The sequence below is a fragment of the Neofelis nebulosa genome, chromosome 15 (assembly GCF_028018385.1).
Source record: "Neofelis nebulosa isolate mNeoNeb1 chromosome 15, mNeoNeb1.pri, whole genome shotgun sequence".
In the NCBI taxonomy this organism is placed as follows: Eukaryota; Metazoa; Chordata; class Mammalia; order Carnivora; family Felidae; genus Neofelis; species Neofelis nebulosa.
Genome location: NC_080796.1, coordinates 19,617,899 through 19,762,077, shown reverse-complemented (window position 1 = coordinate 19,762,077; position 144,179 = coordinate 19,617,899). Strand labels below are relative to the sequence as shown.

The 144,179-nt window shown below is 43.9% G+C and overlaps 1 protein-coding gene across 4 annotated transcripts; it reads right to left on the bottom strand.

The window, feature by feature from the left end:
- Positions 1-61,663: 61,663 nt before the first annotated feature.
- Positions 61,664-141,519, bottom strand: PRRX1 (paired related homeobox 1). 4 transcript variants are annotated; one of them, XM_058702149.1, is made up of 5 exons: positions 140,235-141,514; positions 83,694-83,869; positions 78,765-78,946; positions 74,915-74,986; positions 61,664-61,855 (listed from the first exon to the last, which is right to left on the bottom strand). In XM_058702149.1, the coding sequence occupies exons 1-4, from the start codon at positions 140,473-140,475 to the stop codon at positions 74,932-74,934; spliced, it is 654 nt and encodes a 217-aa protein (XP_058558132.1). In that variant the 5' UTR covers positions 140,476-141,514; the 3' UTR covers positions 61,664-61,855; positions 74,915-74,931. The 4 variants fall into 4 exon arrangements, with proteins under 4 accessions (XP_058558132.1, XP_058558130.1, XP_058558129.1 ...); XM_058702148.1 differs by lacking the exon at positions 61,664-61,855 and adding an exon at positions 69,463-69,618 and having other exon boundaries at positions 140,235-141,512; XM_058702147.1 differs by lacking the exon at positions 74,915-74,986 and having other exon boundaries at positions 140,235-141,519.
- Between the last annotated feature and the right edge of the window lie 2,660 nt (positions 141,520-144,179).

Sequence of the window (144,179 nt, the reverse complement as noted above, 5' to 3'; positions counted from 1 at the left end):
GGCGCCTGGGTGGCTCAGTCGGTTAAGCGTCCAACTTCAGCTCAGGTGGCTATCTCGCGGCCGTGAGTTCGAGCCCCGCGTTGGGCTCTGGGCTGACGGCTCAGAGCCTGGAGCCTGCTTCGGATTCTGGGTCTCCCTCTCTCTCTGACCCTCCCCCGTTCATGCTCTGTCTCTCTGTGTCTCAAAAATAAATAAACGTTAAAAAAATTTTTTTTTAAAAAAAGGACACTTATGAGAGGATTTTAATAACCCGTAAAGGTTGTTTCCCATCAGGATTTATAAGGAGAAGGTTCCAGGGCTGGCAGTAGACAGCCGGTGCTATGCTAGTGGCTGAGAGAGGTGGTTCATCATGACTGAGACAGGGAAGGTAAGCATTACTGGGGTCATCAGTGGAGATTCAGGGATAGGTGGTTGGCACCGGGGACCCAACATGACAGCGTGGCACTCTCTGGGAAAATAGGAGCTGGCAGCTGGGCATCCTGGCAACAGGCGGTAGATACTATAGTCCAGACTGACTCACAGGCAGTAGTCAGGGTGCTTGGGTGCCCAGGCACCAGCCCCTGACCCGGGTGCGGCAAGGAGCCCTGTTGTCTAGAGGAAGAAAAGGCAAGAGTGGAAGAGAAGGCCTGGGAGACCAGTTTCTCAGAAGGGAGCCCAGAACAGAAGCTCTGGTTTGAATCGGGACAGCTGTCAAGCTTTCTGGAGTGGCCATAAGGATGTGCGCGATGGGTAAGGTGCCAGCACAGTCTTAGGTTCGGAAACAAGAGCCTCAGGCTCGCAGAGCCCCACTTTCAGTACGAGGTCACTGCTGGAAGGAGCTGGGCATCCTGAACAGATGTGGAAACTCCTTTGGCTCGCCCTGGGGCTGACTGAGTCCAGTGAGTTCAAGAACAAAGCCCGCCAGAGGGGGGGACAGGCAGAGGAGGAGGGAAACGCAGGGGAAACGAGTCTGGAGATGGCAAGAATGGGTTTCCGTCATGTGGGAGAGAAATAGGCCCAGGACAAGGAAGGGCACCTCCTCTGGTGTTCGGAAGATGTGTGATCTATTCCTTCTGGTTAGACGTCAGCCTTAGGAATATTCCGGTTTTGAAGTCTGATATGCCTTTTCTTCCCTCGGCAAGTCTGCTTGCCGCTCTCAAAAGGGCAAAAAAAGCTTCGCTTTTAAGTATTTAATAGAGTGGGATTTACATTTCCTGACGAGAGCATTGCAACTTAAAATAGCAGGAGACCGCCAAACACTTCCAAGAGGGTAATTCTGTTTTTGCAAAAGCTGATGAAACTTGGTGACAAAGTCATAGGAGGCAGGGAATTCTGGGTAAACTGAGGATGGTAAAATTTTGAGATCAGGGCCATGTCACTCAGTCAATTAGTACTTCTTAAAACCCCAGGGACACGGAGGCTGGACCCGGTAATCCTGTATAGCAAGAAATTGCTAACTGGTACCAGTAGGTGACCATCCACATGACCTCACCTTGCCTTGCCCAGCTCCAGCTTTGTCTTGAAAAGGACTTGGTCTTGACCCACTCTCTCGGGTTCGTGGTCTGCCCATCCAGCCCACACTTCTGTCTTTCCTTCTTGCTTGGCCCTCCTCGTAGTGACCTGCCTCCCAGTCTCTAGCCACTGCCCGGTAGCATCCCAGCCCACACTCCAACTGCCTTCTGGGGTTTTCTAAACCTGGCACCTTTCTGTGTTCTTGACCGAGCTCGAGTAACTTTCACAGTACGTCACAGAGCTTGGCACTTAAGCATCGCTTTAAAACACTTACTGAATTTAATTCGGTGCTCATCTTTCTTACTGGTGAACAGAAGGAGGATTTCCCAAATTATCCTATCCGTGATATGCTGAAAACGCCTCTGAGCTCTACCTGGGGTCCGACGACGACGTAGAGCCATGGAGGAGGTCAAGCGCCATTTACGCTACCTGTATCCTGGGGCAACGCAGGCTACAGTGGGGCTAAGGCCTCCCGTGCCTTGTGCTATGTGCTATGTAAGGATCCACTTCTGCAAGCCTGATTAAATCACAGCACAAATCTACATACCATCTGAAAAGTGCATTTCTGTGGGACAGCTTGTTCCCCATGGGGCTGGAGAAGTGAGACATCTCTGTATTTGATTCTGTTTTATGAAGAACACAAACAATTTGGGACTTTTAAGAAAACCCTCTGGGCTTCTCGAGCAATGTTGAGGCTGGCCACCAGCCACTCCTGCTGTAGGCCAATGTATGAAAGAGTGTCTTCCGGGCAAATCCCCTGTTTTATAACAGCAAACGCACACCAGCCCCCCGCACGACAGTACGTCGTGCTTACTGCTGTTGGTTAACAAAAGTTCCCGAAAAGGGACTGTCTGGGAATCCTGTCTCTCTTCCCTTCTGACTCTTTCTCCTCTCCTTCCTGCCCCGCGCACAGGATGCCATCGACAGGGGTGTGCACTTCCAGGCACCCAATACAGCCAGCAGCATGTGTCCTGTAATAGGTTTACCAACATAAACCAGAAGGATCAGTCCAGGAAAGCCTCCTTTTCAGGTCTAACCTGAATGTTTTCCTATTTCTCAAAGAACCCCAAGGGAGCCATGGTTCTTGCAGGATTGACTGCCTCAGACCACTTTGTGATTTGACAGGCTGGTTCTAGTCTCTGGGGGACACTGGTGATCTTCATGGGCCCCCTCCTTACCCCCTAATGTACCCCTAAGTAACAGATTATCCAAATGAAACTCAGTCTTAGCTTTACCCGGAAAACGGACTCCAACTTCTCCCATACCCCAAAGTCAGATGATCCATGCAGGCTTTGCAAAGGAGATGCCTTTGATACCTTGGCCTTGTACCCACTTGGGAGCATGAAATACTTGAAGTTAAAGTGCCCAGAGAGTGTGCGATCAAAACAGAGTTTTGAGAGGAGCTGTTAGTGTATTATGGTTCGCTTTCTTGCCTTGCCCCTGACTAGAGAATCCTAGGCAAAGGGGCATTTTGGAGCGTTTGATACGCATCCCCGGGAGGCTCGGACCGTATGGTGGCACCTGGCTGACACCTGAGAAATCAAAAAGACGAGAGACTGCAGCTGACCAGCTGGTCTGCCTGCCACGGGGCGCTGGGTGACCTGCGTCCCCAGGGAGAAACAGTGGGAGGGTGGCGTTCCCGGTCGTCACCAGAGACAGATGCCGCTTCACAACAGTACTAGTCAGGTAGACTTCCTGGCCCCTTTTCAGGGCACTAGATGACAGAGGGGATGCAGACGGATCACCGGCTCCGCGGCAGGTGCCGAAAGGTGGACCCACAGGGTGGGAACCAGGCTGAAGGGCATGGCTGGCTCCAGACCCGCGTGGCAGCCATGGGCTCCGGGGCCTCCCAGAGTCCCCTGGCATTGGTTTGCTGCACTTAGACATTTTAGGGTGGCATGCTATTTCGAGAATTTAATCAGAGCTTCAAGTCTTGCACAACATTTGAAATGGGATTTCAGGGCGTCTCCCGACCTCTCGAAGGCTGCTCGCAGACCACCTTTTACTTTTCTCTGCCACCTGTCCCACCAGGTGAAGAACCCCTGATTTAACCCAGCCTACTCCATGCAGCGAACCCTGAGTATCAGCCAGTTCCCGGTGTTCTGCGTGGTTTTCACGACCTCCTCCTCCGGAACCACCGGCCAGGGAATGCTAGTCTCATGCTCCCGCTTCCCAGGCTGGACCCCTTCTTCCCGGTATCTGACCTGGAATCTTATGTTTTTCACATTTGTGATGTCTTTCCGCCCCGCCCTCCCCCCCCCCCCCCCTTTGATTATAATTCTATAGCTCCCTTCTTTCAACCTTAATAATCCCCCACCCAATGCAGTCTAATCCTGACCCTGGGAACCCCGTACCTCCCATCCAACATCCAAGCATCCTTGTCTGGAGAACATCCCTTTGAAAATCTGTCTAAATCTTGCTTAGCTTAAGGATTGGATCTAGGTTAAAGTAAAAACAAAAAATGCCTTTGGGAGAAGTAACATTTAAACTCTTTGTCTTTCATTTGCATTTCCGTGTTAATAAGTTTCAGATCTGTGCTTCAGAGACGATTTTGTTGAAGGGAGTTTGAGAATAGCATCATGAGAGGAAACCCTGTTACGAGAGGGTGGGGTGTAAAAGTGTTCTTTTTTTTTTCTGTTCCTCATTTGTGTTCTGGACCCACACTAAGCTGGAGGTCTACAACGTAGGACAGAAAAAAAGCTTCTCTGACAGAAAACACTTGGGTTATTGCTGAGAGTGTTTTGGATGGTGTGGCATCAACTACCACGAGCTAGAAATTGTGTGTGTGTTGTGTTGATGTGCGCCTGACGAGCGAGAGACCGAATCGCTACCTCTATCCCCCGAGTGTGGCCCCACAGAAGGCATAGGATGGACGAGGCACTCTCCCAATGCTTTGGTTCTCAGTGAATCAGTAATAGACGTAGGTCAGCGAGCTGAGCAAACCAGACAGCCTGACTTTTTCTTACCCAACAGAAACTTGCATTTTTAAAATGTATTCGCATCATCATTTAGGGATTTATGCCTGCAAATCCACTATCATTAAAGAGTTACGTGCACGCACTCCCCCTTTCCATTGCAGGGATTACAAACCCCTAATGATAGTAAATTATTCTCTCCTGCACTGTATACTACGATTCCTCTGTGGAATTTTCTAGGCTGTTTTGGAAGGCCCTACAGCCCTAATGAAGTGTTATTTATACTACACACTGATTTTCTGCTTTCTTTTTAAAGTTTCTCCTGGTTCCATCTTTTTTGATTTATCGTACATTCAGCAGACCTAAGTATAAAAGCCATTTTTCTGTCACTCTTCAAACTTAAAATGAACAAGACTTTTTATGAAGTGTAATTTTCAATAACAATGAAATATTAGAAGCCCCTCTTGGAGTTCCTTGTTCCATTCCTGCCTGTGGGTTTTGTTTTTTTTTTTTCTTTTTCTTTTCTTTTCTTTTCTCCCTGGTTTCCCACCAGGGTGATCTATGACCACCTTAGCCTCTGCAATATGGAAATGGGGATCCAGTGGGGGTGTCAGAAGACTTTCCTGCTACTTGATTATTGAATACCGTAGACGTGTGCTCAACAGGCTGTGCGTACAATTAATGAACTAATGACTTAGCTTAATTTGGGGTTTTGAGAGGCTTGAAAGTGCACAGAGAGGTATAAGGTTAGCTTTCTAGAAGGTAGCCGTTTTCCACTGATGTTGGTCTCCTGTATACTTGCATCTAAAACAAATAACTTCTAATCATTCTAAGAGCCAAAGACCAGGTGCTTTCTAATCAGTCAATCTAGATTCAAATCACCACTGCACCATTTTCTGGCTTTGTGACTTAAAAGCCTCTATAAAGCTTCTCGAAAATGGATATAATCAAAGTACCGTCTGAAGAACACATGATTGGATATGTGAAAGGGGTTAACGTGATTTATATAATATATTCTCAATAAATGTTATCTGCCCTCCTCTCTCTCTGCTTTCCTTTCCTTTCCTCTTCTCCATTCCCTCACTGTATTAGAACTAAATTCATTCCTAAACTAATAAGTTCGTTGTGGTATCCATGGTAGACAAATTTCCTTGTCTTCCCACGGCCATCACCGCCGCCCCTGTCCCTATACACTCCCTTCTTTTGCTTGCTAAGGGAAGTTGATTCCTAGAACAGCTTCGGGCAGGGAATCTTGATTGAAATAGGACAATAGTAGTAATTCCATAATCTTGGAAAGTGACTGGTTTTAGGCATAGACAAGTGGCTTAAGCTACGGTGGGGGAGGGAGGGCCTTGGGGGAAAGCTTTTCTCACTAATAAAAAGATTTTGGGGGGACTTCTGGGAAGATGGCACAGTAGGAGAATCCTATGCTCACCTTGTCCCACAGATATACCTACATCACACATCAGTGCAACCAAGCCAGAAAATGACCTGAAGACTGGTAGAACAGACTTTCCTTCCACACAGGGGAGGCCGCATCAGAAGGTTAGGAAGGACAGCAACTCAGTGAGGAACCAAACTTCCAGTGAGACTGATCACTAAAGGGAGGGACACCACAATCACAAAGGAGAGAGGAAAGCATACCCCACACCAGGCAATCCAGGCACGGGGGACCTGTAACTAGATGAGTCCCCATAACATTTGTCTTTGAAAACCAGTGGAACTTAGCTTCATGAGTCTTGTTTGCCTGTTCTTTTTGTTTTGTGTTTGCAACCAAGGGGGCTTAAGTCTGCCTACGTTAAAAATCAGTAGGTTTAGCTCTGGAAGAACCAGTGGGTGATAGGAAACGGAGTCCTGCCCCTTAAAGAGACAGCATTACAAATAACTCCACTGAAATACAACATAGAAGCAGCAGTTTGAAAAGCTCCTGGAGTATAGGTGAAGGAGATTTGTTTACTGATCTCAGAACACATGCTGGCAGGGCGAGGATCTTTAGGCGACTTCTCCAAAAACAAAAGAGCTGGTCTGTGTCATTTATCTCTCCCCCACCCCCACGCAGCCTAGATTGCCAGACACCTATGGAAATCCACAAGAACATCTTCCACCTACTTGGCTGATGCTTCATGCCCCTGAGCTCTCTCCTCTGATCTGCCCCAACCAGCCCCACTCAGCAGGAGTCCCACCAAATCTCATCCCGCCAGCAGCCCCAGCAGGGACCGGCGCCACCTCACTGTGACTCCTGCCGTGAGGAGAGGGGAAGATAACCGCACACACCAGTTCCACTGAAGCACCAACAGCTGGGTCTTACAACTGGCAGCGTGGAGAGAGTGTGCTGCTGATCAGTGCCTCTGTGGTCCCAGCACAGCAACTGGGGGCAGGCATCTGATCTGACTGCCAGTCCCGCCTGTTAAGAGCTCCCCAGGGGACAAGATAGGGAGAGTTCCCTGCAGTTAGGGCTAAGGCAGCCCCAACCCATGGCCTGGGGCAGGCATCTGATTTGACTGCTGGGATCCCCACCAACAAAAACCTCTCAGAGAACAGCAGAGGGAGAGTGCCTTGCAGTGTGGTGCCACTGAAGTTCTGGCAAAGGGACTGAGGGCAGGCATCTGGTCTGACTGCTGACGTCACCCAGCTACAAGCCCATGGCATCCCTGGACTGACCCCTTAACAGCACAGGGCAATAGCAAAAAGAGCCATGGCACTGAAAATATATCTATAAAGATCACTCAAGGGATTCACAAAATAAAAGGGTGTATAGTATGACGTCATATACATAAATTGTGGAGGGAAGGAGTAAAAATTAGTGGTTCTAGAATGGGCTCAAACTGTGACCATTGGGCACAGCACACTCTACTGGGCATGTCTATTGGGCAAAGTAGATTTTAACACAAAGTCTGTAACAAGAGACAAATAAAAACACTGCAGAAAGGTAAAGAAAACAATCCAACAAGAAGATACAGCAATTATAAATATTTGTGCATTTAACACGGGAGCACCTGAATACATAAAGTAACTATTAACAGAGATAAAGCAAGAAATTGAAGTTCTACGATAACAGTAGGGGGCTTTAACACCTGACTTAAATCAACGGATATGTCACCCCAACAGAAAATCAACAAGGAAACAATCACTTTAAATGACACATTGGACCACATAGATCTAACAGATATATTTAGAACACTCCATCCAAAAACAGCATAATGCACATTCCTCTCAAGTGCACATGGAACATTCTCCAGGATAGATAACATGCTAGGCCGCAAAACAAGTCTTAACAAATTCAAAAAGATTGAAATCACATACATGCATCTTTTCCAACCACAATGGTATGAGACTAGAAATCAACCACAAGAAGAAATGTGGAAAGAACACAAATACGTGGAAGCTAAATAGCATGCTATTGTAAACAATGAACGTGTCAACCAGGAAATCAAAGAAGAAATCAAAAAATACATGTTAGACAAATGAAAATAAAAACACGATGGCCCAAAAATCTTTGGGACGCAGCAACAGCTGTTCTAAGAGGGAAGATTCTAGCAGTAGAGGCCTACATCAGAAGCAAGAAAAATCTCAAATAAGCAACCTAAACTCACACCTAAAGGAGCTAAATAAAAAGGACAAACAAAACCCAAAGCCAATCGAAGTAAGGAAATTAAATAAAGATGAGAGCAGAAATAAATGAAGTAGAGACTAAAAAAATAATATAACAGATCGGTGAAACCAGAAGCTGGTTCTTTAAAAAGATCAACAAAACTGATAAACCTTTCCCCAGCCTCGTGAAGAGAGAGAGAGAGAGAGAGGACTTAAATAGCCAAAATCAGAAATGAAAGAGGAGAAATACCAACTAGTATCACAGAAATACACAATATTATAAGAGAATATTATGAAAAATTATATGTCAACAAATTGGACGACCTACAAGAAATGGATAAATTCCTAGAAACATATAACTTCCCAAAACTGAATCAGACAATTTGAACAGACCAATTACTAGTAATGAAACTGAATCAGTAATCAAAACTCTCCCAACAAACAAAAGTCAAGGAACAGATGGCTTCACAGGTGAATTCTATCAAACATTTAAAGAAGAGTTAATACCTATTCTTCTCAAACTATTTCAAATGATAGAAGAGGAAGGAAAACTTCCAAACTTCCAAATTTATTCTATAAGGCCAGCATTGCCTTAATACCAAAACCAGATAAAGACGCTACAAAAAAGAAAACTATGGGCCAATATCTCTGATGAACAGATATGCAAAAATCCGCAACAAAATGTGAAGAAACCAAATCCAAGAATGCATTAGCGTATCATTCACCATGATCAAATGGGATCGATTAGGGATGCAAGAGTTCGATATTTGCAAATCAATCAGCTTGATACATCAGATTAAGAGAAAGGATTAAAAACCACATGATCATCTCAAAAGATGCAGAAAAAGCACATGACAAAGTACAACATCCATGTATGATAAATTCTCAATAAAGTAGGTCTAGAGGGAATGTACCTCAAAGGCCATATATGAAAAATGCACAGTTAACATCGTCCTCAGTGGTTACAAACTGAGAGCTTTTCTCCTAAGGTCAGGAACAAGACAAGGATGTCCACTCTCACCACTTCTATTCAACATAGTACTGACAGTCCTAGCCACAGCAAATCAACAAGAAAAAGGAATAAAATAAAGAAAAATACCCAAATTTGGTAAGGAAGAAATAAAACTTTCACTACTTCCAGATGACATGATACTATATATAGAAAACCCTAAAGAATCCACTAAAAAGCTACTAAAACTGATTGAATGGATTAAAGATCTAAATGTAAGACCTGAAACCATAAAATTTCTAGAAAATGTAGGCATTAATTTCTTTGACACCAGCTGTAGGAGTTCCGGAAGATGGCGGCGTAGGAGGACGCTGGGCTCACCGCGCGTCCTGCTGATCACTTAGATTCCACCTACACCTGCCTAAAGAACCCAGAAAACCGCCAGAGGATTAGCAGAACGGAGTCTCCGGAGCCAAGCGCAGACGAGAGGCCCACGGAAGAGGGTAGGAAGGGCGGCGAGGCGGTGCGCGCTCCACGGACTGGCGGGAGGGAGCCGGGGCGGAGGGGCGGCTCGCCGGCCAAGCAGAGCCCCCGAGTCGGGCTGGCAAAAGCGGAGGGGCCGGACGGACTGTGTTCCGACAGCAAGCGCGACTTAGCGTCTGGGAGGTCATAAGTTAACAGCTCTGCTCAGAAAGCGGGAAGGCTGGAGGACAAAGGGAGGGAGAGCTGCTGAGCCCCCGGACGGCAGAGCTCAGCTTGGCGGGGAACAAAGGCGCTCGCCAGCGCCATCTCCCCCGCCCATCCCCCAGCCAAAATCCCAAAGAGAACCAGTTCCTGCCAGGGAACTTGCTCGCTCCGCGCAAACACCCAACTCTGTGCTTCTGCGGAGCCAAACCTCCGGCAGCGGATCTGACTCCCTCCTGCTGCCACAGGGCCCCTCCTGAAGTGGATCACCTAAGGAGAAGCGAGCTAAGCCTACCCCTCCCGCCCCCGTGCACCTTGCCTACCCACCCCAGCTAATACGCCAGCTCCCCAGCACCACAAGCCTGGCAGTGTGCAAGTAGACCAGACGGGCCACACCACCCCACAGTGAATCCCGCCCCTAGGAGAGGGGAAGAGAAGGCACACACCAGTCTGACTGTGGCCCCAGCGGTGGGCTGGGGGCAGACATCAGGTCGGACTGCGGCCCCGCCCACCAACTCCAGTTATACACCACAGCACGGGGGAAGTGCCCTGCGGGTCCTCACCACTCCAGGGACTGTCCAAAATGACCAAACGGAAGAATTCCCCTCAGAAGAATCTCCAGGAAATAACAACAGCTAATGAACTGATCAAAAAGGATTTAAATAATATAACAGAAAGTGAATTTAGAATAATAGTCATAAAATTAATCGCTGGGCTTGAAAACAGTATACAGGACAGCAGAGAATCTCTTGCCACAGAGATCAAGGGACTAAGGAACAGTCACGAGGAGCTGAAAAACGCTTTAAATGAAATGCAAAACAAAATGGAAACCACGACGGCTCGGATTGAAGAGGCAGAGGAGAGAATAGGTGAACTAGAAGATAAAGTTATGGAGAAAGAGGAAGCTGAAAGAAAGAGAGATAAAAAAATCCAGGAGTATGAGGGGAAAATTAGAGAACTAAGTGATACACTAAAAAGAAATAATATACGCATAATTGGTATTCCAGAGGAGGAAGAGAGAGGGAAAGGTGCTGAAGGGGTACTTGAAGAAATTATAGCTGAGAACTTCCCTGAACTGGGGAAGGAAAAAGGCATTGAAATCCAAGAGGCACAGAGAACTCCCTTCAGACGTAACTTGAATCGATCTTCTGCACGACATATCATAGTGAAACTGGCAAAATACAAGGATAAAGAGAAAATTCTGAAAGCAGCAAGGGATAAACATGCCCTCACATATAAAGGGAGACCTATAAGACTCGTGACTGATCTCTCCTTTGAAACTTGGCAGGCCAGAAAGGCTTGGCACGATATCTTCAGTGTGCTAAACAGAAAAAATATGCAGCCGAGAATCCTTTATCCAGCAAGTCTGTCATTTAGAATAGAAGGAGAGATAAAGGTCTTCCCAAACAAACAAAAACTGAAGGAATTTGTCACCACGAAACCAGCCCTACAAGAGATCCTAAGGGGGATCCTGTGAGACAAAGTACCAGAGACATCACTACAAGCATAAAACATACAGACATCACAATGACTCTAAACCCGTATCTTTCTATAATAACACTGAATGTAAATGGATTAAATGCGCCAACCAAAAGACATAGGGTATCAGAATGGATAAAAAAACAAGATCCATCTATTTGCTGTCTACAAGAGACTCATTTTAGATCTGAGGACACCTTTAGATTGAGAGTGAGGGGATGGAGAACTATTTATCATGCTACTGGAAGCCAAAAGAAAGCTGGAGTAGCCATACTTATATCAGACAAACTAGACTTTAAATTAAAGGCTGTAACAAGAGATGAAGAAGGGCATTATATAATAATTACAGGGTCTATCCATCAGGAAGAGCTAACAATTATAAATGTCTATGCGCCAAATACCGGAGCCCCCAGATATATAAAACAGTTACTCATAAACATAAGCAACCTTATTGATAAGAATGTGGTCATTGCAGGGGACTTTAACACACCACTTACAGAAATGGATAGATCATCTAGACACACAGTCAATAAAGAAACAAGGGCCCTGAATGATACATTGGATCAGATGGACTTGACAGATATATTTAGAACTCTGCATCCCAAAGCAACAGAATATACTTTCTTCTCGAGTGCCCATGGAACATTCTCTAAGATAGATCATATACTGGGTCACAAAACAGCCCTTCATAAGTTTACAAGAATTGAAATTATACCATGCATACTTTCAGACCACAATGCTATGAAACTTGAAATCAACCACAGGAAAAAGTCTGGAAAACCTCCAAAAGCATGGAGGTTAAAGAACACCCTACTAACGAATGAGTGGGTCAACCAGGCAATTAGAGAAGAAATTAAAAAATATATGGAAACAAACGAAAATGAAAATACAACAATCCAAACGCTTTGGGACGCAGCGAAGGCAGTCCTGAGAGGAAAATACATTGCAATCCAGGCCTATCTCAAGAAACAAGAAAAATCCCAAATACAAAATCTAACAGCACACCTAAAGGAAATAGAGGCAGAACAGCAAAGGCAGCCTAAACCCAGCAGAAGAAGAGAAATCATAAAGATCAGAGCAGAAATAAACAATATAGAATCTAAAAAAACTGTAGAGCAGATCAACGAAACCAAGAGTTGGTTTTTTGAAAAAATAAACAAAATTGACAAACCTCTAGCCAGGCTTCTCAAAAAGAAAAGGGAGATGACCCAAATAGATAAAATCATGAATGAAAATGGAATTATTACAACCAATCCCTCAGAGATACAGACACCAGCTGTAGAAAAATTTTCCTAGATATGTCTTCTCTGGCAAGAGAAACAAAAGCGAAATTAAACTCTTGCAACTACACCAAAATAGAAATCTTCTGCGTAGTGAAGGAAACCATAAACAAAACAAAATGGCAATCTACTTAATGGGAGAAGATATTTGCAAATTATATACAAATGATATATTCAATAAGGGGTTAATATGCAACATATATAAAGAACTTATACAACTCAACACCAAAAAATAATAATCCAATGAAAAATGGGCAGAGACCTACTCCAAAGAAGACATACAGATAGCCAACAGACACATGAAAAGGGGCTCAATATCACTAAACATCGGGGAAATGCAAATAAGACCTCAGTAAGATACCTGTCAGAATGGGTATTGGTGAGGATGTGGAGAAAAATGAACCCACGTGCACTGTTGGTGGGAATGCAAACTGGTGTCACTGTGGAAAACAGCATGGAGTTTCCTCAAAAAATTAAAAATAGAATGACCACGTGATCCAGTCATTCCACTCCTGGGTGTTTACCTCTCCAAAATGAAAACACTAATTTGAGAAGATATATGCACCACTATGTTTATTATAGCATTATTTACAAGAGCCAAGTTATGGAAGCAACTCAAGTGTCCATGGAAAGATGAATGGGTATAGACGTGGTATATATATAAACAATGGAAGGTTACTCAGCCGTAAAGAATGAAATTCTGCCATTTGCAACAACATGGGTGGACCTAGGAAGTATAATGGTAAGTGAAATAAGTTAATAAAAGACAAATACTGTATGATTTCACTCATATGTGGAATTTAAGAAACAAAACAAATGAACAAAGAAAAAAGAGACAAACTAAAAAGGATTCTTGACTATAGAGAACAAACTGGTGGTTGCAGGAGGAGAGGTGGGTGGGGGGGGGGTGAGATAGATAAAGGGAATTGACGAGCCCTGAGAAATGTGTACAGTTGTTGAATCTTTATATCGTACACCCGAAACTAATATAACACCGTAGGTTGATTATGCTTAAATAACAATTAAAAAAAAAGATTTATGAAGCACATCCCCCCCCTCCCCCCGCCTCCTCTTTTTAAATAAATGTGCTCATGTCTTCATGGGATGCTTGAAACTGCTGCAGCTACGCTCTTGAACATGAGATGTCACCAACACGTATGGCAGAGTAGAGAGACGGAAACCCTATCACTGGGCTGCTGAACAGTCTCCTTCCAGATTCCCTGCCGTGTTAAACAACACATGCCTCAGGATTGAAGGGTCTTTGTGGCAGAGTTCTGTTCCCCGCAGCAGAAATCAGCTAACTGCCAGCGTGCCACAGACCCAAGTAAAAGTCCCAGCTTTCTTTGTGCATGAGCTTCGGCATGTTCCCTAAATTCACAAGCCTCAGTCACCTTTTGTATATAATGGGGTCAGTAATTTTACCCATTAAAATTACTTAGACGGATAGGAGGCCTCAATAAACGCACATAGACTAGTGTCTGATATGACATACTCAGTAAATGATAGTTAAAATGGTTTTCACAATCCGCCCCAATTCACACCCACGGGGAGTAAGCCCTGACTATACCTCCTACAGACACACCTCGCCGGGGAGGATTTGGATAAAAACCTCACCGATGTGTGATACTCAATTCCGCTACTCCGGGCAGCTAGCTGGCTGTTCTCTTGCTTCTCCCTTCTCTAGGTTTCTGTCCCTGAAGCCGAGGGCCTGGAAAGGGGCTGGACACCCCATTACACACACTCACACCTCAAAGGAACTATGAAGGGTGACCCAGTGTTCATGTGACCCAGGTAAGAATCTGTAGTCTCGCGGCAAAATGTGAGGCCTGAAGAGCTTTTTTAATGCTGGCGGCTGAGTGGGGAGAGGAATTGGATCTCTTAATTTCTCTCTAGAATAACTGTCTTTGACATAGTACCCCAAAGTGTCTTCCTTTGTCCCCTCTAAGTTCTTCCTGGAACAATTGCTTCTATCGTGATATATGAATTGGGATCTTCTGCACTATTAGATATTGGTTCCCTGCGTTCTTTCCATCCCCAAATATATAAAACTCGTCTTATTTTCTTAATCTTCACCTGAATCCTTTCCTAGATTTTAGTACTTGTGTTTATGTTTCCTTTTTTCCCCCTCACTTTGCCTCACACTTGAACTTTTCCTTGATTCTTTCATAGTAACTGGAACCCCCAGCCCCTTTTCCTTTTTGGGCTGAGTCTGTGTCATCTCAGTTTCCCAGAAGTCTGCACGGAAATCCTCCAAACTGGAAGCCCGAGTTCTTTCCTTTCTGCCGGCAAGTTGGCTCAGGATCGAGGTGTCGCCAGGCACAGCAGATAAAGCCAGCATCACCATTTCTGAGATTTAAAGTGTATTTATTGCTTCGGATCACAGAGAATGTCAACATGGTTTCCAAAAGAAACCCTATAGGACAATCAGTGGAACTTGGTTATTTATTTATTTGTTTGTTTAGGTTGCCCAGCAGCAGAACCTTCTCCCTGTGTTGGGGAATTTGGCACTATAGGTTTGGAGCAGCAAGGCCCCCACAGGCCAGATACCTGGTTTCTCTGATCCCTAGCCACTAGGGGACAGCCACGCCTTCAGCATGAAAACACAGCATTATGAAGACACAAGGCCTGTTTAGAATCTGCTTTAGTGACCATGATGGCAGAGCTCAGTGTCCCCAACTGGGGGCCATGGCCACACGCTCACCAGACCAGACGGTTGGGGGTGGGAGGGGAAGGGAAAGGTAGTGTGTTTCTGGACAATCAACTTTCCTTCTGGGACCTTTCTCTCCAGGCCACCAATGAATGAGAGCTACAAAGGACTCCTCTAATCACTTCCTTTTGCTTAAGTTAGCCAAGCCCTGTTTCTGTTGTTTGCAACCAAAAAACCCTCTTACTTCTTACTTCTTTTATTTCATTAAGTCGTGCAAATGGCAGGGTCTTTAGATGAGAGGACTTGGGGACAAATGCTCCCATTAACATTGCCTTGGGCAATGAAGTTAACTTGTCTGAGCCTCAGTCTTCGCCCCTGAAGAAGGGGGAAATAATATCAAACTCACAGAAGTATGGAAAGAATCAAGTGAAATTTTATATGGAAAACTCTTGGCCATTTTTATTAAAACTTGGCTCTGCCTTCCCGCCACTTACAGTTTATTTGGGAAACTATGGCATGCACACATATTAGTGATGGGTAACGTTCGTATTGAAGCATAGCAATATCTCATGCATCATTCTAAATAAATGCACTGTTGCACTTATTAGCTCATTAACCTATGTCACAACTCTGTGAAGTAGGTAGTATTACTTATATTTTATAGATGAGGAAACTGAAGCTTCTAGAGAGGTTCATAAGTAGTGAAATAGAACACAGTCGGAATTCAAACCCAGAGCAAAGCCGGGACTTGTACCCCAGATCCTAACTGGTTCACCCCTATGAAGTTATTCTGCCTTCTGAGGGTAGCATCCAACTGCCGAAAGATAGATGCAAGCAACATATTCCTCTGAGTTCGCAAGAGAAAAAGAACGCTCAGAGTTTCAAAGAAGCAAAGGAAGGCTTCGTAAGAGAAACAGGTCACATTTCTAAGATAATCAGATTACAACGGTACCAGAATCTCAGACTCTTTGGACATAATTTTGTTTTCACTCTGCCAATTTTTTCCCATCTTTCTTAGCCTGTCCAACTTTTATTTATTTTGAAAACTCAACCAAACAGTATTCCGTCCAGGAAATCTTCCCTGACTTTCATTGACTGGTCAGGCACCTTTTCTATGTTCGCCAAAAATATACACATTCCTATGCCTGTCCTATAAATATTGACTCATTTGTCTGCTTACAGTCACTAGCCTGTGGATCCTGTGAATGCAGGAGTCATGTCTGTCTTATTAATCACTCTACTCCCAACATCTAACACAGTACCTGGCATGCAGTTAAGTTGTCAATCAGTGTTTACTGAATGAATGTAGAATGAATATTCCCAGCAGACAAAACCACAGAGAGACAAATCTGGCTGAAGACAGAAGGTTTGGGGTAGAAAGTATTTTGCAATTTCACCAATGTCAAAGTATCCTGGCTTCTTCCAGAATTTGATTGCAAAAATATAGATAACCAAGATAATTAAATTAGAAGAGAGGCCAAAGCAAACTGTGGGTGTTGTATAAAAGAGATACGAAAATGAAATTTTATGAGCATGTTTAATCTAAAAAAAAGAAAACTACCACTCCACCTCATTATGGCTACAACCAGTCATTTTGAATGGATAGTGGTGATTATAAGCTCAGCTCAGGGGTGTGTGTGTGTGTGTGCGTGCGTGTGTGTGAGTGTGTGTGTGTGTGTGTGTGCATGGACACATGTAGTTATGTGTACGTATATTCTTCGGTGAAATTTTGTGATTAATCATTTCATAGACAATCAGAATTTCATGTGCACTGGGATTTTTTCCTAAGCTATCCTTTTGAAAGTCTCACACTCATAGAAATAATGTTGGCTCTTTTTTCGCCATAACGTTTTGATTAGTCTGGCTCCAACAAGTCTGGGTTTGTCCTCTATCTGCATGCTTCTTGAGGAAAAAGCTTCTTGGTCACGACAGACCAATATATGCACCTGAAACATTGTTTGAATAGTCTAAGTGTTAGAATATGTGCCAAGAAGAAGGATACAGGAAGAATTATAGGAGTCAAGACACAGCAGGGCAGAATGGGCTGGAATTATTAGGGGATTCCTCCTGGGTAGGAGAAGAAGGATCATAAGTGCCTTTGGGGAGCAGTTTCAGTGAGACAGCGAACAATATGGCAAATACTATGGAGTAGGGCATAAGAAATGGGTGCGGATCACTTTTTGTAAGGATGGCAATGTGGCAATAGAATGTAAGAACGAGGATAACATTTGGTGGCAGAGAGAGCCTGGGAGGGTGCCGGTCCTAACAATTTCTTATTATTAATATACAGTAAAATTGAATTTTGTCACGCACAGTTCTGTGAATTTTAACACCTGTAGAGATTCATGTAACCACCTGACCACAGCCAGGACACAGAACTGTTCCCTCATCCCAAATAACTCCTGGCGATGCCCCTCTCCAAGCTCTCCCTCTCCCCATCCCTAGCCCTGGCAACCACTGATCTGTTGGCCATTATAGATTTCTTTTCATAAATACCATAGTAATGGAATCATACAACATGCAACATTTTGAGACTGGCTTCTTTCAGTTAGCACGATGTCTTTGAGGTTCATTCAGCTAATGTCTCAATAGTCCATTCCTTTTCATTGCTACGTAGTATACCATTGTATGGATGGACCTCAGTTTATCGACCCATTCAGCTGTTAAAGGGCCACTAGCTGTTTCTTGCTTTTTGGTGATTACAAATAGAACTGGTATAAACATTCACGTACAGGTTTCTGTACACACAGGCTTTCATTTCTCTAAAGTAAATACCTAAGAGGGAAATTGTGAGGTCTTATGTGAAGTGTATGTTTAACTTTAGAATAACTGTGAAACTGCGTTCTAGAATGGCTGTATCATGTTGCATTACCAGCAGGAAGCTACCAGACATTTCGATTGCTGTACATCTTTGCTAGCCACTAGCATTACCTCATCATAGTGACAATTCACGTTAATTCGTGGCTAAGGATGTGGAACATTTTTTCATGTGCTTATCTGATGTCAGTATATCCTCTTCAATGAAATGCCCATATCATGGACCCATTTTTAAATTGGGGTTGTTTGTGTTTTGACTGTTGGGTTTTGAGCGTTCTCTACATCTTCTGGATAAAAGACTTTGTCAAATGTGTGATTTGCAAATATTTTCTTCCAGTCTGTGGTTTGTCTTTTCACCCTCTTAAACGTGTCTTTTGCAGGGCAACATTTTTATGCAGTCCAATTTCTCCATTTTGTTTTCTTTAATGGATCGTGCTTTTGGTGTAATGTCCAAGAATTCTTTGCCTGCTCCCAGGTCACAAAGATTTTCTTCTACGTTTTCTTCTGAAAGTTTTTAAGTTTTGCCTCTTGTGTTTAGATCTATGAACCAACTTGAATTCATTTTTGTAAAAGTTGTGAGGCTAAAGTTCATTGTTTTTGCAGACTGATGTTCAATCGTGCCATTTATTGAAAAGACTGTCTTTTCCTCCATTGAATGCCTTTGTGCCTGAGTCCAAGAATCAGGAGGGAGTGCCAGTATCTGAGGACAGGAAAAATTGGATGGCTCAGCTCAAGCAGAGAGAGAACAAATTCACCCTTCTTCTGCTTTCTTGTTTCACTTGGGCCCTGAAGGCACTGGGTGATGCCCACCCCACCCACACTGAGGAGGGCCATCCCCTCTACTCAGCCCACTAATCCAAATGCTAATCTCTTCTGGAAAACTCTTACAGCCACACCTAGAAATGGTTTCACAAGCTATCTGGCCATACCTTCGCCCAGTCAAGCTGGCACAGAAAATTAAGCAATACATAGTGTTTTCTTCCGGTGTCAGCAGTGTTTGGCTTTTGACACACTTTCCTAAAAACCCCAAGTTTCCAAAGGTCTGATATGGTCTGTGGCAAAGCAAAGGAGATGCTTTTCTTGTGTTTCCCTCTGTCAGAGGAATCCCCAACAGCTTTGTCTTGTGCCACAAAATTTTATAAGGACTTTAGTAAACAGCTCTCTCTGTTTTTATGCTCCACTTAGTTTTTGGTCTGAAGTTCAGGGAAGACTAGGATGGGAGACAATTTCTACTGACAAACTCCAAACTTTATTTAGAATTTTTCCTCCTTTACAAAATTAAGTTTTTGTTATTTGATCGGATTTATTACCCCTGGATCCTTCTTTCCTGAGAACGTTTTCCTCGCGAAGGCTCCTCATTTCTCTGCAGAGGGACATATGTTGAGCCCATCTCACCATATCCTGAGACATGCCAGAAGATTCCAAAGTACCCATGCAAGTAGGTTTCTGGTAAATCCCCCCCCCCCATCAGTTTGCCAATCATTTTGGACTTCCACTTAGACTCAAGCTGAGGTAGCCCCACCCCAGTACAAATTCCTATAACGTAATGACCGAAGCATCTCCGGGAGGAAATTATTAATGTTATCAATTCTACAGGCAAGAAGGTTAAGCCTTCAATTCATTAAGGGATGTGCTTGAGGGATTCCTAGACTAAGAAGTGGAATGCAGATTTTGTGACTCTAAATACAGTAAAATCTTTATTTTCGAGCATGATTTGTTCTGGAAACATGCTTGTAATCCAAAACGCTTGCATACCAAAGCAAATTTCCCCTTAAGAAATAACGGGAACTGTGACGCTTTATTCCACAACCCAAAAAATCTTCACATAAAAGCGATTACAATGCTGTGATATAACACAAAATAATAAAGAAAATACAAAATATAAAGAAAAATAAACAAATGAACCTGCACCTACCTTTGAAAACCTTCATGGCTGGTGTGAGGGAGGCAAGAGAGAGGAAAGTTGTAGGACAACTTTCACTATCACTAATGGATGTTGACTACAGTACGTTATTAATACACTCTTACCATATACTGTATTTAACGTATATATTATGTATAATAATGTATACATATAAAGTATTGCCGGCAATAAGGCAGCAGAGGAAAGGGTTTATATCTTCAGTCAGCCCGACCTAAAATAAGGCGAAACATTCCTAAGCTTCCTCTCATACGGAAAAGCAGAGGAATGTCCATTCCTTTGAAGTGACAAAAAGTACACTACTGTCACTTGTGGGCACCTTCCAACATTCTGAAAGATCCCTGATTCTTGCCAAAGACCACAGCCTGAGACCGAGCATCCGAGCATGGGAGACGATCACCCACAATCCCGCAGCGCGAAAGAGAGACAGAGGGAGAACCATTGGCTCAGTTGTGATCATGTGACATTTGACATCGCGTACTGTCACATTGCAAGACGTCGCTCATTTGTCAAGTTACAATGTGCTGGAAACGTTTGCCTGTCTTGCGGAACACTCGCAGAATAAGTTACTTGCAATCCAAGGTCCTACTGTGCTATTACTCTTCCCATCAAACTATAGACAAGGGCTTAGAAATCCTCCCTGGCGATCATCTGCCAACCTGTCTACCAAAGCCAGGGGATCCCACCAATCAGTTCAAGCCCCCCTTCGCATGCTGCTCTACAGTAAAGGCAGAGCAGGTTGGGAAGGCTTGTCCACACTATCAATGAAGGTCTACATGGCAAAGGAATTAAAGCCAGAGACATTGTAGCCATGAAGAACCCTATTTGGATTCTCCCTCTTCCACTTAGGGAATATTTCTCAAACTCGCTAAGCCTCACTTTCCTAGGTACAAAATAGGGATATTAAGAATTGCCCCACAGAATTGTTTAAGAGGAGAAAGGCGGGTGCCTGGGTGGCTCAGTCAGTTAAGCCTCTGACTTCAGCTCGGGTCACGATCTCACGGCTTGTGGGTTCAAGCCCCACATCGGGCTCTGTGCTGACAGCTCAGAGCCTGGAGCCTGCTTTGGATTCTGTGTGTGTGTCTCTCTCTGCCCCTCCCCTGCTCGCTCACTCTGTCTCTCAAAAAAATGAATAAATGTTAAAAAGTTAAAAAAAAAAAAAAAAGAGGAGAAAGGAGCCAGCATGTCAGGTTGTTAGTCCTGTCCCTAGAATGTAATGCTTCCTCAAGAAATGGCAACTGTTACAGATTAATTCATTAATTATTGTTATTATATTTTGAACATATTAGGTAATATTACATACATACTTGAACATATTAGGTAAATTGTACTCAATATATCATCTTTTTAATGGGCAAGAGCACATTATTGTGGGTAGTAAGTTCCCACAGTTCAAGTGCTCTCCAACATTTGCAATTAAATCAATTTTGAAAACGGCACTCAGGATAGCACCAGATTGGACCCCAGAGTAGGGTTCAGGAAATGAGACATAAGGAAGAAAGTTTCCTCAAAGAAATGAATTAAAATCTGGTTAGGATTTATGCTCTTCAGAATGTACTGAAATGGTGGGGGATTAAATTTCAGCCATCTTTACTCCAAAGAAATATATAAAGCAAAAGTTAATTTGAGATACATTTTCATTTCAGGGGATTATTTTTAAAGTTTGATTACTAGCATTCTTAGTCTGTTTGCTGCTGGGAAGTAAAAACACACAAACAAACACAAAACACAAAAACAAAAACCACCCCCAAATAACACCCCCCTCCCCAGTTTTGTCCCTCAGATTCAATTGCTCATTCCCTTTTGGTAAATGCTACAAATGAAGGTTTTCCCCAAGGCACATTTTCTTTTTCTTTTCTGTTTTCTGGAAAGAAAACAACAGATTAAGAGACAAAATACTATTTTTCCCAATAGTCATGTTTGGAGGCTATAATCATTATAGGAAGGTAATGTTGAAAAACCAACCTGAAAAGAGTTTATCAGGTACACTTATTGTATATTGAGCAATATGCTGAAATTAGATAAATATACAATAAAGAATCAATGGTCTAGTTAAGACAGAACTGGAACACATCAAGCGATAAAAGGAAAAGCAGTTTCATAATTTAGCACTGAAATTGATACGTAAAAGTAACACAGAACAGCGTCACCCGATCCCCACAAAGCTAACTTGAAGAGACAGAACATTTCCATGACCAAGTATAACAAAACACAGTCATCATGTTATATTTCTAAAGAGAGAAGATATAAATCCAAAGGTATACATCCAAGTCTGTCCAGTTAGAAAAGACTGAGGAGACATTGGTTGCATCATTTACAGACCAGGCGATGATACCAAATGGATAACACATACATTTGCAGTTATGACATTTTATCATGTTAATTTCTGTATCCTCAATGCCAAGTGCTATGCTTCGCTGTGTCTAGATGTTTGTCCTGGTACTTTAGAAAGCTCTAAGGACATAGTGCTGTACATGAGACATTAGTCCTAAACTCTCATGGAGCTTATATAAATAAACAATATAGCAGGGGCACCTGGGAGGTTCAGCTGGTTGAGTGTCCAACTCTTGATTTTGGCTCAGGTCATGATCTTACGGTTTTGGGTTCGAGCCCCACGTCACTTTCAGTGCAGAGCATGCTTGGGACTCTCTCCCTCTCCCTCTCTGCCCCTCCCCTGCTTTCTCTCTCTCTCTCTCTCTCTCTCTCTCTCTCTCTCTCTCTCTCTCTCTCAAACATTTTTAAAAAGTAAACAATGTACCACATAGTGAAAAAGCTATGAAGGGCCATGCTATTATTATTATTATTATTATTTAATATTTTATTGTTGGGGAGCACCTGGCTGGCTCAGTTGGTTAAGTGTCAAACTCTTGGTTTAGACTCAGGTCATGATCTCACGGTTTGTGAGTTTGAGCCTCACGTCAGTCTCTGTGCTCTACGCCTGCTTGGGATTTTCTCTCTCCCTCTCTCTCTCTCTCTCTTTCTCTCTCTCTCTCAAAATAAATAAATAAACATTTGAGAAAAAGAAATAAGGAAAAACAGAGAAAACGTGACCTGTCATTCTTTGCCTTGTCACAACTACCTTAGTCTGAGAGACCATAGGGTCACATCGCTCCCCAGTTTACATCAGAGATGTCATGTGTCCTCTCCAATCCCCCCTCCCCGAGACACTAAGTTCTTCAATATTTAGTTTTATATTTCATTCATTATTATTTTTTTTTTTTACATGCTCTGAATTTTCTCTCCCGGGGCCTTACACACATGAGCAAATAAGAAATATGTGCTGACTTCCACAACCTTTTTAACACTTGTTGACTCATCTTTAATCTCTTTTTCCATGTCACACTGTAAGAATACATGCCTTCTGTTTCCCTCCTTCCCCAAAGCACGTGCCCTCTTCTTTCGAGAAACCTTTTATTTGAATATAATGCCACAGAGTGTTGCGTATGATGCACTGGTTCGCTGTCTCTGAACATTCCGCTGTGCTCACTGCCAGTGTGACTGCCGTCTGTCAGCATACAGCGAGTGCTATTGCAGTATCATGGACCAGATTCCCTCTGTTGTGCCTTGATTCCCATGACTTATTCATCCCATAACTGGAAGCCTGCCTCTGCCACTCCCCTTGCCCCATTTTGCCCCTCCCTCCACCCCCCTGCCCTCTGGCACGCGCCCTCTTTTGTGGATAGTTTTTACTCTGGGTATTGTTGCAAACCTTAGGCTACTTTCCACCTGATTTGCACGGCGACAGAGAACCTTACGAGAAAACACGTGAGATTTATCAAGGTCCTGAATAATTGGGCCTGGGCAACACAGCAAAGGAATGGAAGTTCTGTCCTCCTAAAGGCAGATCCCAAGAGAAGGTAAGAAAGATATGCCAAACCAGGCTAGGCTGGGAACTAGGACTCTTACCCACGAGGAATCAAGAAGAGGTCAAAGATGCTACAAACATAACAGTGGATGCAAAATCTGACATCCAATAACCCCGTGAAATTCAGAGATCCAGGTGTCAAAGGCAAGTGGCCACCGAAATGTCACGCAAAAGCCCAAGCAACCAAAAGCGTTAGACCTCCAAAGAAACCCATTTTTGCTTTAAGGATGCCTTCTACATTCACCCCATTCAATCCTGGCTCATGCTTCACTAGAGGAACTTCCCGTGTGAGGCAGAGAAAAATCTACTCGTGGCCTCAGTCAGAAAGGATGCTATGCTTACTTCCTCCTGAACGCGACACCCAGGGGTTCACGGGAAAATCAGCCTAACAGTAAACCTCGGTTTCATGGTCACACGCCTGCCATTAAATGGCGTGTTAGACACCGCACTCCTATCTTGTTATGTGTTTTCCTCCGCTGGTATTTGGCTCCCTCTTTTCCATTTCTCAACTCCAGGAATAGTTTATCTCTTAAATAAAACAAATAACACTGTCAGAAAGTTTATCCTAATAATTAGCTTGAATTTATTGCTTTAAAGGCACTAAATCGTTCTCCTTCGTAGGCACTGGGAACTTTAAAACATTCACGCATCATTACACACATCCCTCCTGAATTATGGTTTGACCGGGCAGAGTCGAATCTCTCATTGTTTCTTCAACCCTGCTTGCAATCCTTCAAATCACTGCCGTTCTTCTATACCTTCTCCATCAATCACCGGCATCTCTGTTGCATCGAGGGTGCTGATGTTTAAACCTCTCAGATGCAGCGCCTCATTGGAAGGTCCCTATTTCTTTCCTAAAACTCAGCAATGCCTTTCCTGATGTGTCAGATGTTGACTTATTTTTCTGTCTAATCTAATTTATCGATGGTTTCCATAACCCAAATTTCTTATGGAATCAACGGGATAAAGGGAAGTCTGCTGTATGGTAAAGCTTGAGAGAGTGAACTTCTGATAGCCTTTTACCTCTTGTTCATTTATTCAGTGAGGTTCCCGCCTATTTATATCTGTAGCTTTGAAATATTCTTAACCCTCTTCCTTGAGCAGTGCGATTGACGTACCTCATTTGGGTCTTTAACCCAACTTTAACTGTATCAGTTGACATGGCCAAGTTGAGCTTCATCTTCAAGATGAAACCATACTGATTGGGACAGACACTTGACAGAGTATCAATTCACCAGTGTTCTTGAGATTCCACCAACTGTGACTTTTGCTACTTAAAACACATCCTTTAGTTTCTCAGAGTTCATCCAATTGATCGGCAACCCTCCCCGCTGTGACATTATCCCCTAGTTTTGCTTCGCTTGGCAGAAGCTCTCCCATCATTTACACCATACAATCACTAATTTAAAAGTTACAGGCAGAGATGACACGCAAGAATTTGAATTCTGTAGCAGCGACTGGAGTCATTCGCTTAGATCTTTGGTTGTTTCTCTTGGAATTTGTGTGGTTCTAAATAGTCTGACCAAAAACTGAAAAACAAAGAAAAAATATACTCTGTGGTCTTCTGGCTTACCAACAGATAAACGTTCGTTTCAAAAGTGCAGGTTGAATAATAGCTACCAAGCCAACGGTGCAATGCAATCTAAACATTCAAGGAAAATAAAATCTGAGTACGACCAGCTTGTTACTTGAGACTGTGAGAGCCCAGATTGAGCCAAATGTGAGATTCTTACTAACCCTTACCACACACCTGACATCAGAACAAGTGACTCAGAAAGAGTTCAGCCAACACCACGACTTTCTCCAAACATTTCCTCCAAGCGTCCTTTAGTGCAAGTTTAAATTTCACATCTTCAGGCTAAAATGAAATTCCTCAAGTCTTTCCTTGCATGACTTGTTTTGAAACACAATAAGGCTTTTTCCTGATTGACCAAAATTATTGTGCCTGTGTGCAGTTTCCAAGATTTAAGTCGGGGATAAATCTGAGCAGGATAAAATGTCTGGCACTGTTTCTTTGCTGGGTATAGAGAAGTGAGGGTGGGGAATGCTCTTAGAAGAGTGTAAAGGGAATTCAGTGCTTTGGACACCACCTCCTGATCAACTCCATCACCACGAACTTCAAATCAGTAAAACTGGAGCGATTCCTGGGCATTCCCGCCCCCAGCTAGCAAGGACATTTCATTGCCTTCATGCTTCAAGAGCTTTTTTTTCCATTCCCAGAAATGTCCTATATTTTCTTCTACGTTATTTCTTCTGACAGTTTCTTAAAAAAAACACACACACATTAACTTCTCAATGCATCTAGCATTTGTTTTGCTGTATGACATAAGGTGAGAATCTAATTTGTTTTTTCTCTAAATAGTCCATTTCAACACCATCCTACCTCTAATTGAATAGTATTTTTATTTTATAGGTATAGAGATTAAAAAAGATCAATAATTGGGTAATCAGATTTCTAAGTGACCTACTAACTTATGTCAATCAAAACCTTTACTAATAAAATAATCCAAACAACTACCTATTAATGCAAAAATGATTGAGGAAATAGTTATGTAAGCCCCTTGCAAAGTGTGTTAACATTACTGTGAAATAGTTTAAACAACAGGAAAGTCCTATTTATCCCCCTCTCCATTAAATAAACAGGCTTCTCATCCCCTACTCATATATCTACAACCTTAAACCTTCCGTCTTCTGCTTCCCATAGCTTAAAACTCTCCTCAGACTGCTATTTTCATAGGGCTTTGTTTCCTGTTAAAATTCTCTGAGGAGGACATTTGCCTCATGTTGTTCTAACCCTTCTGTCATGGAAAGGAAAGAGATGGCTTTGGAGTTGGACAAACCTGGAGTCACACGTTGGCTTCATTGCTTAGTCATTGGTGGCTTTGGATAAATTACAGGCCACTCTGGACCTCATGTTCCACATCTGTTCATTGGGGATCTCCGAGACATAAGAAGATTAGCACTCATGTAAATGCACTGCTTTATAAGAGAAAGCCATGATTGTTTTCTATTGTGTGATTTTGCTTGAACTGCAGGCTGCAGACTCATGGCGTAGGCTGACAAAAGAGTGATTACTCGGAGATCCTGGGCTTGGAGGTGGATGTAGTTTGGGGTTATTCATCTTTAGAGAGAGGAATAATTCATTTTCACTGTGGAATATTTACAGGTATGTTGGCCAAAACATTATTGAAAGTTAATGCATAGAAATGAAAAGACGATGGGGGGCACCTGGGTGGCTCAACTGGTTAAACGTCCAATTCTTGATTTCTGCTCAGGTCATAATCCCAGGGTGGTGGGATAGAGCCCCATGTCAGGCTCCAGGCTGATCATTGAGTCTGCTTAAGATTCTCTCTCTCTCTCTCTTTCTCTCTCCCTCTGCTCCTCTCCTCTGCTAGCACTCTCTCTTTAAAATAAAAAAAAAAAAAAAAGCAATGAAAATGTGGATATTTGGATGGCCAAGAGCATGGAGTACATGTAAACTTGGTTTTGGTTTTGTTTTAATACAGTAACTTCATATTTGATGGAACCATACAAAAGATGCTCTGTGCTCCCCTAGCTGGAAGATAAGCAAAGAATCTAAATCAGGTTATTTTTTATTTTATTTATTTTTATTTTTTTAATTTATTTTATTTATTTATTTTTATTTTTATTTTTATTTTTATTTTATTTATTTATTTATTTATTTATTTATTTATTTATTTATTTTTTGAGTGCAAGTGGGGGAGAAGGGAAGAGGGAGAGAGACAGAGAATCTTAAGCAGGCTCCATGCCATGAATCTGGGATCATGGCCTGAACTGAGATCAAGAGTCAGACGCTCAACCGACAGAGCCACCCAGGCACCCCACATTTTAATTTATCTTTTTCTTTTCATTTATTTATTTATTTTATTTATGTAAATTCAAGTTCGTTAACACACAGGGTAGTGCTGGTTTCAGGAGTAGAACCCAGTGGTTCATCACTTACATGTAACACCCAGTGCTCACCCCCACAAGTGCCCTCCTTCATGCCCATCACCCGTTTAGCCCATCCCCCCACCCAACACCCCCCTAGCAACCCTCAGTTTATTCTCCGTATTGAAGAGTCTCTTATGGTTTGTCTCCCTCTCTGTTTTTATCTTATTTTTCCTTCCCTTCCCCTATGTTCATCTATTTTGTTTCTTAAATTCCGCCTATGAGTGAAATCATATGCCATTTGCCTTCCTCTGACCGACTTACGTTGTTTAGCTTAATACCTTCTAGTTCCACCCACGTTGTTGCAAATGGCAAGATTTTATTTTATTTATTTTATTTTACTTTATTTTATTTTAGTCGAGTGTAATCAACATACAGTGTTATGTTAATAAATTAGGCTATTTGGACCCAAATACCTTTCTAGAATTTCATCTTAAGCACACCGACAAAGGCTGAATATTCATCTCTGACGTTACTAAACATGGAGGGGCCGAGGCTGCTAGAGGAACCAACCATCCTTTCCTGCTGCCTGGATGTGTGGGGTACCCTGGTCGCTGCTCTTTCTAAGCCTGGTTCTGCAGCTTTCCCTTGGATCCACAGACGGCCCTGTGTTCTCCCAATGCGTTCAAGTTAGCCGGAGTCAGGTTCTAAACTTGCAGCAAAGAACCTGAGCGAATAGAATCCTCATTTGATACAAGTGGTGGCTGGACTTCGGAAGCTAAGGAACTCTTAGCTTAGTATGTGTCGGTTCCAGGATATGAACCTAGACAGTTCAGTTTTAGAATTAGCATCCTTCTGCCCCTGGCTCTTGTCACACATGCGACTTTTGAAATCTTGAGATCACTGGGCTTTGGGACGCTCCCTTTATCCTTCGGGGAAGCGTCTTCATGCCAGGGTTAGAAAAACCAACAAAAGCGTCAACAACAATAAGCCGGGAAGCAAATGACATCACTTAGGGGACTCTGTCTGGTTGTAGCACATATTTTCCTATCTACACACTGTTTCCCATGCCTTTTGAGTTTAAGCAGTCTCTATGTGAATTTTAGCCACAGCAGTTCCTTTCCTCCTGCTTCTGAAGCCTGAAGTGAAAAGTCAGAAAGCCGAGCAAACTTAGCAGTAGCTGCTTCTGTTCACTCCCCTTTCACACCTGTCAGGGAAAAAAAAAAAAGCCCACTCCTCTGTGAACCAGTTTCTGCACATCCCAGCTAAGCTAATCCACTCTCTCAGTTACTCCTTCAGTAATTACTGGACCCGCTCTGTGCTGGCCACCTTGCTGCTTCCCCAACCGCAATTGCTTTCTTAGGAATACTCCTCTTTTCTAGATCTCTCTCTCTGCCGGAAGCTTTTCTCAAGTTCGAGGTTCTCCTATCCTAACACCAAAAACAAATCCCTCAACCTGATGTTTCCCTCTAGCCAGTGACCTTCTTCACAGTATCTTTCAATGTTTGGGTTCTCGCTGTATTTGAAATTGATTCTCGAGTTTGGTTTGAGGCAGTGTTATAATTTCACTTTTATGTGAATCATAGCTGTTTCAGCTCCATTTATTAAATAATTTCTCCTTTCTCATGCCACCTCTATCCTATATCAAAATTCCACATAGTCATATACTGTTTTGAGAGCTAATTTGTGTAATTGGTCAATGAGTCCATCCCTATACCATATACTCTTTCTAATCTTTATATTTAGAGCCACAAGTCTCTTCTCCCTCTTTCCCTTTTCAGAAACAAATTAGCTATTCTCTGCCTTTTGATTCTCTGCATAAATTTTAAAGTCCACCTGACAAAAAATCCTGTTGGGATTAATTCTGCTCCTTGAGAATACACAGCCTATTTACCTCTATTTATAATTGTCATACACTTATTTTGTCAGGACTATTCTATCACTATTGATCACTGATTCCTTAGGACAATTTTCTAGATAGCAAAATGTTTAGTATAATATGTTCTCTTCCCACCAAACACTGTGTTATAGAAAATTTTTAATGTCCAGAATAGGTTGAAAGAAGAATAAAATGCATTCCATGTACCAGACATCTAAATGGAACAAGTGTTAACATTCTGCCATTTCAAAGATGCAGACGTTGTGAGTCTCCTAAAAATTAAGACATTTCTATATCTCTTAAAAGTAAGGAAATTTTTCTTTATATTCATACTACTATTATTACCTTAGATAAAATTAACCATAAATCTCTAATATAACATCGGTTCATATTAAAATATCCCCCAGTTGTCCACAAAATATCTTAATTAGCTTTTTTATGAAAAAAATCTGATTGATTGAAGTTTACCCATCATATTTGATTGTATATCTTTATAGTCTCTCTTAATTGAGAACAGTCTCACTACCTCTTTTTTTTTTTTTTTTTAACAACATCGAATTTTGAAGAGACTGGGCCAGTTGTCTTGTAGAACTTCTACGATCTGAATTTGCCTGACTGATTGTTTCCATCTGGATGCCAACTATCTTGCTTCTTTTATCTCCTATATTCCTGTAAACTGGAAGTTTGGTTTAAAGGAATAATTAGCTTCAGGTCAAACATGTTCAATATGAATACTTTATAGGGAATGCTATGTGTTTCATATTATGTTCTATCGGGTGGCACATAAAACCAAATTGTCTTACTCTTGGTGATGTCCAATATGAGCCCTTGATAAAGAGGGTAAGAGTCAGATCTTTCCGTTGTAAAGTCGTGTATGTTTTCATCCTTAGAGTTAGAAAGTTACGAGATAGTTTGGTTCTGTGTGAATGTAGCCTTTTTTCAGCTTTATTGAGGTATAATTGACAAATAAAACTATAAGATACTTGAAGTGTATAACATGATGATTTGGTATACATACACATTGTGAAAGGATTTCCACGATCAAATCACTTAACACATCCATTACCTCACATATTTACGTGTGTGGGGGGGGGGGGGGAGGGTCTGTCTGTGGGTGTGTGAAAACACAAGTTCTACTCTCTCGGCAAATTTCAATTAAACAACACAGTATTTTCAACTCTAGTCACCATGTAATATACTATTAGATCCCCAGACTTGATTCATCTTAAAATTCTAAGTTTGTACCCTTTAACCAAGCTTTCCCTGTATCTCCCACGCCAGCCCCAAACAACAACCATTCTACTCTGCTTTTATGAGTTCAACTTTATTTTTTTAGCTTCCACATATAAGTGATACCAAACAATATTTTTGGTCTTTATCTGTCTGGCTTATATCACTTAGCATAATGCCCTCCAGTTTCACCCATGCTGCTGCAAATGGCAGGATTTCTTTTTTAAAAGCTGAATATTATTTCATTGCCTTTAATACACACACCGCACATTTTCTTCATTCATCTGTTGACAGATGCTTAGGTTTTATCTTTATCTTAGGTTTATCTTTAACAAAGATATCTTTGTTATCTCTTGTCTTTTGATAATAGACATCCTAACAGGTGTTTAAATTGAGTTATTTGGTGTTTTTGCTATTGAGTTGTATGAATTCCATGTATATTTTGTATATTAACCCCTTATTGGGTACGTGGTTTGCAAATATTTTCTTCCATTCTATAGGTTTCCTTTTCATTTCGTTGATAATTTCTTTTGCTGTGCAGAAATTTTTAAATTTGATGTTGTCTAATGTGTTTATTTTGTTTTTGTTAACTTAGCTTTTGTTGTCAAATCCAAAAACTCATTTCCAAGACAAAGGTTAAGGAGATTATTTCCTTTGTCTATTTCCAGGAATTTTATGGTTTCAGGTCTTAACATTAAACTCTTCAATTTTTTTTTTTTTATTTTTGTGGACGGTGTCAGAGAGGGGTCCAGTTTTGTTACTTGGCATGTGGCTATTCAGTTTTCCCAACACCATTTATTGAAGAGACTATCCTTTCCTTCTTGTATATTCTTGGATCCTTTATCAAAAATTAGTTGAACATATATGCATGGATTTGTTTCTGTTCCACTGATCTATGTGTCTGTTCTGTGTTAATATCAAATTGTATTACCTTTCATTTTCTATTAATGTGGTGTATCACATTTACTGATTTGCAAGTGTTGAACCATCCTGGTATCCCTGGAATAAATCCCACTTGATCATGGTGTATGATCCTTTTAATGTACTATCTTTTTTACAATTTTTTTTAATGTTTATTTATTCTTGAGACAGAGACAGAGCGTGAACAGGGGAGGGGCAGAGAGAGGGGGAGACACAGAATCTGAAACAGGCTCCAGGCTCTGAGCCATCAGCACAGAGCCCGACGTGGGGCTCGAACCCACGAACTGTGAGATCATGACCTGAGCCAAAGTCGGACGCTTAACTGACTGAGCCACCCAGACACCCCTTTAATGTACTATTGAATTCAGTTTCTTAATATTTTGTTGAGGATCTTTGCATCTATGTTCATGAAGGATATTGGCTTTCAATTTTCTCACCTTGAAAATGTCTTTGTCTGGTTTTTATAATCAGTGTAATGGTGGACTCATGAAATGACTTTGAAAGTGTTCCTTCTATTCTAGTTTTTTGAAGGAGTTTGAGAAAGATTGATAACAATTCTTCTTTAAATGCTTGGTAGAATTCCCCATGAAGCCATCTGGTTCTGGACTTTTCTTTGCTGGGAGGTTTTTCATTCCTGATTCAATCTCCTTAAAAGTAACTGGTCTGTTGAGGTTTTCTGTTTCTTCATGATTCAGTCTTGGTACATTGTACATTTCCAGGAATTTATCCATTTCTTCTCAGTTATCTAATCTGTTGGCGTATAAATAATTGTTCATAGTCGTTTCTCATGACACTTTGTGTGGTATCATTTATGATACCATTTGTCTCCTCTTTCATTTCTAATGTTATTGATTTGTATCTTCTCTCTTTTCTTAGTCTAGCTGTTTGTCAATTCTGTTTATCTTTTTAAAAAACCACCTCTTAGTTTCATTGATCTATTGTCTTTTTAGGTTCTTTTTCATTTATTTCCACTCTGACCATTGTTATTTCCTTCTTTCTACTAAATTTGACCTTCCTTGTCCCTTGCTACAATTTTCAACTTAAAGTTTATTTGGTCTGATATAACTATAGCTACCCTTGCTTTCTTCTGATTTTGATTTACTTGTAATATCTTTTTCCATTCCTTCACTTTCAGTCTATATGTTTCCTTAAAGCTGATGTGAGCCTTTTGTAGGCACCATATAGTTGGGTCATTTTTTTTTTTCTTAATCCATTCAGGCACTCTAGGTCTTTTGATTGGAGAATCTCGTCCATTCACATGTAAATTCATTATTGATAGAATATGGATTTACTCTTGCCATTTTATTGTTTTCTGGCTCTTTCATAACCCCTTGTTCTTTTGTTTTCTCTCTTTCTTCCTTTCTTTTTTCTTGTCTTTCTGCTTTCTTCCTTTGTGATCTGATGGTTTTCTGTAGTGCTAGGCTTTGACTCCTCTCTTTTTATCTTTTTGTCTACTCTATGTTTTTTGCTCTGTGGCTAACACAAATCTTACATAAAACATATTTATTACAGTCTATGTTAAATTGATAATAACTTAAATGTATTCAAAAGCTCTACAGTTTTCTGCCACCCCCAACATTCTATGTTTTGACATCACCGTTTACATTGCTTTACATTGTGTATCCATTGACAAATTACTGTGGCCATAATTATTTTTAATAACTAAATCTAGAGTTTAATGATACTACTGTTTCATAATACTAGAGTTATGTTTTTCATCCACCCATAACATGAGACATTAGATTTATCCTCGAATCATTGCTATGTTAACATATGTAAATGTGGATCTAGTCCATCTAGACTCTACAACACCAACTCAGAATTCATTTTATCCTTTGAAGCCAAAAGCACAAATGCTAATACCTGTTATAAGGTTGAGTAATGCCTCCACGTGTTCACATTCTTTTCCATAAATTTGAGCGTGCGTGCGGATAGCACTGAATTTCCTTCCTAAGTCTCAGGACTGACCATGTTATTTGCAGGGACCTGTGTAAAATGAAAATGCAGGACCCCTTGTTTAAAAATTATGAAGAATTTTAAGGTGTAAACAGCACAGCATTAAATCAAGCATGGGGCTTTTCTAAGTACAAGACCCTTTGTGACTGCACAGGAAGCTCACCCTTGAGCCAGCCCTGCTCACTCTCCTTCCTAAGGGGAGATGAACAACTGATCTCTAATCTACACTTGACAATCACTTGACAACAATACTGCTTAGATTTTCTGTATGTAAGACTAAAAACTCTATCCTCCACTTTCTTTTCTTTGTTTTAGGTAGGCCCCATGCCTAGTATGGGACTTGAACTCACGACCCTGAGATCAAGCCCCAGACTCTTCACCCACTGAGCCAGGCAGATGCCCTTACCCTTAACTTTAAAACAACACCTTTAAGTTACTTAAAACAGCCGGGGTGCCTGGCTGGCTCAGTCAGTGATGCATGTGACTCTTGATCTTGGGGTCCTGAGTTTGAGCCCCAAGTTGGGTGTAGAGATTACTAAAAATAAACAAATAAACTGAAAAAACTAAATAAACTTTAAAATAGCAAGCCTCACTCCCATGATCACATCACAGAACTTTTATAATCAAATCAAGAATCTGGTACATATAAAGGATTAGGGCATTTTACCCAGCAAAACACTGTCTTCACGACTCTGTGGGGTAGAAATAAGTGTTGCTATTTTGCAGATGAATAAAGAGACCGAGAGAGACTAAGTAACTTATATATGATCACTTAGGAGGAGATTTTACAAGCTACTAGTTAAGCCCAGAGCCACCTGCCCCTAAAGCCCACAGTTTTTCCATTATATCATGCTACTTCTTTTGTGGCAGTGGAAAAACACGCAAAGTCATGGACTAAGGAGTTGGATTGTGAGACATTTAGTATTTGCCCTAAGCAAATAAAACCTTCCTCTTGTTTTCTCTGTATGTCTTCCCTGTTTATCCCAGATCCTTCGGTCTTAGGCATGTGTGAACAAGACAATATATGATTTTTAAAAAGAACAAGGCTATCTACTGAGGCTCAGGGAGATCCCTACCGGGACTGCTGTCATGGTCAGTCTCAAATATCAGGGGCAGATGCAGTCTATTAAGAATTACAAGGCCAGCTGTTGTTTTATATCATTAGGCTTTTGAAACCAACTGGGAAAAATCTCCTTCTGCCAAGAGGCAAGTCTCCAGGCTCTGCAACAAATATCAATTCCAATTTGGTTGAAGTTGTGCAGGGTTTTTTGTTTTGTTTTGTTTTTTTCATTTTCTCATGATTCCAGAAGTGATTCTCTGCACATTGGTTGGAGCCGAACCTGAAGTATGTCATATTTTCCATCTAGACTGAAGAAGATGTGCATTTATCCATGCCTTCTAAAACAGAGCTGGGGCACACCATTTCCATCTAGATTGAAGATGTGCATTTATTTATGCTCTCTAAACCGGAGAGGAGGCATAACAGTTGTTGGGACTTTGAGCCCAGAACAGTGCATGATTTGCAGAGGCGATCATCTTGCCTTAGACAATGGAAAAAAGGATTATAATTTGTTTTCCTCTCTTGCGAACAGTTTCATTGTCCAGTCAAGGTTACCAGCCATCCAGAAATTCACAAGTGGTTCTCCCTGGCAAAATTGGATTTGGGATTTGACATTAATGCTGATGATTTCATAGCATTTTAGAAGCATGAAATGTTAACGTTGGAAAGGACTTTGGAGATCACATAATCCAAATACCTCATTTTAAGGATGAGGACATTGATGTTCAGAGATGTTTCAAGGTGGCCGAAGTCATAAAGCTGGAGTATGAGCTGGTTCTGGAAATCAGAGGTTCTGATCCTTGTTTACTTCTGTTTCTATTACCCCACAGCTGCCTCCTTTGACTTAGTTGACATGTCAAACTCCGTTTGCTCTGACTCTGCCAGCAGTTTCCAATTCAGTGGGGAGGCTCCTTGAAATAGGAACGTTGAAACGAATCAAGTTTTATTGAGCATATACTTATTGGGGTTTTTTTTTGAAAGAGTATTTAACACAGCACTCAGTGTGGTGCCTTGTACATACAGAGACTTCAATCATCCTTCCATCCATTTATTCAGTCAACAAGTATCAAATATATATTGAGCATAAGAAATAATAGATGCTCATGAAGGTGGAATTCATCGTTCATTTCTACTAAGATAAATAACAGGTGGCTTCTGCCCTAAAGGAGCTTGCAGTCCGGTGGGACATAAATATGAACAATTAATAATGGTTTAATCAATAATTACACACAAAAATAGATTCAATTACAAAGGCACAATAAAAGCACTACAGAAAGATGAAATTTTACAAAGGGCCTTACTGAGTAAGTAGCATATGGAGTCAAATCTATAGACTCCAATGGAGGAATAGCATTATAGGCTGAGAAAAGAGCAGGCCCAAAGGTGCAGCAGTATGAAAGGTCAGGCGATATTCTGAAATCATGGAAGGGGATAGGCTGCACAGCCCATGAACGAGATATGGAGGTAGAAAGACACAATTACATCAGGTCTTGGTGGCAATGGGACAATAGGCAGAGGAACGCACGTATCATCATGGAAACAATGGGGCTATTACAGTGAGGGAACTGAGATGATCCAATCTGTACGTTTGGGGATGGCGTAAACGTTGTACCGGAAAAGCAAGAGAAGAGAGATAATTAGTAAATAATTACCAAGGTATCTCCACCCAGTGTAAATCCGATAATCCCACTGATTGTGTTTGATTAGGTCACCTTCTCCTTCAAGATCCTAAAATAGCTCCTATTGGTCATCTTTTCAAATCTAAAATCTTTCGCCCTTCACCAGATTCCTATCCTACATCGTGGACAAAAAACAGATGTCATAAAATCTTTGTGCTCGAACATTGGCAGATTATTTACAAGACACTTTCTTATGCACTGCCCCGTTGGATCCTCACAATTATCCCCTACAGTAGGAAGAGGTTGCTAAGCTCATTTTACAGATGATAAAATAAAGGCTCAGAAAGACTAATATTGACTTATTGAGAGCCTATTAAGCATGTTCTTCTAGTCCTCCACTTCTCTGAACTCACATGTCTAGTAAATGGCAGTGACCTCCCAGGTCCTTGACTTCTCTTCTCCGATGACGTTGCCCTCCCTGACCTCAGTGACACGCTCCCACGGGCATTGGCCTGGACTTTGTCACTACCAATAACCACAGCACCTCCAACTTTCTTCATTCTTACCCAATGTTCCCACCCGCTCCCCTTGTCAATCCCATCAGTCCAACCTCAGGAATGCTTTAACCCCACCGCTATGAATAACCCTACCCCCTTCTCACTGGTTCTCATTCCTTTGATGTCTCTTGTCTTACACAGCATAACTTTATAGCTAATCATTAGCATCTCTCTATTACCTACATCCTTACCTACATCGCCTTTCTCGTTGTGTCAAAGCCACAGCCCAGAAGCCCAATCATTCCATCTATTCTGCTCCTGCACTCAATGCCGCTGAACATGGCTGGAAAAAAAAAAACACAAGCCACTCTGTCTGCCCTGACCTTAACTTCATAACCACAAACCTCACATGGGCCTTAACGCTGTCAGAAAACCGAGGTATCCGCACCTAGTCCATTCATTGTGCTATTTAACAATTTAACACACCAGCTTTTCTCTCCCCAGATGTCCAACACCCCCTTCCTCCACCCCAGCGCCCTCCCCCCCTCCCCTCACTCTCAACTGATGACCTTGTCTCCTGCTTTCCTGGGACAACTGAAGCAAACGGAAGAGAAATTTTAGACTCACATCATGATATCCACTTACCTATTGGCATATGCGGCCACAGGCTCTGCCCTCCTGCCTGTTACAAAACATGCACTCTCTCCCTGCTCCTCTGTAAGCCAAGCTATCCACCTGCATTGGGCAGATTCCATCCCCTCTCAACTGCTTGAGGACCTGAATCTCGGGGTTCTCCCTTCTCACACCCACATCAATTTCCCCCTCTGTAGAGGTCAGTTCTAACCAGCATACACATATCTTGTTATTGCCTCCATCTGAAGACCAAAACCAAAAATAGTGCTTCATCTATCAATACTAGTCTATGCCCTTGCTCCCCTCTGCAGCACAGTTCCGTCTACACTTGGTGCTTCTGATTTCTCTCATTTCTTAAACTCACTTTAATCAAGCTATTACCTCCTATTAAAAGTAAGGTCACTAATGCCTTCCCCATTGCTAAGCCCAGAGATAAGGGATTCGTTAAACACCATAAATGCACAGGACACCCCCCCTCCCCCAGCAAAGAATCATCTGACTAGGAATGTCAGTGCTGAGGCTGAGAAACCCTTGTTTATCCTCATCACAGCTGTTAGAGTGATCCTTGCTTTTGAGACAGAATGAGAGAGAGAGAGAGAGGGAGGGAGAGAACAAGCAGGGGAGAGGGGCAGGGGGCAAGAGAATCTTAAGCAGGCTCCACATTCAGCACAGAGCTGGATACTGTGCTCGATCCCATGACTCTGGGATAATGACAGAGACGAAATCAAGAGTCAGACCCTCAACTCTTCAACTGACTGAGACACCCAGGCACCCCTAGAGTGGAGTGATCCTTTTTCGTCCTTCCTTCCTTCCTTCCTTCCTTCCTTCCTTCCTTCCTTTCTTTTCTTTCTTTCTTTCTTTCTTTCTTTCTTTCTTTCTCTCTCTTTCTTTCCTTCTTTTTGAGAGAAAGAGAGAGGGCACAAGCGAGCGAAGGGCAGAGAAAGATTAAGAGAGAGAGAGAGAGAGAGAGAGAGAGAGAGAGAGAGAGAGAAGCAAGGCTCACCAGAAGCGGGGCTCATGTTTTACCCAAAGCAGGACTTGTGCTCACCAGAAATGGGACTCGAACTCATGAACCGTGAGATCATGACCCGAGCTGAAGTCAGGTGCTTCACAACTGAGCCACCCAGGCATCTGATCCTTTTTTAAGAAACAAAATTAAAATTTCATATTAAAAAAAAAAGAAAGTGGGTGATGGGCATCAAGGAGGGCACCAGTTGGGATGAGCACTGGGTGTTGTATGGAAACCAATTTGACAATAAATTTCATATTAAAAACAAAACAAAACAAAACAAAACAAAAAAACAAAATTAAATCTAGGCACCCCTCTGTTAAAAACTCTTCAAAATGTCTCCGTATCATGAAAGTAAAACCACCATTTCTACAATAACTTACAAGGCTCTATAGGATCTGGTGCCTGATGTTCTAGCATGCTCCATCAGGCTTATTCTGCTCCAGAGGAACTGCCTCTATGTTGTTCTTTAAACATGCTGGTTATGCTGCCCCTTGAGGCTGCAATCATTCACTCTGGTCAGGATACACTCATACCCCCACATTTAATCCAAATCCCACCTACTCTTACTGGTTGGCATCACAACCTGCTTCCTCCCCTGCCATTTCTGACTCTCCTTACTCCGTTTTCTGTTTTCTATTTCCCATAGCAATTATTACTTTCTAACATGCTATAAAATTTACTTTGTTATGTATGTTGTTTACTGTCTGTCTCTAGAACATAAGCTCTATCAATGTGCCCAACAATCTAGAAGCATGCTTGCAGACGAGGCGCTTGGGTGGTTCAGTCAGATGAGCATCAGACTTCAATTCAGGTCATGATCTCACGGCTTGTGGGTTCGAGCCCCATGTCGGCTCAGAGCCTGGAGCCTGCTTCAGCTTCTGTCTCTCTCTCTCTCTCTCTCTCTCTCTCTCTCTCTCTGCCCCTCCCCCACTCCCACTCTGTCTCTCTCTCTCTCTCTCTCTCAAAATAAATAAACATTAAAAAAGATTTTTTAGAAGCATGCTTGCATATAGGAAACCATATGTTTTGAATGGTTGAAGGTTGCTTGAAGGCAAGAAGCCCAACCCAAAGTTGGGTTATGTTCGCAGAAGTAGATAGATCAAGTCATTTGCAGAACAAATCTGAAAGGAAGACATTCTCAGTCCTATTCTTCAGGTAAACAAGAAGTCTGTGACTTGCCCTAATTCGTGCAGCTAGTATATAGGGAGCAGGCTCCAAACCCTGGTCCTACTTGACCCCAACTCGCTGTTCTTTAAGCAGTGTTAACCTGCACGTCAATAATCAGCATGAGATTAACATGGGCAGAGTGGGGGAATCTTACGTGAATTTCACCACTCAAAAAGCATAATAAAGGTGCAGGGAAAAAAAACGGGTTAATAAACAAAGTTGGCAAAACCCTTTCTGAAAGAATCGAGGCAATAAGAGTAGAAGAAAAAAGGGAAAAGGACAGTATTCTCAGAGAATCACAGAACGGGCAGGAACATAGAGACCGTGCAGTCCTCATTCAACAGATGAGAATGCTAACGTCTGGGGGCAGGACAATTTAATCCCGTTAAAAATAGCTCTGACATGGCAAGAGTCAGGATGGAAACTTGGACATCCTGCTCTATCCAGTGCCCTTTTGATCATATCTCCTCCGTAAAGTAGAGCTGCTCTTCAAAATAAAATTGGCCACTGTGAGAAGACACAACAAAAATTTGAACAATTCGATTTAACTCAAGGGTGAAGGGAGTGGACTACTCAGGATGAGAAACTATTTTTAACAGATTGTTTTCAAATTCAGATGATAACAAAAACTACGTTTAGGAGTGCTGTTAAATATTAAGGCTGCAGTGGTCTATACTAATTAGCACACTATTGTTAATGTGCATTGCTAACATATAAACACAGGCTATAAATACATAAATACAGGGGTGCCCGGGCGACTCAGTTGTTAAGGGTCTGACTTTGGCCCAGGTCATGATCTCACAGTTCACGGGTTCAAGCCCCATGTCAGGCTCTGCACTGTCAGCACAGATTCTGAGCCTGCTTCGGATTCTGTGTCTCCCTCTCTCTCTCTCTCTGCCGCCTCCCCCCACCACTTGCGCTCTGTGTCTCTTTCTCTCTCAAAAGTAAACATCAGAAAAATTTCAATACATGAATACATATTTTTAACACATAATTATGCTTTCTATCGTAATCCAGAACTGTTTTCTCTCTGAAATTCCAAAACCTTTCCACAAGCCATGGCCCACCTCTCAAATCTAGCAGATAGGCATTTATTTATGTGTGTACGTGTGTTACGTATGTATAAGTACTTATTTATGCCTTGTCTCTCAGCGTGCCAGGACTATGCACTCATTTCCCAGATTCTACCCCTGCCCCACCCATGTATATTTATAGCCACCAGAGCTGCATGGAGGATAGGCGGGTCCCCCAAGCCTCAGCATGAAGCAACTTTCCAGAGCACCAGATCCTTCCTTCTCCCTTCTCAGTGGCCAGCGTATCTCTGGCATTCAGGATTCCATTCCAGCTGGCTGCCAAACAGCCAGGAGAGCTACAAAACAGAAGAATAAGAGGGTAAGAACGGGATTCCAGAGGACCTTACCCTGGGGTCCAGTCTCTTGGGTTAAATTATAATACATTACTAAAAACTGTTAATTTCTCTTCAATTAGTTTTCTATTCAGTACATCAGAAAATGCTTCCTTCTTCCTAAATAGGTTAGTGTGCCATAAAAAGTCATACTTATGCTATATCCTATGTTTTCCAAAAACCTTTTATAGTGGCTCTTTGGGCATTCACCTGCCTGCTTCTAAATTATCTTGCATAGATCCTTCTTCAGACAATAGGATCTTCCAGAGCAGGATCTCTTTCTAGTTAATCTTGTATGCCTGATAATAGTAATAGGAGTAGTAATTCTTCTCTAAAAATTTTTATTTTAATTCCAGTACATTTAACATACAGTGTTATATTCGTTTCAGGTGTACAATATAAACATTTCCACACAACACCCGGGGCTCGTTGTGGTAAAAGGATAATCTTAATCCCCTTCACCTATTTCACCCACTCCCCACCTCCCTCCCCTCTGGTAACCTTTACTTTATTCTCTATAGTTAAGAGTCTGTCTTTTGGTTTGTCTCTTTTTTCCTTGTTCATTTGTTTGGCTTCTTAAATTCCACACGTGAGTGAGATTATATGATATTTGTTTTTCTCCGATGGACTCATTTCACTTAGTATTATACCCTCCATATCTATCCATGTTGTCGCAAATGGCAAGATTTTATTCTTTTTATGGCTGAGTAATATTCCAGTGTGTGTGTGTGTGTGTGTGTGTGTGCGCGCGCGCGCGCATGTGCGTGCGTGTGTGCGCCACATATTTTTTTATGCACTCATCTATTGAGGGACACTTCTTCCATTCAATAGGTTGCTTTTTAACATTGTTGGTTATTTCTTTGGCTGTACAGAAGCTTTGTATATTGACACAGTCCCAATAGTTTATTTTTCCTTTTATTTTCCTTGCCTCAGGAGCCATATCTAGGAAACTGTTGCTATGGCTTTTGTCAGAGAAATTTTTGCCTGTGTTCTCTTCTAGGATTTTTATGTTTTCAGGTCTCACATTTAGATCTTTAACCCATTTTGAGTTTATTTTTGTGTATGGTGTGAGAAACTGGTCCGCTTTCATTCTTTTGCACGTGGCTGTCCAGTTTTCGCAACACCATTTGTTGAAGAGGCTGTCTTTTTCTCATTGCCATATTCTCACCTCCTTTACCAAAGGTTAATTGACCGTATAATCATGGGTTTATATCTGGGCTCTCTATTCTGTTCTATTGATCTATGTGTCTATTTTATACCAGTACCATACTATTTTGATTACTACAGCTTTGTAGTATGTCTTGATATCTGGGACTGTGACACCTCCAGCTTTGTTCTTCTTTTTCAAGATTGCTTTGGCTTCGGGGCACCTGGGTGGCTCAGTCGGTTGAGCATCCGACTTCAGCTCAGGTCACGATCTCGCGGTTCGTGAGTCTGAGCCCCGCGTTGGGCCCTTTGCTGACGGCTCGGAGCCTGGAGCCTGTTTCGGATTCTGTGTCTCCCTCTCTCTCTGCCCCTCCCCGACTTGTGCTCTGTCTCTCTCTGTCTCTCAAAAATCAATAAATGGAAAAAATTTTTTTTTTTAAATTAGAAAAAAAAGATTGCTTTGGCTTCTTGGGGTCTTTTGTGATTCCATACACATGTTAAGATTATTTGTTCCACTTCTGTGAAGAATGTTGTTGGTATTTTGATAGGCATTGTGTTAAACCTGTAGACTGCTTTGGGTAGTATGGACATTTTAACAACATTGATTGTCCCAATCCACAAGCATGGTATACCTTCCCATTTGTTTGTGTTGTCTTCAATTTCTTTCATTAATGTTTTATAGTTTTCAGAGTACGTGTTTTTCACTACCTTGGTTAAGTTTATTCCTAGGTATTTTATTATTTTTGGTGCAAATATAAATGGGATGATTTTCTTAATTCCTTTTTCTGCTGCTTCATTGTTAGTGTCTAGAAATGCAATGAATTTCTGCATATAGATTTTGTAGCCCGCAACCATAATGAATTCATCTATCAGTTCTAGTAGTTTTTGGGTGGAGTCACTAGGGTTTTCTATATGCAGTACCATGCCATCTGCAAAGAGTTTTACTTCTTCTGTATCAATCTGAATGCCTTTTATTTCTTTTTGTTGTCTGACCGCGGTGGCTAGGACTTCCAGTACTATGTTGAATACAAATAGTGAGAGTGGACATCCTGGTCTTGTTCCTGACCCAAGGGGAAAAGCTCTCAGTTTTTCCCTCTAGAGTATGATGTTTGCCGTAGGTTTTTCATAAATAACCTTTATGGTGTTGAACTATGTTCCGCCTAAACCTACTTTGTTGAAGGCTTTTATCAAGAACGGTTGTTGAAGGGGCGCCTGGGTGGCGCAGTCGGTTAAGCGTCCGACTTCAGCCAGGTCACGATCTCGCGGTCCGTGAGTTCGAGCCCCGCGTCAGGCTCTGGGCTGATGGCTCGGAGCCTGGAGCCTGTTTCCGATTCTGTGTGTCCCTCTCTCTCTGCCCCTCCCCCATTCATGCTCTGTCTCTCTCTGTCCCAAAAAATAAATAAAAAGCGTTGAAAAAATTTAAAAAAAAAAAAAAAAAGAACGGTTGTTGTACTTTGCCAAATGCCTTTTCTACATCTATTGAGATGATCATATGGGTTTTATCCTTCTCTTATTAACGTGATGTATCATGTTGATTGTTTTGTAAATATCAAACCACCCTTGCATCCCTAGAATCAATCCCACTTGATTATGATGAGTGACTTTTTAAATGTATTGTTGGATTCGGTTTGCTAATATTTTGTTGAGGATTTTTGCATCTCTATTCATCAGAGATATTGGCCTGTAGTTCTCTCTCTCTCTCTCTCTCTCTCTCTCTCCTTCTTGGTAATGTCTTTATCTGGTTTTTTTTTTTTTTTTTTTAATTTTTTTTTTTCAACGTTTTTTATTTATTTTGGGGACAGAGAGAGACAGAGCATGAACGGGGGAGGGGCAGAGAGAGAGAGGGAGACACAGAATCGGAAACAGGCTCCAGGCTCCAAGCCATCAGCCCAGAGCCTGACGCGGGGCTCGAACTCACAGACCGCGAGATCGTGACCTGGCTGAAGTCGGACGCTTAACCGACTGCGCCACCCAGGCGCTCCTGTCTTTATCTGGTTTTGTATCAGGGTGATGCTGGCTTCAAAAATTGAATTTGGAAGCTTTCCTTCCTTTTCTATACTTTTGGAATAGTTTGAGGAGAATAGGTATCAACTCTTCTTTCAATATTTGATAGAATTCACCTGTGAAGCTGTCTGGTCCTGGACTTTTGTTTGTTGGGAGTTTTTCCTTTTTTAAATTACAGACTCATTTTCATTGCTGGTAATCAGTGTGTTCAAATTTTCTATTTCTTCCTGATTCCGTTTTGGAGGTTATATATTTCTAGGAATTTACCCATTTCTTGTAGGTTGTCCAATTTGTTGACATCTACTGTTTCATAATATTCTTGCAATCCTTTGTATCTCCGTGATGTCAATTTTTTTTTTTAATTTTGTTTTTAATGTTTATTTATTCTTGAGACAGAGAGAGACAGAGCGTGAACAGGGAGGGGCAGAGAGAGAGGGAGACACAGAATCCAAAACAGGCTCCAGGCTCCAAGCTGTCAGCACAGAGCCTGATGCAGGGCTCAAACCCATGGACCATGAGATCATGACCTGAGCCAAAGTCAGACGCTCAACCGACTGAGCCACCCAGGCGCCTCTCCGTGGTGTCAGTTGTTATTTCTCCTCTTCCATTTCTGATTTTGTTTATTGGATTCTTCTCTTTCTCTCTTTTTCTGGATACTGTAGGTGTAAGATTAGGTTGTTTCTTTGAGATTCTTCTTGCTTCCTGAGGTACGCCCGTTTTGCTCTAAACTTTCCTCTTAGAACAGCTTTTGCTGCATCTCAAAGATTTCGGATCGGGGCGCCTGGGTGGCTCAGTCGGTTAAGCGTCCGACTTTAGCTCAGGTCACGATCTCGCGGTCCGTGACTTCCAGCCCCGCATCAGGCTCTGGGCTGATGGCTCAGAGCCTGGAGCCTGTTTCGGATTCTGTGTCTCCCTCTCTCTCTGCCCCTCCCCCGTTCATGCTCTGTCTCTCTCTGTCTCAAAAATAAATAAAATGTTAAAAAAAAATTTAAAAAAAATATTTTGGATCATTGTGTTTTCATTTTCATTTACCTCCATCGATGTTTTGATCTCCTCTTTGATTTCTTGGCTTGTTCATTAATTGTTTTGTAGCATGTTATTTAACCTCCATGTATTTTTGTTCTTTCCAAGATTTTTTCTTGTGAATGATTCTTAATATGAGCATAATGCATCACAATTTTCAAAGGATGTTCATACACCCTATCTCACTTTATTTTCACATGTTGGTAAAGTATACGTATTAGAAGTTTAGGTCTAAAGACATTTACGAGACTCACTTGGTATCATAAAACTAATAATCTGTGACTCTGGATCTAGAATATAGAACTCTTATTGCTACCAATGTTAAAAAATAGTATAATAATAATAATAAGAAGAAGATTTTTAAAATCCATTAAACTTAGTGATTACAAAGTCATTGGAGATATTCATGAGTATAGTTTCTGTAGCATAGTGGTAATAAAAGCAGTTTTAAAAGTCTGTAGTATGTCTCACAGTAAGAAAATGGAAAAAGAAAATTAACTTGAGGATTTTGATAGTAAAATGGAGACAGGTAAAAGATCAGGTTGATGGAGCTGCAGGTCAAGAGCCTGTTTTTAGGTCATAAAATATGAGCATATTGACATGTAATAAGAGAGCAAAAAGGCTAGAAAAACTATATAAGCATGGTATAAAGAGTATCTTCCTGAAGAGTTGTTTTGAGAGAAGAGCAAAATAAAGACAAAAAGTGTCTAAAAAGAGAGAATTTTATCTTAACGTCTCTCTTTAAATTGCATTTTTGAAAAAATACCACAGCCGCAGATTTCAAATTAAAAATACGTGAAGATGTTCTACAGACGTATCTTCTATTCATTCAACAGATGTTGATTAAGTCTCTGCTCTATAGTAGGCACTGTTCACCCTTGGATTTAACTTCTCAGCAATGACTCTCTGAAGTAGTTGTTTCGATCCCCACTTTTCTGATGGGGAAACTGAGTCTATCAAGTCTGTGATTTTCCTAAGGTCTCCCAGCTAACCCAGGGACAGGCCAGTGTCTCACAGGAGCTCTTTCCACCACATTAACCCCCCTTGCAGAGGATTTACCACCTACTAGGCCAGTAAGACAGGTAAAGTGGGCAATTACTGGATACCCTGGACATACCCACTCAGGGGGCTGTGAGGCTCCTATCCACCTGGAGACCATCAGAGGAGGCTTCGTAAAATAAAACAGTTTAAAATATCTCTTTGAGATATTTAAGAAGTTATTTCAAATATTCAGCAAATGTTCTATTTTTAACTGCCTTGTTTTTCTGAAATTCTCACAATGCCTTTGAGAAAGTCGTTGCAGGAAGGAAACTGGTGTCAGCTACTTTGTTGTCCTCTAGTGCAGTTCTTTCTGGAGCCACCATGTGGTATTGTTGTGTAATTAAAATAGCTGCGTCTTCTGGCAACCTGGCCTTCCCTTGCCCAGTTCCAATCTGAGTATCTTCTCTGAATATTACCTGTCAATTCTGTAATAGGTGCTTATATCCTTTCCCTGACGTAGGGCTTTATAAATGTCTACGTTCTCCACTTTCTCTAGAAGCTGAGGGAAATGGCTGGCCAAATACATTTGTTCAGAAAAAAAGCCACTAGGGCATCTGTTCCCCTGTCACTGTTTCAAAGAAAAAGGACACTTATCTATCTGTGGGCTGGCCGCCTTTTATCACAGCATCACAGGGGATAGCAGTAGTCAGCCCACACTCTGTTGGAGCGACCCCATGGCCAGGGCATAGGATAGCACCACTCGGATGCACTGGCTTGAGCTGGTTCTTTGATGCTCCGCAGCTCTTCCATCATGAAAGCCACATAAAAGCACATGAAAAATTAGGTCTCACATTGTCACCCCCTAAGGGAAAGCTATCGCTGGGGGAGGGCAGTTCATACTGGCTGGGATTTGTGGAAGAACACTGAGCTTTGGAATTTGCACCGGAAGTCCTGGAATCTCCTTGGAAACCTCTGGAAAGGGTTGGGTCTCAAATTTCCCATCTGTCCTTGAAAGATTATCCTTGTTTTCTACCCATCAGGATCACCATCGTTACTGTTTATTAAATTCTTATTGGCTTTACATTACTTTGCCGTCCCGTCTGGATACGCTAAAGGACAATTGCTCAGACACCATCTGAGATTGTGTTGGAAGTGAAACAACACCTCAAATCAAATGGAAAGGGTGTGCTTAAGGCAAATAACCGTACAACCTCTAATACTTTTGTATTGCTGAGGAGTTTTCAAAGTATCTTCTCATGCATTATCTCATTCGATCTCACAGCAACTCTGGAAGGCAGGTATGACGTTCAGTGATTTTCCTCAAGTCACCAAGTGACAAAGGCAAGGTGGAACTCGGGCTTCTGATGCTCAGTACGTTGTGTTTCCAGCATGCCTCAGCTACCCAGGCTAAGAGGCAGAATATAACAAACAAATTGTACGCTCAATAAATGGAGTTTGGGACACAAGGCAAGGAAAAGGCATGACAAGGGACAGAGTACTGGGGAAACAAAGGACAGTGAGATTTCACTGATCAAAATATAGTACATGCTTCGAACTCCCTTTTGGTAGAAATCTCATAAAATGGCTGGGTAGCCTGCAGGGAAGTTGATTCCACAACTTAAGAAAATCTCATCAGCTAATGTTTGTCATGATGTCTTTCATTTGAAAATGTGCTTTGCACATGTGAGTGCCTAATAAATGCTACTTGATAATGACAATGAGGACTGATGAACTGAGATCACCTTTGGCACTGAACTTGTCAGCTTTCACATGAGCTGCATGTGATGAGGCACCCTGCATCCCATTACCAGCTTGCTGAGCATTTGAGTCTGTAATAGTCACTTTTAGAACCCACTGTGGTGGGGGTACAAGGACTGGTAACACGAGGCCATATACACGCAATGCCAATCATCCCGATGAGAACTGAAAAATTCAGTCAATCATCTAGGGATCTATCCACATGACACCAAACATCTGGATCCCCGAGTGTTTCCAGTTTTCACCAGCTTGGTGCCATGTAGATGCTTACACTGACTCATAGAGGCCAGTAATGCTCCAAGATAAATAAACTTTTACATAGCATGGCACATTTGGGGCCACAAGAGTATATTCCATTCATTCCTTCGCTCAGTAAACACATTTGTAAGAGGGAGAACTGTGTGTCACCAATCACTGTTTTGGTACAAGGGACCAAACATATACAAAGTCCTCATGATCTAATTCAGGAAGACAGTGATTATAACGCACGGTAATAAAGTCTATCATAGAGACGTAAACAAAATGCCAAGAGACTGCAAAGCGGAAATGAGCTATCTCTGCCTAACAGAGCCTGAAAAGCTCCAAAGATGAGGTAGCATTTGAACCGGGCTTTATGACGCGTCAGCAGAGTAGGCGTGGGTGTTCCAGGTGAAAAAGAAAGTCAGGGAGTAGCATATAGGAAGACAAAGACATTCTTAAAAACACTTTTTAGAGAAAATGAGAAATTAGGAGGGGAGTAGAACTTGAGGTATATTGGCTATACCTTCTCGAGGTCCTGTGCGTTAGAGGACCAGGCTTCAGTCGGCCTCCACCTACACACCTTCCATGAACCAAGAAGTCCTTGGGAAAGAGAACGTACTCACTCAGAGCTCATACCCATGCCCTCCCCACCACCGTACCCTTATCCTCTGCAGACCACAGTCTGCTTTCCCAGGGTCAAAATGCCCCCGTCCAAATGGCCCCCAAACATACTGGAGGGCTTGCAAAGGCCTTTCCCCCAAATCCATCCTTCCAAGTGCAGACCGCGCGATTGATGAGAGCACCCACGGGCTGAGATGGAGCCAAAGAGGGTGAGCGTGTGGTCAGGCTTGGATGCATGAGCTAGAGTCCACGTGGTGTGTATGAGGTCCCTCACTCTGTGGCTGAAGCTGGATGTCGGCTGTAACCAGGGGCTGGGAGCAGCCACCCCACAAGCTTAAGAGTGGAACTCACAAGAGTCCAGGAAATCTAGTTTAGAAGGTAGCCTGCCAGAGTGTTGTAAGGGCAGGATACTCAACGTGGGATAGTACAGCATGTATTATTTAACAGTCGGTTACCTTGTTTTATAACTTTTAAATATCTAAATGCCTGTTCTATGAGCTTCCACTGATAGCCTTGACCTGCATTTTATAAATTTTAGAGACAAGTCTGTATTTTGGGGAAACTGGTTAGAGAAAGAGCTGGAGAGAAAGGCTGGACCCAGACTGTGAAGGGTTTTACATGAAAGGCTTGGCATAGACTTTTCTAAAAACAGATTTGTGAGATGTCAAATGGCTCAAACTTCCCTCTTTCATATCTTCTCCAACTGCTCCTGCTCTCAGAGATGCCTTTCTTTTCCAAGCTACTATTATGATGATTGGCCACAACATAGAGGTTAGCTCTTAATTAGACTATCGAATTGATTAATGAATATCATCTTAACTCCCCTACCTGACTATTAGCTCTAATGTAAGATAATAAATGTCTAACATTTCTTTTTTATCTTCCATGGATGTCTTGCATAATTTTAGGGTGGTGGTTTTTCTAGCAACTACTTAAGGATTCATTGCACAAAGTTGTTGACGAAAAGCAAATTTCAGGGTCACAACTGAGCCATGTTCTGATGCCAACCTTTTCACATTCCTCTATCCTTTTGGGACTGGCTATACAACTTGCAGCACCCAGTGGAAAATGAGAGTGTGGGGCCTCTTGTTCAAAAATGAAGAATCCCAGGAAGGAGATAGGGCCAAGCCTGGGGTCCTTCCGAGCATGGGGTCCTGCATGATGGCACAGGTATGCTTCCTTTTCCTCACTTAAGACAAGATGCCTTTCCAACCGGCTTTGTTAGTCAACTCAGTGGAAATGGTCTTTATAACTCTTTCCCAAAGTGTGGTTCAGTGGTAGACAATCTGATTTTAGATGGTGCACAGATGGACATTTGTTTAGTGTAATGGTTATGTACCAATGTGTTATGATATATGTAATAGTTATGCAAATAGGCTTTAGGGAAATACAATTTGCACATCAATCAATAACTTCATGTTTATTATTGTTTGGGACAAGGCTAAGTTAAAAAAATGGATTGAATTAAAGAAAAATATTAAGTAAATAAGAGTACGGATGGTATGCAGATGTTGTAGAAAGCATAAGATGATATTTACATGATGGAAGTTTGGAAGCCGTGCAAAACTGAATGGTTAAGGTGTCCTAACGCCCTTATCTATTTGGGTAGCATTCTTGGGCCACTTCTGACCTTTGATTTTTTGTCGGGGCAGATCCCTTTTTTGTGTTTTCCTACTTGTCTGGTACAAGGTTTTCCAGTTTTGAAAAAGAAAGTCCACTGAATCTGGAGTCTGGTAGTCCCCAGAAATCCCAGGATCCCACAGTCCGTGATGGACCCCTTCACCCTACCCTTTCCTGACCCTATTTTGCAGATGGAGAAGACTCTTTCTTTACTAGGGGCAGAAAATGGAACCACAAAGCTCTTTCTACCAATTTCGAGTCGACTTCCCACCCAAGCTTTTGCTCTTCCCAGTTTTAGACCTGTGCATGCAAAATTTTAGCAAAGATCATTCGAGACAACTGCCCGAATTTATACCCTTTATTTAATTAAAATACTTTTGTTTTTTCAATTTTTTTTGAACGTTTATTCATTCTTGAGAGACAGAGCATGAGTGGGGATGGGGTGGAGAGAGACAGAGGGAGACACAGAATCCGAAGCAGCTCCAGGCTCTGAGCTGTCAGCACAGAGCCCGACGTAGGGCTCGAACCACAAACTGTGAGATCATGACCTGAGCCGAAGTCGGACGCTCAACCGACTGAGCCACCCGGGCGCCCCAAATTAGAATACTTTTAAAAGTACAAAATGAAGTTCCTAATCTTATTTGATCTTATCAACCTTCCAGGAAAGTGTTAGTATATCCGTATTGCCAAGTGGCTTGCCCCGGATTGCCCGGAGGGCGAGTCTCTGTAGGAAAGCTTGTACATAGCTCTTCCAGTTTCCAAATGTGTAATATTTCCACCATCCTTTACTGGGGCACTTAACACCAGAGCTCCAGGATTCCGTTCTAGAATGAGATTTCTTCCTAAATTTATCCAAGGCCAGTGTTCTACATTCCCAACAGCTATTAATCTTAGGGACTTGGGAACAAGAAATCCGAATTCCTAGGAATTTCCGAAGTCATAAGGTATTCTTAAAATACTTCCAACGTTCTTTATCCTCTGTACTCATCATGGACGTCTAAAAAGTGCTTGTTTAATAAATATATTTACTATTGCTGATGAATTTATCAATGTTGATTGTTAACAAGTAAGAGATATTAAGTTTGGTTGTACCAGCAAGAACTATGATCCACAGCAGATATTCAAACAGTAGAGAACATTATTGGGTACTCTTTAAATGAAGTAACATTTGGCTTTTCAAAACAGGATAACGGCAGTACATAGAATCGCATGTCAGTATTATCAGCTGAAGGACTCATTTCACCTCCCCAACTTGTTATTTCTAGAAACGCTATTCCAAGAATTTGTATCAAACATTCCACGTGATTAGACTTACTGATATTTGTTTTATTTACAGGAACGACTCTGTTCGCAGCACAGGGACTGTGGTCCGACCACAAGCAAGGCTGATCAGACTGTGATCTCTCCTGCGTGTTGCCGCCCTCCCAGTGAAGATGCTGCCTTTGCACTTGCCCTCCACACGTCCCGCTTCCCGAGATTCTTTGGACTCAGCAACGTCTCTGCGTTGCTGATCAAGTTTAAATCTCTCAGGAGATAATACATTTCTCGCCATTTTCTTGATTTCTCAGCCTATTTTCCTTGGGATTCATTTAGAAAAGACGATAAAGGTAAAAGATACGCTGGAAGAAATTTCCAAATGAAACACTACCTGTGCCGGGCAGGGATCCAGGATCGCAAGCGTCTGGGCGGAGCCCTTAGGTCAAATTATTTGTGTTCTGAGAAAGAGAAGGGCAACAATTAAGTAAGGTTTTTAAAAGCACTTCCTGTTTTTAAGTAAAGAATGCTTTAAGCCTCATATTAGGTAATAAGTGTTCTACATGGACTTAAAATCCAGTCTTCCCAGGAAGAACTATTATTTAGGAGTTAATTGCTGTTGTTTGTTCAGTCTTTCTGTGGCCGTCAGATTATTGCTGAGTGGGGGCCTCGTAAACAAGAAGCTTCCTAGCCTGTCCTCTCCAGACCAAATGGACATGTGTTTCCCATTTCAACATTTCATTGCCCCAACTGAAAACAAATCAGCTGTGTCTTTGGGATCTGAAGGGGAGAAGGTTGGGATTTATTCCTGGACAAGCCTGAGGAAAACATTACCCTAATGGATGAAATATGTTTGTACTAAAGACTTCTTAGAAGTGTTGAACTGATCTTTCCCAACTCGATCTCCTTTTCTTTGAAAAGAGAGAAAATGCAAGAAAGTCCTTCGGCGCTCTCCTAGAGCTTTGTCCTCAAAGGAGGAGTAATGGATGCAACTTGCTTTGGTTTCGGTAAGCATCAGAAGGAGTGGCCACTGTCTTTGGAGATTATTCACGCACCTTTGACAATGTGGCCCAGAAGTCCCATTCTCTGTTGGCCATACACAGCAATAGAAACCCACTTCCTGTTTTCTAAAGCCAAATTCCTCCTTTGGTTCAGTTTTTCCCAAGAAGGCTCTCCCTGATTTCTCAATACTCAATGTGGTCAGCAAGAAAATTGGTGCTGGAAAAAATATTTGACTTTCTGTGTAGAAAATAACGGTCTCCTAAGACTGCAAGCCCACTGTGGAGGAATTTTGGCTTATTTTATGTTTTGTACCCTGATGGAGCACAGGAAATAGGAAAACAGATTATTTTCCTTGGAAAACCCTGAGTGTGTTTGGTTTAGCAATTGGACAATTTTTAAGAGTTCAAACTGGCCAGCACAACGTGGAGCCACTCTCAAAACGGCGTGTCAGGGTCTGAAGCATAATTAGGAAAATTCATCAACACTAACGGCTTTATTCTGAAATCTATGCGATAGGACTGCCCGGCCAGCACAATATGTGGGTATTTTTCTTTTCCGGGTTTCATTTTGCCATAAAAGGCTTGGAAACGCAAAGAAACTGGAGAGATGGCGTGCCCCACAGGGTCCCCAAGGACCCGCTAGCTAACCAGAAGCTGGCACCTTGCTTGTTTCAGTGCTAGGCCACTCAAGCAGTGAAAGTATGTCAGAGTGGTATAAAAAGTCAATTTAAAATTATCCTGGGGCACCTGACTTTGGCTCAGGTCATCATCTCACAGTTCGTGGGTTTGAGCCCCGCGTCGGGCTCTGTGCTGACAGCTCGGAGCCTGGAGCTTGTTTCAGATTCTGTCTCTCCCTCTCTCTCTGCCCTTCTGTTCACGCTCTGTCTCTGTGTCAAAAATAAATAAACACTAAAAAATTTTTTTAAATAAAAAAATAAATTATCCTCATATAGATACCCAAATCAAACTGAAAATGAATTGTAGAAGTCACTCACAACAAGAAACCTCACTCAAGCTGGTAAGCCTCCATCTGGAGATAGCATGAGGGAACTCTTCTTATTTTAGGCAAGAACAAACCTAGGCTCCCAGAACCAACCTGATTGTCTCTTAGCAGAGACAATTTGAGCAGAATCATCAGGGGTCAGTCTGTGGTTTGCCCTAGATTACCTTCTGGCTTTCCTATTCCGTCGTATGATGTCTTTCTTTTTGAGTTTTAATTTTTTTATTTTTTTAAAAATGTTTTGTTTATTTTTGAGACAGAGAGAGACAGAGCATGAGCAGGGGAGGGGAAGAGAGAGAGGGAGACACAGAATCTGAAGCAGGCTCCAGGCTCCGAGCTGTCAGCACAGAGCCCAACGTGGGGCTTGAACCCATGAACTGTAGATCATGACCTGAGCCGAAGTTGGATGCTCAACCAACTGAGCCACCCAGGCGCCCCTTGAGTTTTAATTTTTTAAAGTGAGACCGTAGGTTTTCCTTACAATCATCATTCTGTAATGCAAAACGAGAGTTTACGTGGCAAGATGATTCGCATTCGTGTGAAATGTAAGCATATTATCTCATGCTGAAAATCAGATTCAGTTTGTATTTGGTACCAGCATGGTTGCCTTCCAATAGTAGATGGTGCCTAAATTTCAGGAAATTTCAAGGTACGCATACAGATATATTAATCATCAAGAGAAGTATAAATACAAGAATAAGTAATAAGGATTATAATAATGGTTATCATTGCTTATTTGCAGATCCTAGTTCTTGAGGCATTGAGGACAATTCTGAACATATATTCTCAGAAGTGATAGTGGGAACTTTGTTTTGGGTCTGGATGTTCCATCAGTTGATCAACACACACCATGAATTTAACCACTACTTTGCAGCTCAAGCCATTGATCAACAACGGTTCCTAGATCTCACTTCCTACAAGTCAAACTCTTCACCACAGGGTCGTTCCAGGAGCTTCTGTTTCTGCTACTACATACTTTATTGGTGTCTCTAACTTTTTCTTAGAGTTCTACAGTCAGGCTATTTTTAAATCAACTTTATTGAGGCCATAGTTTACATACAAGAAAATATACTTAGTTTATGCATGTGGTTTGAAGAGCTTCAACAAACGTGTGTAGTCATGTAACTATCATCCCAGTCAAGATAGAACAGTGCAATCACCTCAGAAAAGATCCCTTGTAATGTTTGCACTCAATCCTCCCAGTTCCAGCTCCAGGCAACCTACTGAATTTATACTCCTCCAGATTGGATTTGTCTTTTCTAGAGTCTCACGTAATGGAAGCAAACATAGACACTCTTTTATCTGTATCTTCTTGCAGTCAACATGTTTTTGAGATTCATTCATGTTGTAGCATGAATCAGTAGTCTGGCCTTCTCCCTGCCAAGTAATATTTGATTGTGTATATATATATATACCACACGTATGTTTATTCATTCACCTGTTCTGGGCATGTAGGTGGTTTCCATTGGGGCTATTATGAATCAAATGGCTATAAACAGTTGGGTATAAGTTTTTACATAGCTAAATGTTTTCATTTCTCTTGGATGAAAGCCTAGGAGTGGAATTTCTTGGTCACATGGTACTGTATTTTCAGCTTGATAAGAAACTAACACAATGTTCTACAAAATGATTATATCATTTTTCATGTCCACCAGCAATGTATAAGATTTCCAGTTGCCCTACAACCCCACCAACAGTTGGTATTGACAATCTCTTTCGTTGTAGCCATTCTAGGGGGTAGGTAGTGGAAACCACACCAGTGAAAGACATTGCTTTACATAGATTTTGTTCCTTTGGAACTAGAAGTCCACTAACCAGTTATCTAAAATATATAAACAATGAGGACCATTTTGAAATGAATTCTGTGCTTCAAGTCCATGAGCTATTCTTTCAAGTTTTGGGTCATTTAAGATTTTGACAAGCTTACATTTTTTTTTACCTTCGTACAAGTAACCGATTAAACGATTAAGCAAAAATGGACCTAGTCCCAAGTTCTGAGATAAGCTAATAAAGACAGATAACCTTTGGATATGGTTTCTCAGCCAGTCAAAAATCATATGCAATTGCACTCTGTCATTATCTATCTCATTTTTCTCTGTTGGTTGTTGTTGTTGTTGTTGACAAATGAGAAACTTACTAAAAAAATCCTCTTGGGCATCTTCAACTTTGTAGCTACCAGTCTGAGGACAAAGCCATCAAGTAAAAGAGTACGGAATCCCTACCATACTAAGTTTCTTAATTTGGGGGCACCTGGGTGGCTAAGTCGGTTAAACATACAGCTCTTGATTCAGTTCTGGTCCTGATCCCATGGTTTGTGGGTTCAAGCCTTGCATTGGGCTCTGTGCTGACAGCACAGAGCCTGCTTGAGATTCTCTCTCTCTCTGTCTCTCAAAATAAATAAACTGTAAAGATCTTTAAAAAAAGCTTTCTTAATTTTTAAAAGGTCTTCAAAAAGGAAAGTGACAAGTACTTTAGAATATCCTAACCTACCAGTTTACTAATCCTGACCATTTAAAAGAGCATAATCAACACATCCTATCCTCTTGTGGTCATATTCACTTTTATCTTTTTCTAGAAAAGCATCCATTCACTAGTTTTCTGGGAAACAAATAAAACAAGACAATAAATTTTAGCAGGGGGCTTGGATTGACCTAAAGACCAAATGCAAACATTACTTCAATAAATCAAGCTGGATTCGCTTTTTAAAAGGATCCTTAAGGAAGTTAGTACTGTTAGAATACACAGCACATTTTCCAAGAAAAATGGAAGGGCACATTTCCACACCATAGTATCCCGTACAGTTACGGATGATAACATCTCAGTAAGTGAGGGTCACACCAGCCTTCAGGAAACCTAGCTGCTTTGCTTCCTTGGTCCTATATAAGCCAAAGCAGGCCTGAGCATAGACTAGACTGAACATATGCCTGAGATTATCAAACTGATTATTATACAATGTCCTATATTATTATTAGGTACAGTTCCACATAGTACATTCAGAAATCTCCCTCAGCCTCCATAGGTCACCATGAGTTCAGTCCAGGTATGTTCCAAAACTCAATAGAGTGGGATAAAGACACGGGTCAATTACTGTGATGTCTCCAACAGCCAGACCAGCATCATCAGAGACTGCCTGTAGGGCTTCTTCCCTACACACACACAGGGAGAATATCTGTTATCTCCCTTCCTTAAAACTTTGTGATATCTTCCTGGACATATGCTTCTGGAATACCTTCTGCTGTCTATGACTTTCAGATATGGCCTATCATGTTTTCCCATCATATTTCTTTAGTTAATGATAGGATGTTTAACCAATTTATAATGAAAAGGTGGTCTGTATACTGAGTTCTTTGATATTTAAAAATTATTTTATATTGTCAATATTCATAAAAATCAAGCTCATTAGTTGTCTTGTTCAGCTCTTCTGTATGCTTCCTAATTTTTAATCTGCTTTATCATTGGCTGAGAAAAGTACGTTAGAATTTCCAACTGTGATTGTGGATTTTTAAATTTTTTTGTAATGCTGTCATTTTATGTTCTATAAATTTTAAGGTTATGTCATTAAATGTTTAGTGTTCTTTCAAATTGTTACAGCATGGTGTTGAATTGTTCTTTTTGTCATTATGTAATGATGCTCCCTATCCCTAATGGTGCTTTGCCTTGACGTCTATGTTATCTCTCATTCATATGGAAAGACTAGGTTTCTTTGGTCTAATACTCATCTGATTTATATTCTCTTCAAAATCCCATCCTTGTGTTTTATGCATCTCCTGTCAATAGCATATACTCGCAGGCTATTTAATGCCATCTGACCACCAGCAATTTATTTCATATTGGCGTGAGATGGGGGAAAGAGGTGTATTCTTTCCTTGGGAGGATGGGGACTGAGTTAGGTACCCAGTGAGAGAGACTGCAGGGTGTGTGGGAGCCAGCCCCAGACTTCAGTTTTTTGAGGCTGAAAGGACATATCACAATCATTCCCAGGCCCCCATGGTGACTGCTTTTTCCCTCACTGACCCAAAAACAGTTAACTCCAAGAAGACTCTCTGAAAACTTGCTTGGAGCCAGGAAGGCAGAGGTTGGGAGTGAGGAGAAAGAGGGAGGGCCATCCAGGCTGAGGGCAGTTCTCTAGCAGGCTGGCATCTGACACTCCATCCCTGAGGAGAAGGGACATCGCACAGACAAGAACACTAGGGAGACAGAACTGAACTAAAACACTTACAGGGCCTTGTCTTCCCTCAGAAGTGATCTCTGTGCTCTAGGGCTTTGTGTCTGAGCTCTTCTGTGTCACTAAAGAGAAAAAAGGAATTCATTGAAACTCTGTAGTCACTGTTCTGTAGAATTGCCATTGGGGTAGGGAGAGGGCTTCTCAACTTCTGAGCGCCATTTTGGTATCCCAGGCAAAACACACACACACACACACACACACACACACACACACTCAATTTTTAAAAAGTTTTTATTTAAATTGCAGTTAGTTAACATACAGTGTAACATTTCAGGTGTACAATATAATAGTTTCAGGTGTGCAATAGACTGATTCAACTCTTGCATACAACATCCAGTGCTCAGCATAGCAAGTGCCCTCTTTAATCCCCATCGCCCATTTAACCCATCCCCCCACCCCCCCACCCCCCTCTGGTAACCATCAGTTTGTTCTCTATGGTTAGGAGCCTGTTTCTTGGTTTGCCTCCTTCTTTCTTTGCTCATTTGTTTTGTTTCTTAAATTCCACATATGAGTGAAATCGTATGGTATTTGTCTTTCTCTGACTGACTTACCTCACTTAGCATAATACTCTCTAGCTCTATCAATGTCCCTGCAAATGGCAAGATTTCATTCTTTCTCATGGCTGAGTAGTATTCCGTTATATATATATATATATATATATACACACACACACATATATATAAATAATAAGCAAGTATATATATGTATATATGTATATGAATATATATAATATAATATATATAATATGATATATTACATATATTATATATAATAAGCAAGTACATATGTATATGTGTATATGAATATATAATATTATAATATATATTATATATTACATATTATATATATTATATATATATAATAAGCAAGTATATATATGTATATGTGTATATATACACCCATATAAATTTACACACACACATACATATACCACATCTTCTCCATCAATTCATCACCTGAAGGACACCACTTGGGCTGTTTCCATAATTTGACTATTGTAGACAACATTGCTATAAACATCAGGGTACATAGGGTACCTGTATCCCTTTGAGTTAGTATTTTTGTATTCTTTGAGTGCGATTGCTGGATCATAGGGTAGTTTTATTTCTAACTTTTTGAGGAACCTCCATACTATTTTCCACAGTGGCTGCACCACTTTGCATTACCATCAACAGTGCGAGAGGGTTCTCCTTTCTCCACATCCTCACCAACACCTGTTATTCCTTGTGTTGTTGATTTCAGCCATCCTGACAGGTATGAAGTGATATCTCATTATAGTTTTGATTTGCATTTCCCTAATGATCAGTGATGTTGAGTGCATTTCATGTGTCTGTCTGGATGTCTTCTTTGGAGAAATGTCTGCTCATGTCCTCTGTCCATTTTTAATTGGATTGTTCATTTTTGGGGTGTTGGGTTGTGTAAATTCTTTATAGATTTTGGATACTAACCCTTCATCAAATATGTCATTTGCAAATATCTCCTCCCATTCTGAAAGCTGATTGTTTCCTTTGCTCTGCAGAAGCTTTTTATTTTGATATAGTCTCAATAGTTTAATTTTGATTTTGTTTCTTTTGCCTCAGGAGACATGTCTAGAAAGAAGTCAATGTCAAAGAAGTTACTGCCTGTAAAAACACCTCAATTTTAAGAGTAGCGAGGCAACAGGAAAATCATCTTGTGTATACTTGTGGGAAGAACAGTGAGGTCGCCCACATTCTATGCAATATGTTCCCTCTTTTCCTTTCTACATTTTTCCTCCTCCTCTTGCTGCCACACTTCCCTCATCTTTAAATTCCTTCTGCTTTCATGCCACACAGAGAGCCTGGGCCTCCTGACCTTTTCAGGACTCTTTTTGCTGTTTCTGAGTTGCCCCTCGATAACATAGAAGGGAAAGGAAATCCACAAGGGGATTCCAGTAGGATGTTAATGCTTTATGTATGTTGTCTTAGTTTATGAGGTAGGTATCATTGTACAAAAGAAGAAAAAAGACAACTTTTTCTTGTCTTGGGGATAAGCAACTTCCCAAGATCACACTGCAAATAAGTAACCAGGCAGGGACCGGAAACAAGGTCTGTGTTTGTCTCATTACATCCCGTTATGCCCTCAAATTCCCCTCTGTAGAGTTCTCCTCAATGTTTGCAATTCTGCAACAGGATTCTCAGACCCTACACACATACGTCTCTTTTGCCCCCATTCCACGTATCAAAACTATGTCCTATTCTTTCAAGATCATGCAGGAATGATGATGGCTAATAATAACTTCAAGGTATGGGTCACCTGATAGAGACCAGATAATGGATCCTGGAAACTCATATTCTGAAAGCACAAATTTAGGTACAATAGTAAACTGAGGGAGATGTTTTTGGCAGAAATCTTTCAGAGCCATTGACTCTTCAATGCCTAGAAGTTTGGGTGAGTTAAGATATATGCAAGGGTTTGTTTTTTTTTTTGTCTTCTAAAAAATATAACATTCTTCCTCCCCACTTGGCTACAGCAAAGTCTAGAATTACACAAACACACCCACCTCAGTCTCCCATCTTCCCTTGCCAAGGCGGTAAGATATACATGCCCATTCTTTTCTCTCCACATTTAACAAATTTTGAAACATGATATGCACAGAAAAGTACAGAGATCAACATCACGAACATGTTGTACTTACCACACAGCTTTTGTTGAACTTTAAGACTTGTCATATTGGCTTCTCATATTTTTTATAAGATATTTCAGATGTGTTTGAAGGACCCAGTGTATCTCTCTACCTCCTTACTCAGAAATTGCTTTTCTGAAATTATTATTCTGAAATTGTTTTTCACTCTTACGCATCTTTTTACATTTTTGCCACATACATTTGTGTTTACAAACAATGCATGATTTTAGTGTGCATTTTTAAGCCTCATGGAAATACGGTCATACAGCTCTCTGCAACTTATTTTTCCCCCTCAGCGTTATGTTTCTGAGAAGGGTCCAAGTGGATATGTGTAGCCATGGTTCATTCATTTTTTATTTCTGAATAGTATTTCATTATATGAACATATCACAGTGTATTTATTCTCCCGTTGATGGACATTTCATTTGTTTCCAAAATTTTGTTATGACAAGCCATTCTGCAATGAACATTTTCGTTCACGTCTTCCTGTACACATGGGTGACTTTCTCTAGCTGTCTGTTTTTGCCAGCCTTGATTTACCTCTTCTTAACTGAGTGACACTAAGCAAATAAATAATATGACTCTAAGAAGTAGTTTTCAGATGCCTTCAATTTGTAGATGACCTGGCTATCTTCCTTTCAGGAATGCTCCTTTTTTATAACTAGAATAACATTTTCTAGGAAGTCCAGAGCGTCAGGCGTTAATTTATTGACAGTGTTAACAGTGTTATTTCATGTATTCATTTACTATTGCATCCAATTACTTTATTAGGGGTAATCCAAAAGGCACAAGATGCTATATAACTATATAATATTTATATATGTAATATTATATATTATATATATTATATATTATTATATATATAATAATATATTATAATATATAATATTATATTATATAATATTTAAATGTCCAGGGTGGGAGAATTAGAGTGTGTGGTCATTGAGAGCCATGTCTATGAGTTACAACAAGCATCTTGAAATGCAGGTAGTATGGGAGAAAGGAAGGAAAGAAGGATGAAAGGAAGGAGGGAAGAAGGGAAGGAAGCACGGAAGGAAGGAAGGAAGGAAGGAAGGAAGGAAGGAAGGAAGGAAGAAGGGATGGGCTGAAGGAAGGAAGGGAGGGAGGGAGGGGGAGAGGAAGGAAGGAAACAAAGGAGAGTAAGAGAGAAGAGAGAGGAAGGAGGTGTATTAGTTAGGTTGGGCTAGGTTGCGGTAACAAATAGACCTGGTTGTAGAATGATTAAACATGATAGAACTTTATTTTTCTGTCATATGACACGCCAAGATGGTTTCTGGTCAGCAAGGTTGCAGCTCTGTTTCCTGCAGTCACTTTTCAGGATCCCAGGTTCTGCTGCTTTACCATCTTTAAAACATGGCTTCCGAGGTTGAAGTCCCCTGGGGGCCAAATGCTGCGGTAGTGCCTAGAACTAGAGATGGGGACAAGAGGAGATGTGTTGGTGCCCGATACAGGCAGACACCCTGGTCCAGATGCACAGTACGCCTCCACCTGCAGGATACAGTGACTGGATCATGGCTGTGCACAGAACAATTCAGGACCCTAGAATCCACCCTCAGGATTTTTGTAACAGGAGCTTGTTTCTCTGATCTTTTCTCCAAAGTGAAATGGACGATGGTAGCCTGCTACGTGGAGAAAACTTGCCTGCGGAGATGGGAGGCAGACAGAGAGGTCTGACGATGTCAAGTCTCAGTTCTAGCGCCCGAGGTTCTCAGAGCTACCCTAGTTCCTATAGTTCCCTCCTTTTGTTCTTTGACCACCCCTACCCATCTAACAAGTCCCCTAATGAAACCATCTCAGCCTAATCAGAGTTGAGTTTCTGCCACTTGCAACTGAAAGGTGCTTGACAATATAGAAACTGATAAGTAAGTGGAGCATTATCTGTTACAGGCCTTGAAATCTAGAAGCAGATGACCAGAGGCACTTCATGGAACAGGGAGGATCTCTACCCAATCCCAAATCTCCCAGACTCCCAAGGGTCAGACAATAGTAAACTCGTTTTTCAAGCAGAGTCGGGAGGTTTGAGACACGGTGGAAGATATAAGGGCTTAGAAGCATAGGGCAGAGAAATGACTGCAAGTGTTCTTTCTCGGTCCCTTCTCCCCATTAGCCTGAAACAATGTGTCAAGCTCCCCCCCACCCCCATTCACCACAAAGCATCATATATGGAGATGCTGCTAAGGATAAAGGGCTCAGGAACTGTCCAAAACTCTGCTGCCACCCTGTCTCAAGGGAGAGGACTAAAGAGGCTTTCAAACTGAGGTCTTGGGTGAGCAGAGCTCTGTCCTGTTTCTAAGAGGGAAAAACAAAGTGAGGCCAGAAGGGATTCACATTCAAGAATTACATCTCAACAAGAAATCTGGCAAGATTTCTGGGTTTCTGTTTCATGGAATCTCCAGAAAGTGACACAAAAGACAGAGCTTTAAAAAAGGTGTATGGCACCCATCCACTGGGGACACTAGAGCAGCGTCTGGGCCCCGGGGACAAATGAAAGTCCGCGTGTTCACGTCCATAAATTTGTTATAAATCGACCTAACAAACCGTTCAACAAATTCTGTTCTACCCTCCTATTTTAATGAACATGCTTTCGCAGTGACCCGGAAATCCAAGCTATACGTAGAATTCTCAAACTATTTGGAGTTCCTTTCCAGAACACGGCAGTGTGGGGACGCTCTGACTCTCGAAAGCCAGCCTGCGGCCTGTCCACTTCTCTTTTCCCATCCACCCACCCAGCACCAAAAGCAGACCTGCACATACAAAGGGGGCAACCGCATTACGCATACCCCAGATTCGTCTGCGCATCCTGACCCACACAAACATTGGTTCACAGGGGCCTGAAAATGGGCTCAGACGATTGAGCAGGGAATTCTCAATCCCGAGTGCCTGAAGGATGGTCTGCAATAAGGAGTGCAGGTTCCAGGTGGGCACGTCCAGTTGGCCCTGCAGACTCGTTGCCCAGGAGAGGGGCACAGTCAGAAGAGTGCTCATGGATGCCAGGACAAACTGTGCGGCTCTTGCCTGATCTAGGGACTTGGGCCTTCTTCCAGGATCTGGAATCTCAGGAGCTGCTTGGGCTCCAGCAATACTTTGGGTTCGGTGAGCAGCCCTAGGGGGCCTTAAATAAAATCCCTTGTAATTTGAACCGGGTGGTAGGTCTCTGCCACCTGCAGCTGAAAGAATCCTTATTAAAAAATTTTCAGTGCCAGCATGTCTCAAGCAAGGGGCCTATAAGCCGCTGTTTCTGGTTTTTCTGAAACGCTTATTCTTACCCTGACTTGTCAAAAGGCACCTTCTTCCTCCGGCACCGTAGTAAACTGTACTCTAGAAAATCATGCAGCCGATGGCCTTTCCTACATCCCCGGTTAAGCTGGTCTGCTCTACAGCATTTGAGCATATTGAACATTCCCTTCTCTTTGACAATTCCTCTTTTTTCAACTCTGGGATTACAAACAAGCTAATCTTCCCCTATTTCTCAAACAGCTCCTTGTAAATTGTCTTCCATAGCCTTCTCTCCAACTGTAGATGTTCTGCAAAGTATAAGCTTCCTCCCTGGGTTGAAACTACAGTTGGCCTTTGAATAACCTAAGGGTGAGGGGCGCCAATCCCCGGTACAATAAAAAATCCACGTATAACTTTTGACTCCCCCAGAACTTAACTACTAATAGCCTACTCTTGACCAGAAGCCTGACCAGTAACACAAAAAGCCTATTGACACAAATTTTGGATATGTATTATATGCTGTATCTTTACAATAAAGCCAGCTAGAGAAAGGAAAACGTTGTTAAGAAAGTCATAAGGAAGAATAAACACATTTACAACACTGGACTATCAAAAAATCCACGTATCAGCGGTCCCACGCAATTCAAACACGCGTTGTACAAGCGTCCACTAGACTTCCAAAGGCCATTTATCAGAAGCATGATTTGAGCACGGTGACGATGCTCTCTCTTCTCGAAGAACTCATTCGCTCTGGTACCTCATGGCGTCACCTCCTTAGAGATGAATCCCAAGGTTCCATCTCCACTCGTGACCTTGCCTTCAAGCCCTACTTGCATATCTTCACTTACTGGACACTGACATGTTGGTTCTCAAGTTCAGTCACACGCTTAAAACTGCAGTTATTGTCCTCTGTCACTGGGTCTGTCCTGTTTCTCTTGGGTTGTCAGGTTTTTTTTTCAACGTTTTTTAATTTTTTTTATTTTTTTTTATTTTTGGGACAGAGAGAGACAGAGCATGAACGGGGGAGGGGCAGAGAGAGAGGGAGACACAGAATCGGAAACAGGCTCCAGGCTCCGAGCCATCAGCCCAGAGCCTGACGCGGGGCTCGAACTCACGGACCGCGAGATCGTGACCTGGCTGAAGTCAGACGCTTAACCGACTGCGCCACCCAGGCGCCCCTTGGGTTGTCAGTTTTGTCCACCGAGGGATTCGTTTGTCCTGGTTCCCAGGTGTCAAACCAGTATCATCTAACCTCTCTTTCCTGCCACAAGATCCTATTGATTCTTTCTTTGTAAGACGTGTCCTATTCAACCTTTGCTTTTTGGCTCCACCCCCCGCCCCCCCCCAGCTGTTTTTCTTTTTTTTTTTTTTTTTTTTAATTTTTTTTAATGTTTATTTTTGAGAGAGAGAGAGAGAGAATGTGAGTGGGGGACGGGACAGAGAGAGAGGGAGACACAGAATCCGATGCAGGCTCCAGGCTCCGAGCTGTCAGCAAGAGCCCCATGTGGGGCTCGAGCCCATGAACCATGAGATCATGACCTGAGCTGAAGTCGGACGCTTAACCGACTGAGCCACCCAGGCGCCCCCCAGCTGTTTTTCTGCTTCTCGTTCCTGTTCTGCTCTGGAATAGCTTCATTCTTTGGCCACAATGATCCTGCTAAAGTTGTATTGTTTTGCATGACCTCCTTTTTTCTTTTTTTTTTTTTTTTCCTGATTGATAACTTCCAGTGGGTTTCTGTGGCCTGAGCAAAATTCCAAACGCCTCTGCCCTGACACACAATACTTTGCAAGATGAAGACTCGGTTTCAATCTCCAGCGTTTTCTTCCATTCAGCTTCACAACAAACCCTCCGTTCCATCTGGGCCCATCTTGCCATGGTCCCTGAACACAGATTCCTCCTTTCTGTGTCCCCGTCTTCATCCCATCTCTACTCCCGGGCTTGAAAGGCCAACAACATCTCCTCTCCTCTCAGCGCTCGCTGATGAAACAAGCCAGGTCCTCCGAGAAACCCTCAGCCACTGGAGCTCACTGTTTTGTTTTGTTTTTTCTCCCTCTCCTGGACTCCCGTCTACACTATTTGTTTGTTTGACACAGGCGCTTACCGTCTTGGACTGTTGCATACCTTGGTTCATGGTTAATTTGTATGAACACAGAACCCATGTCTCCCAATTTGGTTTTCTAGTTCCCTCCCAGGCCCATTCACCCAGCGCGAAACACGGTGAGCAGCTGCCTAAGAAGTTTTGCCCTGTTGCTTCTGTACTCTAAAATGAAAGTCTGTGCTTTGTATTTTGTCTGTTTTGTCATACGTCAGCTGGTATTGTGAGCGCTAAAGTGGGGGGTAAAAAATAAGTGAACTCCCATAAAAGTTCCACTTTACACGTACCCATTATACCAATAAAGGCCCCCTGTCCCTCCTACCATTGTCCTTGCTTTAGAGGAATAGATTCTTTTCCTTTTTGAGGAAACACTATCACACTCCAATAAAAGTTCTCTCCTACAAATCCCTCTTACCTTCACTCTTTCCTGCATGTAATCTTAGGTCCCAGCAGATCTATTTTTGAAATTCGAAGAGAAGACAATCAGCAGACTCAAATGTACGTAACAAAAGACGACACAGTAGTATCCTTCTTCTTTTTATTGAAAAGGAATCATTTCTATTCTAGCGCAAACAATGTATATTTTACATCATAAAGCAAGATATAATTTACATATTACATTTCTTATGAGATCTTTATACCCTAAGTGTCATTCCCTTTTTTTTATTCAATCACCTTCTCTGGTTAATTTTAACCTGCCAGGTATCCTACAAATCAGCATCTCGTTTGGGGAGGGATTGGGGACACAGATAGTTGGTACGCATTATCTGCACCTGGGTATAATGATGGCGAGGAACAGGGGTATGTATGCCTTGGGACTTTGTGGTCCCGAGACCCTCTCTTGAGACCTGGCTTGGGAGCCAAAAGGCTACTCCTCTAAATCAGATATCCAACTTCTACCTTAAAAAAAATCAATAATAAATGAACAATACTGAGTGCTTGTCCCATGTGTATACTTCTTGATCAGGTGCTTAAATAACAGATGCTTTCGTTATCAATGAAAGCTCCTATGGCTGATCTCGGATATTCTCGGATATTCTCAGACATCGTTAATCTCGGACATTCTCAGACATCGCTTCCCAGGCTCTAGTAGTAAAACTTCCCAGTTTCACAGAGCATTTGGGTTTGGGGTTTGGGGTTTTCTGTGCACCGCTGAAAATGGGTGTCAGGATGAAAGCTTCAAATGACTTTGTTTCACAGGACCTTCTATCCCTTTACACCCTCTTCGAAGACTCCCCCATCCAGCAACATCTTGTCGTGTGTGATTTCTGTTCCCTGCACTATCACCCAAACACACTTGTGGCTCTTCTCCCCAAAGTCCAAACTCCAAGAGTTCGCCAATGTCTCGGATTGTACTCGGATTTCACAAAGAATGTTTTAATCTGTTGGACCACACCGTTCCTTTGAATCTTGAGAATCCACAGCAGCTAGCGGGACAGAAGACTTCACCGAGGGACTCTTTAGGAAGCAAGGAATATGTGGTGTTCAGCCAGCCTGCATAAAACATCTGTTTAATAGTTATATTAAAAGAAGAGGGGATCAGTTGGTGAAAGCAAAATGCATAAGATGGGCTTCCTTCTCATTGTGAAAAGAAGTACAGAAGCAACATTCAAAATATGTTTTCAGATCGGTGGCTGTTTGGCTGAAAAAACTACCACCATTCACTCAAGGTGACAGGTGGAAGGGGTGGCAAACGTGTGAGGAAAGTGCATCTTAGTCCTTGCCTGTCATTCAGAGTTGGCATATTTGGCCAAAGCCAATCTAAAGCTTTTTAATTACTGACAACTAAGATTACTGGAACCAACCTGGTCAGGAATAAAAATAGGTCGAGAATATGTCTGTTCTGTGCATCTTACATTAGTCTTTGGTCAAGTGATGTGATTTTTGAGAGGTCTGGAAGTATAAACCTATTTCTCATTTCCAAATACGAGGCTGTTAAGTATTTAAGGCAAGGTAGCATTTCCTTGCTAGGAAACGAGGCTTCCAGGTACCATATCTTTCCATTAATGTTGTGTACTTTTGGCTACAAAGTGCTGCACAAAGAGAAAATACAGGAAAGAATGAAGGAGCAAACGAAAGGAGCCTCACAACACCCCTGTGAGGTAGGTAAGTATTGTTAAACCCATTTTTACAAAAAAGGTAAACTGAGGCACAGCACGGTGGTGTAGTTTGGTCTAGTCCACCTGACAAGTTACCAAAGCACAGCTGGAGACAAAAAGAAAGAAACAAAGACAGGTCAGTCCTGGCTCGCAGCCCTAGGCACTAAACTTTATTTCAAAATACTGTATTAGAAAAAGAATGGCCCACAGTGGCCTTTTCCATTTTTGGAACTTAAACAAGCCTTTAAGTATCCCATTTAAACATGGCCTTTCAGATTCCTGTCGAGTGGAGAGGCAGAAAAGTACATGGCTTTCCATCCTCTGAGCGTAATTCCCATGAGGTGTACCAGGATCTATCCCCATTCCACCGGAGCTCAGACTCCAAACTCGAGAACACTGTCAGAGCCTCAAATAGGTTCTGATTTATTTGAAGCCCAAATGTGAAAATGAGACCTGTTCTCAAACAGATGCCCTATCAGTTGCTCTGTGGCCTTGATGAGAATTGTGTGTAGAGAAAGAAAGGAAACAAGATCCCTAAAAACATCTCATCACTGTAGAGATAAGGACAGTGGTGACGGCGTGAAACTTGCTTTTTGTAGTGTTTGAGTTTGCAAACTCAAGCTTGCAAGAATATTTTATATATATATATATAAAATATATAAATATATACAGTATATATATATAAGTGTGCATCTGACTACCCTTAAGGCACTAAAGAGATGTAGGCCATGCCTTTCACAACTCAGTCTCTGTTTTCCTAGAGAAATTTCTCTCCCTCTCTCAAGTGAAATATATTTCTTTTAACAAATAGCCCGTGACAGCAAATCATTCAGAAACAACAAATATCTTTAACTTAATGTGGCTGACTGCTCGGATGGGGGTGAGGGACGGTGGTGATGGTGATATCGTCTACAGCTTAGAGCTTAAATCTATAGCTTATAGCAAGTAGAGCTTAGATCTACAGCTTAGAGCTTAGAACTAGCCAGACACAGCCAATCGCAGTGGATCTGACAAGCCAGTGGCCAGATGTGGTTAACAGTAGCTGATGGAAAAGCCGTACCGTGACCAACAGAGATGGAGACAATGAGAAAGGAAATCGTATCTGGCACAGATTCTGCAGAAAGACTTTGGCTTTCCAGAAGTTTCCAGAGCTTCTATACAGAGAACTGGGAAGAAGGAAAGGGTAAGGCACTGAAGTTCAAACAGGTCACTGAGGAGACTATAGATAATGATTCTGAATATATATACGGTTTCTTTGGCTGCTGTAGGTTTTTTTTTTTTTAAACCCATACAATCATGGGGGTGGGTGGGCTGAACCTAACTGAAGAAGCTTGGAGTATATTAAAGCAAAGCGCATGAATAGAAGGAAAAACAAAATCAACACACACAGAAACAAGTGGTGGTGGTATCCCAGAGGGAGGAGAAACATTGGTTAACTAATTTTCATTTTGCTCCTCTCCTGCTTTTCTCTGCCATGGTCCCAATATTTTAGTTCAGGTTTTTGGTTTGTTTGTTTTTATTGATTTTTTTTTTCCAGCAGATGAAGAAATGACAGAGCAGGATAGGTGTCTTATGGTTTTTGATTTCTTCTTAGGCCTGCTTAATTATTATTTTTTTTTCCTCAGTTGACTGTTGGCACCTGGTTCCTCTGTAAACTATATTCCTTGGCCTTCAGTCTCAGGTTGGCAATGCTGTTGGCCATGTTGATGCCCTGTGCAGGGCTATTGTTGGCACATGTGGCAGAGTAAGTGGCCATGGCGCTGTAGGGACAAAGGAGAGAGCAGGGAGAATAACAGGCATTAGTTTCACGAAGCTGCAAGTCTGTGCCCCAGATGGATGCAATTCTCAGCGCGGGGCAGGTGGGGGCAGGTGGGTCGGATGAATGACCTCTGAGGTCCCTTACTTACAGCCCCAGATCTCATTGGTCTAAGGCACTTGGGAAAGTGTTTGGAAGGGCAGGGGAGAGTGGGGAGAGTGAAACAGGGCAGGGAGAGGTATCTGCTGTGTTGGACACGGTGAGTAATCATTTATTTCTGGGGTGAGAGAAGAAAGCTGCTTATGTTGAATAGCAGGTGTTTCGTCAGCCGACCAATGGAAACAGTACTGAATCTCTCTTCCTGCTTACATCGCCAGCCTGGGGGAGCGGCGAGCCAGAGAAGCAGGCACTTGAAAAGGAACTAAAGGGCATTTTGTCCTCTTCGCTCTGAGTAGCGGCCTTTAATTCTAACACATTTTAGGTAATCAATGAATACCGTATTAAATAGTGTACTTGAGAACCAGTTCAGCAGCCCATTCTTGATTGGTGAGTGGCGCTAAGTATAGCCAAATCAAGAGCTTCTTATCCCGACTGGGCTTGATTTTATAGCTTCTTCTCAAAAGTACGTGAGAAGCTCACGATGTCTTCTGGGTCAGTTATTTGGGAAATGTTGAAATCCCCTAGATACACCAGCAGAGGCTCCAGCCGGTTTCAGGATCCCTGACCTCAGGGGTAACGATTTCCCTCTGTCCTTATTCTGGAGAAAAACCTGAAGTTGTTTCACATTGTCAGAGACTGTAATAAAAAACCTAGAAATACAACTAGACAGAAATGTGCACTTGGGTTTTTTGTTTGTTTGTTTGTTTGTTTTTTCTAATTGCATCCATGAATTTCTTTTAAAGGAAAAAGCAGTGCTTTCTTAGCCTTGAATGTAAATTATTCATTACTGTGTACTAAACAGTTAAAAGGGAGCTCATGTTAATTAAACGAAAATGTTTCTAGTTGTTTCTAAGATTAGCAAAATCCTTTTCAACTGAGGCCTGAAATGAGATAGACTTATAAATGGAATGACATGTGCTTTGCTGTTGCCTGCATTCCAGCGCAATTTTATCGGCCACACAGGAGTTTGTGGCTCTGGGGATCAAGTGACAGACCAGAAAGAGAGAAAAAGTAAAGCTACTCTACAAATAGAAAGACCGTATCATGAATACTCATCTGGGAGACCGTATAGTCAAGACTTATAGTCAAGACTCACAATAGCCTATTTCAGTTACTAGCAATTAACCCAGGAAAATTAGGTTAATGAAATGTAATTAGTCCCAGATCACTAGGTTTTTCCAGAAATGCACATCCTTAACTTAAAATCCTTACAGCACTGGTGTGTGTGTGTGTGTGTGTGTGTGTGTGTGTGTCTTATAACTGAGAAATAGCTACTATAATTAAACTGATTCCTGCTCAGTGTCATTGATCAAGCAAGGGCTGATGATTGCATATTCTTGATCCATTAAAAATATCTTTTCATAGTTAAAAAATGAACAAATATCAGTGCAGGTTAGACCTACTCGACAGACCATCACTCTACCACTGTCTACCGAATGAGGCAGAAGGGACCCCAGTTAAGGTAGTTTTCACTTAGGAGTGAGATAAATGATCAGAATAACCTGTTAAAATGGGGCAAGGTTTTTTTAGTAATATCCCCAAAGTTCTCATTTGTTTTCGAAACCCATACACATATCATTCAATTCCTATATGAATTACGTGCTTCCATTCAAAACCCTACCAGAAATCTAAGCAAACCTGTAAATCTTACACTCAAGAAATTGCTAGGATATACTGAAATCTAAGATTTCAGTGAAATCAAAGATGTAAATAGTGAAGAAAAGAGAATTGAATTTGGGAAATGTTCCTAAGTTATAGATTATAAAGTGAACCAAATCAACCGGGTTTCTGTGAGAGAAGTCCTAAAGACAGTTCTAAGTACCATTTAACATGTGCAGGAGAGAAGCTGAAATGGTGAGTTATCTGTATTATTTGTTAAACACTGAGAGTCAAAATGAAAGACTTCTGAAAACAGAAGGCTAAAACTTTATGAGACGACATAAAGAAAAACCTTCCCTGATGGTAAATTGTAGAATGTCATAGAGTATTGCATTTTTAAGCACTTGACCTAATTTTCCAAGGAGTCTGTTTTCCAGCCTTTGAGATTCTAGACAAGCAAAGTCCTATTTAATAGAGATTCCCTCCTTTTTTGATGGTCAAAGGTGTGGTCCATTTTCCTTAGCAGACAAAGGGAACTGGAACCTTGGGGGATTATTTTCATTAACTGAAGACGCTACTACTGTTTTCTAGAAATGTCTACTAGAGTTGTGACTTCAGTTTCATCTACTATAGAGTCATTGTTGCCATTCTTGCATCATAGTTTACTAACTTCATCTGACAGTCTGGTTTGAAGACTTCATATGGTGACACATCTCTTAGAAATACCGAGATTCTCTAATGCGGGCCAGATATTAACATCCCAAATGAGATGAATGTTGGTCCACTTTCCATCTCAAAACCAAATCAATGCAAATTAGACTTGTATGTCGCACTGGTCACACTGGAAATTGGATTTGCGCTGGGACATTTTCCCTTAAATGGCAGCCCGAGCTGCTAGAGTTGAGTAAGTACCCCTGTCCGACTATACTGTGGTGCCATTCTAAGGACAGCACTGTATTAGCGATACTCTGACGATGCCTTGTAGGTAGCCCTCAAGTTAGTGGGGCTTGAAGACAAAAAAAGCAGCTGATATTAACGAGTTTTGCCATTCCCTAGGAGCTTAATAAATGATAACATTTGCACTTGATAAATGTCTAGGAAAATTATTAACTCTCAAAAATGGATTCAACGTACTCCAGCACCTTCCATAACCCTAAGAAATAGGACAAAAGAACAGAGGCAGTCTTACTTCATGGCCTCTAAACCAATGTTTAGAATATATAATCCTGCAAGTAGAGACCATAGGGAGATTTTGTGCACATACTAAAGAATTACAAGTCCGTGTTCCCTCCGGTAGTTTGACATGGGTCTCGTTTCTCAACTTGCACTGAGAGAGCCATAGAGGCAAGCAGAGAACAGTCCTTTGACACCCCGGTGGCAAGCAAGACTTGTGACAGGTCAGAGAAGACAGAATTAGTGAGTGGGTACTCTAGAGCAGCTTAGTCATACTTTAAAAACAGCATGAAAAGTAAGCTGGGGAGGGACCCGCTTCCTAAAGTGACAACAGATGCAAGCGAGGCTTGAATGGCCGCCAAAGTGAAAGATTGTTTGTGACCACCTGTTTTCCATGTCATCAAAACGTATAAAGCTCTGTGTTAGGAAAAGGGAACCTTGAAACGTTTTCTCACAGGACGGAAACAAGTGAGGATAGTTAGCTATTTTCGACAGATTTTATAGGCACATTCCAAAGGTAAAATACCTGCTCGTTCCTATACAGGATCAAGCTTCCCGAGATTAGAAAGTGAGACAGAAACTAAGTGATTGGCATAGATAAAGCACATGACAACTCCAAGAGCCTCCTTAGCAACCCTGAGAGATCCTGCACATTGGTCCTGCCTTCTAAGAATCACCTGCTCCTCTAACAGGATGCAGACATGAGCTGAGTACAGGGACTGGGCTTATGGGATTTGGCTGAAGCATCATTTCTATTGAGGTTTGAAGAATGTATGTTCTTTGTGTCTGTGACCAAGAAACTGCATTGCCAAATACAATGCATGGAGGAATTAGAGATGAAAAGGAAATGCTTGTATCCCATCTGTCGACTCAGCAGATCTGCACCGGGACTTGCACAGACCTGACACATTGAAGCAAGCTTGAAATTTTTCCATCTCCTTATTTGGAGATTCCTAACAGATGGAGCTCGGCCACAGACAGCAGAATGCTAACCACCAGCGGGGTTCGAGTTCTGTTTGCACTGGGCACAAATCATTTCTGATCATTTCAACCTACCCCGAAAGGTTGTCGGGAGGAGGAACGTGTTCGAGTGACTGCCAAACACCAAGGAAGCATGGAAAATCCTATATACGGTATGATTTTAAAGCCAGAAAACTTATGAACATCTGCCCCTCTGCTTTTGAATCACCCGTGGTGTTATGTCCCACAGATCACAAAGCAATTGAGGAGCGCTGGGGGAAGAATAATACCTGCCTCAATTTTCAACTCTAACCTTGCTTTCTATTTGGCCCTTTTGGACAAATGATGACAAGCTGTTGAAAATTTCCCCCCAAAGACAAATCTGTCAGCCCAAGAAGCCCATGTGTCATCCTGAGATCCTAAGGTTTCCCCAGCTTAGGGTTTTTTCCAAAGGCTGTAGAGCTTGAGGCATGTGTGACCCTGTCTGCGAGGTATGGAGGTTGGAGACCATCTTTCTGGCTTGTCCTCTCGTCCGTGCAAGAACAGAGGTAGACCTGCTCCGTCTAAGACAACTCAATACCAGCTTTCCTGTGGACATTTACTTAAAAAGAGAGACCCCATAAATCCTTTTGGAAACCGTCTTTTGTGACTTAAATAGGCATTTCTAATTTCCGTTTTTAAAATTCAGGAGCTGATTTTTTTTAAGGGCGCATTTAGCTCTTAAAGTAGGTACACTTGGACCACAGTTCATTGGCAAGCGAGCCTGGAGTTTGCACTGAAGGTTCTGTGAGCCTTCTGCCATTTTTAAATGTTCTTTCTAGACACGTCTTTGTACCTGGAGCCTTGCGTCTTTCTCTCGTCTCAAGGACTTTCTTATCTCCTGCTTGAAATGCACAGTGACTACCTGAAATCAAATGCCCCTGGCAGATACGCAGTAGGGAAACGTTGCTAGCTCAACCTTAGATGCAAGGCTGCATGAGGGACCGATGATCCAACTGGCCTGGGGAAGAGCAGGAGCCAGGATGAGAACGCAGTTCTTCGGACCCCTGCCCCATATCCTAGCAGTCATCGAACACCCGGTGTCGACAGCATCAGCACCACGTGGAAGCACGTTAGAGATGCAGACCCCGACTCCTGCTCCAGACTCACAGAAAGAGTCTGCCCTGTAACACGCTCCCGGGTGATTCACATGCTCAGCGACCTTCGAGGAGCCCTGCTCCAGGCCATCAGACTACCCTTAGCTTGAGGGGCGCGTATGCTCACGGCTCTGGTTTCCCGGGGGTATCCCCACTTGAGGACCTCACTGCTGCCATTGCTACAGCTGCAAGCCCCGCTTTCTCGAACACGCTTCATTCCCACTGAAACCCTGCCCCCGCAGCAGCCACCCTCTTCCCCCACTGACAAGTTACCTTTTCAGTGTCTTCCGTTAGAATCCGTTATGAAGCCCCTCGTGTAAACAACATCTTGGGAGGGACGAGGATCTATTTTTGAAAGCGTGAAAGGGAGAAATGAGCCAAATGCGTTCAGCGGATGTCAGGCAGCACCGTGACCACGATCAAATGGGGGAGGAGGAGAAGGGCGGGGGAGGGGAGCCGTGGACAAGGATAGCTGGCCTCTCTTTCGCTTGTCTCGACTTTTCTGTGAAGCCCAGCCCCCCCTCTGGAATGGGCACCACAGACCCAGCGCCGCAGATCCAGGCCATTCTCTACCTCCCAGAGGAGAGGATGTCTCCGGGAGGGGCTTCTTGACCACTTCACGGAAAATAACAGTTAAAAGCCTAGGATTTGGTCGATGGCTGCTCCCCAGGAGGCAGAGCACCGCTAGACTAGTGAGTCTTAATACCTCTGGTGTGGTGCAAGCTCTCCTTCGCCTACGGAAAACAGATCTGAGCTAAGCAGCGGGCCCATGTGCCAAAAACAAGCTTCCCTCAACCGGCTGTGAGTAGATAAAGAAGACACCTGCCGGGACAGTAGTGTCTGTGTCGTCAGGGAACGCTTGCCTCCTCCTGGTGACTCAGTTGACTGCCTGACGTCATCACCTGTAACATGCTCAAGGGAACGGACAAGGCCATGTCGTGCTATAAATAGGATGAACCATATGTCCCGGTTCCGCCTGTTGTCCTGGTGTAACTATTCACAGCGGTCCCCTTTCGCTCTCAAAAGTGTCCCAGCTTGGATGATAAATTGTACAGCCGCCACTCTGGATATAAAAGACACCCAGAAAGAAAAAGGGTTGGCTGCTTCCCATCCCATAATTCTGCCCAGATGCAAACAATTGCTTTGAGTCTTGGTTTCCTCCTCTCTTCTTCCAGGGGAGAGCCGCGGAAGTCAGCGCACCGTCCCCCCTGGCCAAACTGCCCACTGTCCCTGGGTTGCAAGGCCAGGCCACATCCGAGGGGAGGCTCACAGACCCCAGAAGGTGGCTCTCAGCTGTGGGCACGCTGCACCGATCTGAGACCGAGCCTGAATCAAAACGGCATGATCACACAGTCTCCCGGTCTTCTAGTTTTTATTACGCCCAATGTAACGTAAGGTTTAATTTTAATGAAAATATGGTTAGGTGGCCTAATATGTTGGACCAAAACAGAGATCACGAGCACTGGGTCTCGTTCTGCTTGCTTGCTCGGCTTAAACTTGGGCCACTGTTCAGTTTCTTCTTTGGAACCAAAGCAAGGACAGAGCCGCACACAGGCGCGTTCCAAGGATTGACCGAAAGAAATGCCTTTTAATGAATGTCACACGTGAGATAACTAACTTGACATAATAGTGCCAACAGAAATAGCCCATTAATTTTTTTTATAACACAAAAGGTCTATCATTGCCTTCGCTTTTCGTCACGTGTTTCTCTTTTGTGTTTCCTAAACAAGACATATTTCCTACCAAGCTTCAATACGTGAAACCATAATGTATCTTGGTTCTGAACATAGCAGAAAAACCTCCGAGTAACAGAATAGCTTTGCCACTGTTAGAAATTAATCGAAATAGAAACACTTCAGTCCACATGGGGTCAAAAACATTGAGGTTGATTAAATTACTGCTTTAGACCATCATTCTACCTCTGTCTGGAGATTAATTTATTCTTCACACAGAATAGGAACAATCAGAGTCTATGCAATTTTTAATTATTTTTTGTTTACAAATTCTGTATCTAAGAGAAAAATTATATAAAAGTATACCATGAAATGAGTAAAAAGCACTAGTTTATACGATTTTAAATGAAAACAGCAGAATACAAAAATATGTAGGCTAAGGCTACACTATATAAAATACTGTGCTCTAATGGCAAAAATAAACAAATTCGTCATGTAAAAATGGTAGACTTATGGTTTTGTTTTGTTTTGTTGACACGTACCTACTATTTCTCCATGAACTTTCAAAATAAAAATCGGCCATTCCCCAAAAAGGCACACACAAACTGCACGTTAATAATTTCAGTTAGATGCCCATATACAAAATACATACGATGAAGGCAAAGGAACTTGAGCTTCCGCTGAGGTGCAGGTGATCTAATCCAATAGTAATGCAGGAAGGATTTCATCCCCACCCGCGCAGTGTCCCCTTAGACTCTCACTGGCAAGGACAACACAGCAGCCAACTGCACTGTTCAGAGCTGAGGTGAAAAGTTCCTAACGGGGACCCAGGCGGAAAAAGGAGCACTATTTCCTGGTTGTGACCAAATCCAAACCAGAGCCCTTGAAACATGGAGCTTTGAATCACATCCATTTCCCAAGCCATGTAGCGAGTCTATGAGCTATGAATATTTATCAGAGAGACAAAGCAGTCCTCCCCTTATTTAAAATATTAAAGAACACGTGCCTTTACAATGGTCTCCAAACTGTGTTTTTAGTAAACCCTATGGGAAAAGAGTCTATGTTTTAAGTAAGACATACAGATGTGACTAACCTCTGGCAATCAGCAAGGCTTACTATATCGGAGAGCGATAGAAATTTCCAATTTCCCATGTATAGGGGTCTCTGAGTTCTAAGACCAACGTAATTCAGGCTGATTTCACAATGGGGGATTTAAAAAAAAAAATCCCAAATACATTTATGGCATTTCTTTCGAGGAACTGATTTGGAACAGAAAGAACATTTAGGGGAGGCCTCATGCTCCGATTAAAACCATCAACTTTTGAAAATTATTTGTACATGTCGCAAACGTGGCATTTCACATCAGGAGTTCGGCTTTAGCTGGGAGATAATCTCCTATGATTAGTTTAAGACCTCTCCTTAAACCGCTAATTAACCTTAGCAATAAAAAGGCCAATAAATGGACAATAAATGAATTTGTGAATACTTCCTCCACTGCAAATGGCCAGAGACCGCACACGGCCTTGACCTGTTTTCTAAGAGTACTCAGATTTAGGTTCAAAGAAAGGCACTTGGGATCAATGACAATGTCTCAGGCACTCACGTCTCAACTTCCCTCTAGCATTCACCTGTATCATAATAACCTGAACAGCGTAATAAAAGGAGGTTGAAAACCTCTCCAAGAGATTGAAATAGTACTCTATTAGTTGCTTCTTTAAAACTTTTCACCTTTTTAATATAAAAGTTTAGCGCAAATCATACATTGTTGTTTTTTTTTTTTTAATTTTAAAGACTCCACACCCACAAACCGACCCCCAAAGAACTTCAGGTAAGTAGATAAGAATTAGCAATAGAACAGGAAGGTATTTTAGATCATGAGACGTCCACACCTACTGACAAGGACAGTGGCCGTGAGGGTGATCGGGATGACTGTGGATTCTCCCTCCTCACCTCTCTCCTTCCTTCCTCCCTTCCTTTCTCTTTCCTTCCTTTCCTGGTTTGGATTCAAAATCAGTTTTACTGTGAAACTTGCCTTTGAGCCTACACTTAGAGCCTTCCAAGTTAAACTTCTACTCGAGCATGGCGAAACCAATCTCTCTTAAGTTTGGAAATGGAGTCAAGTTTTGTTCCTGCGTGGTTGCAAGAGGGACTCTGGGCATAGCTTATCAATCTTTTCTTTTAGATTCTTCCCCATCTTTGAAACCTTTGCAAGAGTTCCTGAGTCCAAGAGAAGGTTGCTGATGGCCTGCCCCTCTCTCTTCTGCCCCAAACCCTGCTCCTGGGGCAACTAGCAAGCTCCCGTGAAAATCTGGGGGTGTCAGCAAGTTGAAAGTCTCTGAAGAGGTTAACCCAGTAAGAAATGTCAGCCAGCTGCACAAGCAGCTTTGCACGTGACCGAGCGCTGAGAAACGCATGGAAACGGAGCAAGGGAGGGCGGGCCAATCATTCACCTGTACGGAGAGGCCGTCCCCCAGGACAGATAGTCGGTGGGTCTTGGAGCAGGACGAGGTACAATGGGTTGTTCCACGGCAGTCACGTCCCCTGAGTAGGATTTGAGGAGGGAAGCGTTTTTATTGGCCAGCATGGCTCTCTCATTCCTGCGGAATTTGGCTCTTCGGTTCTGAAACCACACCTGGAACAGCATGGGGAGGAGAGGAGGGCGTGAGGAGGGAGAGGGAAACAAAGAAGAAGAGGTTACGCGAATAACGTCCTGGTTGGCTGACCCTATAAATGCGTCCCCGAGGAAGACACAGGACAGGGACCGGATTCTTCCCAGAGCAATACAAATATGCTGCAGTCCTTCCCTGGTGGGCCAAGCTAGAGGGCCAATGAGGGCCAAGACTCTTACAACTGGACCCTGAGGTACTTCCCTAATCGAGCCTCCAGAGGTGAGATCCACGGCTAACATATGGGTTGTGACCCCTGTTGCTTTGTAATCAAGGAAAAGAGACAAACCTCATTAGAGTTCGGCCACGGATACAACGACATTTCTTTTTTAAGTTGTTTCAAAATTCTTCAAAATGTGACAATACCATCTGCTTTCAAAGTACTTCTTGGACATTTCAAGAAAAATCTCTCCATCTCACCAAAGGGGCGTGTGGCAACAATTTACGAGGCAAGTGGCTCGCTTGGAAGGTGCGGGGGGCGTCGGTGTAAGAGCGAGGTGAAAGGAAGTAAAAGGAAGTAACAGGGAAGAAGAGCAGCTTCTAGAAGTGAGTTTCCAGGCAGCGCCCCCGTGATGGCCCAGCCACGGGGCCCTGAAGACCAGTGCAGGACACAGGGCCCAGCCAGGGTGAGAGAGCCCACGATTTGTACGCTGGCTCCCATCGGTCGTGGGTGATGAATGTTCCAGCACTTCTAGCATGCGGAACACAGGCGGGGCAGTCTCCTGACGTTCTAGAAAGAAACACGTAAAATAGAAATGCAGATACCCAAGGTTGGAAGTGGACTGGAGCACGTTTCCCGGCAGGGTCTGAGGGATGTGGGCAGCTCGGCCACCAAGGGCTGCACCCGATGACACAGCAGCATTGATCAAGTGCCGCGAGGACTCGGAATTACGCGAGCACATGGCGTACATTACTTCCAGTTATCGTGGCCATTCCATACTTTAGGTTGCACTGTTTTCTACTTCGGAGCTGAGGAAACAGGTTCAATGAGATTCGTCTGTTGAACTTCACACATAATAAGTGGCTGCGTGTCTGTGCTCACGGACATCTGACTCATGATCATACAACTCCTCCAGAGCGCCACGGAATTCTATTCACTCGGTTACTCATTCAAGAAATCTTTATGGAGTTCCTGCTGTGTTCCAGGTTCTGTGCTAATTGCCGGGAATAGACATGAGATTTACTCTCTGCTCATGAGCAGCTCATAGTCTATTAAAAGAAGGCAGGCATGCAAATGTCAAAAACCGCCAAACAAGTCTTTTAGGTATAATTATAGAAATGCATGACAAGGGATGGGAGAAAGAAACTCTCTGGTGTGGAGTGGGACAGGTGCACAGCCTTTGGGAGCAACATTCCTATAAAATACCATGGGGCTGGTGCCCCACAGAGTCGTGTCACTGGAAGGGCCCGGGGGGAACTCGGTAAAGGAGAATCTGGACATCTCTTTCTGGCTTCGCGCGTGCCCGGCTCTTTCGTTTCTCATGTGTCCTTTGCATGACGATTAGATTTCTCATCTTAAATGCAGATGGAATCGTGTTAGCACCCTGCTTCATAGCATCCACTGACTCGCTCTCCATTATTCACAGAATAAAATCAAAACTTCTTACCATAGAGCAAAGGCTGTTCAGGAATTAGCTCTTGGTCCACCAACCCGGCCACATGGTGCATCACTTGGGCCTCACACACTGGCCCTCCATCATTTCCAGTTCCTATCCTGGACTCAAGACTACCAGACGTCTTCAGTTATTTGCCACCTCTGTGTATTCACAGCAAATCTCCCTCTGCCTGCGATGGTCTCCCCCTCTTTGTCCAGGTATCAAAAGACTTGTTTTTCAAGATTAAAATTTTTTTAATGTCTATTTATCTTTAAGAGAGAGAGAAAGTGGGAGCAGGGGAGGGATGGCGGGGGAGCAGAGGATCCAAAGCGGGCTCTGTGCTGACAGCAGAGAGCTTGATGCGGGGCTCAGGCTTACAAACCGTGAGATCATGACCTGAGCCGAAGTCGGGTGCTCAACTGACTGAACCAGCCAGGTGCCCCGGTTTTTCAAGATTTAATACATCACCCCTCCTTTGTAAAGTGGGGTAGCGGAAAGAATGTGACTTTAAAGTCTATCAGTGTCGGATAAAAATACTGGCCCTATTCCTTTAAAAATTTGTCGTTGAATAGTTCTCTAATGTCTCTGATCCTCTGTTTCCTACCCAAATGGAGGAAATAATACTCACAGGGCTCTTCTGAGAGTTGGCACAGAATGGGTGCCTAACATACGTGTATTTTCACCCTTCTTCACCGGGCAGGTTTGCTCACTCCTTCCTCTGGTCTATCGCTATTTCTTGTATATTCCTTCAGTGTAGGACTCATCTTACTATATCATAACAGTGTGCTATGCACATCTGTCTTCTCTGCCTCCAGTCTACAACACCCTAAAGGAGAGGGCCAATGTCTTACTCATCCCCAGCAACCCAAAAACAGTTCCAAGAGTATAACAGGTGCCTGATAAATGTTTGGGGGTGCGGGTGGGGAAAGGAGAGGAAAAAGAAAGAGGAAGAAAAATGACTTTTGCAAAAATGATAAGCTAGGACCTCCATCCAAGAGGATTCGCAGTCTAGTTGGGGAAGCTGGCCCACATACAAGTCGATATAATACGTGTCACGTTGTGATAAATGCCATAAAAGAAGGCCAGAGTCACGAGGGACTGGTTCAGGCTGGGGAAGGGTAAGACTTCACGGAGGAGGAATAAAGTTGCACAGGGAGAATTCTGTCCTGCTCGTGTATGAAATGCCCGCAGCTCTGAGAGGCATGAGAACATAGTAGGGTTGGAAAGGAGGAGGAGAAAATAGTTTCAACATATAAGAAAGCATTCGTTCATTGTTGGACTGGGAGGAAGACCAACTCACAAACTGCTCTTTCGCATTAAAAAAAATTATTTTTTTCCAGCTTTGCCCCATCCAGGTTTCCTTATTTACAATTCAGATCACCACGGCAGAAGTGGTACTTCAAGGTACGGTGGGGGGGGGGGGGGGGCGGTTATTGGTCTAAAATGACTCATTACACCGCTGTAGGCCAAGCTTGGGGCACAGAAGCTATGGGGGTTTTGAAGGGAGAGGAAGGGATTGAAAAGTGGAAATACGGAGCCTGTTTGGAGAGCTGTGGTTAGCTGCACAGGGGATGAGGATGTGGGAAGGCAGACCTCAGGATTTCGCTTTGGATGGTGGGATCCAGGCAGCAAAACCGATTCCTGTCCCTGCACATCCTGCCGGTCTCTCTCACCTGAGCTGGGAGGGATTGCCACGCAGTGCCCAGTGCCTCACGCTTTCTCCTGACCCACGTGGCGCCATGGGTTCTGGGCCACTTCCCCTTTGGTGGCCGACCTCTTTTAGTTCTCCTGGGGAGCACTTCTAGGTGAGGCGGATGCGTCCCTATGGGGAGAACTCTTGCAAAGTTTCTCGCCAGGCTGAAGGGACCTCCAGGACCCTCTCCGTCAACCCAACCAGTGTCCCTCACGGTACACTCCTGTCAAGGCACAGACACGGCCTCAATGCCCTGAGGGTCTAGCTCAAGCGCCTGTCAGTCAAGAGATCTGTCATCTGCAGAAGGGAATCCCTCAAGCCCAAACTGAACACAAATACACAAACAATACCTTCCTCAAGAAGACAAGACAGATTGGCCTGGTCCCCTTCCACTCTTACCAAGATGGCGGCTCACCCCCCGGCTAGGCAGAGGACAATGAGATCTTTACTTCCAGCAGAGGTAGCAAAGGGCCCCCGGAAAAGCACTTAGCCAGCAGACTCTTACTTATTCAAAGTCGACTCCATGCTTAAAAGCATGAACTCTGCATATCTTCACTCAAATCTGAGCTTAGCTACGCCCTAGCTGCGTGAGGCCCGGCAAAATACTGTAACCTCTCTGTGTCTCAGTTTCCACGTCTGCAAGGTGAAGAATACTATCCACCTCATTGAACTAGCAGGACGATTAAACAGTTTATATAAAGGACTTAGAACACTGCTCGGCCTATAAGTGTTCAAGCAGTGTTAATTATTACATTATTACCTTCATTAGTACTAATCCCGGGTTGTGTTATTTCTAGATGCCTGGATAGCAGTTGATGTGTCATGGCATTAATGTCACAAAGAATTGCTGTTCTCTCTCTACACGGTCTTACGTGCCTTTGCTCTTCATCGCTTCGCAGAAGCACAGAATCATCTACCAGAACGTGCTCTTAACGCAGTTCCTAAACGCAAGGTCTCTGATGGGCTCATTTCTACTGCCACCAGGGTCCATAAGCGTGTATATTTGTAATACGTCTCTTGAAGGTCTGTATGTTCCCAAAGTCTGGGAAGGAAAACTGACGTGGGGAATGGAGAATTCATCTCCGTGGCCACCCTAGAGCTCAAATTGAAAGCTGGGGGGTGGGGGGATGGGGGAGGAGGGCCGAGTCAAATGCTCCGAAGTACAACGTTCATACCATGAATCTGAAAGGGCAGGCAACAAGGAGTGAGAAGTCAGAGCTGTAGCGAGGCATATTCTGCCCACCTAAGGGCTTACATCTGATTTTTAAAAAATACTAAGCTGCCCAAAGAAACGCAGCTCGGATCCGATTCTCCCTCGTGCTGCCCCTTTATCATCTTTCTCAGCAGCAGCCCCTGTTTGAAACCAACGACCCATGTTTTCGAGCAGTCTGCAGAGGTGTGCCCCTGAGGTGGTACTTTGGTTACCTGCACTCTGGCCTCGGTGAGGTTCACCCGGCGGGCGAGGTCCTCTCGCACAAAGGCGTCTGGGTAGTGTGTCCGCTCAAAGACGCGCTCCAGAGCCTGCAGCTGGCTGCTGTTGAAGGTCGTCCGGTTCCTCCGTTGCTTTCTCTTCTTCTTTTCCTCGGAGTTCAGCTGGTCATCTGGAGCAGAGAAATTGATGCTAAGGAACTAAAGTCATGTCGGAGTCCCCAGGTACACTCTGGCTGAATATCTATGGTAAGGGATCATTGCATTCGCTCGCATTCTTATCAAAGTGTTGGAACCAAATGCCACTTTCAGGGGGCAGATTCGGGCATCGGCACTCTTGAGGTCACAAGCCGATGACTCCCAGGGAGTTCTGATGTTTGGCTGTTGCTTCTAAATCTGGGACCAGACCCGAACGGACAGGGAAACATTTCTTGCACATTCCTCGAACCCTGTTCTGTCAAAGATGGCTAAAGGAAAATCTTACTCCTACCCATGATCCCTAGGCTTCTCTAGAGACGAGGGAAGAAGGGTGGATTGCATTGGACCTTATTTGCCGTATCTTATGTTCATTCATACAATTTCACAACCAAGGAAACCAACTATTCCCTGGTTCCTTCTCCTCAACATACCCACACAAATGGAGAGTTACGGAGGGAAAAAGTGTGTTCAAACTGATTAGAATGATTCCTGTTTTACCACACATTCTCCCAGAAAACCTCAAGTCATTTCTGACTGCATCTGCTCTCGCTAAGGCTGGCTAGGGAGGCCTCAGCCTAGTTCAAGGATGGTGCTCCAACACCATCAACCAAAGCCAGCATCGGCTTGGGACGTGCCCTAGGAGAACGCAAGCACGGGGAAGAGTACTGAAAGATCTCTGAAACGGTTTCACCCCAAACTGGAGTTCTCGGGCCCTGAGATCTTAGGAACCTTTGGAGAATCGGGACCCCAATTCTTCACCTGTCAAGATCCCCCCTGCCTTGTTTTCCGCTGAGTTCTCCCAAAGGCACCTTGGCAAACTGATCACCCAGGATGCTCTTGGAAGTAAGAGGGTAGCATGCTCCCATCCTGCCACCTGACACAGTCCAAGCAGGAATGACGGATGTGTGAATCCAAGCGGAACGCCCGTTGTGCTACCATGACCACCATCCAGGTGAGGTCCAAACCACGGTAAAGGCCATGTAGTTCTCAGAGGTGCTGAGGCCTAAGACACACGCTCTGCCTGAGGAACTGGACTATTAGCTCTCAGCCAGTTTTATTTCCAACATGTGAGGTTGCAAATCCTGATCCTCTCTGACCATAAACATACAACCCACTCAAGAAAGGGACCAGCATGAATCATGATGTCCCAAAGAAAAATGATGCCTACCTGAGCTATAGCATTATCTAGATTTGGGTGTGCATTCAAAGCATAGCTTGAATCCAAGAGCTCCTGGCCCAGATCTCTGAGCGCCTGACAACTGAGGCCTCTAAGTGGTTTTGATCAGAGTTTTCATGAGTGCTGCCTTCCCAGAATAGATACTTGGGGTAGAGACTGCGCATTTCCCCCGGATATTTAAAGCACCCGGATAGCGTAAGTACCTGTTGCATTTGTTTTCAAGGAAAATGTGAAACTTTTCTTGTCTTTAGAAAACTGTTACTGTTGAAAGAACCCACATGAACCCAATCCCATTCTTCCAGCTAAGAAGGTGCCGACACCCATTCTGTCAGCTTCAGGGTTGTGATTCACAGTTGACCACCTCCCTGGTTTCTTCCATTCGTGGTACCCCAACCAGGAGCCCTGCTTTGAAGACGCTGCTGTGACATTTTCAATAAGAATGTCAGACCAGTGGCATCCTGAGAATGAAGCCAATCTAATTATCGTGATCTCTGGGATCTATCAAGGCCGGGAACATCCCACCCAGCATCCTGTTCGGCTACCAGCGAAATCCATTTGCAATTACATCTACACTAGAATTCACACACCTGGGGTCAAACCGCTCTCAGCGGCTGCCTCACATCTGTGTTCTCCTTCCTATTAAATATTGGGAGGCTTTCCTGTTGGTCTCATTCTCTTTCCCAAATCTCTTTGTCTACAGTTTGATCTGTCTTGCACTTCAGGTCTCTCTGGGTCATCTAGGCCTTTTTCACAGTGCCACCATCTGGATTTCATGCTCCTACGAAGCCAAAGTCTGGGGAAAAAAAATCCTTAGTTTCCATACCTGCCCAGGACTGAGACCAATTAGACCCTCGGCTATTATTCTTATTCCTATCAAGGAAATCCCTTCTTAAGCCAATCCCATGATCTATTTCTTCCCTCAAAGAAGTCTTCCTCAGGTATAACCACAAATTCTAAATCCTTTCTTCTGCTTTGTAAGCCTTTTCTTTTTGTGCTGCCACACTGTGATCAAGAACAAGGGTATTTTGTGTTTTGTTCTTAGTACTACAACCTGCTACATAATCTCTTGGTAGTTCTTTGAAATCGTCCACTGTTCACTCAAATTCCACCGACTGTCCACCATAAACCACCAGCTCCCCTGACGTGGGAGTAAGGGAAGTGGAGAATTATAGTTTGTGACACAGAATAAATAGCTATGATGGCCTGAAACAATTCCAGCAAAAGTTTCCCAGTGAATGTTCTTGTTGTTTTTAACAAATGAAAACACCAGTCCAGATCACGTGCAAGGTGAGAAAAGACACACAAATAACAGGGGTCCACGGACTCCGGATCTGGCAAACGTCCTTCAAGGTGCAAGGATAATGGAAAGAGACATTGAGTGGGCAACAGAGACAGCTTGAGCGGCAGTCCTTGGCTCGTCTGTCTTTGCTCACTATCCACAAGCTGTGTGCTCCCTGTTTTCCTCCAAGAACACTGAAGACAGGACCCAACACGGTCTCCCGGGCAGCACAAGAGGAAACGTAAACATTGCAGAGGTTCACAAATGTGGGGCATCTGAAGGGCCTGTGATAAGCTCTTTTACCAGATTCCGGACTCCGGTTAAGCAGAGGGGAGAGAATGCGGTGTATTTTTATCACTGCAGGTAAATCATCTTTCTCGTAAAACCAGTTGCTTCGAAAGTTGATTTTGATACCCTTGCTGCCCAAGGATACTGATGTCCGATTGGACTTCAGGAAGCATTTCCTGTTTTGAAATTCTGAAGTGGGTAGGAGTCACCAAGCTGCAGAATAACCACAGAGGACACGGACGGATTCGTCTCAAAATCAATATTTCTATTCCAAGGTGTTTATGGATTTTATGAAGGATTCTGTATTTTTATGTATGCTATGGATGACTAGTAAATTGCAAGTATACAGTTACTGCCATGATTTCTAATAAAAAGCTTGGACTCACGAGTCATAAAACATTGGCACCAAGTGAAGCCAGAGAAATTGCCTAATTCAACCCCCTCATTGTATAGATGAGGTAAACGAAGGCTTGAAGGATGAAGTGACTTACCCCAAATTACACTACCAGCTGTGACTGAGCCAGAGCTAGAAGCCAGGACTCCTAATTCCACTCCAGTCTCAAGTACAAATGACAATAGTCATGTTGTATGAAGCATCAGAGATATAAATAAAAACCCCTATTCTGGGAAAATTTTCTGGGGAACACAGGTTTTTCCATATGAGCTACATAAAGTGGGTCTAAGATAGGGGGTGCATGTGTATCACATGTTGTCATTCCTATCAGAACATTTAAAAATGTAAACAGTCTCATCTAGAATAGCTACTTTGATCCAGATGTTCTTGAATTTTCTTTTTCAATGGCTTCTATAAGTCCCTGCTTCATCAATTAAACATGTGCAGGGGGATTTTTGCACAGTAGGAAACCCCGTCTTCCATCTTCTCTCCACATCCATATTAGCCCTTCTCTTCCTTTCATTCTGGGACACAGTTCAACATCTCTGCTTCCTGTGGCACATCGCAAATGTTACCTCCTCTAAGACTTTGCTGATAACTTCTATCCATATTGATCTCTCCATTCTCTTAATGCCCACATATATTTTAGTATACTACCAAATACTTTGTTTTAGAGGGGGGAGAGGGGCAAAGAGAGAGAGAGAGAGAGACAGAGAGAGAGAAAGAGAGAGAGAGAGAGAGAGAGGGAGAGAGAGAGAATCTTAAGCAGGCTCCATGCTCAGGGGGGGAGCCCGACTCAGGGCTCAATCCCACGACCCTGGGATCATGTGCTGAGGCAAAATCAAGAATCAGACACTCAACCAACTGAGCCATCCAGGTTCCCCTAACCAAATATTTTTTTAAAAAATTATGGTTTCATCCTTTCTGTGTAAATGTTTTGTCACTTCGAGGCACTCATAGGTTCCTGTAGAAAAGGTATAGGGTCCCTTGATAAATGGCATGACAATAAAAACGTAAGAGTTGGGTAGTAATTGTAGCATAGAAGCAGTCTCAGAAAATCAGAGCTTTGGTGATTCATCTGGTTTTAAACGGCTGAATGATTTCTGAATTCCAATTATTTTTTTTAACAGCCCATAGCAAATAGGCTAGCAAATAGTAACCATTTAGGTTAGGTTAGGTTAGGTTAACAGTCTCTTTTGTTTCTGGATCACCTTACCGGTGGAGGAAAGAAAACATTTACCGTTTCTTTTTCAGATCGGTCAGTCGTCATCAGATCTAGACCTGGGAAAGATCTGTGTGGTTCCGATTCCTTTGTAAGTGCAGGAGTTAGTCCTTCATTTTCATTCCTTACTAGAAAAGCAGCTCCGAGATAAATGAATGGTTTCCACAAGCGGAAGCACAGGCGAGAAAGAGGTGCGAAAGGTGTTTGCAATGGATCAGGATGTTAGAACACTCCAGAGAAGAGAGCCCCTAAGTCCTAGGCGGGACGTCCCTTGTACATTCAACCAGTAGTTAAAGGGAACACCAGCTCCGTCCTAGGTTCTGGGCTGAAATTCACAGTGGACTCCACATATGGCTGCCGGACCCTCCCTGGAGAGAGGGTGGAGAAGACAGCGTGAGGCGTGAGGAGGGCCATCCTCAAGCAGAAGGGCCAGGCGGCACGCCGTGACCCCTACTCACTAGGGCGCCGCACTCACCACGCAGGCTTCATTAACTCCCAAAGACCTCGGCCCTCTCTCTGCCCCGCATCTGGTGGGAGATGCCTCGGAGATTCCAAATAGGTCAGCCAAATGTAATTTAAAGGTAGAGCAAAAACATATTTTAGGAATAAAGTCCGAAGAAAAATGTGTTTCGTACGCCTGAGTCACATCAATTTGGAAAGAAATCTGATGCAAGAAGATAAAACGCCAGCTTCAGTAGCAGAAACCAACCACCACATCAAAGCGTGTCTTCTTCCTTTGGGTTGAAAACATGGCAGGCAAGCGGATCTCAAGAGCAGCCCGCTGATCATTTTATGGGCCTGGAAGAATGTTTTCAAAGGAACTTCCATTGCACAACAACTACTTACTTTAATGGGATTTGTGTGGTTCGGGCCCGGCAACCTTTGGAGAATTGAAGGGAAGTATAATTGCAAAAGCCACTAAAAACTGTTTAGCTTTTATTGCAAGGCCTATGAAAAGCAGCGAGACGCAGCCGTGGTATTCGTTTGAGTTTCTTTGGTTACACTAAGCTGCAATTGCAATTGAGACAGCATCCTTTTAATACGCGCCCCGATAGATGGCACATGGGTCACTTAACGGGGATGGCTGTTGCAGTGTAGACCGAGCTCAGTGCGTCACAACGACCAAAGCCAAAGTTAGCAGCACATCTACACCTTCTCAAGAGTAGACCTGGTATCTCCCATCCCTGAACCCCAGCAACTGTCAAGAGTGCCCGGGTCTCTGCCAACGCAAGTGTCCAACGTGCAAGCTATTTCCACCTTAGGGTGCAGCTGCCAGACCCTGAACGTCGCGTGACGGTCCTTGATGTGTACAGTTTTTTTCTTTCCTGTCAACTTGGCAAGTGCCACTCTTTATTTTCAGTCAAGTATCAGTCCTAAACCCTAGAAACGAGCATGAAAACACGTTAAATGTAATTTTGGGGCCATCTGTCCTTTGGAGAATACAATCCTTTTTCCAAGGGACATAATTCTCAATCATCTTATCTACTTTACCTCTCTTAAGACACTTTTCTGAAAAGATTCCTGATCGGAACCCCAATGAGACCCGATATAAAGCCAGCCTCCTCATGCAGTCCCATACTGGAACCCTAGCTTTCTTTTGGGACGAGGTGCATAATTTCCCCCTGCTGGCATTTTCCACGTGGCTCTGAGTCTATTTTATTTATTCACATATTTCTTTTTTGTTCAAATTTGAGTTCGTTAACATACTGGGTCATTTTGGTTTCGGGAGTAGAACCTGGTGATTCGTCTCTTACATAACGACTCCTGAGTCCGATTTAGACCGTAACCTCAGAGTACGAAGTTTATGTTTGTACTCAAATGAAGCTCTTATCAATGCTCAATAGATACAAATTAGTAATCAGGTGTAAAATATCCTATACTGGAATTATTATTGCAGGAGTTCAGCTGCTGCACAAGTTACCTTCTCTTTGATGAAAAATAAAATTCTGGCTTCAGATATGTAACCTACTCCCAATGTCTCTGTGGATGAATCACGTATATACTTATTTTCAATTCATTTTTAGATGTCAAAAAAAAAAAAAACCACTGAAAAATAAGAATGTTTCCATCAGACCCAACTAAACTGCCACTGGCAGGTGGGCACAGTGACAGGGAGCAGAAGTTGAACTGGCTTCGGAATCAAGATGACCCGTGCTCTCCCACAGGCCCTGCTACTTCCTGGCTGTGTGACCTTGGGTAAGACCCCTCCCTTCTCTGAGCCTCAGTTTCCAAAACAATAAAAGGGAAGACCACCTACCTCCCAGGGTCATTTGAAAATGTAATGACCACACAGTAGGCATATAGTCTGGCACATAGTAGGCATTTGGTAAGTGGTGGCTTATATAGCTACTTCGTTACCCCTAGAGACAGGCTGCTCAAAACCCCTGCTGTTGTTTCTTTTTTCCTTCTGTTCACTGTTTGTTGGTATTTAATCGGCAAGCTTTCTATTGTAGCATAACAGTGGAGAAAGCGAGAAAACCATTCACATGTGTGAGAGGGCTTCGTTCGTTTGAAGGAGGGCAGGACTGAGACCTAGGGAGCTTGAAAAATGAGCAAAAGCCTTAAAAAATCAAGATCTGAGACATGGTGGTTGACCAAAAATTGTACCATAGAAGTCATGCACAGACATTTGTCCAAAAAGCCTCATTTGGGACATGTTCTGTCGTTAGTCAATCCTGGCTTTCTAACAAGACATTTTTCCTTCCTCACTTCAGATGTTGAGGAAACATTCAGAAAGCAGGCCGACTCTCCACTCAAAGACAGGGAAGCCATCGGTACCTTGAACAAGTAATCCCAGAAATGAATTTTAAAAAAGAGACAGACAGACAGGAAAAAGGAAGAAGGCCAAGGGCTAAAGCCAGGCTATGAAAATTCAATGATTTCCCAGCCTGTTTGCCTTGGGTTGACGAATTTGGTTGCCACATGTCTAAAAACACAAAACTTGGGTCATATTACTCAATATTTATTCAGTGACTTTTTTTTTTTCTAAATGTCTGAGCACTTTGGTAAATGCCAAAGGGATGAAAAGAAAACCAAGAAAGGCAAAGTTCTGGGAAAAGAGCGAGCTCTGACTGAGATTTTAAAAGCTTTCTAAACTTGCAGTATTCCAGGTGTGTGGTCCCCTTGGAAGTGCTGATGTTTCGAGCAGGATTACAAACACAGCTCTAGATGAGCCATAGGCTCCTGCCTTCTTCTGGTGCCATTTTTTCCTTTGTAGTGAGACTGTTGTCATCTTGTAAATGACACAACATCAATCTTGACATGAGCAGTAGAAATTGGTGTCTTCATGGGAGGTAACCACCGTGTGTTGGTTTTTTTTTTTTTGATGATGATTCATTTTTTTTTGGCAATAAATTTTAATGGTTCTAAAGAAAAAGCTGGTTAAAAAAAACAGCTTTAAAAAAGCACAACTAAAAGCAGGAGGAATGAAGGAGATGTACCTCGTTAATGAGGAAGCTCAGCTCTTGGAAGGACAGTAGCCATGGAACAACTCTTTTAGTTGGAGAAAAAGACAATTATGAGGCAATTATGAGGCATTTAAATACTTGAGAGTAGGGGTGCGACTTGTACTTCCTTAACTTTGTCATCTCAAGGGTTTTCTCTGTCTCTCTCTCTCTCTCTCTCTCTCTCTCTCTTTTTCACCTCAAGTTTTAACTGTAGGACAACAAGCCCACAAGAGAGAAAGCCACGGGGAACAGAGAATTCACGTTTCATGGCAATAAAAGAAGGGGCCAAGGTAATTCTGTAACAACACCACATAGAGTAGAAGAGGGAGGCCGGAGAGAAAATAAAAGCCCGTCTCAGGTGTTGCCCCAGTCTTTGACATCAGACTAAGATGAAGACCGAAACATACTAAAATGGTCAACACAAGAGGCTTGGTATTTTTAAATAATGTTTAAATGAAAGGAAATCAAAAATTGTCCTTCAAGAATAAGAAAAACCACACAGTGATATAAAGCTGAATGTTTTTTGGAGGAATATGCTACACCGTAACATCGCTGCATTTCAAATTTCTCATCTGTCAAATGGGTTGTGTTGAGATATAAACAATACATGTTTTTAAAACTGTAATGATTAGGCATGCACATTTCCTTCTATTTTTTTTTTTTTATTTTTTAAAGATGAGAATTCTTTTTTTTTTCAAATGTTTATTTATTTTGAGAGAGAGACAGAGAGAGAGAGAGTGAGAGTGCACACCTGAGCCAGGGAGGGGCAGAGGGGGAGAGAAAGAGAGAGAGAGAGAGAGAGAGAGAGAGAGTCGTAAGCAAGCTCCACGCTCAATGCTCAGCACAGAGCCCATCCTGGGGCTCGAACTCATGAACTGTGAGGTCATGACCTGAGCCAAAATCAAAGAGTCGGATGCCCAACCAACTGAGCCACCCAGGTGCCCCTTCTATTTTGTTTTAAATGCTACTATGGAGCAATTGTGGAAAGGGCTTTGGAGTGGCAATCAGGAGGCTCACATTCTACCCCAGCAGCATTCCTGGCCAAATCCGTGATGTAAAGTCTCGGCGGACTTACAGGCAAAGTTACAGGTTGGAGTAGGTGACTAAGACCTCTTTCAATTCCAACGTTGCGGGTTTCTACAATTGTTTTATATTTTCCGTATCTTGCCCAATAGAAAAGTACGAATAATTGCTTATTTAAGGCAATGTCTGAATCTTGTCCTTTGTTGTTATTGTTGTCATATTTTTGTTTTGCCTTGTTTCATTTTGTCTTTGTTCTGGAACATCCTTGGCTAGGTGTTATATTGGAAGAAGACTATACTGTAATTACCCGTGCCTGGAGAAAGCCCAGGTGATTGACCTGTTCCTCTATATCCAGAGCATACTGCAGAGGTCAGTCTCCAAGCTGGAATCAATGTGACTATTTTAAAAGAAATTTTAAAAAGCAGGGGGTCAGAAAGTGCCTGGTGGCTCAGTTAACGGTCTGACTCCTTCAGTCAGTTAACCATCTGACTCTTGATTTCGCCTCAGGTCATGATCCCAGCGTCGTGGAATTGAGCCCCGAGTTGAGCTCCACGTCAGGCTCTGTGCTGGGCATAGAGCCTGCTTAAGATTCTCTCTCTCCTTCTCCCTCCACACCTTTCCCACTTGCACACTCTGTCTCTCTAATAAATAAATAAATACATAAATAAATGAATAAATAAAATCCGGTCACCTTTAAGCACAGTCTAGAGAAAGAGGAAATCTGAGAGGTTCCTAAAGAGACAGCTATTCTAATCTTTAAATTTGCCAAACAGAAATGAGAATAACTGTTATTTCTCTTCTTTCTTCTACCAGCCTTGACCTCCTAACCACGGCTTAGCTAACCGTGGCCTTGCTGAGAACACTGTCTATATCAACCACCTTAGGCTAATCCCAAAAGTGACATCACTAACAATGGTCACACTCAATCTTGACCTTCACAGGTTTTCACTAGCACCCAGTTCATTCATTTGAACAAATATTTACCGAGCATGTGCTAAGTGCCAGGCAAATAGGTGCTCTGAGAAATGTCGACAAACCCTTTCAAGAACTTCATCCCTGGTTTGGGGAAAGAAGTCACAAGTACTTGAAAAGTAAAGTGACAGTAACCAAGAGATATTCCAGGAGGGGTGGCAGCCAGCAGAGCCAATGATAGGCAAGGGAGGAGGGCAGAGACAGCAGCATGAGTGGTAGGTCCAAAGACAGTCTGTAGAGGTTTTCTCTGTCCTATGAAAGTCCAGCATCCCTCTCTCAGCCACATTGTGACATGTCACTCCATCACCCTACTCTAGTTGTGCTGCAGACAGTGGTGACATTTTCCTTGTCTTTCGTTTACATTCTTCTTTCACCTTGATTCTGCCCAACTCCACAAGCTTACCTGTATCCACTGACTACATCGATGGCTCCTTGTCCTTCTCCAAGCCTCAGTTTACCTGTCAGCAATTCACAAGGACCTTCTCTGATCACCAACCAGAAGCAGCCTTCCTATCATTATTCTCTGTCCGGCATCTGAACCATCTGCTTTACGACAACCCTTCTGACCATCTGTAATTACTGCTGCTGACTGCCTCACTCGAATACAAGCTCCTCGAGGAACGATTTCTGACTCGTTACCTGTAGCGTCCCGGCATCTGGCGTTGGTGTCTGGTACATTTTAGGCACTTTTCTTGGGACGACTGAATGAATATGTTAACCGTGCTTGGTGAAAATGCCTATTTGGCACAGCCTGATCGGTTCACATTCAGCCACCAAACCTGACAGCCCCTTCGGGGATGAGTCTCAGTGAAGTCTCGGCACACAAATTTTCCTGAGATGAAGGTTTACTTCACTCTTTATAAGACACGTAAATTCCAAGAGCGTGTGTTATCCAGGTCTTGCACGAACTTTCTCCGTGCGAGACTTTGCATCAGTAATTAGCTCCCCAAATTAGAAGGCAAGCCTGGAAGGCGGGTGAGCCAAGCCTATAGAATGGAGCCCCCTACATCTTGGCAGCCCCCAGTAAATGCTTGGCTTTGATAATGATGACCTGTATGGAATTATTTTTTTTTTAATTTTTTTTTAACGTTTATTTATTTTTGAGACAGAGAGAGACAGAGCGTGAACAGGGGAGGGGCATAGAGAGAGGGAGACACAGAATCCGAAACAGGCTCCAGGCTCTGAGCTGTCAGCACAGAGCCCGACGCGGGGCTCGAACTCACAAACCGTGAGATCATGACCTGAGCCGAAGTCAGACGCTTAACCGACTGAGCCACCCAGGCGCCCCCCGTATGGAATTATTGACCATTTTGGACATGCCCTGGCACGGTCATGTCTATGTGCCAAAAAATATGTTTAGCTTTGGGTTGTATTTTCTTCTAGTTAGTCATTTCTAGTCACTGTGTTTTCTGTTCCTTTTCACTGGCAGAGGAGCTTGGGCCAAAGCCTGGCTACTTTATTCTCTACCATACAGCGACATGACTCCCTGCCAACCACACCTAAACCTTAATTATACGGTGATTTCCTCTCCAAGGATGTGTGACTGTTTTAACTAGTAAGAAAGCTGATGCACTAAGGTCACATGCAGTTAAAAAAAAAAAAGTTTTGGGCAAAACACTCAAAACTCCATGCGGAATAATCTTAGTCCACTGAATCATGTCCCCTGTTGTTGAACAGCCCTAAAGAACTCCTTGTTAATAGGTGATTCTGTCCGCCTGGAGTGGAAACCTATGAGTAATCTATGTGTCACTGTGAGTCATGTCATGGCCACCACTTCCAACTCCCCATCATCTGAAAGTTGGCAAGAAGAATTCAGACTGCTCAACTCATAACAGGAAGAAGCCAGGATGGAGGAAAGACCTAATAACCAATTTTATTGATTAAAAAAACAAAAGATACCAGAAAAGGAGGCTAACCCAAGGTAAGAACAATGGCTTCTTCATCGCCACCGAACACATTCTCTTCCCTGGCATCTGTTTCCAATGTGCCTCTGGCGCTAACACAGGTGCTCTTCCTTCCACAACCTTGAGTCTTTTTCCAGATTTCCCCTCGTTTTAGAGGGCTTTCAGACTTGTAAATTACTTTCAAGAAAGGACTTTGATAGCAATATGTTGAAGCAAGAGGAAGGACAAACGGGGGCAGGCCAGTGTGTAATCCCACTACAGCCATTCCCCAGCCATCGATAGGACTTTCGTTTGCCAGCTTCCTTCTTATTACACTTCTATTCCTCTGCAATTCCAATTAAAATGGCACAGAGTTAATGATGTGATTAACTTACTGGGAAGTCAGCACATTCAAAATAAAGTGTCTCGAGGATAAACTGGAAGATTTTATGAACTCAAGGGACCCCAGTAAAGGACATATACTGATTCGGTAGGTAGGTGGAAGAAGAGATTTTGGAAAATCAGATTTTATAAGCAAACTGTTTACCATAAATTGGTTAAAGGAAAGTATGTGTATGACAGTGGGTTTAGGCAAAAGTGGGGACATCTTAGCATGTACAATTTTTTATGTAGCCAACGAGGGAGTTATTTACAAGGACGTCTTCTCCTTTTTGGCTCTTCAGACATGTTTTGCAGACCCTTGCTGGGCTCCTTCATCTTATTCATTTGATTATTTCTATCAAGGTTTTTTTTTAGGGATAGTGATCACACCTCCTTTGGTAGCATCAGTAAACTTCTTCCTTTACTACAGATCTGTTAGTTTTGGGATAAAGCTCCTTGGTTAGAAGGATCCTTGTGATTTTCTTTCCTGAAGACTTCAGTTTTAGATTGAGTCCCAGCTCTTCCCAAGGCTAAAGGGACACTAGCTTTGCCGGCCGCTGTGGTTAGGTGGTCACCAAATAATATGAGATAGTTAACTTCTTGACCGGAGAGAGCCCATTTTTTAATATCAAAGCTTATCTCTAGTCACAGCCCCAGACCAGATTTATTCAATAGTTTTATACCCCTTCTCACATTTTCCACAATTCAATATTCTTAAGAGTTTTTTCATAGAATTTTATCATTAAGGCTTTACATAATGGTTGGGGGTGGGGCTCCAGTCGATTAGAAGTCAGACAATGTGGGATTTCACTCTGTCCCTAAAAAGTCATGTGATTTTTTTTTCCAGCCATGTAATCTTAAGAATGTAACTTTGCCAAGTGGGTTTCCATTTGACCCTTGTCAAAAAGGGTATTGCACTAGATTGTTTCAAATATCTCTTCCTGATTTTAACTTACAAATTCCTTTTCAAATACTTGACCAATGGAGAAATCTAATAATAATATGTTTAGTCCATGTTTGTAATCTACTAATTTAACAATGGATTAACTAGAGTTTATATAATTCCACAGCTACAGATTTCTATAGTCAAATGTGTAATGTTCTTGATGTCCTAAATAACATTGTTGTCGAGTTTTGCGGATGTCAGGGTTATTTCAACATTGTATGGATGCTTGTTTTCTGTTAAGTAAGTTTTACAGAAAATGATCAGATCCGGCAGGTATTCAAACAATTGAGAAGACAGCAAAGATGAAAAACTGCTTTCGCAAAGTTCTTGAATTTTAAAATAATTTTACACTGAAGGATGGGGGGGACATATTTCTCATAAAATGTCTGCGTACCTGTGCACGCGTACGTGGCACGTGTGGGTGTCTGTACGAGCGTATGTGTGACTCAACTCAGAGAATCCTGGGTTGAACTATAACAGCGCTATAAACACGAGAACCAGAAGCAGATCCAATTGCCCACAGGGAAAAGGACAAACCTGTGGCACTGTGAAAGATCTTACTTGTTTGGGCTTTCTGTAGAGCCCACTAAAACTGCTGAGACCTAACATCATTACCTAGTCTCATGCCAACTATATCTGGTAACGCACTTTGACATATCAGTTTCTAGGTAGACGCTCCAAGACAATGGCTCATGTGATATCCGTGCCAGCTGGAGTCAGCTGCAAACAACACACACACACACACACACACACAGTATTTTAAAATAGATATTTCAGATGTTTCAAATTTAAATAAAGCAAGGCGGAGTGTGTGATGTTCCAAGCGAAGTCAATTGCCAAGCTGTGCTGGTTGGTACGACCAAGTGCTATATCAACGGAGCCATAAATCGCTGCATAACGCAGACATGGCGGAGGGAAAGTGGCAAGAAAAAAAAAAAGGGTGTGCGTGCATTAAAGATGAATCCCTAAGGATACTCTTCCGTGAAACTCTGAGAGTTTACAAAGTGACACCATCCCACCAGGACCCACGGAATATGTGAGCCTTTGGAACCATTCGCAGTATGTGTTTCAAAGTCCAGACAAAGCTACTAGGCAAGTTTTATTGGTCCCTCTAGAAAGCAGTTTTTTGACAGGGCTGGAAAAATGATGTTACAAAGGATCCAGTAACAACAGAGTCTAGGCCTGTTAGTTAGATTCCAAGTTGATGCCTCTTCCAAAAGCAGAGCATCCAGAAAAACACCATATTCCCCGGACTAGGAGAGGAGGTCCAACATTGAGGATTGAGAAAAGTTTGGTAGATAGTCTATTATACACAGGGTGCACATCGGTTGGTGCAAATCTGTTTTACCCTTTTGTTTCAAGAAAGACTATCACAAAGGTGAGTTTCTCCAAGATCATCCCATGTGGGAACTTGAAACAAACGACAGGAGGATGTATGTATCGCTGGCTTTCCAAAGTCTATCTTGCTTCTCAAGTTTCTTTAAGAACTAGTACAGCCGAGAAGACAAGTTTGCATGCATACAGTCCTGTACAATGACCTCAGTGACCAAAGGCCAATGAATCAATTACATCACATGCACCCTACTTAACCTTTGGGTATGATGAATATTCGGAGTGTGTTTTTGTGGTCTCGAGCCAAAAATTAACCGCAGCCTAGAGGTTGTTGAACCTCAGGAAAATCTCTGTTCCCCACTTTATTTTCCGTGCAGTTGGGGAGGACAGAATTCCATTAGAGAGAGACAATGTAATTGTGTTCATAGCTGTGCAGTTGAGAGGTTGCATTTATATGGTGCCTTTCTTCCAAGGATCATAAAACACCTCACATATGCTATTTCGTTCATATTTCAAACGTCTTTATGGTATAAGAGCACAATGCAGTTTCAACAAAACAAATGTACGAATAATTTATAGAGTTTAGCAAAACTAAGCAAAGTAGCATTTATTAAATTTAATATAGAGGGGAAACCAACATCTACTAACACGCGGAGAAAAAAATGGTCAGTAGGTGGGTACATTATTTTTAACCTTTAGTGAAAATCTTCATTTTATTTTACTTTTCTCAGCTTCTCCAGATCACATTAATTACTCTCTTTTCTTAACTCTAACTGCACTAAGTGCTTGAGTCTGACAATTTAGTACATTGTTACACACCGTCATATTGTCTTCTTTGTTTTCTATGGGTTTGAGTCTCAAGAGCTACTAAGCAGAGATACTGGGGTGTATGGAAAATGGCACTAGAAGGCCGAACTCCAGCATGCCAATCTTGCCTCTGTCGCTCCTTATCTGTCGGCAAGCTCCCTCATCCTTCCCACGCTCCAGTGTTTTTACGGAAAGGTGACATTAAAGTCTGAAATGTCTTCAAGGATTGCAAGTGAAGTTCAAGTGAGATGACTTTTCTGAAAGCACGAGGCAGATAAGTAACGCAGTATCGCTGTAAACTCCGTGAAGGCAGAGACAATATTTTGTGCCTCTTTCACATACTTTCTAGGATCTGATGTTGGATGAATACGATTTCCCAAGTAAGGACTTAATAAACGTTTCTTGGTAACAATCACTGGAACACTTACCATTTGCCAGGAACCACTGTTAAGCGTGTTACATGGAATATTCTCATATTTCACTCCCCGAAGAGGTCATGTTATTATTAATCCCCGTGCTGCAGATGAAGAGGCAGAGGCTGAGAGAGGATGAGCAGCCTGCCCAAGGGCACACGGCTGAGGCTCCTTGACGCCTGGTAGTTTGGCCACGAAGCCCAACTTCCGAAGCTCTCCTCTGCCTGCCTCTCCTACAACCCGCGGTCCGGAATGAATACGGAAGTTAGGAAATGTGCTTCCCAAACTATTAAAAAGTGGAAGAACTTTTAAGAAGTAGACAAGAATTGGAGACAGCGTGTTGGGTATCATGTCAATCCAGAAATTGAAATAAAGAGGCTAACTTCTTGATGTGATTGGTTTGCAATCATACGATTTTTTGTGAGAGGTGTTTAGTTCTGAGAAACTCTCCTAAACATCTGATTTGGCAAGAAATTGAGAATTGAAGTTACGACCTGCAAGCTAGTTCTATTCTCCTCCTGATCATCTAGCTGCAGAACCTTCCCCGAATCGTGGGAGCATAAATCCGATTATGCACGAGGCCAATGGGAACGAGATAATTGCGTGGATCCAGTACCCATCCATTACGCGCGGCGCCATAAATCACCAAGCTGCCACAACCTCAGCTTTCTGGAATCCCCAAGTTGTTTGAAATACTCTACGACTGCCATTTATGGAAGAACCATATTATACTGTCTTTGCCGTAAGTGCTGTCAAAATAAAATTTAAAAGTTGGGTGTTTACCCTTCAGAGGATGTTCATGTGACACAACAGTGGAAAACACGAGAAAACCCATCAAAATTTGTGTCTTCCAACGTCAGCATGCGCAGGCACGAAGAAACTGCCTAAGAAATTAAGCAATGACGTTGGGTAGTTCTCTTTTCCATCCTTTGGTGATGAACATTACATTAGTTCGCAGAAATGTGGGTCTGGTTTTCCCTCACACACACCTCACACACGCGCCAACTTCGTGGGTTGGCGGGGGGAGGGGAGCCTGACAAACGGGTAATTCTTGAACCAAGCAAGCAAAGCATTTGGCCTTAGTAGAGATGGAATGATCAGATGGCCACAAATTAAAATGAGTTCATGCCCAAGGCTTATTTGAGCCCTTAAACCATGCAATTGAAATTACGTTTTCCTACCTTGTATTTTCTTTCTATTCATTGTAACATATGTTTACTGAACACCTACTGGCTGCTGGGTATGAAAGGTGAGTGGCCTCCCTGCCGCCCCACAAGGAGCTCACAGTGTAGTGGGGAAAACAGATATATACACAAGTAAGTGGTTTTTTTTTTTTTTTAATTTTTTTTTTCAACGTTTTTAATTTATTTTTGGGACAGAGAGAGACAGAGCATGAACGGGGGAGGGGCAGAGACAGAGGGAGACACAGAAGCGGAAACAGGCTCCAGGCTCCGAGCCGTCGGCCCAGAGCCCGACGCGGGGCTCGAACTCACGGACCGCGAGATCGTGACCTGGCTGAAGTCGGGCGCTTAACCGACTGCGCCACCCAGGCGCCCCCACAAGTAAGTGTTTTAAACGAGCTAACTAAAATAGTGGAGGCAGACACCACTGCGGCAAAGCTTTACTGCGGTAAAGCTGAGGCACCAAGGAGGGATTAACCGTATCTTAATACGTGAGAAAAGAGTCACAGAAAAGGAGGGAGTAATCGCACTGAGTTCCGAGGGAAAAATACACATTGTGACGGGGAGGAAAAGTCTGGAACGGATGGAGCAGAGTGATAAAGAGCAGTATTACTCATTCCTAATAGTGGATTTTCACCTCATTCATTCCTCACTAGGGTGCCGTGTCGGGGCATGTCATTGTCCCCATTTTAGAGGTTCAGAGAAGGAGACGTCTCAAGAATGCAGGGCTGGGAGGTGAGAGGATCTTGACGCTCTCGCGTTGCCACAGCTGAGCATGGGGGGGGGGCTCTGAGGAGAGGAGAAAGGGAGAGCTGGAGGGAAAGCAGAGCCAGCTGCTGGAGAGCCTCTTACAAGGAGCCTTGCAACTTCATTCTTCAGTGCAGGGGGGTCAGGAACGGAGTTTTTGGCCAGGTAGTGGGCAACAGGAACACGTGTGCCTTTCAGACAGCATCCTGGGAACGGCACGGAGCTTGCCTTGGGCTGGGCATGAGACAAAAATCCGTGCTTTATAGATTCAGAAAGTTAGCACAGATAATGCAGCCCATCCGGCTACTTTCAGTGGTCAGGATGCTTGAGGCTTCTCTGATTCCTAAACTGCCACCATAATATCTCACTGTCCGCCGTCTCCCACGATCTCCCCGACCTGGGCCTGTTTTTAACTCTCCTGCTCATCTTTCTTCCGAGCTATGAAGTACGTACGTATCAAAGTTACTAAAGACGCAAAGTACACGTTCAAGACACAAAGAAGTGTGACTCTTAATGTATGGGCGTTCCAAATGGTCCAGATACATATCTGAAAAGCCCACGCACCCCTAGGTGGGAAACCTGCAGTAACACAGCGCACCGAAGGCTCTACACCCACCGGAAGTGTGTCCGCCCTCCAACCTTCCCCCGGAGTGAGACCGGCAGAACCTGCCCGGACTCTGAGGAGCCTCGCTTTAAGCCACTGGATTCATAAAAAAAGGAAAATCTCCAAAAACACAATATCGGATGTGACAAAAGTTGATCTCAGAATACATACTGTTCTTATTTTAGAGTGGGGAGGGGGGCGGAGGGAGAGAGAGAGAAAATGTTAAGCAGGCTCCACGCTCGGTGCACAGCCGGACGTAGGGCTTGATCCCACGACTCTGGGAACGTCACCCGAGCTGAAATCAAGACTGAGGTGCACAATTGACTGGGCCACCCAGGCGCCCCAACATTAGTGTATTTTATTTTTTTTTTTTTTTTAATTTTTTTTTTTTCAACGTTTTTTATTTATTTTTGGGACAGAGAGAGACAGAGCATGAACAGGGGAGGGGCAGAGAGAGAGGGAGACACAGAATCGGAAACAGGCTCCAGGCTCCGAGCCATCAGCCCAGAGCCTGACGCGGGGCTCGAACTCACGGACCGCGAGATCGTGACCTGGCTGAAGTCGGACGCTTAACCGACTGCGCCACCCAGGCGCCCCAACATTAGTGTATTTTAAATTGCTAACTCCACTAGTACATTTAAACTATAATTGGGGCGCCTGGGTGGCTTAGTTGGTTACATGTCCAACTTCGGCTCGGGTCACGATCTCGCGGTTCACTTGAGTTCAAGCCCAGCATCGGGCTCTCTGCTGTCAGCACAGATCCTCTGTCTCCCTCTCTCTCTGCCCCTCCCCCCCCTCCAATAATAAATAAACATTAAAAAAAGAGAAATACTTAGACATGCTTTTAAAAAAATAATTAAAAAATAAAATAAAATACAGTTTCATATATAGGAAAAGCCCAGAAACACATCCATTTGTACTCTGAGGGAAACTAGTATTTCTCATTGTGTTTTTGTGTCACTTCGTTTCATTTTTAAAGGCAGTAATCCCAATTCGAATCTCAGCAAGCCTGTCTCCATTTGAGGCCGCAGGAACCCTTATTTCTCTCTTCTTTGCCACTTTCCAGCCCCTTTCACTGTCATTTCTCCGCTCGGGCCTTGTGACGACGGGCAGACCCCCTGAGACTCTCTTCCCGGATTCCACCGCTCATAATACGCTTTTCTCCGGGCTGAGGGGAGGCTCCTCCTTGCCATTCATCCGGAGGAGCCTTAGGCGAACCAGAGCTCCAGAATGGAGCAGAGGAAGAAACGAGACACCCTGAAAAAACTCGAAGAATCCTCCTCCTTTCAGAGCACCAAACATTTACCTCTCTGAAAGAGTTTTGCGAAAGAATCAAAGTGCAAAGTGGAAAAAAAGGAACACAAAACCTTCTTAATGTCTGCCGGGGAAACAGAAACGCTTTCTCCACGAGAAAAGTCCTTTCTGTACTGAAATTGGCAGCCAGACGGCCTGCACATTTATCTCCTGCACAGAAAGTGCTCTGTCAGGCAAGCTGTGACTAACAATGCACTGAAAAACACGCCACAGACTTCCCCTGTATTTTATTTGGCAGAGAGGAATTATTCCTCGGCACAAAGTATTTGCAACTGGCATCGGTTAAACAAGAAATTACAACCTTTAAAAGCCCTATTTATCATTAGCTGCAAAAGTGCAGACTTCACCGTCAATTACTCTGACAAAAGATTACAGACCGGCAACACCGCACGCGGGAGAACAACAGCCTTGGGGGCCAGCGGGCCTCTCTGAAGGGAGGATTAGAAACTCAAGGGCCAGGAGCCCCTTCTCCGGGGACCTCCCCCCCCCCCACCGCAACACCCTTCCTCACCCACCCTCCTCCCCGGTGCGGGCTGACTCTCCCACCTCCAGCATGCTCCCTCCCTTCGCCTCGCCAGCAGCGGCTGGTGGACCAGCAAGCCTTCCCCAGAAAGACCGGACGATGGTTGTGGAAGTCAGTGCCTAAGGATCGCTGGCCAAGTCAAGTCAGCAGCAACTCTGCTCCAGTTCTGCTCTCTGAATGTGTTCTGTTGATAAATATGGCAATTGCAAGATTGATTTCCCAAAGCTAAAGAAATAATATGGCGTTATTCCTCTCAGCTGCTCCATTTAGTGGGTCAATGGTCAGAAAAACAGTGGATTTTAATAAGCAAAAGGCCTCTACTGTGATGCTAAGACACCCTCCCAAACACTGAATGGTGCCTATGTGTTCTTGGAAGAAGCCTTTTTGCATTTCACTGAGGCATCGACCCATCTTTAAATGATTTCATCCCCTAGGAACAGAAAAACAAAGAGATGCTTTGTTCTCCACACTTTAAAATTTAAAAAAATAAAATGTATTCTCAAGTGCTTATATACGTGGCAAGAGATCTTTATTAAGAAACATATGTATACATCCTTACTTGGCTTTAACTGTCCAAAGTCTGAGGTCGTTATGAGTGTCACCACCACCTTGTTGCCAGTTAAATCAGTTTATATAGTCCTGAAGCTTCTCTCAGAGGCTTACGGGTCAATATCATCATTTTCTTCGATATTTTATATTTATTGGCTATGTTTGTCTCAGTATACAAACATCAATATTTCATGAAAATGAAATAAAATAACATACGTAAATTACTTATATATGGTTTGCTACAGAGTGTTCGCTAAATGATGTTGGCGATGTTTCTAACGATGAGGAGGGGGGATACGCGATATGAATAGTTATATTTATAAAGGTGTTTTACTATGAGAGCACCTGTGAGAATACATGCGTGTATATTCGTATCCATTTATATGAATACAACTTACACATATGGTGTATTCTTAACTATATAAAACAATATTCAGCAAAAAATCAAAAGACTGGAAGGAAATAAGAGTGTTCACCTCTGAGAGATGCACTAAGGGATATTTTCCCCTTATTGCCTTTTCCGTATTCTATTCTCATTTTCTCTGATGAGCTTGCCTTACGTTGATTATGAGAAAAAAAATAAATAGGAAAAAATAGATACAAAAATAGAAAAGTTACAGGCAAGGCAAGGATAAAAGCTAAAACATTATACTTGCCAGGTGATCGTGAATGTACACACTTGTTTATATCCAAGAGGATAACTCTTCATGGGAGACAATTGTTCCCATTTTACAATAAAGCAACTGAGAGTCCAGTGGCTTTGCCCAGTGCTGCAACCAAAACCCTTCCTCTTTGCTGCTTCCTGGAGTAATGAGTGCGTGCGTGCACACGCACACGTGTGCATGTATATAAGCATGGGCGCAAGTGCACTCACGCACGATTGCAGGCACGTTCACATTCCACATCTTTTCCGGTTAATGCGTGTTTAAGGAGTGGGTCTATTCGTGGATGAAGCTCCTAAGCTCTCCAGATTAGAGCATGCCCTGCACATTCAGTCTGCTATGTGGATAAAAACTCTCACAGTGCTATCACTTGTGGGTGACCTCCTTTAAAAAATCACAGGAGTTTGGATAGCTTTATTTAGCTCTATTAGGTTCAAAGAATGTGCCAGGCAGATTCTCAGTCCAAAAATAATCTCCCTTTATTGGTGCTCTAAATTAACTCATGGAGGAGTGAGCTGAGCTAAATTAAAGCTTTCATACGGCAAAGCCCAGGGATTTTTACTGAGTGGTAAACGTTTTCTCTCTCTGTGAGAACTTTACTGTTTCCTTCCTCTAAGAGAGGCTGTGCTTAGACGCAAAGAAAGTAGCTCCAAGCAGATCTCAGAGAATTCCTTTTATTTGACAAAGACTCTTAGTTTAAGCCCCCTGGTGTGGGACATTTAAAATTTTATAGGTTTCCCTAGCTTTTAAAGTAATTTGCATGTAAATAAAGATACTAATCTCTAGCACAAATGGCAAAACGTGTCCTTTGCCCTTTTTACACGGGAAAACTGGATTCATAAGAGTCATTGGGGGGAGTATTTTTACGTATAAAGAACTTCCAATGGCTTGACAAATCTTAACCACATCCTTCTGCACTGCCGGCTGCACCTTGCGTTATCTTTTCATAACTGTTGGAATACTGTGGTACATTCCCATCTGAGAACCACACACTAGGCGACAGCCAACCACAGACCTAAAATACGATATTGAGATTCAAGGTTGCCTCTTTTTCTATGATACAGGCGTGTCTCTGCTGGTCGCGGCTAGTGACGCATTTACCATCATTCCTGCATTGTGGGACTAACACCCACTGAGTTTCTAAATAGCCACAGAAAAGCGTGCCCAGCTTGTCTTACTGCCACCTGGCCCTGGGACTTTTCATGGGTTACTCTCTCCTTTGCTCCTGCCTACCTTGTACCCCGAATGAGTGACTGGCCAGGTGTGAGGTGTTGATCTTCTCTGTCTCTCTCTCGTACAGGATTTTGGATATGTGCACCACCACCGACAGAGCAACCTGAAAGGCCAAAGCCTTTCATGTTGAAATCTAGAGGACAGCAGGTCTCCATTTTATTTCTCCACACTGAACATCTGGAAGGTCCCAGAAAAATCATCTTAAGTTAGTCTAAGCCTGTGCTGGGTTCAACCGAGGTTCCGGCAAAGGTCCCCAAGAATAGAGAAAAAAAAAAAAAAAAAAAAAGAATATACCCAGATAAAGAAGTGACAAGAGAAGAGGGGGTCAGGATAGCCGTGGGGAAAAGATTCAAGTTCCTACCTCCACCAGATTTCTTGTCGAATTTGAGGTGATATGAACTAACAGAAACGATCATTGGCTGGGAGCTTGTATGTCCAAGTGAAAAGAACTCAGGCACAACCGGTAAGAGGAAAGGCTTCCTTCTGGTTCTGACTCGGGAAAAGAAAACACTCTCCTCTACCTAAGTGTGGCTGTGACTCTCCCGCATGTATACATTCTCAGCATGAAAGAGTGAACTTTCCACCCAAGGACACTCCCTTCCTCCACCAAGCATATGTGAATACTTTCCATGAAGATTTTGCTAAAAGAAGGGGGCGGATGGGGGCAAGTGATCGAATGCATGGGTGCATAATACTGACAGAGCCTCTGATTCTGAGTGGTCACAACCAAAACGCAGCTATGGGAGGCCATCGGTGGAACGTAGTGGGCATTGAACGGGAGCTCGAGTTCCAGCCCCACTTCTGCAACTAGCTAGCTGGTCTTGTGCAAATGGCCTCAGTTGCCCCGCTCTGCAAATAAGAGGCTTGGATAGACCACCCTCGGCAGCCCCTTCTCAGCTCTGACAGTCCATCGGGTGCAGTGAATGCCTTCAGCCATTCTAACATCAGATAGCTTATAAATCAGGACCCCAAAGACATCCCAGTGGGGGAACCCGACCCAACAGCATGCCATCTCTCCCAGGGCACTGGATTCTCGCTCTCTGCCAGTTTTCGAATTTGTTGCAGGAAGAGCCGGAAGGACGCATCAGAAGAGCTGATGCCTTTAGCCACCTCTTCATTTCTATAGGCACTGTTACTCCAACAACAAAAACATCCTTCGACGTTCCCGTACTTTAACTTTTATCTATAGGAACTACTTGGAGCACAGCTGTTAGTCATTATCCTCTAGTGGCTGAAGTATTTGGCGACTCCAGGAAAAGGAAAAAAGGAAATCAGTTAAGTTTTATTTACCGTCTGCTTTCGTTGTGAAATAGTAGAAGTCCCTGAATCAATAAAAAGATGCACTTGTTTCTACAAGCATAAATATGCTTTCTTAAAACACTGGTAAATACTGTGGGCATGTTTCCCAGATTTTAAGTGCTATCCCCATTCTCTTATTTTCCCCATAAGTATGTTCACACTTCTTAGCCCACGTGACCAGCTATTCAAAGAGAAAATGCAGTTACATAAAAAAAAATATATATGCCTCTTGGGGCACCTGGGTGGCCCAGTCGGTTAAGCGTCCGGCTTCAGCTCAGGTCATGATCCCGCGGTTTGGGGGTTCGAGCCCCACGTTGGGCTCTGTGCTGACAGCTCAGAGCCTGGAGCCTGCTTCGGATTCTATGTCTCTCTCTCTCTCTCTCTGCCCTTCCCCCACTCATGTTCTGTCTCTGTCTCTCAAGAATAAATAAACGTTATAAAAAAAAAAAAATATGCCCCTTACAGGGCATATGCATTGTACATGCACACAGGCATATACATACACACAATTTTCATATAAACTTTATAAAAATAATTTGCACCATACAAAGAAAACAGCTGTTCTGTGAGATGGTGTCCTCCCTGTCTGTGAACATCTTAAATTAAGCAAGCCTGGCTTCCGTCTGCCAGGAATACCAGAGAAGGAGTTCTAGATTCTAGAGTAGATCTGATTCGACCACTTACAAACTCAATTTTGAATTCACGGATTCCCTGAAGTCACTATTTTTTTCCTAAATCCATTAAAAAAATCGATCCGACCTTCCACCTGTGTTTCAGGTGTTGGCCTGTACTATAACGAACCCATGAGAGAAACAGAAACTTCTCAGTACTGACATCTGGACACAGGAATCGAGGTCCGTGGAATAAGTCCTTCGTGGTCATCCCCTTCCTCAACGAAAACTGCAAAGTGCTTTGGAACACAAAGACTGGATTTGCCTCATGGGATCTCTGGGTGGTACACGATACCATTCCCACTTCTCACAAGCAGAAAACATGACCGTTAGGAAGTAAATATTTGTAAGTAAGACGATTATGGCTCCCAACCGTTTTACTTGGTGGGCAGAAACTCACCTGAGTTCTACAGAATGTGGAAGCATTGCTTCGCTGCTACATCTCGCCTTCAGTTAAGATCAGATGTCGGCGAGAATACGTGTTCCTGGATCCCTTGTCTCAGCCGGAAATGTAGTCCAATTCCAGATCTGAGTTTCTCAGCTTTCTAGCTCAGTCTCTGAGAAATCGCAAGGAATAAATGGACCCACTCCCCCTATTGTCCGTCCTCCATCATGCTACCCATACAACCCAACTTCCTATTCCTAAGAGTTTTCCTTTGAAGCATCTGGCTGAGCAAGTTTTACCCGGCAACACAAACTTGCAAATTATTTACGATGGTGACTGTGGACTTCAGTGGGTGTGGGGGATGGGGAGGTGGGGGATCGCAGCCCAGCAAGAAAGTCAACTGTTATTCTTTCCTGGTCCCCTTCATAGGGAAGGCAGGACTGCCATATCAAATATCCTGTTTCCTGAGAGCCTGCCTCTGAGATCGGTATGTGCAGGAAATTACATCATTGCAGAATTCGGTCACACTGACCCTAAGTGCACCCCTATTCCAGCATTTGCCCTCTGACCCCACCTCCTTAATCACATTTGCATGCTGTCTCCACTCCTTAGAGTAATATTTAGAACCTTTCTACAGCATATTCTAGGCTTGCAAGTCATTTATCAATGCTAATTCATCTTTTCTCACCTTCGTTCCGCTGAGGCAGAGCCCTGTGATTAGAAATAATAACAAAACCATGGTATTTGGCTTTTCTGTAGCTTCTGTCTCCTGAGAACTCTACATATATTAACAGCACGCACATGGGTCTCCCGGAATGGCTCAGGTCACAGGAGGGGTGGGGGGGAGAATGCTGTGTGACTAGCCCAAGTGGAATAAATTGAAGGCTGGGTTGGAACTGAATCAAGATGCCGGTGTTAATATGCCCGACTATTTAGGAAAAGTTCCAGGATCGCTTAATGATGAAAAGCAATAAGGCTGTCAAAATTTGCCTGGAATATATATAGGATTAGGCCAGCTCCTAAAATTTCCCAAGGTACCTCAGGGTCAAGGGCTTTCTGCAGAAGGTAAGCCTTCTTGATGATATAAAAATTTCAAAAGCCCCAGATGCAGAAAAATGTAAGAGAGGTAGGTGTGTGTGTGTGTGTGTGTGTGTGTGTGTGTGTGTGACAGAGAGAGAGAGAGAGAGAGAGAGATTGATTTAAGGGTTTCTTTCACTTATTTCCACAAAGGGTCTCTATTGGACCCATCCCAAACCTCATTACTTATCGTAGATTCTCATTTCTTATCTTGAAAAAATGATTCTACATCCAGGACAAATCTGACTAATAAATAATAAGAGAATGCTAGTGATCTGAAATAAAAAGTGTTAGTTTTCCATCAAATACATGTAATACAGCAACTTAATAATAATGTAAGATTATAATGCTTATTATAATGTAAGGTTATACTCAATAAGAATGCAAGGTTATCCTTTAATTATATTCTAAAGAGTCAGCTACATAAAAATACACAATTCAACAGTGAATCAAGAAAGGGTATTCTGACACATTTACTAACTCCCATTTATTGAGGTTTTTAAGGCCTTTCTTTTGAGTTAAATAAAATTTTCAAATCAATTAACTTAATGAAAAGTGTTAGAACCATGGAAAAATAAGAAATTAGTTCTTAACTCATAAGGATTATTGGTAGTTATTGGAAGGACTTCCTGATCATGGACAATTGTAAACATAAACACCTATTCTTTCCCGGAAACGTATAGAAATGTTTTTCCTGGAAATGTATTTCCAGAACAGATCCTTCTTATTCCAATTTTGAACTGCCAAGATAAAGATAACTCCCATATCATATAGTCCATTCCTCTTTCATAGTATCCCTTTCCACTTGTTATTATATTTATTTGTTTCCATATCTAATCTAGAGTCTAGATTCTAGACCCATCAACCAACTCTTAAGTTTCCTGAAGAACAAGGAACTTCATATCCCCCGGAGTGCTTAACATAGTACCAAGTACATACAGTTGTACATTAAATATTTCTTGAATAAATGTTGCAATAAAGCAGGCTTAAGTGTTGTGATAAGGCACCGTGTCTCCCACCCCAACAGAAGGTCCCATAGTTCCCTGAGACCTGCTGCTGGAACTCTGTGAGCCACCCGGAGCACAAGGGTTAATGTTTTCCCACTTCCCATTAAGCCCTCGGGACTACACTCCTTTATTTAATTTATTTTCAGTACTACACTTGTCCCTCACACAAGAACAGGGGAGAGAAAAAGAGGGGAGGAAGGGGAAGAGGAAGGAGGAAGGGAGAAAAGGAGGGTGAGGGAGGGGATACAGACAGGCAGAAGGGGGAGAAATAGAAGAAAGGAGAGAGAAAAAGAAAGGGAGAGAAGGAGGAAAGAAGGAAGCTGAGGAACACATAATTCCATGTACCTGAAAAAAAAAACATGAAAAAGGAAAAAAGAAGGAGAGAGGGAGGATGGGGGGAGGGACAAGAAGGGAGGGAGGAAGGGAGGAAGGAAAAAAGGAAGGAAGGAGGGAAGGAAGGAAGGAAATTTCTTCTCAGTGGTGTTGGAATTCATTTGAGCGGCCGCTCAAAACAAGTTGGATCTCACCACTTCTCTGTTTTACCTGATTATACCCAGCAGCAGTCTCTAAAAAACACTACTTTATATTTCACTCTCAGGTTGGCTGATAAACATATTAACCCAATCTCTGCTTGCTGGCTGGCACCCAACCCATCTGCTTTATTTCACTACTCATTTGATAAACACCTTTTGAGCAACAATTTTCCAGGTGTTGATTGGCACTGAAAAAACAGTGGTGAGCAAGACGCATCTCTCACTTGAAAGGCTTGCCTTACTTTCTCCACAGCCACACCAAACCCACATTACTGGTATGATGCATCCTCAAATTGGATCAGGCAAGCACCTTTTTATAGCATTATCCTCACTAGATTCATCTGGTCTGCCGAGACAGAACCTTCTCCCTGCAGTCAAGCCTCTTCTAATGAACCACCTCTGATCAATTCAAGCAGTCCTTTGTTCCCACACCAATGACATCACCGGCCTGCGTCAGGCCAACTTACTATTCTCCCTCGGGGCTCTTGCATTTTCTGAAATTTCCATCTGTTTGAATAGTTTCTAAATTTTATTTTACTCATGCTCTTCCCGAAATCATACTTTTAGGACCTCTCCGGCACATAATCCAGGTACCCCGTGTCTATCCATCCTGACCTCCCCCCCCCCCGCCCAAATCTTGCATATTTAAGCCCAATTTATATTATAATTACTCTTATCACACAAATTCTCACCTATGACAGGTGGCGGAGAAGTCAAGTTTTGCCAAATGTGTATTCGCTCCCATTTTCAAGTTCAAAAACTAGTCTACTAATGGTAACTACTGATTGTGCTTTCGAGCATGATTATGAATAAATGCTAAGACCCGACCAACTTTTTTTTTCTCATATGTGCCACACACACTTGAATTGTTCATGGTGGCAAAATTAACTATTATAATAATCTCCCTCTCTCGATCTATTCTAAGCGATGGATATCTATTCATCTTTCACTATCCGGCTCAAAGTTCATATCTTCCATGAAGTTTTTGCTTGGCCACTGGATAACAACTCTATCCTTTGCATCCCTTCTTTATCCTGCCCTAATCCTGACTCCATTCTAGAACCCATAACATACTGCCGATTTAGGATTCACACGTCTTCTTTTTTTAACCTCTGAGCTCCTAGGGGGCAGGGACCAGACCTTATATGTGCCAATATTTCTAGTGTTGTGCATAGAATATTGTAGGTGTTCTGCAGAGAATGGATGGAAGGGAAGAGAGTTGAGAGAATCTTAAACATAATGAAACACTAAAAAAAAAAAAAAAAAAAAAAAGTGGCTAGCAGGAGCTAGAGACCTTCTGGTAGCTCCTGAATTTTCCAAGTGAAATATTGTCTGAAATCTCATGAGAGAAGTGTTTCATACAGATGATGAATGGCAACCTCGTCTTTCTCAGCCAAAAGGTAACCAAATCTTTAAAAAGTTTTCCCTTTTGTGATCTATTCATCTGTCTGTCTCTAAAATGCACACTGATCAATCTGCTCTCCGGATCTCCATCCACATGCTTCCCCCCTCTCACATGACATGATCCAGTCTCAGTGCCCCGCCCCCCGCCGCCCCATAAGCTCCCCACACCTCACCCCATATCGCCCCCTGGTGTCCTAAAGCAAGAAAAATACCCAAGAAATGAAAATGATTTTTTTTTTAAGCTGATAAATATCAGGACCCTGGAACTATATACTGAAAGTTAAACAAACAAACAAACAAACAAAAAGCAAAAACAAAAAATCCACGTCCTTCTGAGCATAGACTTCTGGGCGCAAACATAAAAGATTAAGTGTATAAACCCCCCTCAAAGCACAGCCTTGTTTCCACACATATCTTCACAACATAGAAATGCTCTCAATCTTTTCAGCTCCATGGATTGCCTTCTTTCCATAGATTCCATGTTTTGCAACCCTTTCTACCAAGTAAACTATATTCTGTCACTTGCATTAATTAAATTCAAAATTGGCTCTCTACAGTACAATTTAGCTTGTGACAGGCAAGAATATCATCATTCATTACTGCATTCATTCAGTTCTTTGATCAGCCCCTACTGTGTCCAGAGCTCCACAGAATCACACTAAACTCACATTGATAAAGGCAAAAAATCTTAAAGTTTTTTTTTTGTTTGTAGAGGATAAACATATATCATTATGAGGTATCTTGAAATACTGAAAATTAGTAAAAGTTCCCTTCCCTGCCCCCTACGACATTGGGGAATATGAGATTGGGTACCAGTGGATGAGGAAAAATATACATCCTGGTGGATTTAGTACAAGTTCAGATCAATAATTCATGTCCCAAGTGTCTACTTTTAGCTCAGATTCTCTTTCATCTGGTTTTAACTGTGCATTTGGTTATTCATGCATATTGATGATAATTTTATTAGCATGGAACTAGGAACCAAAAGACGTATAGCTAAAGAATAATAGCAACTTTGCTTGAACTTGGGTCACCACAAAATCATCAAATGAGTGTCATTAATGAAATCAGCAACCATATAGTGAAGTGTAGGAAGCAAAAAATGCTTCAATCAGAGATTCCCAGTCAACAATCCTCAGAACAGAGACAAAGTTTTCAAGACTCCAGAATAAAATGCGGAGGGGGGGATAAGAACAGTATAGTGAGTTTCTTCTTAAGTTAAATCCATTCGTTTTGAGATTACAGTCATTTTGTTATTTTGGTGCTATAATGTCCTTTCTTTTCTAAAACAATATACACAGAAAACGGTAGGAAGTTTATGTAATATCCTTACTTAGCTAAATAAATAAGGATACTCAGATTTTTTTAAATAAAACTTTACTGGGTAAATAAATTTCTAAAGACTAGATAACCCTGAGCATAAACCTAAAATTAATTTTGAAGGGCTAACATTCAGAATCCTTGCAACATACCTCGCTTTCTGTTATCGCTAAGATCAAATTTAAAAACCAAATTGCTTTTTCAAATGGATTGGTTAAATAAAAGCAATCTTTTTGAGAAAAATAGAAAAAAATCAGACGTCTTAATTTTGCCACAAGAATGGCCCAATTGCAGAGATATCTACTAACACTATGTAACATTACATCTTCCTGACCCACACTGTACCTTCAGTTTAGTGTTTTCTCAAGCTATTTTTTATTGCTTTTGCAGTCCAAAGTTGTAGGGGGTTCTAGGTTTTATTTTCTCTCCCAAGATCTCTTGGTTAATAGGAAAAATGATAGTAACAATTCCAATTTCTAGAGAGGGATGACAGCAGACTTAGAAGTCACTCCACAAACACGTGAAGGGGTAGCCTGATGCTCTGACTCCTACATGACATAAGAAACACCATGTTGCTTCTCAATCAAAATATTCTTGATGCTTAGACTCAAGCAAAAGCTATTTCTCTCCCGCCTCTTCTTCTTCACCCTCTTTCTTCCCCCCTTTCTCTCATCACAAAACTTTCTGGATCTTACTTTTTTTTTTTTTTTTTATAAATTTTTTTTCAACGTTTTTTATTTATTTTTGGGACAGAGAGAGACAGAGCATGAACGGGGGAGGGGCAGAGAGAGAGGGAGACACAGAATCGGAAACAGGCTCCAGGCTCCGAGCCATCAGCCCAGAGCCTGACGCGGGGCTCGAACTCACGGACCACGAGATCGTGACCTGGCTGAAGTCGGACGCTCAACCGACTGCGCCACCCAGGCGCCCCTCTGGATCTTACTTTTAAGTAGTTGGTCACTTGCTATTTGACCCCAGAGTCTCCTGAGACTATATATTCATTTTAAGAATGAGTCCCTTTAGTTACCTAAAGTGTCCTCGGACTAAATTGTTTCCAGATGTTTGCGACTATTTCAAGGAAATAGCCACACAGCTTTTATGGCTGAGTGATAAAGGACTCCACAGTGTCTGCTCAGTTGTACAATGGGAACCAAGTACTTATTATAAGACAACTTCCATCCAGTAAGGATCTGTCGCATGCCTGGAGCAGCGCTAAGCGTGTCCCTTACTTTATCCCAGTGCATGCTGACAACAGCCTTCTGGGGGAGGCCATGCGATCCTCATTCCAGAGAAAGGTGAGGTTCCAGAGAAACTGCACAGAACAACGAGTGACAGAGATGAATGCTCCCCAGAGCCCGTGGTCTTGGCCTCCGGATCCTCCCTCTCCCTCGGAGCCAAACTCTGGTAGCTTAGAACAGAGAAGAACAGAAAGAATTCAGGAAAGCCATGGGGTACTGCTGAGCCACCAGAGACATTTCCTATAAGACACTGCAGAGGGGGGTTCGCAGACCAAGAATCCTTGTTCAGTGTCAGTGAGCACCTCCAATCGAGTCACGCACCAAATATGACTTCAACAGACTATGAACGTTCGATGCCAAGATGTTTTCATCATTTCAAAACCAGCTTTCACATATGGGGTCTGAACGCTGCCTGTCTAGCGTCGGTGTTGTTCTTCACTCAGTATTCTGAGTAGTAAAGACAAAAACAAAGACACAATCCCAAATGGTCAAGGTGACCTTAAAAAAAAAGAAGTTCTCAATATCATTGAAATCACACTTTCTGTTTAATTCTGTGCTACCCTCAAAACAGGCTGTCATTAGTCCGAAAATTTAAAAGACTTGGATTTGGGGTGGAGGTAGGGAAGGGGCCAGTCGATTCTTGATGATTCTAACCAGTGGAAGGAAGCCGGGTGGAACCATTGACGAGGTACTCCGGGAATGTTAGTTCCATTCCCCCAAACAAAAGCCCGTATTTATGCCCGGGAAATTATATGGGGTCCTCGCTTTCATTTACCCGGAAGGTACACACTTCTAAAGTTTCACCTAGGTTGACTTTCCAGATGACGGTGCATTCTCAAAGTGCATCCTCCCTGACAGCGAAATGAAGGAACTCGGGCGTGTGCGCGTTAGAAATGTCAACTGCAGATTTTAAGAAGAATCCACCAAGCGGGGAACCCATATGCAGGCAATTAAGAGGTGATTCTGTTTGTTCTGGAAATGCCTCCCATGGAATTGAGTATGCAAGCTGCTGCAGCCGCCTGTCTCCTACCCATGTTAAAAGTCATCTGTTCAAGGCTTCTCTTCCTCGGCTCTCATCAACCAGCTACCCCCCTAAGGCTAGAATTTGAATGAGTGTCAGAAATTGCTGACCTTGGCAGATCACATTTTCCTTAGTCCCACTCCCCAAGGCACCAGAGAACTCTCAGACTTTTGACCTTGCTGAAAACCATGGGATTATTTGAATGAGAAATTCTCTTCTCCACTTCTCTTCCTTCGCCTTCTGCTTCTTCCCCTCCCTCTCCAGGGCCGCTCTAGCTCCTTCTAAAGAAAAGCCGGGTTATAAAATGCAGGGTGCCCTCTTAGGGTTTTGGTCCCCTAAGCCGGCATTTTTTCCAAGCTGCCATTCTCCACGCAGCAGACCATATTTTTTAAAAATATCTGAAACACAAACAGCAACTTGTTTTTTTTTTACCCTTGACCAAAACTCTAACCGGGCTTTTTTTATTCTATTTTTTTAATGTAATGTTGTTTCAAATCATTTTTAAAGGAGTTTAATGTTGGTGAAAGGTGCCAGATTGACAGCCTGGAGGCGGAGAGTCTGTATTTTTAACTCTAACAGGGTGAAGCAATGTCCGCTCCTGCCAAGGAAACTCACAGGCCTCGCCCTTCTGCTTGGAAGGGTTCTTATGGGATCGAACAGGTACGCGCCCATGTGAGATTTGCTTGCTTGGTGTTTATGTTGTTCTTAGCTCGCAGTCGTCTGACTTGTAAAACAGAATTTCTGGTACGCTTAAGTCCCGTTCAGGTGATGCATCTTCCATGAAATCTTTCCTCATGTGTCCCTGTCAGGTGTGACAAGTCCACCCTCTGAATCCCTAGCAGTGTGTTACCCACTTGTTGTACTAGAGTCTTCCAGAAGTATTGATCAGAGCTGGAACCACATGTGTCCTTTCTTCCACACTGCACCCCCGAGACGCCACAATGATAAAAAAATCAGCAGACATTATCGTTCCATTTTATAGACAGGTGACAGAGGCCAAGAGGGGCACGCGCAAGGCAGAAATAAAGGCAGAACCGAAATCTAGATTTTTCGGATTCCGCATTCTTTATCCTTCATCTCTGGAAACAAATATTTTTTAAACTTCCTAGTCTGAGCGAAAGTACTGTAAGTCCCCAATCATCTTCCCTCTAAACGTGTCTCCCGAACCCCCCTGGCTGGGAGTGAGCCTTTTGAGAGCTGCTGAGGCGTTTCCTAGTCGGCTGTGAGTCCAGACTTGAATCAGCCTTTGACAGGACATCCCACGCCTGCCACTCTGATGGGCCTTCCCCACCTGGCACTGTCCTGCATGTCCCCTGACATCAGGAGGCGTCGGGGCTGGTGGCGTCAGTCACATATGGGGCAAGCTGCTCTCTCCTGACTCTATTTTCTCTGCTCTTTTTTTCAGACCATTAATGAAGACATTCGGGGACGCTCAGAAGAGAGAAGCCCAATAAAACCTCAAATAAACCCTCTTGCGAAGCCAACGTTTCAGCCTCAGGAAAAATATGGATTCGGTTCCCTGTGCTAAGAAATTAAGACAGAAATTAAGAACTCAGATTGCCTCTGAGTTCTAGCGTGGAAGCCTGTCGTCTTGTTCCGAGGTTTGGTGTATATGAAGCCTAGTCTTTCTATCCAAACGCTTAACTTGTTTGCACAGTTTGTTTAATCGATTGCATACATAATTATAAGTGTATGCTGACTATAACTTTCCATTTGCCAAATTACTCAAAATAGCATGAGGGGTGTTGGCAGACTTAGAATATTCTGGAAGATGAGCTACGAGGAGCTTCTCAACTCGCCGGGGCTACAAGTTGCAGAATGCCTAAACTACTTGGGGTTGAAAATCTTCTTTATTTACAAAAACTTTTTTAATGTTTATTTTTCAGAGAGAGAGACAGACAGAGCACGAGCGAGGGAGGGGCAGAGAGGGAGGGAGAACCAGGACCTGAAGCAGGCTCCAGACTCTGAGCTGTCAGCACAGAGCCAAACGCGGGGCTCGAACTCACGGACCTCGAGATCATGATCTGAGCTGAAGTCGGGTGCTCAACGGCCTGAATCAGCCAGACGCCCCTCAAAATCGTCTTTAAAAGCAGGATGGAGCTATTCAAAATTTCTCCTGATAGTTTGCCAACTGGTGGTTTCTTCCTCTAGGTCATAAAGTTCCATCTGCAAGGAACTTTGAGGAAAGATCCCACCCAGCCCCCCTGTGACACAAAATGTCTGCCCTGAGAAACAGGCCTGTAGAATGAAAGACAGGAAGGGGGTGGGGTTGCTGTTGAGATTTTTGAGCTGGTTCCTCCCCCATCCCCACACCCAGCTTGAGATACTGTTGAATAACAGGGAAAAGAGGAAGAACAGTTTGCAGGATTGATGATTTCAGGATTGGACGTGTTAAAATTGCACAGAGGGGAGCCACATGAGAGCCAGTATTAGATTTATCTCACCAATTAGACAATTGGCTCTTTTGGCCACTGCCCATGGCCATTTGCTTCTTTCTGGATCCTGGGGAGTGCTCCGCACTGGGCTGAACACAATAAATATTTGTTAGCTGAATGACCCGTAGGTAAAACGCTCTGATTGCAGCTCGAGGGAACCAGGATTGCTATTCCATTGTTTGGAGAAAAGACCTGATGGATTTCTGACCTTGGGCGACATTAATGCATACACGCGAAAGCAGAGGAACTCTAACCTAGGAAATACAAATCCCTTCCTACGGCAACACAAGCCTTCAGGTCTCCGGATGGTAGCTGTTAGCGATGCTGCCTTCTGATGTTTTTGCTAAATTACAAAGAGGCTGCTTTTGCAGAACTTAAAACAGAACCCTTCCTTTCTGGGAAAATTATAGGCAGTACCTGAATTACAGGCTCTAACTTTTCAAATAACAAACTCAAGAAAACATTGCTCCCATATCACACCCGATGCATCGAACCACTCCCTCTCCTTTGTCAGCTGCTTCCAGGGAGCCCGCCAGGGAGAGGCTTTTGAGTTTGAGAGAAAACCCGGGTACAGAAATACAGAAAAGACGAGGCTAAGAAAAGCAAGTACCCTGAGTGAGTCCTCCAGGCAAGGCCTCTTGCAGCTACAAGGCCAGCTGGCTCATCAGCCTTCTGAGCCCCTACAGCGAGGCCACTCTGGGTGCCCACTGGGAACCCAGTCTGCTCAGTGCCTCACCCAGAAGGCCATTCAAAACACCATAATCCCGGGGCGCCTGGGTGGCGCAGTCGGTTAAGCGTCCGACTTCAGCCAGGTCACGATCTCGCGGTCCGTGAGTTCGAGCCCCGCGTCAGGCTCTGGGCTGATGGCTCGGAGCCTGGAGCCTGTTTCCGATTCTGTGTCTCCCTCTCTCTCTGCCCCTCCCCTGTTCATGCTCTGTCTCTCTCTGTCCCAAAAAAAAAAAAAAAAAAACAAAAACAAAAAAACACCATAATCCCTTAGCTGCCACCATTGCAAAGGCCTCTTCATCACGTCTCCTTTCTCCCCCAATATACATTCTCAATATAGCAATCAGATTGTTCTTTGGGGGCGCCTGAGTGGCTCAGTTGGTTAAGCGTCCAACTCTTGATTTAAGCACAGGTCATGATCTCCTGGTGCCTGAGTTCGAGCCCTGCGTCGGGCTCTACACTGACAGCACAGAACCTGCTTGGGATTCTCTCTCTCTCTCCCTCTGTCTCTGCCCTTCCCCTGCTCACATGCCCACACACACTCTCTCTCTAAGTACATAAATAAATAAACTTAAAAAATTGTTCTTTTAACTACGTAAATCAGATTACAAAACTCCCCAGTTTAAATCTCTCCAATGGCTTCCCACTGCCATCATTCTTAGCCTATAAACCCAACTCCTCACTGTGATCTACAAGGTCCCTGTCACCTGACCCCTACTCCAGTTCTCCGACCTCATCTATCACCTCCCATCACTTGCTATCTTCCGGCTATACTGTCCTTCATTCTGTTGCTCGGACTTACCAAGTTTATTCATGCCTGGCGGCCTTTAAACTGGCTACTCACTTCTGCTCTGCCTGACAGACTCTTTAATCTCATCTCCACATAGTTAATATCTTCTTTTCATTCATATCTCTCTGCTCAAATAACCTTGGTTCGTCTCCTTTATAGGACTTACTATTATTTATGATTGGCTTATTTATCTAGTTGTTTATTCGCTTGTGTATTGCCTTCTTTTCCTAGGAGAGCATGAGGCTGATGAGAAGAAGCAAGTTGTGTTTTTCACCTGAACCCCCAGGCCCTGGAATAGTGACTGGCACACAGCAGGCACTCAATACACATTCGCTGAACGTAAGACAAAGTAAGTGACAGAAAGAGTAGAGAGGGAATCTGTTCTGCAATCATAACAGACTTAAGCCTAGGCCTCCAACTTTGTCGTATCAGCACATCCCCGAAGACGGGGCCAGGGTTGATTGAGCGCTTGTCCAGATGATGGCCATTCAGCATTTTATCCCCACTCATCTCTTGCTCTGTTGTTTCTCTTCCTCACTGAGGACTCTGGAGAAGACGGGTGAGCAGGATGACGGAGGCACTGAGACGTTAGTGGCATTCTTAAAGAGGCCATGCAATGTGCCCATGCCATAGAGGGTGACGGGAGAGCACACAGGAGGAGCACCGAATACAGACACTGATGGTCAGGGTGGGTGTTGCAGCAGGCTGCCCGGAGATTAAATTCATTTAGGTCTAAAGTTTACCCGGCACTGGTCCTACACCAATAAAGAGGGCAAGACATCCCCTTGCCCCTCACCGCTGAGATGCTTTCTTCCAGAAGCAACACCCTGGCTGCCTCCACCATCACTACAGTTCATCTGCATCATACATTTACCAGCCTTTTGGGGGCTTCCAGGGAACCTAATCACTGCTTCCAACATTGCATCTGGAAAATGAATTTCGGGCTCCAAACAACCAGATCAGACTGTCTGAATCTTTCAAATAAAATCCTATTCTCGGGGCACCTGGGTGGCTCAGTCGGTTGAGCGTCCGACTTCGGCTCGGCTCAGGTCACGATCTCGCGGTTCGTGAGTTCGAGCCCCGTGTCAGGCTCTGTGCTGACAGCTCAGAGCCTGGAGCCTGTTTCAGATTCTGTGTCTCCCTCTCTCTGCCCCTCCCCTGCTCATGCTCTGTCTCTCTCTGTCTCAAAAATAAATTTAAGGGGCGCCTGGGTGGCGCAGTCGGTTAAGCGTCCGACTTCAGCCAGGTCACGATCTCGCGGTCCGTGAGTTCGAGCCCCGCGTCAGGCTCTGGGCTGATGGCTCGGAGCCTGGAGCCTGTTTCCGATTCTGTGTCTCCCTCTCTCTCTGCCCCTCCCCCGTTCATGCTCTGTCTCTCTCTGTCCCAAAAATAAATAAAAAACGTTGAAAAAAAAAAAATAAATAAATTTAAAAACATTTTAAATCCTATTCTCAACTTTAAAAACACACATACAAACAAAGGAGCACCACTCATTCCCATAGAGGAAGAGAATTGAACCAGAAATTTTGGATCTGCCTTTTTTTTTTCCCCTCCATATTCCAATCCAGCATTAGAACTGACACAAATCCAAAGCTTTGTGCCACCTGCGAGGTAAGGTAAGACAGATCCACATACACCTGATTTAATCTTCAACAGACTTGTCAAAAATACATTGCTATTCTTCCAGCTTCATACGATTATAGTTCAGAGGGGCATGGTGGCATGTCCAAGGTCAGAGGCGTGATCCGAAACAATTCTTCACCTTCAGGAAAGCCCTCTGGTTCACCCGGTTTCTTCTCTCGTACTATCTTCCTACTCACTCTTTCATTCAAGTTCCCCGCGCCCCATAATTAACCTCAGTTTAGCTGCTCAACTGTCACTAAAATATCCAGTGCCACAGGGGTTTTCTTTACAAAGATACAATTTCCTGATGGATTATTTGCATGTTTTCACTTATAATACCAATACACAGTCCAGGACTACAGTCACCGGAGTTCTGTGTTCCACTCAATAAATGTCGCAGAGAAGCCATTAAGCTCAACCAGCTCCTTCCAATTTTCTAGCCACCGGAGGGTAAAGGCGAGGACAATGGAACACAGTGTTCCAGAGGGGTCAAGACAAGTTCTGGTTTTGTCAAGACTACCTTTGAGGCTTCAGGCAAGTTGCTAAGCCTCCTCGGAGCCTCAAAGCCTATTTGTAAATCAGGGCGACAATATCTACCACTCAACCTTATTTCTGAAAATTTAAACAACGTAAGTAGTACAAATCACCCAGCACATTACATGGTCATGTTGGGTGCTCAATAAATCTTAATTTCTTTCCTTTAGAAAAGACTTAGGGAATCTTAATTTCCTTCCCTTTTTTTTCCCCTTCTCCCATTGAGAGACCCCCCCCCCCCACCAAGGCACTAGATAGGTGGGGTCATTTCTGAGCAACAGGGCCCAACACCATGAAATACGTAGACTAATCCACCTTCCCTTTGCTAACCCAGAAACCTTCTTTGTTATCTGATTGATTCCTTTTGTATCCTTACGGGACACTGGGAATAAAACCACATTTTATAGTTCCATTCTCAAAGTCAGTATCACATTCGGGACTGTCTTTCTATAGAAACTCAGAAAACTGCATTCACACTCGGAGGCCCAGCTGTCTTGGGTAACTGTTCCTGCAAAAGGAAAACTCATTGGGAAGGTGAGTCAGCCGGGACAACTTTCAGGACAATCACAGCCGAGGCCAGCATCTGCAAAGGTCTGAAATATGGGATGTTATGACACTTGGTGAATTACTTCTGACGTACTTAATTATGCAACGACAAGATTTGCAGGACCATAACCACACAGTTCCCCTGGGTATGCTGCCAGTGTGCTCCACAAATGATTAAATATAAAATAAACAACAGCTAACTGTGAGTTATGAAGTTGTAATTCCGCCAAGGGGGCTCCAGTGATGTCAGAAACCACCAGAGCAAAGTTCATGTCACCAAAGGATCCCAGATGGGCTCGGAGGCCTGTTACACAGCAGTTGTCTCTGCTGCAGAGAGGGCTCCAAAAAAGCCTTTCTCTTTGCTTTTTGGCCCTTCTCGTCTCTGCAAGCGCCCTCCATTCTTTTTCTCATCCTCTGAGCTTTCTAAAGTCACACAAACCTTGCTTTTCCAAATGAGTTAAATGGTCTGTCATTTAAGAGGCTATTTCTATCGGGGCGCCCGGGTGGCTCAGCCAGTCAAGCGTTGGACTTCGGCTCAGGTCATGATCTCGTGGGCGGTGAGTTCGAGCCCCACGTCAGGCTCTGTGCTGACAGCTCAGAGCCTGGAGCCTGCTTCGACTCTGTGTCTCCCTCTCTCTCTGCCCCTTCCCCACTTATGCTGTCTCTCCTTCAAAACTAAACAAACAAATAAACATAAAAAAATATATTTTTTTAAAGAGGCTATTTCTATTCTCCCCTCCTCCCCATATACACACGTTTTGGAAAGCAATCTGTGAATTTACACATACTTCATTAGGAAAAAAAAGCTTAATATATAATAGAAAATCTGGTTAATTCAAAAGCCTTGCAGCGTACCTTAAAAGGAGACATTTCAGATGCAGCTTTAGTATATGCCAAGTCTAATACCCCACGGATGGAATATACTTGTCTTTAAACAGGGCAAGGTTGGAAAAGTTACACTGAAATTTCAAATACAGCCTTCTCACCGCGAGTGTCTGAAAAAGAGGGTAAATTTAAAGACTTGGTGCCTCCACCCAAAAGCTCCTGAATTAAAATTCTGGGAGTAGAGTCCAGCACTCCGTGTTGTAACACCCTCCAGGCGATTCTGGTGAGTGCTAATGTTGGAGAACTACTGGTCTGTAACTAACGGCACCCAAGGCTGAGTCTGGACTTGGCTTCTACTCGGTAATGCAGGACCGTGTCCGTCTGAAAATCCCCCCCCCCCCCCACCGAGTTTCTGGCGGGTCCTCAGGGGTGCCTCCAGCATGCTGATGGAAAGCCTAGTCAGTTACCATGCGACACCCCACAGTGGTTTTCCTCTGTAGTATGAGTTTATGAAGTTATGCAGCACCTTATCAACTCAGGCTTCGGGGTTTTGTTTAGAAAACGTTGCGATCCATCCTACTCATTGAATGGTTTTTAATAAAATTCTATATACCAACAAAAAAAAAAAAAACCACTTGGCTTTTTGAGACCATGTAGAGAATGAGTAAGCAAAATTGCATAAACATTGGGAGAAAACTGGGCTTTATCAACCATCAGACAGCAAGGAAGGACTTTGTAAAGAAAAGAGACACACAATACTGAAATACAGCTTCCTAAATGTGGCATACTTTCATCTGAAAATGTACTTAAAACTAAAGTCAAATTGTAAATATTAGTGTCTGTGTGATAGCGTGCCCTGTCTTTGGCACAAGGTTTTTCTTCTAGAATAAGAGTTGAGAGGGGCGCCTGGGTGGCTCAGTCGGTTGAGGGTCCGACTTCAGCTCAGGTCGCGATCTTGCGGTTCGTGAGTTCAAGCCCCGCATCAGGCTCTGTGCTGATGGCTCAGAGCCTGGAGCCTGTTTCAGATTCTGTGTCTCCCTCTCTCTGACCCTCCCCCGTTCATGCTCTGTCTCTCTGTCTCAAAAATAAATAAACGTTTAAAAAAAATTTTTAAAAAAGAGTTGAGATAGCAATCACCTAAAATTAGCCACAGTTAGGATTTTTACAACCTTCAAGAATCACCTTAGTTTCACCTTAAATGGTGCGTCTTTCTTTTTTTTTTTTTAAATATGTGAAGCATTTAAAACAGTACCAGGCATCTAGTGAGTGCTTCATGCATTCATTTACTCAGTAACTGCTTATTAAAGTCATTTACAATAGGAAAAGCACCATCTGTTCTCTGACGTATAAAACATCTTCCTGTCTGCCCTTGTCTTGAAAACCTTACATACCTGGTTGAAGAGATAAGACTAATGCTTAGGGAGAATTTAGTAACAACGGACCACACGGGACACAATGGACGGCACACACAAAAAGACGTCATTCGACCAATCGCTATTGGTAGAGAACACGGTCTGCGTCCGTGTTGTCAAACCTTATGGCATATGAAAATCATCTGCAGTCAAAAGGCACATGTTTGGGAGATGCTGATTCACTGGCTATAGACTGGGATCCTGGAATCTGCATTGGAAGATATTTCAGTTCATTCTGATGAAGAGGAACCAGGCATCATCACCCTTTAAGATATGCAGGATTCAACTGTAAGCACATTAGAGAAAGAATCCGATTATCTGTTATTTCTCTTTACCTCTTTCCTCTAAATCAATAGAAATGAATAGCATATGGAGACACATAGAAGGTGGAAATGCAGGAAACAAGGACCAAAGGAAAGTTTTCCTACATGAGGAAGGATTCCGTGTTCTCTAAAGGAGAACAGTAATCCAGCTATCCACACCCCAAACAGACACTACATAATACTGTAAAGCACACACAGCATTTTTAGCAAACACACAAACACTTTTCCATATGTCAGAATGGATATTCCTGACAGATCCGTACTCCTAATCTCGACTAATACCCACTGAGCATGCTTACAAGCTGACTCCCCTCTCTTTTGCATAAAACGTACAGTAAACTGCTTCTCTAGACCAGCACACAAGTCATGCGACAAACTCATCCAAGTCCCTCACCACCAGTGACCCGTTTTCTCCCCATGGACCAAGGAGATGCGCATCTATTACCAAAGAAGCTCATCTATTACCAAGCATCGTTAATTGTTTGGCAAAAAAACAAAGAGCCCTGGATGCTTTATGATAGAGAAATATTTCAAAGCAACATATCTGAAAGCAGGTCACATATCAAACTGGGGGACAGATGTTTATCCTACTCGCCTGGTTGGGAAATCCAAGTTGGCACAAGAATGGCAACTTCACATATGATCACTGTTAGTGTGGCGAGTATTATTCATGTATAAAAAATTAAATAAACCCAAGAAATCTCAGAGGGGTGTTAAGACAGTGCTATGTCAGAGATATTACACTACCGAGAAAATTTAACAGGGCTGGCGTCCGGGAAACCTCGTGGCTGTGTCAGGTCTGGGATGAGAAGTCTTGATGTCCGATGTCCTAAGCATGTGTCGTATCTTCTCCATTAAATTCAGTGTCTAAACTGGGGCGAGGCATTTGTCTTCTTTGGTCACCGTTCAGTCCACGGTGATGGATGAAGCAAGTGGAAATAAAAACGGTTGGGGTCAACTCAAAGTTTAAGAAGATTTAGATTACTGGTTCATGCTGATGAGGAGAAGGGGTGGCCTGAAGGAGTGGACCACAGTCCGGGACTTCTGAGCCAGACTCCTGGCTCTGCCGGGCACTCATGGTGTGTCTTCTGCCCGTCATTAAAAATCATAAGGCATCAGTTCCTGACCGTAGATCAAAAACATTTGTCTATTTGCTTGCTTGGTAAGGGACATGTTGTAAGAGCGTGACTTTTGGAGTATGGGAATATTCCTAGTTTTAACGACATTAAGTGGCCTCCGACATCGATTGGGAAACCACATTGAATACATATCTGAGCCTGGAATGAGTGACACTTGTCAGAGACGTCACAGAAGTGGGAGCAGGAAAAGAGCAAGCATTTAACTGAGTGCCTTCAATGGGATGGGAAATAGGGTATTGGGGTCTTTGTTTACACTACCTCATTATTCCAAGCAACAGACTTGTGTAGTAGATATTAATGGGCCAGGTTTTTAGGTGAGGAAATCGTGACCCAGAGATGCATCTAAAGTCAAGCAGCAAGTAAATCGTAGAATCGTAATTTAGCACAGAAGTCTCTAAATACAAGGTAAAAGGCTTTGAAACCCCCAATGCCCCTAAATCTGAATGAAAGATTCTTGCTTTTGGAGGGCTGGGCATCAATCTACTGAGACACCTTCTTAGCTTTAAATTTTTGCTTGATGACATCATTTAGAAAAGTCTCTACTCGATTCCTTATGCATGATGATAAATTTGGCCCTTTATTCCTCAAGTATTTTTACAAAGGCGGTATCTTTTGAGGCCTGCTGCATTCCCACGAGGAAGACAGGTACAGTGGTTAACATGTTCCCTTTATAACACAGAATGCGAGCCAGGGGAAATAAACGAGAATTGTGCCGCATGGTCGTGTGTTACGAAGTTGGCATGCTAGTCTCCCTATTCGTGACTCAGCATTGTTTCACTGAACTATAATGCATTAACAAGAATTTGGTTGACATCAAAGATGATGAGATAGAATGAAAAAATAAATAAAATGGGATCAAGAGAGAAATCCTCAAGTCACTTAACAGTAGCTTCCTAAAATTCTCCGAGCCAGTTTTCTTACCTGTAAAAGGAAAATAATTATGCTACCCCTACCTGCTTCTTAGGACGGGTTTTATAAAACATAATAGCATGGATATATATGTTCTTGGAGTTTGTGAAGCAAGCTTTCTTTTTTTTTTTTTTAATGTTTTTTATTTATTTTTGAGAGGCAGAGAGAGACAGAGCATGCGCAGGGGAGGGGCAGAGAGAGAGGGAGACACACAATTCGAAGCAGGCTCCGGGCTCTGAGCTGTCAGCACGGAGGCCGCGCGGGGCTCGAACCCACGAACCACGAGATCATGACCTGAGCCGAAGTCGGACGCTCAACTGACTGAGCCACCCAGGTGCCCCACAAGCTTTCTTATTCATATTAATGTTATTAATTCTTTAAGACAAACTAAGACATTAACTTACACAAGTAATCAGGGAAAAGAATTAAATCCTCCCACAGTCAGAGTATATACAGTAATTCAGTTAAAATGATCGTGCTTTAAGGCCTACCCAGGCACATCTGGAATTTCTTGGCTGCTCAAGGTAAAAAGCCAAGCCAAAAAGTGCAAAACAGGGCAGAAAACAGATATTCTTACCACCCTGAGAAAGGATAATGTCAGGGCAAAGGCGGGGGGGGGGGGGGGGGGGAGGGGGAACCATACATTTAAATAGAGCTTCATATATTCTGAGTAAAACTGATCACACCCAGAAAAATCTCTTCTTCCCTGAGGGAAGCTAAGAACAGACTTCTAACAGTCAAGTGTACATGGTAGGATTTTCTGTTGCTCTTGACAGAAGGGATTCAGCCTTTGAAATATGTGGAGCAAAACTGCAGATTTCAGTTTCATGATTAATGAACTAAATTACGTTTTATTTCTTAAATGTGTTGAGGATTCATCCTGTGGTCTTCCCTCAAACTTGAGTAGGGCTGCTGAACAGCACATCTGGTTACAGGCAAAGAGCTCTCTGGGTGGTTCTCCTTTCTTCCCTCAGAAAGAGGCAACGCAGGGAACTGCAGAAACTTTTATTGGACAAGTGTGGTTTTTTAATCCTCAAATGTAATGATTATTCTCTCTGTCCCCCCTTTCCCAGGAGAAGGTGATTCATTATTAAGATATATCTAATTCATATTTTAAAAATTCTGTTCCACATGATTTTACATCACTTTTTAATACTTGCCTTAAAGAAAATATTTGCATGCATCAGGCAAATATTTTAACATCAATTTGCCTGGGAACGATGTTTAAGTATACTTCATAATAACAATTTATATTTTCTCTGTAATTATCACTTTAAGTAAGGGCTGTGGTACTGTAGACTTTCATATACGGATAAATGCGTTATTTTTTTATTTTTATAAGTGCTTCTCCTATCCAAACACACTGCTGTGTGATGACATGTGTCACTAATTACCTGACCATCATTCTACAAGGTATATAGAGAAATAAATGTTGCCTTCCTCCTCCTATGTTACAAAAGCATGTATGAGTTTTAAAACATTTCAAAGAAACGTCAAGGGGGTTTGTGAATTCGAGCCCCCCGACGGGCTCTGTGCTGACAGCTCAAAGCCTGGAGCCTGCTTCGGATTCTGGGTCTCCTTCTCTCTCTGCCCCTTCTTTGCTCATGCTCTTTCTCTCTCTCAAAAATAAATAACATCAAAAAAAAAAAAAAAAAAAAGAAACACCAAGGGGCGCCTGGGTGGCTCATTCGGTTGAGCATCTGACTTCAGCTCAGGTCATGATCTCACTGCTCGTGAGTTCGAGCCCCGTATTGGGCTCCGTGCTGATGGCTCAGAGCCTGGAGCCAGCTTCATATTCTGGCTCTCCCTCTCTCTCTGTCCCTCCCCTGCTCATGCTGTCTCAAAAATACATAAACACACAAAAAATTTTTTTTAAAAAAACATCAAGATCCAGAGATCTACAATAATAGAAAATGTGCAGTCCTTTAAGACACTTTCTCCCCACCAGTTGTGTGGAGCTCTTCCTTACCAAACTATGTAAAAACTAATTTTTTGAGCAGTAACCCTCCAACTGTGGTCCCAGAATGTCCTTTAACTACTATGCCGGCTTTTCCAATTTTAAAAGGAGACATGTTCTCATGTCTAGGGAAGGTTCCCCGCTAGAACAAGCAGAAAAGAAACAGCAACTGTTTACTCTGAAGGTCCTCACTGCTGGATGGAAATGGATCCACTGGCACCTGAGGATTCTGGGAAATGGCTGTGACTTCAGGGTTCCCACAATCCTTGAGGAGTTGCTGTTTGTTGTGCGTGTGCTGGTTGAATTTTTCTGATGAGAGCAAGTGGGTTATATGTTTGTGTATGTTCTGAATGTGGGGGAAACACAATCTTTGAAAATGAGATTAAAAATTCTTCTGTTGGGGTGCCTGGGTGGCTCAGTTGGTTAAGCCTCCGGCTCTTGATTTTGGTTCAGGTCATGATTTCAGGGCCATGGGATGGAGCCCTCCATCTGGCTTCATGCGGGGCTTGGAGCCTGCTAGGGATTCTCTCTTTCTCTCTCTCTCTCTCTCTCTCTCTCTCTCTCTCCCTCTCCCTCTGCCCCTCCCCTACTCTCTTTCTCAACGGAAAACAAAACTGCTCCATTGGTTTAAGAAAAATCAGTAATGGACGACATTAATACAAAATTGTGTAAAAAATAGAAAGGAAATATTTCAACACCAAACTATGAACTGTGTCTACCTCAGGGTGGTGAAACATGGGTGACTTTATTTTCCCATTTAAACTTTTTAGTATACAATAGAACAGTTTCTAAAATAAGCATGAATTGCACGTTGGTGTTATGCCTATATATATGCGTGTATATATATATATATATATATATATATACACGCATATATATGTATGTGTATATATATACACGCATGAGAACGAGTGAGAGAGAGTGAGTGGGGGAGGGGAAGAGAGAGAGGGGGAGAGAGAAAGAGAGTATCCCAGCAGACTCCACACTGTCTGTGCAGAGCCCCATGCAAAGCTTGAACTAACAAACCATAAGATCATGACCTGAGCTGAAGTTGGGTGCTTAACCAGACTGAGCCACCCAGGTGCCCCCATGCTTTATTTCTAAAATATTACTCTCAGCTAGAGAGTGTAAAACCAGCAGAACCACACTATACAAAGAAAGAAAGAAAGAAAGAAAGAAAGAAAGAAAGAAAGAAAGAAAGAGAGAGAGAGAGAAAGAAAGAGAGAAAGAAAAAAGAAAGGAAAGGAAAGGAAAGGAAAGGAAAGGAAAGGAAAGGAAAGGAAAGGAAAGGAAAGGAAAGGAAAGGAAAGGAAAGGAAAGGAAAGGAAAGGAAAGGAAAGAAAGAAATCTATTTACTTACACAGCTTTGCTATATACACTATGGAATATGCCTCCCCACCTCCCTACAAAACTCTCTAATCTTAAGAAAATCCTCAGGGTAAATTAACAATCATAACTCATTTAGAAAATAATTAAGCAATACTTGTAAAAGTGCCGATCACTTCTACCGGAAGCGTGGAGGAAAGGGGTTCACTCAGGCCAAAAGGAAGCAGATCAAGGAAAGAGTCTCAAGGAGGGGAGATGGGAGCAGAACCTTGCAAGGGAGCACAGGTGGGTTTGCAAAGAGAGGTGCAGAGAAAGGACATCTCATCAGAAGTGAGAGAAGCAGGAAGGAGACTAGAGGACGTGGGAAATGTCCCAGCCTCACTAGCACGCTAGGGAAAAGTAGGGGAACAGTTCTGATCTACAGTGAATGGGCAGGCTGCTGGGGCCTGGATGGAAATCCAGAAGGCACTGGTGATTTTAGAAGGTAAACTTGCTGAGATCCCGACATGGATTGGCCAGAGGTGGAAAGGAAGGAGTCAGGGTGAGCCTGTAATTTCTGAGGTTTGCATCCTGGGTTGTGATACAGAAACACAGGAAAAGCTAAAAGGGGATCGACTGGGAAAAGGGAGTGCCATACTGTCATGTTTTGTTGTTGTTCTGTGATGTTCACGTGGAAAACAGTTGAACAGGGCACTACGTATATGGATGTGCAGTTCCAAGGGGGGCCCTGAAGCTGTAACCTGGGAGTCATTAGTATGCAGACCTATGCTGAAATGGTGAGCCTGGGGGCGATCTCCCAGGCAAACAGTATAAAATGGGAAGGGAAGTAGAGGGGACCCAGTGCTTGAGCTGGATTAGAATGGGGGACCCACTAAAGATGGGGAGGTCACCCATTCACTTAAGCATTCCCTGAGCCCAGGCAACAGTTTAGCAGCTGTCCCAGTGGTATGGGACTACTGTGACCCAGACAGGTATTTGGGACAGTAGCTCTGGTGGAAAATGGAAAGAAGAGTCACGATGTACACAATTATTTAGTGTCACTTCCCAGTCTGGATTGATGACAATATGTCAATGCCCAGGCATAAAAGTTGAGATTCAATACCTATTTCCACTGGAAGATTCAACTTCATATATTTATGAATCACCTGAAAAAGAAACAAAACAGTAACCAGTTCCCCAAACCTCTATTTCCGAGAAGTCTCTAAGTACGCTAGTATAAAATGAAATATCAGAGAGAAAAAATACATGAAAATGCTTGGTTGTGTTATAAACCATTGACCTCAACAGACCCTCTCCTTTTCTGAGGATTCTAGAAAGCAGCATTTAGGGGGCTTCCAGGGTCTGTAGGCAGGAGTCTTCTGGGCAGTACACATACCTTGGGCAGCCAGTCGGGGCACAGGGCATGAAAGGTAGGGTAGGAGGGCACCTCTGGCCTCCTACCCTGACGAGGGTAGGAGGCTGGACACTGATTCCCCTACCCCCCACGAGGCCCAGGCCAACTCCACCAAGCCTAGCATGAATCTGTGTGGATAAATACAATGGAGATTGGAGAAAATGGGCTTGTCTGTAAAAATCCCAAGTGCTGGAGAGGCCTTTCAGTTTGCCCCAGAGTCAAGCTGATTAAACTTAGCACGTCCTGGCTCAAACTTTGATTGAGTTGGGCCCCTTGGCCTTTAAGTTGTATATCAGAATCCTCTTTGAAAAGATTTGGCCTCCCCATATACATTTCGAGTGCTGGGAGAGCGCCCATCTGTTTTTATGCTTATTTATAACCACAGCACCTTCCAGCACCGTGAGGTCCTTTAAAATATAATGACATGACTGATGATGAGTAATTAAGTGAATAGGGTGAATGTTCTTACTCTCAGACAAACGTTTGTGGGAAAGCAATTTCCCTTGCGGCCCCGGCCTGGCACTTCTGCTTCTAGTGAACACCCAAGCTCCGATTATCTTGGAAGGTATGTGTGAACCACCACCTCTGCTAAGAAGACAAAGTATTCTTTCTGCCCGTTCGTTCCTTGCTCCCACTGCTGCCTTGCCTTGTTGACCTCCAAGTTCAGGGTGTGGTAGGGAGCCCAGTAGAAAAACCCAAGATTTACAGAAGGGGGTTAAGAATCTTCCTCAAATGTCCTGTAAGCCATTTGCCTAAAAAGGGAGGATGAGGGGAAGCCAGGGGTCAGATCTGGGGACACACACACACACACACACACACACAAAAGACTTGGGGTAGCTGTTGTTCTTCCCTTGAGGGAAAGAGGGTTCCGCTAACCCCAGGGCCTGACTCTAGGGTGGCCAGTGTCTGTCCTGCGTGAAGACTGGGGTACAGTGAGGGTGTGTGTCACAGCTCAGCGGCCCCTCCCTAACACGCCAGCCCTCCGGCTCTCGCTCTCCCATCTGCCCCGGTTTCTTTAAGCACCTGGAGTTGATGTGCAGAAGCATCTCACCCGCCTCCACAGAGACAAAGCCTCTCCTTCCCAGGCTCCATCCCTAGCACCCGCTGACCAGGGGCATCTAGTCCCCCCCCCCCCTTCCTCCCCCTTCCTGGAATCCTGACCACCCTCATGTCAAAGGCAAGAAAGGCAGAACTCCTACCAGCTAACTCCGTGTTTCTGTGAACACGCGTGTATGGCATACATTTATGCAGTCCCTGGAGTGTCTTCGTGACACAGATATTTCCTATCTGTTGCTACTTGCGTAGACGGGTCTTCCAGCTGGTCGCTCTGCTGCCAAAGTCCAAGGATTTTGGAAGGCAAGGCCCGTCCCGCCCCGGCCCCGGGGGGAATGCGCCTCCTTTCGGCCGGAGAAGGCAAGCAGGCTCGCGGGTACATCCCGCGGCGCCCGGGGCAGCCGCCTCGCCGCCCCGGGAACTGGGAAGGCGAGGGCGGCGGTGGGGTGGGGTGTTTGCATCTTTGTTCCAGCCCAGATGAAGAGCAAGAAAATCTAAGCCACTGTCAAGCTCCGTTTCGAAAGTTAAAATCTAATTTCTCTGCTCTATCAACTCCCTCCTCCGCCGCCCCCCCCCACCCCCAAATGGAGAGCCTGCCGTTCAGGCCGGGTGCGATCTCCATTCCTGCAGAGAAGTTTCCCGAATGGTGTCTCCTCTCCCGCCCGTTAAGAAAATTCCCAGTCGCTTGCAAACAGCTCCAAGCAGACAAAACAGCAACTGGAGGACCTGTCCTTGTCCTTTCTAATAACGCGAATCATGAGGATTCAAATTAAGATGCATTTTTCAGATTCGTTCCTCATTTGAAGCTGAGTCTGGGGGTATCGATAACGGCAAAAATAAGCCTCAGAGATCTTGGGAATTAGAGCTCCCTCATTACGTGGTGCAGCAAAGACATCCAGTACCTGAGGACTGATTTCTGGTCATGACTCTCTTCCTGTATCTGAGAACTGCGGGGCGCAGAACCCTTAAGATTCCGACTGTCCCTGGGCTCTTCTGAGAAGTCACTCGTGTATGTGTGTGATTGATTTGTTCTGACAAGTTTATTTTCTTTCATAAAATTTCCTTCACCAACCACTGGTTGTGTCTTTGTTCCCCACCCCACCCTTAAAGTGACTATCGTCCCTGTAATCAGCTTCCTAGATATTTCTTCAAGAAAAGTGGTTCCAGGGCAAGTGAAATGTAGTGATTTTTTGTTAAGTCTAAAGCTAAAATCGGTAGTTCCTAATTTTCTGTACAACTACTTCCTCCAGGCTGCCTCACTTTATTAGACAAAATGACCACGCCAAGAATCTACTAATATTCAGACTACGGTGGAGACATCTTACTCAACAACTTCTACAGGTGGAAAGCAAACCCGCAGACCCCCGAACACCGATGACTGTCCCTTCCTCAGATGTCTTGGCAATGCATTTCTGCATTTCCTGATTTAATAAGAAACAGCATTTAGAGGAAAGAAGGTCGTGGCAGTTTGTTGATATTGTTATTACTGTTTGAGATAGTTTTTAATTGAGTGTTGTTAGCCTGCTCCTGGAGCTGGTGGAAATTACAAGAATCCAAATTCTTGTGGATAAACATTAATGCTGTTGACATAGACATCCTCTCTGTATTGTTGAAAAGGGAGTTAAAGGGAAACCGTTTGGGGTGGTACTCGGTCTGAGTTAAATTAAAACCGAATTCCACCGCAGAGCACCCAATCAGATTACAGTGGTGTGCACTCACAGGTAGTTCTGTAAATGTTTGGACACCAAGTGGACACAGGAAGTCAGACCTTATCCAAGTAGCTCCTGTAAATGTCTAATCTCTAGCTCAGAGGAATACTCCAAGAATCCTGTTGGTTGACCTTACGAATTGGCTTGAATAGAGGATGCTGAACCCCTAAGTTTTACTTTTTTTTCCGGGTGGAGTTCTTCCCCAAGAAACTCTTCTACCCCTTGGGGGGAGAAAAAAAAGAAGCAAAACTCAAGACTTATCTCCTTTTCTATAAACACTACTCGCCCTATTAAAAAAAAAAAAAAAAGTACCTCCTAGCCCTTCCTCTAGCTCCATCTCTCAAAGACTAAAAAATAAATATATGATCTTAGAACCGCCACGGACAGGAGGCATGCGGGGATCGCCTTGCGCGCACAAGCTCGCAGAGATCTGCGACATCCCGTTACCCTAGTCCCCGATGTGCCTGCGAAGAAGCCGAGTTCTCCCTCGGCTACCGGTCAGCTGGGGTGGCGGTCCCGCTGAAGGAGGGAGCAGGTAAGCAGGGTAGAGGGGAGGGATTGTAAAAGAAACGCATTTTAAAAAAATAAAAATCAAACTGACCTCTAGTTGAAATCTACAGATGCCATTTAAAAGTGAAAAAAGGTCTCCGAGGTGGCTGCTGGCCGGGCACGCAGTCCCAGACCCGGATCTCAGTTTATCGGAGCCAGTGGAGTAGGAAGGTATCTGTGGTTCTGAAGTTGATGGGGTTCCCCACCCCCCGCAGGGCAGGGGAGCGTATGTGACACCTTGTTCGTTTGGAGATGGTTTATTCACTCGTGTTGTAAAATCTAAAATGACGCCGCTGGGAAGACGAAGGAGCTGCTGGGCCCCTTGCGACCCCCGGTCTAATCTGAGTATGCGGGGGACCCTAAAGTTCACCATGCCAAAATGCACGGGTGCCTGACGCCTAAGATGCGGCAGAGGCGCTTGGGAGTCTTGGAAAGGGTTTCGTCACAAATGAATGGTGGAGACACCCGCTCACTGTCTTCTACAGTCGGGGGGTCTGGAGACCCGGCGAGTATTGGCAGTCTGCGGCCTCGGACTGTACAGGCCCGGATCCCTGACCTTCGCACTCCGGGCTGCCCTTCTCCCCAGGGCGGGTGAAAGTCACCAGACTGTCAAATTCTCCAAAATATTAAGAGAAGGAGGCCATCCAGCGCCCTGCTCCTGCCTGTCAGATAAACAGGATTTGCCACCTCTCCTCTGGACTTGACCTGCGACCATAGGGGCTCCGCGACCTGTCTTGATTCTGGATTTCACTGCCTCCTATAAAGAGAAAAAAATCTCCAGGCTACCTTTAAAATGATATATTTCCTTGGCTCCTCTTTGAATCAAGATCACTGAGGCCCAAATTCAGAGTGCCAGCACCGGCTCCAGGGCCCCAGGGTGGTGCCGCAAAAATTTCTGGCGCCGTGGGTGTTACAAATGCTGAAACTCCAAGGAAATTGATATTCTGATGTGAATTCCAACTAGGAAGCACCCTAGAGAACATTCCCGCTCCCCTGGGTGTACCTCGTGCAGGGAGGAGCCGGCAGAGCTGGGCCCAGGGAGTGTGGCGGGCGACTCCTTCGCGCCGCGTTTACACCTCTCCCTTTGTGACAAATCGATTTCCCGCGCCGCTGTTCTGCATTTGCATCCCGCCGAGGCCCGGGGCCCAGCTGCGCCCGGTGCACACTTAGCACCGGCTTGGGACTGTGTGCGTGTGTGCACGCGTGTCTAATTGACTTTCCGTCTACCTTTTTATGACTACATGTGTTTCCAACAAAAGGTCTTATTAGGACAATCTGGTTTCACTAATTTAGAGGTTGGGAACGTGGAAGGCAGGCGCTTTTTTTTTTTTTTTTAAGAGTTTGCAGAAGTTCAGATTAAGAAATGACAGCGGGATGCACCGTGGTCCTAGGAGTAGGTCTGCCTATTTTTATGACCTGTTCCTCTTTCCTCTCGCTGGCTTCCCCTGTTCCACCCCCTTCACACTCCACACTGCCCCCATTAGCCACTGGATTCCTAACTGTTAAAGAACCGTTTCTTTAACACTTAAGGCATTTGAACCCAGAAGTCTGAGAAATTTACTGGGCTGGGGAAATCAGTAAGAGGGAAAAGAAATCATTCTACAGAGAAGAAAGTGCAATGAATATCAACCGAGGAGGAAACAGAATTGTGCTGAGGAGTGACAGAGATCAGTGAGGTCTTACTAAGGTCGGCCCAGGTTATAACTGGAGAATTTGCAATATCGTTGTAAATGAAACCTGTTTTACTAACGGGAGCTGAAAAGAATATTTAGGAAGAACAGGTTTCTATGTCACTGAGAGAGTAAACCCGGGTCTTCTACATGTGCCCCATCCCTCTGAAGATTATGGCTTCCCACTTTGGGGTAGACTGCCAGCAGGCTGCAAGGGGCACCTGATTCTTGGGGTCATTCTCCGTCCCTTTCAGGCTCCAGAGCCCAGCTTTAGTCGTCTGCCTGAAGACTCCTCTCTTCTCTGACTCGCCCTGGGAGCCTCACTGTCCACTGCCCACTGGAAGCCCAGCAGGGCCCAGTGGGGGGCCCCACTCGAGCAGCTCACGACAGCTTCCTTCGAGACCCCTGATGGCGGACCCGACGACTGAGGACAAGGGTCCTCCTGAACACTATCACCCCACTCACCAGACCTTCCTATTCTCATCTCAGAGATGAGTGAGGAGGTTGAGGAAACAGGGCTTCTAAAAGCAACAACTATTTGTTGGAAGAATAGGCCCCAGTCATCTCCAGAAAGCCAGGCCTTGTTGTGTTTCTCTGCTACTTTCTTAGCAGAAAGGGGTCACTTTGTCCCCATCAGCGCGGTCTGCATTTCTGCTACCTTCTTCCAGAACCGTCTGTCCACCATCCTTCCTTAAACAGCCTCTCTTTGGCTGGCACCCGAGCCTCAGTTTCCTCTCGGGGGCCCACTCCCCACCAGGCCTGTCGTTACTCCTTGAAACTCAGAGATGCGTTCAAGAATGAAGGGGGCGGGTTCCCGAAGTTCGCATCCCCTTCCCTCCGGACACACGGTCCCCAACTTCGGTCGCTGCGCTTTTTGTGTCCTTCCGCACCACGGCGGACGCCACGTGCGCAGCGCGACCTCTGGCCATGCCAGGTCTGGGTCTCACAGGGGCCACCACCGCGCGCCACCTACACCTCAGGCGTTTCCCAGGCGGCCTCCACAATCCAGAGTCGTTCCATTCGCACCAGGAGGCCACCAGGAACCCGAGCTCCCTTCTCGTGGCGTTCCCTCGGCAGCCCTCCAGCCCTCTTGTATCCGGCGCCCATCGAGGCCGACGCGGGCCCCGGACTCGCTGTGACCACCGGCCTTGGGCCTGCTTTTCACATCCCTCTGCTTGTTTTAGGGGTAAAGCCACACTGGTTGGTCTCGCCCGCCCCATCCTGGTCTTTTCACGCAGCCGTTTCTTCACGACCGTGTTTTCGGTTGTGGGTCCAGCCTCCAGTTCTCCGAACAGCGATAAATGTGGCGATTAATAATTAACCAGGGCGAAAGGAGAACCGCGGAAGGTGCGGAATCAGAGAAGCTGGGCGATTCGGTAGCCTAGTCTCCCTGTGCTTTGCATATTTAAATTTTCCCTAGCGAAACGTTTAAAAAACAATCACATTCTGCCGCGCATTCTCTTGGAGCTCCTAGTGTGTACGCCAGCAATTAACTCCTGCTGCGGACGCGTGCAGCGCGAGCAACCCCCCTCCCTTCCACCCCTTCCAGGCTCCAATATCTTCAAGAGAGCCTCCGCCGCTGTGTCCAGCCATTGCCCGGGACTTGGGGACACCGGGTCTTCATTCCTCAGAGCTGGCCTTCTTTCTGTAGTAACAGAGCAGGCCACATTTCCATCAGCCTGAACTCCCCGTCGCCCTCTGCCTCTGGGAATACGTAGGGTGGATCGACCCCAGTTCGATTTGGGCTGAAAAACGCGGAGGGGATCCTAGGCCTGGACCCAGGAAGCTGGGCGAGGGGCAGGCGGCCTGCCCGAGCAAGGGGCTTCCCCTGCCGCCTGCTTCTTTGCAGCCCTTTGCCCGGGCCTTGCTTCCAGCTGTCTCTGGGTCCTGTTTGCTTTGTCTATTTCCCGAGAGTCTGATATTGGCTTTTTTTTTTTTTTTTTTAAACCATGGAATGCCGGCGGGTCTCCTGTGTCTACAGGTTCCCAATTTGAAGACCAAATAAATAATGACACAGAAAGGAATTAGCTTCATTTAAAAACTTCCAGCCGAGTTGAGACCCTTGAAATCTCAAAGAGGAAATATCAACCCCCATGTCACCTGGGATGAGCCAGGTGACAGGTCTGTTACAGACCCCAGAACGTAGGGATACATTTGGGGGTCACCTTTTAAGGCATGGTTAATGCGGCCAGCGAGATTTCCACGGAGACGCGGTATATCAGTAGGGAAGGATGGGGAAGGGAGACTGTACGGGGACTTTTCTCGAGGTCTTAGGGCCAATAGGGAGAGCTCCTCGAATGTGACACTAGGCTCGGCTTTGGGGCCCGCGCTTCCCCTGCGCATCTCTCGGGTGCGGGACCGTGCGGGCTGGGAGCTCGGGTTTCACCCCAAAGGACACTCCCTCTGCTTCGCCGAGTCTTCCCCAGGCACAGGCCTTTGATTCCGCCGGGGGTCTCGAACCCAACCGCAGGTGGAGGGCGGCCACCGCCGGGCATAGAGAGCGGCTGGGCGGCTGGGGCTGGGCGCTCCAAGCGGCCCCTCCCGCACGCCCCGGCCTCGGGAGCCCCGCGCGCCGGGGCCGCGCGGGTGTCGCCGCTGTGCGCCGTGCCCTCCTCCTCCTCTGCCCCGCCTGCCTCCGAACCCGCGCTCGCGACCCGGGAGGAGCCCCCCCGACCCGGCTTGGCGCCTTTAACCTTCCGCCTTCCCGAACAGGGCAGGCTCCCCGCCTTTACACCCCTCGGGGACCCTTGCCCAGCCAGCCCGGTTGCCCCGCGTCGCCGCGCGCGCCCCGGACTGAGGGGCGGCCCAGTGGGTTTCAGAGACAGTCGGCGGCGGGCAGAGTCCCCGACCCCGACCTCGGGGCCTCTCCCTGCAGCGGCCGCCTGGGCTACGCCCTCGTCAGAGCCCTCCTTTCCTCCCCGTCTGTGACCGGCCCTTCCTCCGTCCACTGCCACCACCTCTCCTCGCCCCCTCTCTCTCCCCTGGCCTTGGCGGGCTGCAGGCGCCCGGCCGGGACCCCCAGCGTCCCCAACCCCCCACCCCCACCCTGTCCCGGACACACACTCCCGCGGGCATGCGCCCCTCACTCACTGTCCTGCTGCGGGGTGTCGCTGCCGCTGGTGAGTCCCGGCGACTCCAGTAGGCTCCGGCCGGCCTCGCCCACGCTCTCGTCCGCCTGCGCCGCCACCATGTCCCCGGCTTCCTCCAGGTCTAGCAGGTGACTGACGGAGAAGTTCTTTTTCGCCTGCAGGGTGTCGAGGTTGCCCGGGCTGTCCAAGCGGCCGCCCAGCGCCGGTTGCCGCTCCAGAACGTGCCCGTAGCTGGAGGTCATGGTCTCCCCCTCCGATCCCACCCACCCCCCTCTTCCCGCTCGAATCAACACCAAACGCTGTGGGCGCGAGGGGGGAGAGGAGCCGAGTGGGGAAGAGAGAGGGGGGAGTGGAGAGAGAGTGAGAGAGAGAGAGAGAGAGAGAGAGAAGGAGGGGAAGGACAAAAAAAAAAAAAATTGGAAAGAGGGCGGGGGACCCCCTTCTGCGGAGCAGAGTTCTGCACCAACAGCCTTCGACAGCCTCGGTTGCTTTCCTGAGGCCAAGTCCGGCGCGGTCCAAGGAGATAATCCACACCAAAAAATAAAATTAAAAAGTCACCCTATGTTCAAGTCAGGAGAAAAAAATTCCTTCCAGCTCTCCAAAAGCGTCCACACGCACACACTAAAAATAATAATAAGGGGGAGAAAGGAAAGGGGAGGCCAGCAGGGCGGGGGAGTTAGGCAAACAGAAGAAGAGAGAAGAAGGGGTGGGAGAGAAGAATCAAAGTGGGGTTTTTTTTTTCAAGGTTAAAAAAGTTATTCCCAGGCAAGAGTTCAAGCACCAACAGAAGAAGGCTTGTTCCAGCTTTAAAACATCTTCAAGAAAACGTGTTCCCCCTCTCTGCACTCCTGTGGATTCTCAGGAGTGACTAAAGTTTCAGGAGGAGAGGGTGATGTCTTGCAGATGTATTGGAGAGCAGGATTCTCACTTTACTTTTCGTAAGAAGAAAAAAAAGGGCTTCAAGAGTCCGAAGGAGGGTGGTGGTGGGTTTCCCCCCTTTCCCTTCTCTCTCTCCCCCTCTTCTTGCTGAGCTCCTTTTTCCTTCTCAGTTGGATCAAGAAGCTCTCTGGCACTTCAAAAGGCACAAACTGGCATGCAGAGGAGGCTTTGTAGGGAATACAAGAAAATTGGAGACCCCTGGGAGGGCAGATCTCGACTTAATAGGAGCCTGTAATTACGTGGCAAAGCCTTTGTGCGGTGCCTGACGTTTTACAGACCCCCTTTCTCCATCACAATCTCCTTCTTCCTCCTTTCCCTCGGACCAAAAAACAGTCTGATTAAGAAAACCCCCTTTGCCAACATCTGAGCAAGAGAGAAAGAGAGAGGGAGGGAGCCAGAGAGGGAGGAGGGAGCGAAAAGGGAGGGAAGAGAAAGCGAGAGAGCCCCTTTGGATTTTTTAAGTAAAGGTCTAATTATCATTCCCCTGCAATAGTATCACGGGGAGGAAAGACAAACTGAAACCCACAGTCACTTCAAACGGACTGATTATTTTGCTTGGGCATTAACTCCTCCAGATTTGTTTAAGATCTTGTTGGAAAATCTCATTTGCATGTTTTGATAACAGCTGCGGGGAAACTTGTTGGAAAAAAATCCACAACTATCTCAATCAAATTTTCTTCTCTCTCTCTCTGCCTTTTTTTTTTTTTTTTTTTAGCGTTTCCTGCAGTTCTAACAGTTTTTGGGAGTGGGGGTGGGGGAGTGTCTGAGAGAGAATGAAGGAGAGAGCAAGCAAATTAAAGCTACGTTTGGCTCCGTAGAGACAGCCTCTTAAATAATGTAATAAAATAACAGGAGCGATAATAGTGGGAGGCTCTCCCACGCTTCTTCCGCGAACCAAAGGCAGGTTAGGGGAGATCTAGAAGGCGCCGAATCGGTTCGAGTCTCTCGCCGCTAGGAATCCCGGGGCCAGGGCAGTGGGAAATTTACATATTTATTTAGCCGGAGGAAAGGACTCTGCGAGTGTAGCATAATTGCTCTCGCCTCCCCCCACCCTGGCCAATTTCGTAACCTCTTTGGTGCGGCCAAGGTCGCTTCCCCAGGCGACGACGCTAAGCCGGGAGGGTCGCGTTGCCCAGATGCTCGGAAGGCAGGGGCACTCCTGGAGCGAGCGGCCGGCCGGGCGAGGCTCCTGCTTCGTTCAGGGTCCGGCCCGGGTGCCTGGGCGGGCGGCGGGGGGCGAGGCGGGGGGGGGTAAGAGGAAGGACGCGGAGGGATAGAGGAACCCCCAAGTCTACGGATAATGCTCTGCCGTCTGTCTGCTGAGCCCTGACTTGACAAGGAACAGAGAGGTGCTGAGGGATTTTTTTCATGACCTGTTGGAATTTGGTAACAGCTTTAATAGTCTCATTAGAAATGAGTTACTATATGACGAGTAAGTAAAATATTAAGTGCTTATTTGTGGCATTTTATGTTCTTCAAATACACACACACACACACACACACACACACACTTTCCCACTGCCTTGATTACTAGACTCCCCCCCCCCCTTTTTTTCCCTCCTCCTATAGCCGAGAGGCTCTACTGGAGAGAAAGAGGGGTCCGAGTGTGTGTAAATGCTTTCTGGGCTCCAAACGGCCATAGTTAGCCCAGAACTCCCAGCCCTGATCTGGGAAAAGAACATTTGATGCCATCAAAGGGCTGCAGATTGAAACCAGATGTGCTCGCCTCGGTTCTTTCCATGCATTTAATTAAGGAGCCGGGATGGAGGAGACTTTTTCATCATTAGTCCACCCACTGCCCCCTCCTATTTCCATCCCCTCGCCCTCCCCCGCCCCAACCCGGCCCGCGCGCACCCCCGACCGGGAGCCCAAAGCCCCGCCAGCGCCGCGCGGTGCGCCGCGCGGGTCGCTGCGTCTCCCCGCGTCTCCCCAGCGGTCGGGGCTCCAAGCAGTAAACATCTGTCCGCGTCTGGGCCCGTGCGAGCGGCGCGGCGGGGCTAGCGGGACGCCGATGGGAGGCGGACGCGCACCCGGGTGGGCCCGCACCGAGTGCGGGCGCCGCGCCGGACGCCCTCCGCGGGGATTTCCAGCACCGCAGCCTCTGGGAGCCCAGGCCGAGCGCCTCACGTGGCACTGCCACCCGCTCGCTCGAACGGACGCGACTCGATCGCGCAGAGGTTTTCCCCAGACGTCCTGCTGGATGAGCTTAGGGGGAAAGGCCGAGGGGCCGTCTCCCCCGTCCCCGCACGCCGAGCGCGAGGCACCGCTGGGTTTGTTCCCGCAGCCGGGGGCAGCCTCCCCCGCTCTCCCCTAGCCTGCTCAGACCCGGAACGGGCCCGGGCCTCTCCCGCCTTCTCCGCCCTCATTTACAGTTGAATTTCACGTTTCTTTCCGTCCTGACACTGACCGAACTGCCCTTTGGGACAAAGGGCTGGGTAAGAGGCCGTGGGGCTTCAGACGGCCCCCCGGAACGTGCTGCTGCCCCTGGAGACCGACCCAGCTATCTGTCAGTCGAGGAAGATCGCCCTTCGGAGAAAGTTGCCTTGTCCCTGGTATGCGGTCGGGCGGTCTGGTTACTGACCGAGAGGTAGCGACGGGGGAGATCAGGGATGGGCCGTTGGAAACAGAGTCGGAAGTCTCCACTTCTACTCCCCCGTGTTCTCGGGAGGGATCAGGCACTCCCTTAACATCATCCACTTGTCATTCGTGTAATAATGTCAACCAGTCCTACCACTACCAACGAGGATGCTAACGGCTTCCACAAAAACATCAGACACATTTGCTTAACATTTGCCGACTAAATATGTGTATGTGTGTATATATGTTATATTATATAGAAGTTTCGATGCACAGCATTTCCCTAAAATGTCTCCGGGAGTGAGAGCTCGAATACCGCCGCCTGCGTGGGGCTCGCTCAGCGCTGGCGAAGCGGCCCCTGCAGGGGCTCCGGAAGCCCGAGTCTGGGAGCCCTGCTCCAGCAATTGGGGTGGCCTTTGAGGACCTTGGT

Coding starts and splice junctions, on each gene's coding strand:
- PRRX1 (XM_058702146.1), bottom strand. CDS start 140,475: ATGACCTCCAGCTACGGGCACGTTCTGGAGCGGCAACCGGCGCTGGGC. Junction 83,870..140,234: donor CGACACCCCGCAGCAGGACA/GTGAGTGAGGGG, acceptor TCTCTGCTCCAG/ATGACCAGCTGAACTCCGAG. Junction 69,619..78,764: donor GGGACGGCCTCTCCGTACAG/GTGAATGATTGG, acceptor TTGTCCCTACAG/CGCCATGGCCACTTACTCTG.